Source organism: Leptonotus elevatus, chromosome 5, assembly GCF_054856555.1.
Source record: "Leptonotus elevatus isolate MCC_2025b chromosome 5, RoL_Lele_1.0, whole genome shotgun sequence".
NCBI classification, from domain to species: domain Eukaryota; kingdom Metazoa; phylum Chordata; class Actinopteri; order Syngnathiformes; family Syngnathidae; genus Leptonotus; species Leptonotus elevatus.
The window spans coordinates 18156020-18298985 of record NC_141243.1 but is presented as its reverse complement, the minus strand read 5'-3'; the positions used below and the strand labels follow the sequence as shown (position 1 = coordinate 18298985).

The following is a 142966-nucleotide window of genomic DNA, read 5'->3' as shown; positions in this document are numbered from 1 at the left end:
TGTCATCATGGAAGGCAGAACACAGTGACTGTAGTGCAGAAGTGCACAATTGCGAATGCGCCCCATGGCATTATGGGGAAAAATATGTTTTTACTAGGGCTGTTTTTTTTTTTTAATCGAATAATCAATATTGAATCAACTTTCCTTTTCAAGCCTGATATCGATTCATAAAACCATGAATCTATTTTCTTTTTCCTGTAAATTCCTAAGAAAATTTAATTTTAAGGCCATTTTTGGTTGTATCTGTTTTTTGTTTTTTTTACTGTTCACCTGAATTTATGAAAGACCTTACATTGCACTTTAAGACAATTCAGAATATTTTAAATGTATATTTACAATCATTAGAATTATGAAAACATTTTCATCTCATCATTGCTGATGTCAATGTTTGTGTAACACTTAAGTGATTATAACACGTGTTATTTTCATTAATAAACTAAATAGTTTAATCACTTACTGCCTCCGCAAAATTGTATTTAGAATTTAATGTTTATGGAGTTTTTATCATGTCCTTGATATTTAAGAAGAATTGATGTTCCAGAGACAGTGGACCAGCTCTACACCCTCAGCAGGATCCTCGAGGGTGCGTGGGAGTTCGCCCAACCAGTCTCCATGTGTTTTGTGGATTTGGAGAAGGCGTTCGACTGGGTCCCTCGGGGAGTCCTGTGGGGGGTGCTTCAGGAGTACGGGGTACTGAGCCCCCTGATACGGGCTGTTCGGTCCCTGTATGACTGATGTCAGAGTTTGGTCCGCATTGCCGACAATAAGTCAGATTTGTTTCCAGTGAGGGTTGGACTCTGCCAAGGCTGCCCATTGTCTCCGATTCTGTTCATAACTTTTATGAACAGAATTTCTAAGCGCAGCCCAGGCGTTGAGGGGGTCCGGTTTGGTAGCCTCAGCATTGCATCTCTACTTTTTGCAGATGATGTGATGCTGTTGGCTTCATCAAGCCGTGATCTCCAACTCTCACTGAAGGGGTTCGCAGCCGAGTGGGAAGCGGTTGGGATGAAGATCAGCACCTCCAAATCCGAGACCATGGTCCTCAGTCGGAAAAGGGTGGAGTGCTCTCTCCGCGTCAGGGATGAGATCCTGCCCCAAGTAAAGGAGTTCAAATATCTTGGGGTCTTGTTCACGAGTGAGGGCAGGATGGTGCGGGAGATCGACAGGCGGATCGGTACAGCGTCTGCAGTGATGCTGACTTTGTATTGGTCTGTTTGAAGAAAGAGCTGAGCCGAAAGGCAAAGCTCTCGATTTACCGGTCGATCTACGTTCCTAACCTCACCTATGGTCACGAGCTGTGGGTCGTGACCGAAAGAACAAGATCCCGAAATGAGTTTCCGCCGTAGGGTGTCCGGGCTCTCCCTTAGAGATAGGATGAGAAGCTCGATCATCCGGGAGGGACTCAGAGTCGAGCCGCTGCTCCTCTGCATTGAGAGGAGCCAGCTGAGGTGGCTCGGGCATCTGGTACAGATGCTTCCTGGACGCCTTCCTGGAGAGGTGTTCCGGGCATGTCCCACCGGCGGGAGGCCCCCGGGACGACCCATGACACGCTGGAGAGACTATCTCTCTCGGTAAGCCTTGGGATCCCGCCGGTGGAGCTAGTTGAAGTGGTTGGGGAGAGGGAAGTCTGGGCTTCCCTCCTAAAGCTGCTGCCCCCGTGACCCGACCTCTGATCTTGTATTTTCAAACAATAGCCCAGTCAAAACTATTTACTAACCCATTGGCAGTTCCACGCTTCCGTAATTCGTTGTTGACAATTTGATCGTCAACATAACCGTGACGAGTAAGCCAATTTTGGCAGGTAGTTTGTTTCGGAATACAACCTTCTAAAACGGCTGATGAGCATGCTGCGGTCACCCAACAGAGTTGAAAGTAACCCTCATTTGGCAGGTTCATTGGCAGGTGTTATTGTCAAGCCCTTCCGACTTGAGTGAAACCTTTGGACAATGAGGTGACAGTGCTGTCTGGTGGGAGCTCTGTGGACCATGGCTTGTGCTGTAAGATGTGACTACAAATATGTCCGGAAAAGCCTAATGGAACATCCATCTATTCATTATCTGAACAGCTTATCATCACACGGGTCTGAACTTTATTTAGGGTTAATCAGTGGCAGGTGTGTGCTGATTTCCATTTAACAAGATTTGGAGGTGATTGGTTAATTCTGAACATAGACACATCACCGCTTTTAAGAGTGTGTGCACTCTTGTATAATATTAGTTGTTTATTTTTTACTTTACCTCTCTAAAATATGTCCTTTTATTTTCAGGTTCTGTTGGTTATAAGCAGTGTTGGGAACATTACTTTAACTCTTTGACTGCCAAGCATTTTCAGAAAAGGGACGCTGTGGGTGCCAGCTGATTTAAGCATTTTGACTGATCTTTCAAGGTCCACAGAAAATTTTGTGTTTGGACTATGGAAACACAGATACTACCAAATGAAAGATTGAACTCTCTTCTTTCATCAGAAAAAAAAGTTAGTTTTTACCTTATTCCGTTCTTCAGTAATCAACAATAGAAAATAGGTTAGTTTCATCCAAATGCTCTGTTTGGGACCAAAATACGGAGAAATCCAGCTTTTAGTGAAACCATATTATTTCATGCACTCTAGTGAATTTGACACCTTTTTTTTTCCATGAATGATGCCACAAACATCTAAACAGTGCTTTACTTCTGTAAAACACTACCACCAACAATGAAAAAGTGTTTTTTGATAGCAAAATACGTTTATTTACATTCAACAGTGTAACAATTTGACACAACAATTTGGCAAACGATTTACAAATGTATGCAACTGTGGTACTATTTACAATTGTGTGGATGACTACACAGTTTTTCTTTTTGTGAAGTATATTGTGTAAAACTCCCCTGCGTGCAAGGGCACGCAGCAGGATTTGCACCACAGATTAGTTTCACTGTGATTGCCCCTTCGCGTGCACTTTCTTGCCGGCCTTTTTTTCCGGGGAGTAGCAGGTATATACTGCCGTGTGTGTTTGGCCATGTTGTCATCAAGTCTACTCTCAGGATCATGATACGGTGACCTGGTGTTACGTTTGGCTTCCTCATGTCCTTCGGTCCCTATACCGGGTGGTAAGAGATGTTCTGATCCATCTTATCCACTCCATTCATGGTGGCATCGTAGTCCAGAACCAGTGTCTTCTCTGTGATCAGACTGTACCCACTCCTCCGATGAATATGCATTGGACTCGGGGTACTCTTCATCGTCCGCCTGTGCAGAAGTGCTCGTTTTCCAGCGTTAGCATCGCGAGCCGGTGAGGCTTTACGACGCAATCGAAGCCGCCGCGTCAACGCTTCCAACTTCGGCGTCAACCTCGGAGTCACCATCATCATCATCAATGTGCTCTTTAGCATTGGTCGATGCTTTTCGTCTTTGAAAAAAATGCTCAAGCGTGAGCTGCTTGCAAACGGTCGCCATTTTCGCCTCCTCAGCCATTCTCCCCTCAACACTCTAGCTCCGCCTCACGTCTTCTACTGACGCCTACCCGATCTTGTCCAAAGAGAGTCATCGCTGCCATCTAGTGCCCAAAAATAGTCATTATACTAACTCGACCTGCTTGATACTTTCAGCACAGCTTGCCAAGGCTTTCCTCAACCCGTTTAAAAACAAAAAAACAAAAAAAAACATAGTGAACGTCTTTTAACGTCTTTGGCGGCACTCATTTGGATTTTACTAAACGTTATTAAACGTTTTTGGTGGTCAAAGAGTAAAAAAAAGTAATAAGTTATAGTTACTCATTAATTACTTACAAAAGTAACTAAGTTAGTTATTGAATTACTTCATAATTAAGGTAACTCATTACCAGGCAAAGTAACTATTTTCCACGACTTTATTTTTTTTAAATCTCAAAAAATATATATATATATATATATATATATTATTATTATTATTATCATTATTATTATTTTTTTATTTTTAATTTTTTTTTTTATACAAGGAATTCAAATTATGCCCAGCCAATAGGGTGTTTAATTATGTCACACAAATGCCTCACTCCATAATGACATATCATATAATAATAAAAATTCATTAAATTTGGAGTTCTGATATATGTTCTACCACTGCCAATTACTAAAGCAATCAGAATAATAATGAAAATAAAATAAATACTGGATATATGGTGATCAGTGGCATATACAGTTGGTCATCTATAGATAATTTGTAGCCAGTCCCTCCAAGATTTCACGGACATTTTTTATGATTATTGTGGGCTAAAATAATCAATAATAGATAAGAAAGAATGCTATGAAATATACAGTGCTTAATGTTATCATGGCCAAAATCATTGCTATAACTCATTTACTCAAATCATCAGCTCTCTCTCTGAAAAACATTTGTACACTTTCTATTAAGAGATTATGGTGATTATCTTCAGTTTTTAATCATACACATTTAAAGACATGTTAATTGACGGATTTACGTCAGAAAACTGTCCAATTCTAGGCTTGCATCATTCACAACTGCGCAACGTTTCTCACTTTAATTACCGGTTAGTTTGGCGCTCCCGACAGACCTCAACTCCATCGGCCTCCGTTAGTGTGATTTGCCGAGACTGGATATTTCTTTCAACACTGTGTTTAGCTTTCGTGAAATAAGAGAAATACAATTGTTGGCGCTATTAATTACACTAGGCGAGCGTGTCGCTATGACTTACCAAACATCGGTATCTTTTCTTGTTCGCTGTTATGGTGCTTGCTTGTGGAGTCGCGATGTTAATGGTTCTCGTGGAACAGAACTGTCAACAAATCGCTCCTCATGGCAGCCGGTTTTCAGCAAATCTCTACTGTAATTTTGATTAATGCCACTCACGAATGTCCAAAAGGACACGCAAAAGGACACGCTTCCTGCGGCACCTCCAAAATAAAAGTCTCTAGCCTTGAAACTAATAAATGAATTGTAACGCAATGCATTTCACATACAATAACAATAACGGCGTTTCAAATATGGGAGAAATAATTAGATTAATTTGTTTATGAGAAAGAAAGAAAAAACTAACGCCGTTAGTTTAAACGTGAATGAACAGGGGGAGTTTTGAAATGATTTATCTTGTTCTTTTTATATGACAAAAACCTGGCATTTGAAGAATACATAGACTTTTTACTGTGTATATTTTAAGAAGTAAGCTTACATGTTTTTTAGAAAGAAAAAGTAATTAAACCAATTTAGTAATGGTTATTGTGACTGACTGTTCCTACTTATGCAAGTTACATTGTGTTCCTCCACAACCCTGCATTTCTACCACCTTGTTATAGCAGCCTTTTTAGTATTTTCCGCAGTCTTTTCTTTTATTTATCTTTCCCCGATGTCAGACAACAACCGAGGATATAAAGTAACAATAGTGCTTCAAGCAAGTGTCCGTTTAAGTTAGTTTTTGGTCTTTGAGGGGGAAAGACTCCAAAGTGTTGCGCACTAAAAAAGTCGCAGCTTCAACTCTTATTTTAGAAGCGTACAAATCCACCACCCTCGACATTTCTACAACTGACGCCATTTCACAAATTCCAGACAACTGGCGCCTGAGTTCTGCCTCCAAGAAGGACATGATGAATAGGACACACCCTTGGTATGCTAGTGAACGCTCGACTCTGAGGCACACTGCAGCGTTATAGCCCAGATTCATTACAGTCTCTAATCGTAGCTCGCAGCTCTTTGGAGTTTATTTTTCTGTGCTTTTCTCTCCCTGTTTCATGCTCCTCGCCTATTTTTAAAGCTCAAATTTGAGTGAAATGCACTCAGGCACCAGGAAGGCGAGCCACAGCTCTTTCCAGTGCTGGTTCCTGATCCACCCCTTTGTTGTGGTCTATGCATGCCTGCTCTAGTCACATGACTGCGTTTCTATGGCAACTCGGGTTTGAGTAATCATTTGCGTTACGACCTTTATTCCCTTGAGGAAAGGGGAGGGGGAGGTTAGGCTGAGCCTGTAGAAAGGGAGCAGGAGGGAAAAGGAAAGACAGGCAGAAGGGAAGGGGAGCGGCGTTGAAGCGCACAGAAAGAAAATAGGCAAAAACAACGGCTGCACAGGGAGAATGCGGTTGCTTCTTGCCTGTAGATTTTGTGTTTTATGTCGCTTTTGTTATGCTGCGTGCCAGATTCTACCTCAACTCGTTTTTCAATTGGAGCTAAAGACAAAGAGCTGTCACCTAAAAGAGGCTGTGTACCTCAATTGCACCATAATGTCTGTGACTCACTGGGCGACGTTTGGGTTGGAGAGGCAGCAGGCATGTATGTTTCATAAGGCGCACGCACGCGCGCGCGCGTACACGCACACACACACACACACGTCCCCTCCACTTCTTCTCAGAGGAAAAGCAGCACTGTGCCACATGTGCAAGTCTCAGCAGAAACAGATTCTGTATGTTCCTGTTTCTCGCTCTCCCGGCTGTGTTGTCATGGTTACCGAGCTAGTCCACCAAAGGCAAGCTCTCTCTTGCTCTTTCCTCTCTATCTCTCTCTTCTCTATCTCTCCACCTCGTCCACCGTGGGGTGATTCAACCTATCATTTGGGTTGTGTCACCGCCGAGGTGAGGTTTCAAGCTCCAACATCTCTTAAATTTCGGTTTGGGGTCGTGGGTTTGAAACCAAATCTATCTATCGAACCAAAATATTTAGGGGGGCGAGTGAGGTGTGCTAGACTGAGGGGGCTGGTGGTGGTAGACATTGTGGGGGTAACGGGTGGTGGTGCTGGCTGCTTCCAGGTGCCTGTGACTGGGGCTGAATATGAATGAAGGGCCCTGGTTCTCCAGAGATGTCAGTTGAAGAGAGAGCAGCTCAAACCATAGACCAGAGAAGTCTGGCTGGTTGAGAGGCCCCCACAAGCTGCTGACAGGAGCTGGAGCTAGCCATCACGTTAATTAGCAGGTTTTTTTTTTTACTCCAACAGCACCGAATAGGGGGAGTGGGTCAGAGGGATGTGGGGGTGGTATATGACTCATAGACACAGTATGGTTTATTCATGATGGAGGAAGGGGTGTGTGTGTGTGTGTGTGTGCGAGAGAGAGAGGGAGGGAGGAATAGAGAACATTTGATTTGCACACAGTCTTGCGTACGTGTGTGTGTGCTTGTATGAGAGTGTGTGCGCTGTGTTTGTAGATTACTGATTGGCACCAAGCCAAGATATTATTATGGTTTAAATATAATAAGAGTCATGTGAGAAAGTTCATATGAGTGTTTGCTTCAGATTCTACGGAAGCGTGGAACTGCCAATGTGGAGTAAACATTTTTTTGACTGCTGAACACGTACGTTCGAACATATTTAAAGGGGAAGTCAACCTTAAACATTCTTGACAATAATATGTTATATGTGACCTTACTAGTCTAAACATGACATTCTGATTACTATTACATTTGTGGAGTATGAGTTCTGAAGAAACTCCAGCCATTTGTATCCATCTCAGGGGGCAGCCATTTTGCCACTCGCTGTCGACTGAAGATGACATCACAGTTGCTCAGGGCTCAGGCAACGACCAATCAGAGCTCACCGGTTTTCTAAAACTGAGCTGTGATTGGTTGTTACCTGAGACCTGAGTTACTGTAATGTCATTTTCACTCGACAGCAAGTGGCAAAATGGCCGCTTTCTGATATAGATAAAAAAACTGTTGGATTTTGTTGCTTAACTCATATTCCATTAACACAATATATCAGAATATCATATTTAGACTAGTGGGCCTGCATAGAAAATATTATTGTCAATCATTTGGGGGGATTGACTTCCCCTATAAATACTTTGAATGTACTCGCAAGTATGTATTAACATAGTAGCGAATACATTCAAATGTACTTGTAAGCTAAATGCTACAGACATAGCATATTTTCACATAATGCCAAAGGTTATTGCTTGCGCATGCACGTGTGCAAAAAAAAAAAAGGGTTTTGTTAAGCATTTGGCCTACATTATTCTCGCAGTATACATCTTGTACTGAGCCCGTTTATTTCCACCGATAATTACAGAGCAACATTGTGTTTGGGGCGTGATATGCAACTGTGACGAAACCGCCAACACCGGAGGAAATAATCAAACCTAACATGGACGCTGCAATTAATTCTGTTCTGGCAGAATTTACTCACTGTTTCCTTGTTGAATAGTGAGAGGCGCTTCGTGCATTTTTAGTTGGTAAAGATATTCGTGCTTCCCCGCCTTTTGACGAGAACGAAGACGACATTTTCATCCGTGGTCGTGATTGGTCAAAACAAACATGCATAAGATGCTGCATCGTCCAATCAGCTCGAAGTGTTGTACAGAATGTCCCGCCTTTCCTGACCAAATCACCATGGAGCAGTCCCAGATTGATATTGTGGAAAACTCCTTTGAGTGAATCACAATATCAATCTGGCAATTGCTAGGTTACTACATGATACCAATCCGTTATAAAATTAAGTTAAAAAAAAAAACTTTTATGATTTATCATTATATCTACAGTGCAATATTTTAGTTTCCTTCCCCATAATGCCACGGGGTATTGACTTGCGCATGTGCAAGCAAGAGCTCGTGGCATTATGGGAAAATATGCTAATGTTTGTAGTATTTAGCTTACGATTAAGTTCAAACGTATTTAAATACATTCGAACATAACGGTACTCGTAAATACGCTCAAAAGTACTCGCCTGTAGTTCCACGCTTCCGTAAGTTTCAAGTTATACTCCAGAAAACAAAAAAAACATTGAATAGTGACTTTGTTTCGTCTGCATAGGTGATTGTGCTGTGCGGTTATTAATGCAGTTCTGTTTGTAGTTAGCGGATGTGATTGATCCGAGGCTCTTGCGTCCTGTCCAGGAATCATCAGACTGATGAAATGGGTTGAAGGTGCCGCTCCCGTAGGTGACCTGACCTTGTCGTCTCTGCCTCGGCCCCTGACAGTGATCCTTCCCCCTGAGGGGATGTGAGGGATCAATAATTTTGTCTTTGACTCAAACCAATCACCCAGCATTTCCCATCCACGTCCAGCACCAAGTGAAGACCCTCAGCAGTCAATCGAGCATTCACCCAAAGGCATCTTCTTCTCTTCACTCGGTTGCTTTTGCTTTGTTCTTTACGCCAGAGCAGGGATTTGCAGGCTCATGGATTTGTTCCAGTGCGTGCAAAGAGGGTGTATAAGGGGAGGTTACATTACAGCTATACTACATTCTAATTGTCTCTTCTTATCATTAGTGACAAGCATGACCTCTGTTATTGGCATATCTGCATTCTGCCTGCACTGCAGAGCCTCCACCACACTACGCGCTGCATTTTTCTCCCAAGAGCGGCAGGGCCCATGCCTCATAAATACAAACACAATCTCTTCTACACCTCCTGACTGCAGGACAGGACTCCACACATATCTGCCCGTGGAGCCGAGCCCATTTGCATACATATTAAAGTGACGCCTCGGAAAAAAAGGAAGAGAGAAAGAAGGGGAGGTGGGCGAAGGGAGGGGGAGAGAGAGAGAGCGGGTATATGCAAACAAGGCTTTCATCTAATATGCAAGAACCGGCATTGCTCTGGCATAAATCTGCATCTCAGCTCCGGCAAAGGGTGCAGAGCCTATTTGACAATGAATGAGCCTGGAATGGCTGACAGATGCACAGGGAACACTGCGCCCCTCAGAGGCCTGGCCGATTGATCAGTATGGCATGTCGCATATAGCTGGAAATAGGTGCTTTTAACAATAGAACAATAGGTACGACCTATCAATACCATGACAGAAACTACGTTATGAATAGGAGGTTTTTTTTGTTAGTTTTTTAACCTTTTTGGGGTTAAGGTTGGTGTTGGTCAAACTTAAAGGTGTCTCTTTTCGGTCACGCTTTTTATTCACAAGGTACTGTCCAACTTTTGATGCACCTTGAAATGTGATTTTGAATTTTCTCTAGGATAATGAAATCCATGTCTATCTCAACAGTTTAGGAACATCAAATGTAGGAGTGTAATCAAAACGTTATGCTTTAATATAGGGATGGGCGAGTACCGTTACCAGGCATCGTTATCGTGATGATACCAGGACTATTTTCAAGGTATCGGTATTCTGACGTGTTGCCGTTTTATGATAAGGAACTAGAAATTAAAAGAACAGAAAAAATCCATTCATTTCAATATCATTTTATGGAAAAAATGCTATAATGGGATTTTGGGGGGGATCAAAAGTGGTTGTAGTACTTGGTATTGGTATTAGTGACTACTCCAGAGTTGAGTACCGGTACTTGTACTAGTGTTGGTCAAAAAAAAATAAAAAGTGACATCGAACATCCCTACTTTTTATAAACACAAGGGTTGTTTTTTTTCCATTTTGTCTTTCTAATGTTTTATCTGTCTCATATAGCCTACTTTGGATACATTTTTACTATCCAAATTAGTGAATTGTACACCACATAGTTGAATGCTCACAAAATGGCTTCAATTAGAAGTGCAATTAATGTTGTGGTCTTCTAGTGTACTGTATATGAATTAGAACAAGCAAAATATGAGGATTGTTGTCCAGCATCTCAAATACCAGCCTCCAAAATAGCTTTTTTACATTTATGAACCTTTCAGATTCAATCAAAACAAAACAAATCGTTAGAGTGGCTGTCTAGCAGCGGTATTATGATTTCTGCCCGACTTTCTGCCATCTCTAATAATCCACACCCCTCAAAGTATTCTTGAGAAAGACACCAAAGCCCCTGATGTAGTACACAAATGCATTATGTGTTAGACCCCTGGTGTTCAACTCAAGGCCTGGGGGCCAGATCTGGCCCCCACATCATTTTATGTGGCCCATGAAAACAAATGATGTGAATTGATATCATGTTTCTTGCTAAAATGCAAAAATTGCTATTTGTTTTTACTTTTAAAAATGTTGATACATTTTAAGCATTTTTGTTACCAATTAACCCCCAAATGTTCTTGACAATAATATGTTCACAATATTATTACACTAATAACAATATCAATATGTTCTATGTAGCCCCTTTAGTCTAAACATAGTATTCTGATTAATATTGCATTTGTGGAATATAAATGAAGCAGCAAAATCAGAGTCAAAGTCCTCCAACAATAACGACCGAATTGCTCGTTTAACCATGCACCAAAATACGACCAAGTGTCACGTATTGTAGTTTAGCGGCCTCTATCGGCCATGTTGAATTGCGCAAAAATCCAAAAGCTGGACTCAAACCCTGCTCGTTTGATCAGAAGACGAACGTTTGTCTCACTGAGCTAACAGTCCGGTTAGTTAATGGTTGGGGTTAGGATGAGGCTTTCAGTGAGGTTGTACAGTAAATGTTACGTCTTTACATGGGACACTAACTAATAGTTGAGATTACGAAAAGGCACAGTGATGTTGTAGAAAGCTACAAAACATATAGACGACACTAAATTAATCACTGTCCAAGTAGCTCAGTGAGATAAGCACTCTTCTTTCGACCAGAGGGACCGGGTTCAAGTCCTGCTTTTGGCTTTTTGCGCTCTTCAACATGGCCAATAGAGGTCGCTAAGCTAAAACACGTAATACTTGGTCGTAATTTGGCACCTTTTCAAAACGACCTATGAGGTCATATTTATTGGTGGACTGTGTCATCGAAATCCACAAATTTTTATCCATCTCGGGGAAACCATTTTGTCATATGCTGTCAACTGAAAATGGCATCATAATTGCTTAGGGCTCAGGGAACGACCAATCACGGCTCAGCTTGCGAACGTCACATGACTAAACTCAGAAAACATGTGAATTCTTCATTTTGAGTAGACTTTTTGGAAAATTCTATACTTTGAGCTTTGTGCAAAACCATTTGACAAAGACCACTTTGTGTTCCAGCATGACTTTGCCCTGATGCAGAAAGGAAGGCCCTTAAAGATATGGTTGGGTGAGTTTGCTGAGGAAAAACTGCTCACAGAATCCTGACCTTAACCATATCAAACCCCTCTGGGATGGACTAAAAACGGAACTCGAAAATGAGAACAGAACTGAGTTTGCGAGCTGGAACTCCAATGTTAAACACTATAAAATGTAATAGAAAATAGAAGCCAAGTTGGGAAAATCCAATATAGTATTTAGCTCTAAATACTACAATTAAAGATTCAGCATGATCATCTTGTACTCTTCAAAGTCTGTGCTGCTTATACACATCAAACAAAATCTTCACAAGCTAAACTGGAGTGCTAGTAAAACTTTACTTACTTTTCTTCAGAAACTGGAGTGCTGCCATGAGCACTGGGTTTCCCCTAACTCTGGGTATTTCATGTTGGACACCCTTGAACTCCCTTTCCTGTTTTCCTGCCTGAGTTTGTCGCACTGAAGCACGCCGTTCTGTCTGCACAGGTGATCTTACGCACGGGAAATGGAAACTCTGAATGTGCGTTAGGATGTGTTTCTTGCTTGTGTGTTTGTGTATGGTGTCTATACACGCATGTGTAAAGCGTGCTGGGATACGGGGGCGGGGACGGGCCAGAAACAGGATATGTTGGGAATAACACAAAGCTAACAAAAAAAATAATAATGTCACATGATCTGAAACAGAGTTGATTTATTTGGATTCAGAAAGAATCTGTTGCATGTGGTTTGGAGGAGAGAATGTTTTCCTTCGTTGCTCTGAGTGTGCTCAGACAACACATGGAAACATTTTCCGAGAGGCCACTGCGCTGTGAGTGAAAGAGGGGGGAAAAAGCTTGAGACCTTTACTTCTCCTCCCACTTTTCATAGTGATTAAATTGCATACATGTGCTTGCCATATGTAGAAATATATACTCAATGTATTCATTCTGGCTTGGAAGAGCAATTATAAGATATGTTAAAAGGTGAAAACAGAATATCTAGCCAGGACCGGGCTCTTCACTCTGGAAGTGTGGCAGCGATTTATCAATAAACAACCAATTTACAGCCTCGATTTCAGCGTGTAATAAATAGACTTCCACTCAAATGAGACAGTTGCATGTCTGCTCTATTGTCTGCCATAAATATGCTGGAAGGGTTGGTTAAATATTGATAACGCCAATTTTCTGCCTACCCCGCACACCCTGTCTCCATCACCATCCCATACATAGACACACACACGCACACATCATGCACACATACCAAACCCCTCCCTCTTTCGCTCCTTCTATCTCGCAGTTATTTCACCCTCACAGTAACCTTGCTTATGCATATTGCATATGTAAATAACGCAACCCACCTCTGAAGTAATCGGGTGCATCCTCTATAGAGCAGCATATTCCGGCTCTGTGTTCAAGAGTCGGATGATGAGAGTGCTTTTGTTAGCAGATGTTCTTTCCTTTAAGGGCTGGCTCAACTCAAAATATAGCTCCTTTGCTGAACAGCAAAACAAAATGAGATAAACAAAATAATCTCCAAAAATCAGAAAATCTGGTTTATGTAAATTATTTATTTTAAATCAAGCTTCGTTTAATTAAAAACCATAAAACATTGTTTCATTTTTGTTGCAATTAATTACAAAAAAAGTGTAAACGGTGATTTCATTTATTAAGATCTTTTTTTAAACTATTCAAAGCTACCTGACCCAGTGTGAAGAAGTGCTTGCCCCCTTTGTTATTAATCATGAATTTACTGCGGCTAATCACACATTTCAGTTCATTTTCACCAAGCCTGATTACCTCCAGACCCGTTCAATCAAGAAATTACCTAGGCAGAACCTGTCTGTCAAAATAAAGTTGGCCAAAAGATCTTTCAAAAAGTTGTAACAAAATGCTATGATCCAGAGAAATTCAAGAACAGATGAGAAATAAATTAATTGACATCTGTCAGTCTGGAAAGGTTTTCAAAATGATTCCTAAAGCTTTAGGACTCACGGAGCATGAAACGGCGGTGAACCACAAGCACAGTGACGACTCATCCATGAGGTCACAAACGAACCCGGGACAACGTCTGAATAACTTGCTGGACTCCCTCGCCTAAGTTCATGTCAGTGTTCATGAATCAACAATGAGGAAAGAGACTGGCCAAAAATGACAGAGTTCCAAGACAAAAACCACTGCTGACCAAAAAGAACATAAAGGCTCATCTTATTTTGGCAAAACACATATGAATGATTCCCAAGACTTTTGGAAGAATATTTTGTAGAATGATGGGCGAAAGTGGAACTTTTTGTAAGGTTATGTGTTTTGTTACATATGGCATTACTGTAACAGTATTTCAGAATAAATATGCCAAAAGTCAAACATATTGGTGGCAGTGTGATGTTCTGGGCTGCTTTGCCTCTTCAGGACCTGGATAACTTGCTGTCATTAATGGAACCATGCATTTTGCTCTTTACCATAAAAACTTGAGGGAGAATGTTTGACGCCATCAGTTTGTGACCTCAAGCTGAGAAACATTTGAGTTCTGCATCACGATAATGAACGAAAAAACATCAGCAAGTCAACTTCTGAATGGCTTAGAAAAAAGAAATGAAGGTTTTGGAGTGACCGAGTAAGATACTGTGGCATACACTTTAAAAGGCCGTGAATGCTCGAAAACCCTCCAGTGTTGCTGAATTAAAGCAATTCTGTAAGGAAGAGTGGGCCAAAATATCTCCACAGAGATGTGAAAGACTCATTGCCAGTTGTAGAAAATGCTTGATTTCAGTTGTTGCTGCTGAGAGTGCGCCAACCACTTATTAGGTTTAGAAGGCAATCACGTTTTCACACAAGGCCATGTACTGTAGGTTTGGATCTGTTTTCTCCTTTCATTTAAACCTTCACTGTGTTTACTTGTTTTGTTGTTGTTACATGCAAGTAAAATACACTGCTCAAAAAAATTGAAGGAAAACCTTGTTCCTTCAATTTTTTGAGCAGTATACATAAAGTGCTTAACATCTGCTCCCACCAAAAACACAATGTATTTATTTTAACATTTTGGACTGTAACATTATCGATGACTAAAATGAACATTTCCTTTTAAGTTATTTTTTTCTCACCATACTTTTACCCAAAAGTGATCAAATAAACATGATGAGATGCAGCAGCTGTTTATCTATTTCATTTTTCTCTGTCTTGTGTATATGTCAAGTTCAAACAAGGCTTACCATAGAAATATATTTAGCGTGGGTACGCCTAATAGTCGTTGAGCACAAAACAGCAAGAACAAAATCAACACATTTTAACACGTAATTGCAAATTTGTTTTGATACAGCCTGTACTCACCAGCCACAACATCAGGTACATTTACACTACTTAATTGCATTTTTGTACAAAAGTTCTGTCAACAAATGGGATTTACAAAGACAATAATGCTCAGAGCTGATTTACAGTATTATATGTATATTAATTTAACAATATGTTCATTACTGGAATAAACAACACACACACTGAAGTCTATACACAAATAAACACTCCGGTATATTTAACATGTTACTTTCCGTAAGTTTTCATACTCTTGTAAACATAAAAGTGGGAAAAAAATGTTAACTAATAGAAATATGGCTGCGTCTTTTAGTCAATGATACAGTAATTTCATAATATTCATAAAACTGAGTTAAAATTAAATAGATGTACTGTACTGTAAAAAAATGAGTGTGATATTGATTTGTGTTGAGGTCATCATTCTGCCACTAGATGGCATAATTACATTTGCAAAACATTGGTGACAGCTCAGTGCATTTTTCTTTTCATATTAAGAGCTATCTAATCTTTTACATGAAGTAACTGCACATTTTAAAAATTGTCAAATACAACTTGACCCCGGTCTCCACAAATATATGCATTATTATTACATGTATTACTGCTAAATTTTGACGTGCACGTGTCTGCTGCGTTGCGACTGGAATTCCGCCAATACAGGCTTTCCAAGGGGCGCTCATTAATCGCGTGTTAAAAAAAAAAAAATAGTGCCGAATTTATAATGATCTCAAAATCAACTCACTACTTTTGACATCCCTACTTTATATGAATATTTAATTTTCTATTTTTAGTACGCAATTGACTTTTGATCTTTTGACATATGTAGATTACAAATCTATAGAACACATTCTGCAATATTACCACACTTTGTTTACTGTATCCCGTTTTCTTCAGCACTGGTATCCTCAATGCCGTAATGCAGATGTCGAAACAGCAGCCATTTAATTAACCCCCCACCTAATAGCATTCTTGTTTAATATCAGTAAAGATGTGCGCAAAATTCAGCTAATGTGCTCGCTAATACTTTTTCATGACGTGCAGTCAATGCTATGCCACACATTTGTATCAATCTGCTCAGTTGCATTTTCAATTAAATTCCTGCGAGAGCACATACATGCCAGACTCCAGTTTACTCTATTATCAGAGCATGATAACCATAATAGCGGCTGTCCCCCTCATTCACCTTTTTTGGCAGCAAATCAAAGTAATATCCAGGTGCTCACTATGATGTCAGCCATCTGCATGTGCACACAAACAGATGTGGGATGACAGATAATCTCTCTACTAAGAGCTTTTACCTCACGCCTCCAAGTTCTGTTACAAGGTTTCTATTATCAGGGGTGGTCCTCGCGACATAATTGACAGGTTCAGACTGTACAGTCATGATTTACTGTGTCATTTACGTAGCCTATTCTGTAAAAAAAACTCCCTTAGTTGCTCTTTCCGAAATCTTGTTCCTCTCATTTACAGACTTTATACCGTACTACACGATATCACGCTATTATACCGCAGTATATATTATCTGTAATATACTATAGCTACTACACTATAGTATACATTTGACAGCTCTCTTACAGGTGCAACCAGAATCCCGTTCAGGCCATCAAATCAAAAATGTAATCAAAACAAAAATGTTACCTTAATGAGTTACTAAGTACATTAAGGCAATACTGTGATTCTGTCAGCAGAGAAAAACATGTTTTTCCATCCTGATAGCTAGAAATAAACACACACGCACACAATCTGGATACTATGGACATGCATACGGAATGACCCGAGCAGTTAAGGGTTCAGTACTCTGCTCAAGGGCACCTCTGCTGTTTTTCTTGGGAAGTAAAGTGGTTTCTCTCCAGCCAGAAGCAAGCATGCTACGCCGGTAATGGGACTGATCTAAACTGGCCACTTTCCAATGTGTACTCGTCAAACCTGCACTGCGTTCTGCTCTATCCTGCACTACTACTGCAACTATTGTTGTATTGCTCAATTTAGTCAATGGTATTTGAGTACTGTACATCATACACTAGACGCAACCACTGCTTGTTAAGTAGTCAGCCATAATGGTCCACAATGAGGTACGATATCATAGATTGGGCTTTTACGAGGATAATTGTACTGGTTTACAAAACGTTTATGACTGCAGTTTTGGTTCACATTGCAGTTTGCATCATATGTAGAGGTATTTTTGATATTGTCACCCCCCGTACAAGAGAGGAAGGAGCAAATACATTATCCGAACATAAATTAACAGTACATCACTGACATTAATAAGAAGCTTATTAACCATACAATAATCCCCAGAAATTGTCCATTAAAAGTGACTACTATAACCTTATAAAGGCAGAATTATTTGTATACACCTCTTTATTAGATCTCATGAAGTCTGTTTTCAATAAATATTGTACATTATGTTCACAATACTGTATTGTGACTATATCCATTTATCTTGACTATCTAATTCTAATATAGTGCTCGTGAGACGTTTTTCCCATACATTAGAAATGTGATTTTACTCTAAAAATATTCTGAAACCATGCTGTGCTTTTACACTAACCCCTTCACGATGGCTATGCCCTAATACTATACTATTTTTATGTAATTTATATTTATATAATATATACTCTATTATTTATAATATGTACTATAATAATATATACAAAACTTGTACTCTACGTAACACTATATTGTTGTCTCTTTTGTATATACAGCGCTACCTCATTCAAGTAGGCTCTGTGTAGCCTATCCTGTTGTATTCTAAAAGTCAAGTGACTGTTGCCCCACTAAGATTTCAAACGCGCGGAGCACATTTAGTGAAATGCAGCATGGCCATGCTTATATATGTGCATTCTGAATGAGGCATGTAGTGATATTTGCGTATAACAGAAGCGCCACCTCCCTCCCATTGGACGGCGCCTGTGTGAGGGCGTGGCAAGGAAATATGAGAGTTGCAAACCCATGCCCTTACTGAGTAGACATGGAGCGCCATGTACATGGTCTACCTCGAACCAAACAGCAGTCTCAACTAGAAACCTTGTCATTACTTCTGTGAAAAAGGCAAAGTATTCGAAAGACCGGAGGAGAAGAGTGGTCCTGTTGAGGATGGAGCGTGCTTTTGACGCACAGAATCTGATCTCCATTTCTTTGAGGAAAATCCAGAGCTCCAGGACGCAGCGAGGAGGCATCAAGCTCCACAAGAACTTGCTGGTAACGTACGTTCTGAGAAACGCCAGACAGTTTTATATGAGCAAGAACTTGTCGCCGACGCCGAGGACGCAGCAGTACGAGGATGTCGCCGGAGCCCGACAGACGCAAGAATACCTCGAATTGACCGGGAGCTTCACGGAGTTGGCCAATGACTTCTACTGCAACTTTGGCGGGGTGGACTCGGACACTTGGCACTGCGGAGCGCCCCAGCATCAGCCCAGCTGCCAATCTGCAGAGGTGGCGCACCAGGACGCATCGGCGTGCGCGATGGTTCCTCCAAGTGACTCTGACCTCATGGTGTCGGAAAGCTTTTGGACTTGTGCGGACAAACCCGCCTGGGAGTCACACGCCCCGAGCACACAAGTCAACCACAAGACTGTCCTGGACCTGGACACGCATGTGGTGACGACTGTCACCAACGGATACTTCCATTCGGACTGTTGCGCGCAGCCAAAACAGTCTCAGAACGCGCAGTGCTACGCCAAAAAGAGACGCATGGACGCGAGTTATCATATTGTTGAGCCAGAGTTCTATTTGTCTGACTTTGGGCCGGTGCCGTGTAAACGGCTGAGGGCTGATGAAGATACACATTCAGACTCAGAACCGTTGGACTCCACGAACATATCCAACCTGATCTCGGTGTTAGGTTCAGGTGGACTATCTGACTTTGTGAGTTGGCAGCACACGGACCTGGAGCACATCTTTGCCTCGCAAACTATTAGTTTAAAACACACATTGTTAACTGGCAGTGGTTGGACGCGAGCAATTGAAGCGTTTTAATTTGTATGATTGTTGGCTTTGTATTGTTTTATTTCATTGCTTTCTAATAAAATATGTCATCACTGAAAATTGCTTCTCTCTGCTCTGTTATTGAAACATGTCACGCTCACAAATTAATTTACGAACTGATAGGCAGCATCTTGTATATTTATATACCAGGAAATAATGACTATATGCATTTATTAAATTCATATACTCCTTATTTTCTGGTGCGTTCTAGTAGTTGCAAAGTCTCTGGGTTGTTTACTGCCGAGGTGCTTTAATGCGGAGTCTTTGCAGCGGCGCTTGAAGAGCTCCCCCATGTGGCCAGTATGGAGACGTGCAGACTCACAAACCACATAGGTGTGCAGTGTTATTTTGTACATATTCAGTAATATGTATCCTTGGGCATACTTACATTTATTTAAAGCACAGTAATGCTTACAATCACATTATTGACACATATCAATTGGTTAAACGGTTAAGCATGATTCATGACTAGTTTAGTACATTAAATATATTGGTGGGTTATTAAGGATTAAAGTGAAGTTATTCGGGGACGGGTTTATTTCGTTCATAGTATCTGATATATACTGAGTCGGGCATCAAAGTTGAAAAGCAGGTATTTAAAGGGCTCGCAGTTGTCTTTGCGCGCTGGGTCCGAGTGGGGGCAGGCGGCTCAGAATAGACGCTGAGCTCGTCCTTGAGACATGACTGCTCGAAGCCGTGACATCTTTAAAGACATCAGCGCGTCGATCTGACAAGATGTTGGCCGTTTTTGTCAGAGCCGCGGTGAGTGTATAGTGAGTTTGTTTTGTAAGCGCTTGCGTAAACTAAATGTATGAACAGGAACGTGTTTGCTTGCTTTGACTGCACCGGGACGGTTTGACAGGGGGTGGGGCGCAACCTGCTCGGGACTGCAAAGGCTGTTTGACACTATTAACTTCTATTTTACGCGTCTCTCTCTCATAGATTCTTATTTGCCGTGATGCAATAAAAATGAAAATCAATGTGTCCATGTCGTCATTCATGAGACTGGCCTGCTTTTTAGTAGGCCGTGCGTGTCATTGCGTTAGCTTACTTGCGTTTGTACATGCTGCTAACGAACCTAGTATTGCACTACCTGACGTTTAATAATTTTATATTTATGTATAACCGCGTGTTTCATTAAAATTAAGTGTCGCTTAATTAAAGCTTTATTCACTTCTGCTGTTTTTGTTTGTTTATTTTTAACTATTTTGAAAAGATAAACCGGAAGCTCGTAATAAACACTTACCGTGATTTTATGTAAACATAAAAGACATAACGACAATGATTCATACTCGCGCTTTTTAATTATTACTGGTTAATGAATGGCTAAAGCAAAAATATTAAAAAAAAATCGGTCATTGGTCTGTATATATTTGAACAGGCAGTTTAGAAAATGGATTAATGGAGAATAGTAGTAAGATGCGTAGCTTTTGATTATAACTGGTTATTTCCTACATTTTCCTAAATAGATAATATTATGTATTAACAATAATATCAAAAGAGTTTATGGTCTAAAAATATAGGTAATGTCAGAAAAACAAGTGCGCTGGTGATAACTACCAACTTTATTTGGCTACACACATTTCTTGCATGTGCCAGTGTTTGTGTCACCATTCCAAAAGTTCAACTGTGTTAACTTTCTATTTTAAGTTTACATGGTGGGCATAACCACATCTGCTTTGCTGCTTTGTTGTTTTGGTGTCAGTTTTCACAAGCTGAGTCATTCTTCTGGAATGGAGGTTGTTTGTAAACGCTTTGAAATTATGTTTACAGCATTAAACAAGCTCCTTGTTGCAAACTAGTTTCTCTTTGCCATCCAAGGCTCTTGTTACGTTCCCTTAATCTTTGACAACATGATGCCATATTTGATTAACGATCATCTGACATCAGTCAGATTTGTAGGCCAATTCATTGCTGGTGTGCTCATCCAAATGTGAGACCATAGTTGGGCATATTGGTGATGTAACAAACGTGCTAGCTATTCATAATAATTATAATAATCATAATTACATAATAATGCATTTTTCAATGATATGGTGTAAAGATATACAATTTGAAGATAATCCAAAATTGTTCAGCTTTGGCAGAAATCTTTCTCACTCTTATCTAAAAATGTATTTTCCAGCTGCGGCCTGGCATGGTGAAGCCATGTCGCCTGCTCGGGCCCGTTACACATATCCAGGAGAGGTCACTAGTTCATCAGGAGGGTTTGCCTAAACTACCTGTGCCACCCTTGAAGCAGACGTGCGATAACTACCTGGCTGCACTAGAGCCTATCGTGAGTGAAGAGGAGTTGGAACACACGCGGAAGCTGGTGGAGGAGATCCTCAAAGGTGGTGTAGGCGACCGGCTGCAGAAAGGTCTTGAGCGACGGGCCCGGAAGACAGATAACTGGGTAAATGGCTGTAGTGCAGCATCTGGCATTTATATTGCAGGTTTGAATTCTTGGCAACCTTTATCATTTGAAAAGGTGGCAAAAGGGGAAGTCCTAATAATATTGTGTTTGTGGAATTGGAATATGAATAAAGCAGCAAAATCTACTAGTTTGTATCCATTTCAGGAGGCGGACATTTTGCTACTTGCTGTCAACTGAAAATGACATCACAGTTGCTCAGGGCTCGTATAACGACTAATCACAACTCCCCTGTTTTATGAGTATGGTCATGTGATGTTCGCAAGCTGAGCCGTGATTGGTCGTTACCTGAGCGTCAGTGATATCATATGCAGTCGATAGCAACTGGCAAAATGGCAGCCCTCAAGATTGATAGAACGTTTAGATTTTGCTACTTTATTTATATTCCACAAACCCAATATTAATCAGATTACTGTTTAGACCAGCGGGGCTGTGTAGGACATTGTTTTTGTTTTTTGGTTGACTTTACCTCTCCTAAATATATTGTTTAGTATTTTACCAACAGACAATAAAATGATTTCAGATGGTATTGCTTGCAATCCAGCATTTGTATTAGCATTAGCATTGGCATCCCCTTTAAGCAGAAGTAGTGAGTGTGAAAAGTAAAATTGAAGTTCTGCTGTCAATTGTATACAATATCTGTTTTAGGAACTTGGCACAATAAGAAAAAAAACTAAAATACTTTACCTTTTTATTAATACTTCAAATATCTGCTTTATAGCAAAGTATTTGTACTTCATTACCTCCCACCGTGGATCATTTGGTGTATCAGCAATAAATACTTTTGTAATCTCTGGTACACACCTGTTTTTTATTTTATAGCTATCGGAATGGTGGGTGCAGTCAGCCTATTTGGACTGCCGGATGCCGGTGGCTGTCTACACCAGCCCCGGTGTGGTTTTGCCGCGCATGCACTTCCAAGATCGCCAAGGACAGATGAGGTGAGCCACCGGCCACAAACCACTGTTAGATTTCCACCATTGTAAACACAAGTGTCAATACTAAATGCAATACTGTTAAATGCCCTACTTCGTCATGTACTTCCTGCGCCATATCAGACATGAACCTTTATAGATAACGAATCATTTAAGATGAACTATGTAAGTTTAGTGTAAACAATTTCACATGCAGTTTCAAGCCGACCTTTACTCATGCTTTCTTCACCACGCTGGCTATTTAAAGCGGGGCGCTCCTAGCATCGCTCAGCTGTTTTTGACTAATGTGACCCGCGGGATATGCAGTGAACATGACGGCCACATGCAGCAAGAGTCCAAAGGACAGTGCATGTGCTTCAGCAGTGTATTGTTTTCTTCAGTAGAGCACGTTTGTGACATTCAGTTTGGCATTACTTGTCGTTCTGTATGTGTCAATAACACAGTGACATCTCCTCTGCAGGTTTGCAGCTAAATTGATTGCAGGAGTGTTGGAGTTTAAAAAAATGATTGACAGGTGAGTTTGATCAGACATTTGAAATAATACAGTGAAACGGCTTGATTGATTAGAAGTGGAAATCCTATTTGGAATTCATGCTTAATGTAAGCATATCACACTAGACGTCAGTTCAGTCACCCCTTTTTTTTCATTTATTTGAGTAACATCAAGTTAGAAAAAAAGACTTTTTTTTAAATTAAAAAAACAATTACAACACAAGTTATACAGTACAAAGGTGGTACTCAAAAGAAGTAGGTAGAAGTTCAGAGAACTTATAATGATCCTAACCCCCCCACCACCACCATTTAGTTATACATATTTCTCATAAGACAGGACCTCATACTGAGGACAATTTTGAATTATTACCCCTGCATGTTTTGCTCCTTCTATGACACGCATTCGAAAAAGCACCACCCTCAATATGAGGTGTTAAGAGTCAGAACAGAATCACATTACATCCATATTTGTTTATTTATTTTAAACCAGTTTAACCAAATGAATCTTCACTTAACTACTAGTGAGGTTAAAACAGAATGTTGTTTTTTACGTTGTGAAGCAATACTAAGGAACTTTAAGTTTTCGGTGATTATGGCGCCGCCATTTGGACAAAGGCGGTAGTGTTTTGCCTGGTGGAAGACCCCATTAGGATCAGCGCATAGCGTCGTCTTTAAGCTCACGCCAGCGAGCGAAAGCCTGGCCAATGTTGATCCTTGACTGTCCTTTTATACGGGTAGCCTCCCTTTTTCTTTTCTTTTTGTCTCCTCAGACAAAACTTTTGTTCTTTGGTTGTTTGGCAGCTTCTGCCATGACAGCAGTAATCGTGTATAGACGCTCAAATCGATTTCCGTCTTTGTATTAAATGGAAAAAGAGGGAAGTGACGTATGCCGTAAAGCAGTCGGAGTATTTGTAGTTTTTTTTGTGTAGCAAGGGTCCTGCCGCCCTCCTCAAAGTTGATTAGTGCCAGTAAAAGTGATACAAACCCCCTCAGGTCATGACAAAGGTACCATTCAGGTCAACCATCACAGATTGTGTTGGGCCGCCAAGCTTCCACTGTATCAAACTGTCTAGCCAAACCAACATGAATTGTTATGCTAAATAATTTGGTCATGTATCCCAGTGACACCCTGCCAGTAGAGTACCTGAGCAAAAAGCCCCTTTGCATGGACCAGTATTACCAGATCCTGTCTTCTTGCCGCATCCCGGGACCAAAGAGAGACACTGTTGTCAATCACGCAATTGGCAAAACGCCTCCCACTCACATCACTGTCGTTCATAACTTCCAGGTACTCTAGATGGCACTGTTGTTCTACTCATACATCCGTTGCAAAGGCCAAAACTGATCGTGCCTCTTTTCCCTTGCAGTTTTTTGTCTTGGATGTATACAACAGTGACGGCACCCCACTGACAGTAGATCAAATGTACATGCAGCTGGAAAAAATTTGGAACACCTCTTTGCAGACCAACAAGGAGCCTGTTGGGATCCTAACGTCACAGCATCGTAACACGTGGGGAAAAGCGTATACTAATCTCATCAAGGGTAAGGAGGAAAAACTGCCTTCCGTCTACTTCAAATTCGTATCCAGATATAATCATAAACAGCATTTTGTGTTTTTCCCCCCTCAACTTTAGATAAGATGAATAAAGAGTCAGTCCGTGCCATCCAAAAAAGTATCTTCACTGTATGTCTGGATGCTCCGATGCCTCGCGTGTCAGACGAGCTGTACAAGAGCCGCGTCGCCGCGCAGATGCTGCATGGGGGCGGGGCTCGCTGGAACAGCGGCAACCGCTGGTTCGACAAGACGTTGCAGGTGAGTGAGTGATCAATAGATCCATAGATCAATCGATACAGATATGCTGATGACCGAGAATTCCAATTTTGGTATGAATCATCCACAGTTTATTGTTGGTGAAGACGGTACCTGTGGACTGGTGTATGAGCATGCACCTTCGGAGGGCCCACCCATTGTCTTTCTCATTGATTATGTTGTCAAGTATATGTAAGGTTACTTCCATTTTGTTTTGGATACACTTTCAAATCATTTTAAATGTAATGGGGATGATTGATAACCTGTTTTTTGTTGTTGTTGTTCTCAGGCAGAAGACAGAAATAGTCCGTTCCCCCATGGTTCCTCTAACAATGCCTCAGAAATTGCGTTTTAACATTACACCCGAAGTCAAGAGAGACATTGAAAAAGCGAAACAAAATATGAACATGTACGTGTGTGGTTGAAAGTATAATAAGCATCTCTATATGTTATAGTCAAATATTTTATTTTTGCTTTGTTTGCATTGCCAGAATGGTACACGATCTGGATGTCAACGTTCTTATGTTTTCTCATTTTGGAAAAAATGTGCCAAAGCAAAACAACCTGAGTCCAGATGCCTTCATTCAAATGGCTTTCCAGCTTGCCTATTTTAGGTAAGAAATCATCCCCTTTGACATCTAAATAGATCACAGTGCACACACAGTGATGGAGGGTATGCATGGTCAATTTGTCAAATTTTTATATTTCAGGATGTATAACACATGTTGCGCTACGTATGAGAGTGCATCATTACGAATGTTCAAATATGGAAGAACAGACGTGTTGCGCGTAACGACCAAGGAGTCTTTGAAATTTGTCCAAGCAATGCAGGACCCAACTAAACAGGTGTGGTTACGTTTTGAAATATACTCAGGGCTTTGAATCACTCACAGCTGTATTGTTATAGTTCACAATCTTTTCAATGTCCTGAGAATATAATACCCAGGATGGATGAGAATATTTACAGGTTTTGTTGCGTGTTGCATGTTGTCTGACCGAGCATCAAATCTTGCTTACAGAACACAGAAAGATTAGCACTACTGCGGAAGGCTGCTCAGACACACAAGGAGAACGCATATCATGTGAGAACCAAACTTGGAACCTGAGAAATATTAGAAATATGCACTTCCTGTTAATTTGGCTCTTAACTCGTTCACTGCCATTGACGGCTATAGACGTGAAATATTTGTTTGAACGATTGTTATTAGTTTCACATTTTCCCCCCACTTTTGTTAACAAGAGTATGAAAATCTAGAATTTTTTTTTATTGTACATTTAAAACAGATATAAAATTTGTGATTAATCGTGAGTTAACTATTGAAGTCATGCGATTAATTACAATAAAAAAATGTAATCGTCTGACACCCCAAATTTTTTAATAATATTTTATTTTATTTTTTAATTAGGGGCATCAGGCGATTAACATTTTTAATTGTAATTAATCACATAACTTCACTAGTTAATCCCAAATTTTATATCTGTTCTAAATGTACAAACATTTTTTTTTATAGGTTTCCATACTTTTGTTCACAAAAGCAGAAAAAAAAAGGTGAAACTAATAGAAATGGTTCAAATGAATTTTTGACATCTATACTCATCAATGGCAGTGAATGAGTTCAAAGTAACAGTGTCTCTTTTTTTAAGGCCATTCATGGACAAGCCATTGACAGACATCTTCTCGGACTGAGGTTGCAGAGTATTGAAGACCTCACATCTATGCCCGAGATATTCATGGACACGTCTTTTGCTGTGGCTCACCACTACAATCTGTTAACCAGCCAGGTATGCTCATCTAGATACAATGTACAAATTTAAAAAAGAAATGTGAATGTGTGATCCGGGATCAGAAAACATTAAGGCACAGTAGATGCCATGTGCTGTATTTTCTTTTATCTTGCGGCTGCTACTCAGCTACGACTATATGTTTAAATTAGAGCTCGGACTGGCACCCAAAATCCATGTTCCCTACAGTTCGGAAATTCACGCATTCGGAAAATTCAGAAATACGCTCTGAGTGTTTCATTGTTGTTCAAATGTGCCATTCGGTCATTCCGAGTGTTGAAGCCGAATGTGTCGGGCAGTATAAGGAAAGGACAAGTTGCTTGCTTTATAACATACTGGAAATGATCGAAGCACACACACTCATTGAGTGGTGTCAGGACATCAGAGTGAATTTCCCAACGTACCCCGTGTTGACGACAGCAAAGGAGGACGGAACTTGTGCTTTTAATTACGGAAAAGTTTTTATTTTCTCGCGTCACATTGTGGCCAAAGGTGAAATCCTGGTCGCTTATTGCAGCTTTTTCTGCTATAAACACAAAAAGTATTTTTGTTGTGGTCGCATGATAGCGGCGCTAGCAAACTTACGTCACACATTAGTTGCCATGGCAACTACTTTTTCGTCTTGTTCCATTTCTTTGTAGAATACATTTGACTATATTCTGCCCCATTCTAAACAGAATAAACTTTATACTCTGAAGACAGTAAAATATATATTTTTTTAAATCACTCAACAGTTCAGGAACAATCACAGAATCTACGGTTTGGGTAACAGCCAATCTAACCACTGACCAACCCTTGCCGCTCCTACTCTGTGGCAGGTGTCAGGTGGAATCCTCATACCTCCATTTTTGGTCTCCTTTTGGACACACCAGCAATATAAGTGGTAGAGTCTCCCATGCTGAAGGTTGTGGGATTGGTCCTCAACCCTTGAGTGTTTTTGTTGTGGTTGTTTTAGTATTTTACTCTCTTCCAAGTGTAAAGTTTACTCTGTTTAGACTAGGACCGAATTTACTCTACGAAATGTACTGTCTACTTCCTTCTGAAGGACTTTTGATAAATGTGATGACTTCCTGAGCGGTCGGGGTGACGCAGTGCGTGCTCGGAGCATATTTCCAAACGCACCCACAGTTAGGGTATGGGAATTTTGGGGGTATTGATCTGTGTTTTTGTCAAATACATTTCCTCCCAAAATGTGGCTTATACTCCAGAGGGATTTTTTTTTAATGTTGTTTTCTTCCATTTTTTTTTATTTTTTTTACTAATACATCTTCCACTCAAGTCCGTAAAACACGGTACTGTATATATTATACTATTGTGTCACACCTCCTAGTGACGTAGTTTTACATGTTGCACTGTTGTATTAATAAACCCTACTGTCTTTAATTCACTATAACTGGTACAGTATCGCTATAATAAGAAATAAAATTGGCCATGGCATAGCTTAATCAAAATTAATAAAACCAAAACATGTGTTGTTGTTTGTTTTATCCCATCTTGACCTCTCTACAACTATTATAAAAATATCAAATTTAAACATGATCCAAATAAAAAAAAATTGTGTACAGATGACAATGTATTGTATATCCACCGGATTTCTTCGGTGGAATACAAATAGAATATGAATGTAGTTCTGCTGATATATTAACTCGTATTAGAGGCCTTAAATCGTGTATTTTCAACGTCGTTTTTGAGTTGATTCTCATGTGTTTACCCGTGTATGAGCCGTCATCCTCTCCATGTCTGTCGGTTCCAGGTTGGTTCCAAGACCGACTGCGTGATGTGCTTTGGCCCAATGGTGCCAGATGGCTATGGAGTGTGTTACAATCCCATGGATGAGCACATCAACATCGCCATCACAGCCTTCAACAGCTGTGAAGAGACAAATGCAGCCAAGTATGCACAGACTGTAAATGATGCTCTGTTGGACATGAGAGCTCTGCTGGAGGACACTGCTACAGCCAAGCAGTGAACCCACACACAAGCCTGGAGTGTTTTTAGAGGCAGGGGGGGGGGGGGGGGGTGGGGTGGGGGGGTCCGACCAGGCTGTGTGAGAGTTGGAAATCAACCAGCATTTACTGACAAGGAGCTGAAATGCTCTGGAAGTCTGGGAGGGCAACTTATTGTGTGCAAAGGTTCTGAGGAGCTTGAGACGGGACTCTTGAGGCATGGCCATTGAAACGAAAACACAAGTCTCACTGATAGAAATGATATATTTTGTTACATGGTGTTGAATGTCTATATATATATATATATATATATATATATATATATATATATAAAACATTATGAACTGAATTTGCACTTTTTAAATGTAACATCTCCCTCAGCTATAACATTCTGAATGCTTGCTTACATTTACTTGTTTTAACAAAAGCTACTCGGCTGTATCAGAAATATATTTTGTAAAAAAAAAAAAAAAATCGAAAAAGCTTAACGTTGTACAAAGGCGTATTCTGCTCTGAAGCTTCCCGCTGTGTGCTGGTAATCTCCATGGAATTCAACCTCGGCCATATTTCCAGAGGAGTGCCATCGAAACAACTGTGGGCCTTTAAACACATTGGTCTTCAGCATATCCATGTCCCGAATCTGAACAACACACAAAACAAATTGCACACAAGCCCAAATTTGAAGATTGTCATGCAATATAATGGCAAATATACCTACCATTATGTATGAAGACTGTGAGTTTGTGGCGTTAAAGACCAATCCTATGTGCACTGCTTGGATTCTTATCTTCACTGAGGGAGGGGCATTGATAAGCACCCGACAGGTGTGGTTAGTGTCAGAGGTTGTTGGATTCTCAAAAACCCCACTGGAGGAAAACAGCTGCTTGTCACAATCTTTCGGCAAAAACATAAACTACATTAGTGGAAATACCCCCACACACAATAGGGATGTAACAAAAACGGCAATATCGCGATATTAAAATTTCCACGATACCGTCATGTCACGATATTTAAAGCTGCACATCTGTTAAAAAGGTGAGGTTGTATTCCATTTGTGCAATTACAGCACCCTCTGGTGGTTAGTTTATTAGTAGAGTTTAATTTTAATAAGGAATGTTTTGGCCACTGCAGCGGTTATCACTCCAATAAATCAGTCGTAACAGCAAATATTTGTAAACATCGCCATAAAAAAAACATAACTGTTTGCCCGCTTCAGCTAAACACAGCATTGTAAACAACATAGACTATGATATATATTTTTTACAATATTAGAAGTTTATATACCGTGAGCTTTTTTTTAATATTACCAACCCCCCGACAATATCATGATAAATATCGCATATATATATATATAGATAGATAGTATATATATATATATGCCAAATTATTATTTTTTTATTTAGATTAACAATCACATTAGAATTTTGATTAATCACTTAATTAAAAAGGCTTTTTATCATTTTTTGCCCGCCAAATTTGAAGAGCACCCGTTATGTGTTAATTCTTTCTACATTCAATGTTATGATGTCGCCTTCAACATTTCTTATCCATTGCATGCTCTCACCCTCCTCTTTTTCTAAGAAGTTAAATACTTACTAAATGACCCCAATATGTGCACATACGCAAACATTTAATAAATGCTTTACTTCAATGCAAGTAGTTATGTTTATTGCTCAAACACAACCTGCGCTGCCTTTAACGTAGCCATCAAGCTAAAGGATCATTTGTGGTCAAAATTAATAGTGTGATTAATCTGCGTTACTAGTACATGATTAATGCGATATTTTTTAAGTTTGGGATTAATCAATAAGTTAACACTTTAACTTTGACACAATATATATATATATATATTTATATTTATATTTATATTTATATAGTGACTACACATACTTTGACGTTGGCTCTTCTTCATGTTTCTAAGTGAGCTGTAGGCGAACACAATGCCGTTCCCCGACGTGAGCAGATTCTGACGCACAAGAAGGACGTTGGTTCTGGTGGTTAGCGTGCTACCAGCTGCCTGCCCACACTTTTTCACAAGTGCCAGTCGATCAAAAAATACAGCATATTCTCCTGTCAGGACACATTCAATCAATTACTTTGGCATTTTACTTATTTATACTGTAAATGAAGTGAAACTACATGTACACGCTGGATAATGCTCACTCTTTGTGCAGTTTAAAGAGCTTGACTCTACTTTGACGTGAATGACCTCATCCAGGGGTCGGCCGATGGCCACTGTACAGGGACCAGTAATGTTGCTCAAGTCAACTGTGCCTGATTCTTGCAGGAGCAGCTTTCCACACGCATCTGGTGAGAAGCAAACACACGGGTGGTAAACTATCTTTAGCTCCTCCTAATGAAAGTGACAGAAGAGAACGATCTAAAGTAATTACTGGGTTTAGTTGAAGGACTGGCTGTCGAGAACAGCGGGATGCTGACTGTCCCGGATGGACTCGGAGGAAGTTTTCCCATGCGGTGCTGTTTTGTAATTGTATATGGAGTGTGAGACAGGTGAGAATCCTCCTCCAATGCAGGATGCATAGCTGGAGTCACTATTGAGTTCGGTGGCACATCCGTGCAGCTGTCCATGCTGCAGCCCTGGATGGTAATAGGCTTGGGTATGTGCATGCATAGTAGAGGGCTGAGAGGTTCCGGCTTAGAGGGGCCCATGCATGACACTGTTCTTGACTGAATGCCATATCCACAGGACATTGAACACTGGGAAATAACAAATAGCAATAAAAGGATGACAATATTCATAGCAGAGCACAGCATGGAAAGGCCGGGGGCTTGATGTCACACTTTATACAGGGTTTGATGTCCCTTTTTTTTATTTTTATTTTTTACATCAGGTATATATTTTGTAGTCATTTTTATATTTTGTGTCAGTGCAGAGTTATAAACAATCAGCTCGAGAGTTTGAACGTGACATGTTGCCCAACCATCAGGTAAGTTGTCTCACTACATGGGGTAAAATGTAACACTAGTTTATGCAAGGAAATTGAGCAAACGTCCAGCAAAAGCCCTGGTATGGCTCTTGGGCTCAAATGCCTGTTTTGTCTTCCATCCATCCATCCATCCATCCATCCATTTTCTGTACCGCTTGTCCTCACAAGGGTCGCGGGGGTTGCTGGAGCCTATCCCAGCTGGCTTCGGGCAGTAGGCGGGGTACACCCTGAACTGGCTGCCAGCCAATCGCAGGGCACACAGAGACGAACAACCATCCACACCTATGGACAATTTGGAGTGTCCAATTCACCTGCCATGCATGTTTTTGGAAAGTGGGAGGAAACCGGAGTACCCGGAGAAAACCCACGCAAGCACGGGGAGAACATGCAAACTCCACCCAGGAAGGCCGAAGCCCGGACTTGATCTCACAACCTTTGCACTGGGAGGCGGATGTGCTAACCAGTTAGCCACGTGCCGCCCTGTTTTGTTTTCCTTAAACTGAAAAATCAAGATTAAATTGAAATACAAGAGAGAAAGCATTGCTTCATCATGAAACTTAAAGCAGTCTCGAAATGTGGACATAGTTTCAACAACAACTGGAAGATGCACTTTTGAACACTCGAAACCTGACAGACCAATTTTCTCACTCGTCAGACATCATCTGAAGGGCAATTTTGACATACTAAAACCGATTTGCCAGCAGTGCATTTTTCATTGGTCCATTCTTTTCAGATGTGACAACTAACCTCAACATAAATGAGACATGCTGCCCCAAACTACCATGTTGGCTAATACTAGCTCTAACTTAAAGTTATCTTAAAACAGAACAATGATTGAGGCGTGACAACATACCTGAATATGTCCTCGAATGAGTCCACATGAATTGCTGCTATAATTAGTACATGAATGACGCTTGTTTCAAAATATATTAAGTATAACATTTTATTTTGGGTTGTGCAAAATGGCTAACTAGAGCTCATCTCAGCTCACAATGTGCTATTGGACACTTTTTAGTTGTGCTCTCTGGTGGGGAAAAAAAATTGCAATGAGACAACTAACCATGAGACAACAAGCCCTGATCTCCCTTACTGTAGATGGATAAATAGTAGGTATTGGTAGATTTTAGTGTTGATTTCCATTTATACTAGTGTTTTTTTTATATATATTTAAATTCAATTTGTATGGGTGTACCTGGCTCCATGGCTTTGCCTCCCACCTAAAGGTGCACACCCGCACCAGGCAGGGCACCGTGGTAGCGGGTTTGACTGATGTATGACAGTTATCCTCTAGCACCACACTTTCCTTGCCTTGGACAAACTGGACACAGGACACATTCCTGTGAGCTACACCCAGGTTACAAGACACAGAGCAAGGTGTCATACTCTGAACCTTCCACCTGAACACAACAAAATGATGGTGAGGCATTTTTTTGCGTTGACTAAGGGGGGGAGGGGGGTGGGTAATGAGTGTAGTGTATTTTTGTGTTACCTTGCCGGGCAGTTGTGGGTGTTACACGACACCACTGCTGTTGGTTTTGGAAAGTCCCTGCACTCAGAGTCCTCCAGCACCTTCTCTTCCCCATCTGTCTCCTGAGCACAGTACAGCACTGTGTTGGCAACCCCTCCGCCACATGTTGTACTGCAGATGCCTATCTTAGATCGCCACCTGGTGGTGGAAAATATTCAGTCTTTTTATATATATATATTTGTCATTGACGTTATTACGTTACATCAACATCTCGCTCAATACTCAAGCATACCACAAACATAACCATTTGTTTTCTTCATATGTCTTACATAGGAGGGCAAGAGAGTGTATTACAGCTCTCAGATTTAGGAGGAGGTTTGGTTGAAGGGTCACAGTGGAAATCGGGTACCATCCATCTGGTCTGATGGTCCACACAAGAGAACCACACTTGCATTGTTCCTATAGAATTAAGATATTTTGAGAGATGATGACATCACTTGTGAATATGATTAAATCAATTCTATCTTTGTTTGTACCATTGCCACATGTCTTTGAGCACTGACTGATAACCGGACTCCACACAAACACGGGGGCTTGTCGAGAGCGTGGCATCAAACCAGTTTTTACTGCAGGCTGGTCCTGTTCATGAAAATCTATTATAAGCTTGCATCTGCAGTCTTACACCTTGAAACAAGACAACATTGTCATATTTTTACCTCACTGGTTGCGTCCCACCCAATTGGACAGACATGCACTACACAGGGTACAGATTCAGGTGGTCTTATTTGATTTGAACAGAAACGTTCATCAACTTCAACCTCTTGGCTGTCCTCTTGTCGGACACATGACACGTTTCTTTTCACTTCTCCGGGCCCACACACTGCTGAACAGTCCCCGGCCTCTGACACACGCCACCTTAGAACACAAATAGTAGGCCTATGTTCTGCTTTGATGTCTTCTGTCTCTTGAGGTGACAGTAGCGATGAATTGAAGTTTAAGGTGCACATACTACCTGGCAGGACAAAGTTGAAGATGACAATTTTCAACAGCGTTTGGAGCTAAATCAGCCGGGCACTCTGAATCTGGAACCCTCACAACATCTGTGCCATGTTTCTGAACGCATGTTACAGAACGGGTTTTCTCTCCTCTGCCACAGGAAGCGCTGCAGGATCCAAACTTTCCTGTGATCCAGCTGTAAAGCGCCATATGAGTTTATCAGTGCCTAAAGGACAAAATAGGGTTGTGCCGTAATTTTTGTCATACTGGCCTTGGTGGGCAGGCTGGCAGCTGACAGGATGTATGAAGTGGTAAAGGCGGAGGAGTTGCATAACAATTGTGATTCTCTAGATGTGTATTAGTTTCTTTGTCCACACAAATATACTGATGGTTCTGCACACCTGTAAGAGAAGTCTGCATGAGCCTATGCTCATAAGTTTCACTTTTAATATTCTTTAAAGGGGAAGTCAACACAAAAATCTTTAACTTAATACATTGTATGCACCCCCACTAGTCTAAACACGCCAATTGTGGATTATGAATAAAGCATCAAAATCCAACCGGCTTTTTTTTTTTTATGTGAACAGAAAATGAAAATCAAGGCTCAAATAACGACCAATCACCTGTTTTATGTGACGTTTGCAAGCTGACCTGTGATTGGTTGTTACCTGAGCAACTGTGATGTTGGTTGGTTGGAACATATAAACACATTACAAAATATAAGTTGAAGGGAAAATGCAAATTTGAAGAAAAAAAAATAAGGTCATAATTTACATCTTCAAAAGGAGGAGGAAGAAGTACAAGAGCTTACCAGCTCATTGGCTAGTGGTAGAGTGCCCGCCCTGCACCTGGGGGGTTGTGGGTTCAATCCTAGCCAGGGCATACCAAACACTATAAAAATGGGACATATTGCCGCCCTGCTTGACACCAAATGATTCCCGAACGCAGCCCCTGCTGCTGCTCACCGCTCCCTCAGGGGATGGGTCAAATGCGGAGAGCAAATTTCGCCTCAGTTAGGTGAGCGTGACAATCAGTGGTACTTTAACTTTATCTAGTCCTCCCACTCCCTATTACTTCTATCATGTTAATGTACTACTAAGTTATTCTTATTTAATAATGTGTCATTAAAAATTTAAAATTAAACAAAAAATGAACAATGAACAATAAAAGATAAACAAAACATGCTGATTGTCAGTCGACAGCAAGTGGCAAAATGGCCGCCCCCATAGATGGAAAAAAATGGGTAGAGTTTTCTGTTTTATTCATATGTATTCATATTCCACAAACGCAATACTAATCAGAATACTATGTTTAGACTAGTGGGACTACATCGAACGTATTATTTTACTGACAGACTTTAAGTCGATCGCAGCTAGATTGCTAACAGTCCAGCATTCGTATTATCATTAAACCAGCAACAATGGTGGCAGTGTTCCAACAAGACTCAAAGGGGTTATTAGTAATTAATTTAAAGAATCTGAATAAATGCAAACTGATGGCATACCTAAGCCACAGGAGACAGAGCAAGGTGTTGTAGAAACGCTCCACGTGCCTTCAACTTTGATTTCTGTCAGGTCGCTGTGATCATTTGGAACATAAAACTGATGGCTAATGTTGGGGTTTGTTTTCTCTCCGTATTCTTTTCCATATTTGCGATATACCTGCAATAACAATACATACCTATTTGAAATGACAGGTGTTTTGCAGGAAGTGTAAACTTGACAGTATCTTCTAATCAAAATGTTTATGAAGTCGAATGGCCCGGCCTGACCTGAATGTTTATTTGCTGTTGTACTGGCCCAGGCAGTAGTATTTCTTCCATCTCAGGCAAGAGGTCAAAAGTCAGGTGGAGGCGGTACTCTAGCCAGCTATCATCCAGTGGGGAGGGATGGGTCATATTTAACGCCATGCTACCCGTTCCCGAGACAACATATTGATCTCCGTATAATACAGCTATTGATGCAGAAAGCAAGAACAGTCCAAACATCACATTCACAATCCTCCTGCTGTGTGATTGTAAAGCTGAGGCAATGTCACTCACCCAGATGAGTGAATAGTGGTGCCTTGTTGATGATATGAACCTGTGTGGCATTTAATGGCAAAGACAAGAAAGTGGTATACTCTGAAAGAGACAATTCATCTGTTAATACTTTCAGAAGGTACCAATTCATTATGCATAACATCGCTGTCCTGTAAAAATTCATGCATTCAGTTTCATCCCATTAAAAAAAATGGCAAAAATGGACATAAGTGTTTTTCACAGGACAACGACGATAATCTATTAATTATGCTTTCAAACTTTCAGAAAAAATACAGTGAAATATTTCAAAATGGTGTTTCTCTTACCTCTTGCCTGACCTCCAGTGTAAGAGTCAGAGGTCAGTGTGCAGGAAGATCCATCCCCTCCGCACAAACCGCACACATCTCTCACTTTCCCAGAGTGCAACAAGCCATCGCAGCCGAAGAGCTGATCCGCAGCAAATGTTTACATTGAAAGTAAACGTAACATTGTTGTACATTTCTTTTGTATCAAAATCATCTCTACCAGACATTTCCCTTGCAGACAAGCAGCGATTGACCCAGAAGGAGTTTGGCCTTCAGCCTCGCACCGTGTCCCGTCGGCAAACTGAGATCCACGGCTCACAATGAAGGCTTCTCCCTCGGACTGGCACATGTATCTGCATTGCTCATCACCTGATAACGGTAAGAATATTTCAATGCTAACGTCACAGGAGGAGTATCTTTTGTGTTGTCACCTTGTGAGAAGCCCACTGCAGGGATCCAGGTATAGAAGGAGGCCTGGTCCGGATGAAGGTAAAGCGGTTGGAGATCTGTTTTGGAACATTGCTCAGCCAAGAAATCCAGCTGGGTACGCTCACATGGCTGCAACGGCAATATAGTAAAGTTATTATTATTATTATTATTTTTTAGGAATCTTCCATACCACTTTTTTTACGTACTGAACTCTTGAACAGTCACCGATACCGATACCAAGTACATAGAAGTATTTTAAGACATAAAATGTCCCCTATAAAAACAATGACATAACACCTATATCCCAATGTAGCATTTTTCCTTAAATTAATGGCAATTTTCTATTGTTGTAATTTCATAAAACACCCACAAGATAATGGTATCGGCCGCAGTATCGATACCTTGCAATAAGGGCTGATATCGGTCAAATACAGACACCTGGTATCGGTACTCGCTTATCTCTAGTTATTTTTGATAGATTTTTGGCTTAAAATAATGAATATAATATATAATATAATATATATAATATAATGAATTTAAATAAAAAAATATTTTTAACTTTTTTCATTCCTTCCTGTATTTTATTAAGTCCTCGGTCAATACTGTAATCATTGGGAGGCTTTTATGACGACACAGGCCCAAAAATGGAATACAAAATCGTACAATGATTCACTGAGTAAACAGTACTGACTTACTGTAAAGAAGCCCCATGTAAATATAAACAGCGCGCTCACCTGCTGGTTACAAAGTTCAGCCTCAATACCGTTCCCCACGCAATCATTTCCCCCAAAAGCAGGTCTGGGGGGGTCACAATTATTGTTCAGTGACTCGCTCCAAAGCACTATCTTGTTATTGACAGTGAATTGTGTTAACCTTGGATTGTTGCACTGGCGTGTGCGGTGAATGACTCCGCCGCCACATGTTCGTGAGCACGGGGAGAACCCAGACCAGCCGGACCAGGATCCATGCACCACTGCAGAGCTGCTGAGCTGGTCCGGGGACACACAACGCCCCTTCAGACACCACTGCAAAAAAAGAGAAAATGAGTAGCTTGTGGAAATCAGCCATTACTCAAATGTCAATAAAACGTCTTATATTACTTGGTTAGGTGCGCATTGGGTGCCATCTAGCAGTGGTACGAGAAGACGTTTGCAGGAGCTGTCATCGTTTGGGTTAGTGTGACAAGATAGAACCCTACACATTGGCTGATGGAGAAAGAAGCAATAATATTTGTCAAATGTCAACTGCTTATTTAACTGCAATGACATCATTACCATATCTGGATTGGTGAACGAGCAGCTTCTTGCAGAACTTCCAAAAGCTATTCGACACTGGTCATCAACACCATAATAAAGGCCAGGCTTCCAGTCCTGGAGGGAGCTTTCTAGGGCTGGTAGATCCTTTACACACTCAGCATTCCCTTCGCTGGGAATACAATTGCATGTGATACCCTTTTAAATTTTAGAAGTCCAAAACATGACACTGAAGAATTGCCAGAGGTAAAAGAAAAAGTATGTCAGATGAGTGTAAATCAGAACATAAAACAGTGTTTAATATTTCGTGGGGGGAAAAAAAACATTGAAGATTTAGATGTTTAAGTCTTCTGAAAATATCATCAGAAACCAGAAACTACTGTGTACCAGTTTCCTATGCGCATTTACCGAACCCTTCTTTATTGAAAAATAAAATAAGATTTTTTTCCAGTTCAAGACATAGGTGTAATTTACTAGTTAATAAAATAAACAGGGAAACTAGCCATTTCATTAAATCTGGCGCTCTTCACCTTAAATTCAGAAAGCATTTTGTTCTTGTATTCCCCATCAAAATGCAGCTTACGGTTCCTTTCGTTTTGCTGGATAGCTAGTTGTGCGAGACTAGAATTGCTAAACTTGGAATTGCAAATCATGCAATTAGGACGCTGACTCCCATCACTCAACTCAACTCAACTCTAGAGCACTTTAAAACAACCACCGCTGTTTTCTTAAGACGGAAGCCAGGGGCAGCAGATACAATGACAACAGCAGAGGGCCGAGAATTGAACCCTGTGCAACACCATATGCTCCGTTACACATGTGAGTTCATATTGCACACGCAGCAACGTTTCCAGTGTTAAATCAAATATGCAGTAAGCAGTGTTATTTTAACACTGTAAGGATAAAAAGTTACACTGTAAATTTCCTTGCGTGATTGTTTGGATGTTGGGTGTAACCTGAATAGTATTACCTTGAGTGTTAAATTGACCACACCCTTATTTCCAGTGAAGGAGAAACGTTCCAATTTTCCAGTGCGCTGTCAACATTTCAATAGCGATACATTCATTTGTTATTGTCAGGGTGGCGTCGATCCGTGGTAGAGTGGTCGCCTCGCAACCCTGAAAACGTGAGTTCAATCCCAAGCCAGTGTGACTATGTCGAACTATGTGAACCATCAGTTGCTCCTGATGCTTTGTCATCAGTAGTCAAAATGGAAAGCGCTTTAAGGGTCTTCTAAGGTGGAAAAGCATTATATAAATGAAGTACCATTTACCAGAGTTAAGTGTAGTTAAATTTTTAACACTGACACTAGTGTAGAATTTCAACACTACTCAGTGTTTATCAGTGTAGATGTTTAACACTATACAGTGTTAGACTAACCCTGGTTAAGTGTGAAAAAAGTAACACTTTGAAAAGTGTAAGATTTACACACATTGATGTGGACACATATAAGACTTTTCTAGTGTTAGATTTAACACTCTCAGTGTCAATGGCTATTTTGCTGTGCACGTTCATCCGACGACTTTCTTTTTTTGCTCAACACAGTATGAAGGGATTACAAAAAAGAAATAACATGACACAAGTCGACTACTAAGCGCGGATAATAATGGCAAAGCGAGACGTATTTGGGTGTATGTATTGACGTCCACCGAACCCCTGAGACTGACTCACCGAACCCCTGGGGTTTGATCTAACCCAGGTTAAGAATCACTTGTCCTCACCTGAAAAATGTGAGCAGCTGATGTCTGCTACAGGGCGACCAGGTCAGATCCACACTGTTGTAGCCGCCATCCGAGGCCATCATAAAGCCACTCCTACTGCACGTGTTCCCCACTCCATCGTGATTGACGCCAAAACTGGGGGGGAAAAATAGCTTTTTTGTGCTAGTTAATTTAGATCGTTGCATTCTGTAGGAATCTGAATACTGGATATATATATTGAGCATTTATACTTGAACCCCCCCTTATAGTGAGATGACCTGGCATTGTCTTGGTGCAATACATTTGTGTGATAGACTGCGCAGTACCTGTGTGCAATCTCATGAGCAATAGTGATCCCAAGGTCAAATCCAGTATCCTCTGTGATCACACAGCTCCAGTCACTGGAACAAGCCCCTCCCAGCTGTGTAACTCCCCTGACCTGCTTGTTTCCATCAGGCAACACCAGGTCATACCTGCGTATCATGAGAAACATCTGTTTATAAAACACCATTTCTCCATTTTAGACCGTCACACCAACAGTGTGCCACAAACCTTGTAATGTACAAGAGCAGATCAGCGTGCAGTGGGTCGGTATCATTAGGCGGATTTAAGCGTGAGCCCCAGTCGCATACGCTTCGCAGAGAAGAGGTGATGTTTGGAGACATTTGGATCTCGGGCTGAAATAGGAAGACCGGGTTTCTGTCAAGTGGGAAAAGCTGTGGTCTGTCTTGAAATCTACATTCAGTTGCTGACCTCCGGTTCTGACAGGATGATCATGCGAACCATGTGCACCCTCATGTTGGCTCCCAAAGTCATGTCTCTCAACAGTTCTGAGGCCTGTGTGGAAAGAGAACATACAGTAGAATGGATTGAATGGAAGGTATGCCAAAGAATGTGCACATTCTTTGAATAATTCTGATAAATACAGTATTAATGAAAAAAATATTTCATTTTTTGGCACTGTAATAATAATAATGTAATCATCGAATGTATTAAAAAAAAACATCAATTGGCCAAACAGCATACATTTTACAAAGTAATAATACAAATGACGAATGATGAAAATTATTGTCAAAATTGCTCAAAATTTATTGTCGCGCCCATCTCTGTATAAATATACAAATTTAGGTCATATGAAACTTCGGTGGTAACAAGATGATTCACAGATAACACAAATAGTGTGCAAAAAAACTTTAGTATGCCCTTATAATGTATTTATTTACATTAAACCAGCACACGATTCTTATCTTGCATAAATTAACATTGTTATGTGAAACAATGATTTATGCAAATCTATTTGCAGGTATCTGGACTAGACTGACTGCTTTATTTTAAAGCCAGCAAGCTTTTCCCCGTTCTGAGTAGCATGGATGTAAACAAGTTACAAGCAAGCTAAGAAGCTTTCATTTTCATGTTTATTTTTATAGACAATGATGATACCTAATGAGCACCTAAGGGCTTGGACCTTTTCATTGTAAAAGTTGTTGATGTATAGACAACATCACAAGCGTGCCATCCATCCATCAATAGCGCTAACACTCTGAGAAGATGCGCGACCCCTTCCCCTACCTTTCACTGTAAACAGCAGCAGCGGGTCAGGTTCAGGGTGCCAGGTCATGAACTCATAGTCATTTATTTGAACTAAAAGTTATGCTGTATGTGCTCATGTATGTACAACAATTAATTTTGGGAAATGTATCATATTGTGATTAGGTTAATTGTATATGTGGGGCTTTATTTTATCTTTGACTTGTTTTAGTGTAAGCAATGGATAAGGGTTTATAACTTGGGTTTATAGTATGTTCTGTTTATTTTCTATTATTTGTTTTTTCTTCTTCATTTGCTTTCTTTTCTATTTTAATGATTTATTATTAAATATGATAATGTATTGTACATTATATAAGTTAGTGGGGGTAGGATTGTTCTTTTACTTCTTCCTACTCCCTTTGAACATGTCAATTCTGACTTTACTAATAATTATTTTCATTTTTAACTTTTATTTTCTTTCTTTCACTTTTATTTTGTATTGCATTTATATGTTCAATAAACCACACCAAAACAAACCAAAAAACGAATTATCATATAAAATGCATGTGCTGTATTTAATTATTAATTAATTTTTTAATTTTTTTATTTATTTTTTCCTGGAGAGCTCAGTTCATTCGGTAATTTTACCGATTTGACATGTCATTTCTCTCTTTTTTTTAATTTTTTTTTTTATTTGTATTTGTATTTTTTTATTTTTTTATACTTTTTTTATTTTGTATGTGGGTGTGTATGTGCATGTGCGTGTATGCGTGCGTGTGAGTGTGTATGCATTAGTTCACCTAAAACCTATTAAAAAATCCCATACCGTTCACCTAAACACTTCAGAATCCAGCCAGAGTCATGAGGCCGTCAGGAGACCCGAGGAAGGACCAAAGAAAAGAAAGGAAAGTGAAATCCAGCACCGACCAGACACCACCCACTACCCACTGGGCCACCAACCAGAGTCCTTCACCAACCCCAGAAACATCTAAATTCCAACACATCAGGGATACCTCAAGAGACCAAAGGAGAGACTGAGGAAAGGAAGGAGGGACAAACGAAGCAGAGTGAGATCCACAGACACCAGCCTCCACCGATTCAATGACCAGAGGAAGAATCAGATTGTGTCTGAGTTTCGATAGATGCTGGTGTGGTGGATCTGGCATGCATGAAAATCTCCACCAAAAAGGGGGGCCGTCGACCCCTGCCAGGACAAAGCAAGCGCAACACCTCAGGGCCCCCCAGGCCATCGCAGCGCCAAGGGACAACCCCCGAGCTTCGCAGGGGCCACCGGCCGGAGAGCAAACCCAGGAGCAGGAGCGCCCTCCACCCCTACACGGCCCGCGCCCCCAACCCAACGCAGCAGGACGGGGCACTGCAGGCCCGCCAGGCACCCCACCGACCGATATATATAATCATACATGTGTGTGTGGGTGTGTGTGTGTGTGTGTATATATATAGATATATATATATATATATATATAGAGAGAGAGAGAGAGAGAGAGAGAGAGAGAGAGAGAGAGAGAGAGAGAGAGAGAGAGAGAGAGAGAGAGAGAGAGGCTTGTATTATAAAATAAAAAATTCTAGATTTCATTAGAGAACAAAAGCTAGTTGCTCACACTTACAATGTTGAGGTTGGTGAGTATGTAGCGTTCTGTATCCTGCTTGTGGACTTGCCGGACATCAGGTCCAACCACCACCAGTAATTCCAAGTGTGTGACATCAGGCATCAGTGTTGACCGACGAGGCCGACCTCTCACTGTGCAAAATATACATGACGTCTTATTTTGTATTTTTCATCTGATAGAGGATTTCATACCTGAGGCATCAGAAGAAAGCGTATCTGAAACTATGTCTCTTTGTCTGTTAGAATCATCAAAAAGCTGTGAAAACAAAACAAACAAAACCAAATGTTAATTTCGAATACAGAAGCAACAGATTTAAATCCTGAAAAGTACATATTTGTATTTACATATTTTAAGGTTCCAGCAAAAATGTACGCAACTCTGCATGCTGTGTGTGTGTTTGACAGATGATAAACAGTTTAAAGTTGAAGAGTCCAATGTACTCAGCAGAGACCTTCAGCAGTGAAATCACAAACGACGCTGGCGTTGCTCTTACCTCGGCCGATGGAGATCTCATTAGCGTGCTGAAGCCAGGTAGGAGTAACAGCAAACAGAGCAGAGTCATGAACACCATTCTGGCTCCGCTTCTTGAGCGCATACCTGGTCTGCTTTAGTACTCGGACAATATGTGATAGTCCCGCACCGCAGGCTGGGATCCTGCAAGGGGGAATGACTAACGTGTTTATGCAAACAGCAGGGACAAAGTTGATGGACGAGACGTTTCATTTGCTGTCTTTCCCTTGTGCGGAACCACAGACAGGCCCCTCATTGGTTGCTTCTTGTGCGTGTAACTGTAGTTTGGGTTTCAACACTTCTGGCTATTGAACATTGCGTTCCTCTTCTATTTGATTTATACTCTCATAGAGAGAATGAGTGATTTTTGTCTAAATTAGGGAACACACATCACTTTGTAAATGCCTTCTTTTCCTACAGCTTGGTTGTAGCGTCCTCCAAATTAGGAGACACATACTGGTGCTGTTACCAATTATTACCAATAGAGGGCAGACATGATCCTAAAAATGGTTTGAAAGGAAAAAATGTGAGACGATTAAAATGTATCCAGCCCATGACCACGACAGGCGGTATTATACTACTGCTACTGTATTACTATTTTTTTGTGCATTGAGAGAAGTACAGAAAAACCTACAAATTGTACTATTGGATACATTTTGAATACTATGATAATAACACTTTGTATAAAATATAATCATCATAATTATCATGTTTGCACATCGTTTAAATGAAAATAAAAATAGTGATTTCCAGATTATTAATTTGAGTAAAATACACCAATTGAAAATAAAAAGATGGTATTTGTTCGGGGTTATTCCACACCAAACTGCATTCAAGCACGTTTGTACGACATGTTTTGCACAAGTCAAGATGGAAAAGAAAAGAGCTTTCCACAAACTGCTCCCAAAATGTAAGAGTAACATGCATAATAGATTCCTAAATGTCCCCAAGCGAACATTATTTATTTATGTCTAAATACTTTTTGGGGGTTTAATGTCTACTAATCACCTCAAATATTAGATTATTCATTTATTATTGTACTACTATGTTCTATCATGGTATCGTGCCCGTTCACGTTACCCCCCCCCCCCCCCTTTCCATGTTAAATGCTGAGTGACTGACCCAATCATCCTCTTTTCTTTTTTTTCAATCCTGAGTAGGATTTTATCTGCAGAATTCTTGGATTGAAGCCCATATATGTGACATCACTGAGCTTGATATCTGGCCAATGTCCATCTGAATCAACAGCTGCGTGACACTGGCATTATACCAGCATTGCATGCACCTTAATGCCTTTCTGGATTTACAGAGTGCAGTCGACTGTGGTAAGTGTTGTTGGACTCTTGTGGTTATGTCTGCTGAGGGCTGGGTGAGGGATTGCATATTTATGGTGTAATAAATTATATAGCATAAGCCATATGGGGCACTCCAACCCGCACAACAGATAATGCCACAGGAAAATTCGTTTGTTTGTCGTTTGCAGTCCAAAATATATGGTTTGGATTCAAACAAACAAAAAATATCTTTAAATGTTATTTGTGTTTTGTTATGTTATTGCAGTTATTGGAAGGGAATCCTTTTTTCTTTTTTTCTTTTTTTTAATATGACGCTCTCACAGAAATAAAAAGGGTTCCTGCCAAATGGTGTATTACTTACGTCTCATCTTCACGGACTGACAGTTGGCTGGTGAAAGTTTGCACTGTAAAGTCCAACCTTTCAGTATTTCATTTGGAGATGATTTTAAGCAGAGTGGCTCTGACTTGTACATAAAAGGATTCTCGTTCATCTGCTCCTCACTGTTGATCTCTCCATCTGTCATGCTTGTAAAAGATTCATGTGTTCACTTCAACTATATTTAGATATTCTATGGGTGATGAAGACTCCGTTTCTGACTTTTGATTTTCCTAAGGAAGCTACATTGATGCTAAGTTCATTATCTGAAATGTGAATACTACTTTAAAGGATGAGTATGATGTATCTTCAGCACAATGATCACTGAGCTTGGTCCTGCTATTTTCTTATCTTGTCAGAACAGTCTTATCGGAGAGTGTTGCTGAAATCTAGCACATCTTTTATCTCTGGCAGCATTTTTGTTCAAAGTTGGGCAAGCATTTATTAATAAAACTGTCACAGTGATGGATCTTTTTGAAACAAGGATGGAATCATCCAGAAGAACTAAAAGCAACTCTATAATGAACGGTCATATAACAATAGTTTTTCAAATATAGGCCGATAGATGTTCCTCACAATCATGCTTGCTTTGTAAATATGTGAACTCAAGAACATTTCTCACTGCTGATAGTTTTTACAGCATTTTTATGTTTTATCACTTGAATTTGTTGACAGTAACTTCCCAGAGTTTCCTGCCTGCAATGCATTGCCAAGGGTGATGAAATTCAGCAGCAAAAAAATACATATTGTGATACTTTCCAGAGGTTCCCTTAGTGGATTTCCGAGATATTTTAACTCTTGTCGATGCAAAAGACTTACACTTTTTTACTTGACTTTTCTTTTTCTTTTCTTTTTTGTCTTTTTTTTTAGTAAGCTTTTAGGTTCAATAATTGTGATTTATTTTCTTTTCAGTAAGCTTTTAGGTTCAAGGATTGTGATCTCTAAGTGAGTACAGTACATTAAATGTTTTTTTTTAATTATATATAATGTTCAATGTTAAAAATGTTGGGTATGTGTTTATTTACAAAATCAAACCATTGAAAACATCCACCCAATTTTATTATGATGATTATTATTATTATTATTATTTTGGCAAAAGGCAGACAGCACCTTGGACTGCTTTCCAGTCAATCACAGGAACAGAACACATCGATCCTTCACATTCACACTGCCAAAAAGTGAGAACCGAACCCTGGAATTCCGCCGCATGTAAGTCAAGTGAGTGAAGCAATGTGAAGTGCCGTCAGTGACTGCAATGAAACAATTGGCAAGAAGTCTTTGTGACAGACTATATAAAAAATAATTCAGCTACATCTGCCTCAGTGACACAAATAGAATATTGTTTGACTATTTACCACTTATTTCTACTGTATCACAAAACTGAGATCAAAAGTGATGTCAATTATTCACTAAAACCAGATTGTATTGGGCTTTATATCTGCTTTATACGCAACAAATAAGATGATGCACATTCACGAGAATCAAGGGGCTCCCACTGATCTCAGCATGAGAGAGATTAGGAGTCTCTCGTTAATTTAACCCATGTCAACCCCCACTACCTCAGCCCTGCTCCCTTCGGTCGATTACAATAAGGCACTGCAGGTAAGTGCAGTCCCAGGCATTTGGACGCAAGCCTCCAATGCGTGGGTGGAAATTGTCCAGTTGGGAGACGGTCTTTTTGCACGCTGCTGAGGTGAACTGCATTTTGATGAGCTGCACATGAAAAATACTTGACTTTAAAGTTTACAGAAGGAGTATTGTTGAGTTCAGTTCAATGTATCCACAACATGGAGGGTTGGCCCTTTTCCGTTCCAGCATGACCGTGCGCCTCAGTGCACAAGGCAAGGCATACTTGAATGAGTTTGGTGTGGAAGAACAACTGTGGAGCATCGTGTCTGCAGGAAGTATACCCCAGCGCTTGCTGTGATGTGGAGGGAATGGGATTGCCATCAAATGAGATTTCTTGCTCGCCACTGGGCCTCGAAATTTTCATGTGACCCCCAAACTGCAATCTACAATCAACATGTACCTAATAAACATCTGTCTGGTGCATAATATATATATCGAATGACAACAAAGCGGACTTTCTTTTCGTGTCAGAGAAATTTGTGCTGCCAAATACTCTTAGCTGAAGCTTTCAATTTGAATGTATCATCTGTAATGCATCATTCTTCCCCCTCACCTATTCACCGCCAATTTGTCTTACATATCAAACTCAATAGAAACCCCAAGGTTCTATTTGGCACCGTTAATGGTGTTATCTCACTCTCTCTTTGAACAATTCTCAAACTAATAAATGGTAACAGCTTTCTTTCTTTGGCAATACTGTGTCCCCCACCCCTATCTCACCATCTGTTACCACACTTGACTCCATTCAAGCAATCTGTCTGCAAAACCTAATGAAATTGATGAGAAGATGAAGCTCTTTTGCTGCTCATTAGACATAACCCACAGCTTTGTTATTCCCGTGAGTTCTGCCCACAATTGCTCCTGCTATTCCATCTACAACCTCCGCACGCTCTTGGTTCTTTCTGCACCTGCCGATTCACCTATACTTTCAGATTTTTGTCCATATTGTTAAAAATATTTTTTAGTATATTTTTAGGTGAGCGCAGTTTTTCATGGAAAAAGCTTATTGGAAGTCTATCCCCACTTAGTTAAGAATTATTTTGGGGGGTGGGCAAGGGGGGAGATCAGTTCAACTATTGGCTATCCATTCACACTGTAAACCCGATTGCAAATAATACAAAAAATACAAATACTCAAAGTTTTATGAAACTACTACTAACTTAACTTTTTTAAGTTGGTGTAACTTTGTATGCTTTTATGAGTTATTTGTATTAAAACGTTTTGATTAAATTGAACTATACTAGTTTTGGGCTAACTTAAAAACATGAATTAGCTGATGTTTCATAATTTATTTTACTCATTAATTTGTAATTTTATTTTAGCACTATAGTTGACATGTAAGTGACGTGACAGTAAATGATAATTTTTTCTCAGTTTCCTATCTGGTTTAAATAAATTAATGATAATTTATGTTGGATTATAAACATATGCTCATAGCAGGCGGCATGGTGGCCAAATGGTTAACATGTCTGCCTCCTAGTCCAGAGGTTGTGAGATTGAATTCGGCCCTGTGGCCTTCCTGGCTGGCGGTTGCATGTTCTCTACGTTCCTGCGTGGGTTTTCTCCGGGTACTCCAGTTTCCTCCCACGTTCCGAAAAATACGCATGGTATGTTAATTGTCCCTAGATTGTCTGTGCCCTGCGATTGGCTGGCAACCAGTTCAGGATGTACCCCGCCTACTTCCCGAAGACAACTGGGATAGGCTCCAGCATTCCTGGGATTCTCGTGAGGACGCACAGTGTACTTATTGTTTGGACTTCTGTTAACTTAATCCAGTGGTTTTATAACATTTATAAATTAGTAACTGAGAATAATTGAGTTGTTGTAAAATAAAGCTTCTAAGTAACTATGTATATAAAAAAAAATAGATTTAGTGTAATCAAACCATTCAAGTACTGCAAAACTTTAACTTTTGAGTGGATGAACCCCCAAAAAAGTGGGGCAACAAGGGTGGCGGGGAACTATTGGCTAATGTTGGTCATTTATACACCCATTTTTGCTATTACTAATTGTCCTCATGTCACTCTTCTTATGTTAAATATATCACAATATAGCCATTATTGAAAAATTCTAAGTTAGGCAAGATCATTTCCAGGCTTCCGCTCCTGTAAAAATAAAAATAAAAATGTTAGGGTAACCTAACCTCCATTTTTGATGCCCAGGGAATTTTTGTATACATTTGCTGTGAGGTGTCCCATACATATAATATAAATTTTGACATTTTGCTTGCTCACTTGCCTCCAAGAGAGCCCCGGAATGAAGGGACTATTGAAAGAGACAAGGACTGTGGGTAGCCACCTGCCTCAACTGGATAATGATATGATCTCAGTATACCAGACAACATGAGAAGCTTGTTATTAGATGAGCACAAAATCAGAATTCCTTGAATGATACATCCATCCCTTTCAAACCCAATGTTACAACATTGGCCATTAAATTATGCTCCCAAATTGAGAAGAGGTGACTTTGGAGCACGGGTGTGTAATGTACGCCCAGGGACAGTGTGTAAAAAGTTTAGATTTTTTAATATTCATTCATTTTAAAAACCCAAATTTCAATAATATGCATAAAAACGATTTCTATCACATCAATGTAATTTTTTTAAATTGCTAATTATATGATATGGGTCGTGCCTCACCTTACAGAAAGTTGACATGTTTCACCGCCATCTTTTTGCTACGGATACCCGAAGAAGACAAACGTGAAGGCACTGTTGTGCACGTGCTTCAAAACGTACGTGCTTCTAACTTAGTTTGTTGCATTTATTAGTTCACTACTCGATGGCAAACATTTCCACACACTGTCACTTTAAAATTATCTGTCATTGTTTGTGTGTGTGTGTGTGTGTGTGGGGGGGGGGGGGGGGGTTATGTAACAAATGTATTAGAGGCAACTTGGTATTGTATCGGTGACTACTCAAGAGTTGAGTACTCTACTTACTGGTATTGGCCTAGAAAAAAAGTTGTATTAGCATATTTTATTGTTTGGTTATTGCATGGTAAATACAGTGTTCCCTCACTATAACGCGTTTCACTTTTCTTCTTGTCTCGCTGTTTTGCATTTTTTTTTAGAGCAATTTTGCATGCATTTTTTTTTTACAGTAATTACCTAAAATACCTATTTTATAAAATGTATGAAGGTTTGAATATTGAGAATGTGAGAAAGTGTAAGTGCCTTGATGATAAAAATAATCTAAACTGTAGTGAAGGGTTTAGAGCCTTAAAACATTCATAATAAATTTAAAACATAAAGCTAACTACTTCGCGGACTTAATTTTTCTGAACCAAACCCTAGCCGAAAAAGATTGCCACAGTGGCCTTTGCATCCTTACGTTTGACTTTGTATGGGTGTCTGGGAGGAAAAAGTTTTGTACACCCCTGCTTGAAAAGCACACGCACGCGCGCACAACCACGAATACGCGTAAACACGCACACGCGCAGACGCAGGCACGCGCGCACACAGTGTTGAGTCACGAATGTGTGCGCACTGAGGCCAGGCCAGCAGCAAGATTGAACGTCACTCCCTGTCGGCGGCTGGCTGGAGCAGCACAACACGCGGCCATGCGCGAGGCAGCAGCGCCAGCACTTCATCTCGGCTCTCTTCTGCGCTGACGGAACGGCGCCTTTCCTCTTCTGTACCTCAGGTAAAATGTTGACTGCCCGCTAAAGCTGGCTTTTAATCCTACCCTTGGTGTTTCATGACTTGTTTTGGCAGGTTAGTAGCTTCGCGAGACGGCGTTTTAGTGCTAAACGTCGCGAGTTGAATGACTAGCAAAACATGCAGTGACTGTAGCCATAAACTGTGTGTTGCTATGCAACGTCCTACCGGCCGCCGCCGCCGCCTCAGCCGCTCACGATGTAGGTAATCTTTTTTTTGCCACGTCATGCGTGAAAAAAATTAAATACAGGTAGGCAATACCAATACAGTACTATCTTTTCGCTTATACGTCGTCTCCATTCGTTTTATGTGCACACGCTCGTATGAGTTTAACAGTTTTTTTTGCCACCTGTTCCTATTTGGGTACTGATTTAATTTACACCAGCGACTTAAGTTTAAATGTGAACACTTTTCTTTCGCTCTGCTTTGATTGTTGACTACTTTAGAGCTTTTATCAGCTTCTTTCCAGTCAGAGGTCTGTGGTTTGGGTTGACCATTTCCACTACATCATCAGCATTTTCCTGCTCTGTCATCACTGCTCTCTTGTGTGTTCATGCCCATAGCACTACCCTGCAGCCCAAGACACGTGAGGACACAAGATGGTCATTCCCAGCGGGACTTCGCTCAGCAGGACGTCACTGGCCATGGACACATGCAGATGTTTGCAGTGAAGGTGCCTGCACAATACTCAGCTCATATGTGGCGGCAGTTTGACATCAGTGTTCCTTAACACTGCGACAGAGAAATTCTATTATCCCTCACCTCTGTCTGCTGCATTGGTAGGAGAGGAGGAAATCACCATACCATGTTGTCTTGAAGCCAGCAACGAGGAAGAATTATGAGTCAGAATGGAGGAGGAGGGAACCTTCACTCTTCAAATCTGCCTTTAAGCTTGATAGACAACTGGCATGCTTATTTGGAGAGCAGGGAGCGCTCCTAATATTGGACAATGACGCACCAGCATGGCTTCTTCTTTTCCGTAAATGATCACTACATTGTTTTTGCTTATATTTTTGTCCTACAGATCACTCTGTAGCGCAAAGTACATGAGACAAGCTCTCTGTATTCAATGATTTTTTTCTTAGACACTTCCTTATCTGATCTGTCAAGACTGTGTGTGTGTGTGTGTGTGTGTGTGTGTGTGTGTGTGTGTGTGTGTGTGTGTGTGTAGGGAGGGGGCGCGGGGGTACTAGACATAATGTGAAGGTTGGACTTGGGAGGGTGCTTCACTCACCCGCTGAGTGGCGACTTGCTTCCAAGGATGTAGCAAGGCATCCAAGCGCCACTCTTCTCCCACGGACTGCTATGGAGAATTGAGCAGACACACCATGCTCTGAAATATCGCAACAGCCTAATGGCCCTTCATTACAGGGACCTTAGGCTCTATGGAGAGTGTGTTTAGTTAGTTTTGAGCTATCGCCTCTTAGTTTGTCAGGAACTGCATTCATTCTTTTGCAACCGCACCGCAGTGATGTGTGTTTCCTTGCTTCCACTGGTGTCATTGCATTGGCCTTAACTAGCCTGCCTTTGTTTATGTTTCTGGCAGAAGAGCAGACTGAGGTAATACCAGGTGGACTTGAAGGTGTGAAGAGCTGAAAATCATGGGTAAATCCAACAGCAAGCTCAAGCCAGAGGTGGTTGAGGAATTGACGAGGAAAACCTACTGTGAGTATCCTCTTGTTTCTTTTTGTGTGTCTTTAATGTTTTCATCCTGCTGAAACCTTTAATTGAAATGACAGTTGGCACAAAACTAAAAGAGCAGAATTTGCATTGTTACCGCTTCTTCTCATTGCCAGCTTTTAAGCAAATAGCCCGTGTCCACTGCTTCTAATTTAATTAAATACAACAGAACCACACTAGCTAGATTGAAGCTGCTGAAAAAAAGCACATTGTTCTTCGACAAATTGCCATTGGGAAAGGTCAAGCTCTACTTTAAGTTATAGGGATCATTTAATCATGCTGTATGCCAGGGGTCACCAGCCATTTTGAAGCTGAGAGATACTTCTTGGGAACTGATTCATGAGAAGGGATACCAGTTTGATATGCACTTCTGAAATAACACTTTTGCTCAAATTACCTTTAATAAAAGCATTATTAAGGCCTGACCTACTGTATTTAATCGGCCGATATTAGCTCTTTTAAAATAGTAAAGATTTGTATTGATCTATTTTTGTACACATTATCACACTACAAGATAAGACAAAGATAATGATGTTCAAACTTCCTCGCCAAAATAAGCGGAAAATTGGCAAATTTTTGCAGAGTTTGCTCTCATTTGTGACATTAAACAAATACGTACTAAAGGACAACATATTGGAAAACTGTCAAAAGTTCTACCTGAGCTTCATGTCTTTAACATTGTAAGCAAGCCTTAAGGGATCCCAAAAATGAGTTATTTTATTTGCTAAATTTTTATTTTTATGTCTATTAACTGGAATTATTATCAGAATCAGCATCGGGCTGAAAAAAACATCCATATTGGTCGGGCTGTAGTTATCATTTGTTAAAATGAGCATTTATTGGTATTTGTTTATGTGAATGGTTTCTCATAATTTTATGAAACAGATAAGTATCAATATGCAGCATTTTATTTCTATAAATTCATTTTCAAATGATTACTGCTACAACATTCCTGGGAAATCACAATTATCCCATGACTGGTGAGCTATTTTTATGACAAACAGTTTTTACATGAAAGCAATGTACCTTCTCACACCATGTGAGTAAATGGATTTGTATAGAAAAAGAAATACTGTAACTAAGACTGCTTTACAGTTACTCTGCAAAGCGAAATGATTCAATTGGGACAGAAGCACTCACTCACAGTATAGACATTGTCTTGTATTTGCTCCTGATGATTCTTTCATTCGAGCTTTCGTAACATAAACTGAACATTACCATTGTCCCCCTTGGTTTTCAATCAGATTTGAACTCAGTTTGATAATTAGCAAAATGATGTCTACACTGAAAGACACCATTTATGTGTGTGTGTGTGTGTGTGTGTGTGTTATTCTTGGGGCACATCGTCATCATCATCATTATTATTATTATTGTCGTTCTTGTCATTTGAGCTGTGCATTGTTGCAGGTGTGAGTGGGAGCCGACATCCATTGGCTGCTTAATGACTGTGTTATTTGCATGGTGGCACTCTCCACAGCAGAGGCAAGGCGGGCTGCTGCGGCAGGAAATTGCTGTGGAGGAAGACGTGGCTTCTTGCTGGGCTGGCCTGCTTGCCACTGTCCTTTAACTCTTCCTCTCGCGCAGCCTTTCTCTCTGGCTCCATCCACTAATTTCTCGCTTTGAGCAGGGAAGGGAATAGTGTAATTAGGATCTTATCTGGTTAGCATCTCTGAGAGGAGCACCAGGCTGTTCTCCTCCACATCGTTCTCCCATCTTTTCTTGACTTGTGACTGCCATCAATCATATGTTATGCTACCTATTTCTTGGTCTCCCATGAGAAGCTTTGTGTCCATCTTCGTCACCATTTTCCTTTGTTTCTTGACAGATTGGGGACTGAGGAAATTTCTCTTTCTAAATGTCTCTTCGTTTCCGTGGTAGAAAAAAAAGGAGGGCGTTTTTTCTTCTTCTGGAGAATAATAGCTTGTGTTGACAGAAAACCAACCAGGGCCTGGCCAGCAGTGAGAGCTGTCAAGTGTGTGATTTAGATGCAGAGACATTTTTATAAACTAAACATGAAGACATTGTACAGTCATTGAATAGCCGACAAGAGTACAAGAGCGCTTAAAGAGTTTTCAGATTAGGCCGGAATTACTGTTCAGTCTCGCATCACATGGCAGCACCAGCGGTCATATTCAAATGTCTCCAGGGTGAAGGCTTGGCCTATCTAATAGCGTGATGATTCTTCTGTGTTGTCAGAGCCATGAAGAGGCTCACAGTGACAGAGTGCAAGCGGGAAGGGTTTTAGCAGACCCTCCAGGGCCAACCAGCCAAGTAGGCCCTGCACTTTCTTGCATGGACGGGTTGCATTACTGCACATTGGCTCTGACTTGAGTTATATAACATTTCTAAAGTAAATCATAGCCATGCTGAACGAACTACCTCCATTTCTGACTACATTAGCAATTTAATGGCAGTTTATCTTGGTTGACAGTAGTGAGATTGACTGTGACATTCGCTGCCAGGCGCACGTGAAGCCTTTCTAGGTGAGTTGTACAAATGAAAGCGATCCCCCAGTCGGCTTCCAGCATAATCGCCTTCAGATGAGCAGCAATTACAGACTACATTAACATTCAGTCAATAACCCTTTCAAATTTTGATGACTGGCAATATTTGGTTTTTTTAAAGGCCATGTAAACAGGTGCAAAAAAATTATGTCTATTTGCGTGTTGTCCGCTCACGTATGTACACGCCTTATCGCAAATGTTTCAGATACCGGAAATGACCATAACCCTATACTGACTGACTGCATGTAAATATGTTTAGGATTACATGCCCTGCAATAAAGGGTGTTGGAAAGAAATGCTGAAATTGTACCTGCATTTTTATGAACTAATTGTTCTGCTTTCTCTGGTTGCACCTTGAACTCACTATTATGAATCAACATCTTGATAATTATGTGTCCTTAATGTATTCTGGAGACGGGAATTAATAAGCTTCGGCTTCATCCCGTCAGCCCTTTTTCTTTTCGGATATAACAAATATATGTTGTGTTGTAAGCTGTTGTGTTGAAACGTGAAATGTCAGAGAAGAAAAATTGATGAATCAATACAAACACAAAGAAAACTACAACCATGAGTTGCTTTAATTCAACTGGACACATTTGAAGACAATGTAAAGCTGAAAGGGTTTTTGTTGGATATTAGTATAAAATAGTGCCTGCGCAGGCTTGATAACATATCAAGCCTTTTACACTGTCCTCTTTGTTAATGCTGTGGCCGACCTGTCTTTGCTCAGCCTTAATTGTCCTCTTGTCAGGGTTCACTTGCACTAGTTCCCTCCTAAATGGCCTGAATAAATTATCATCATTTCATGAAATCTTCTGATTCCATAAAATATTCTAATAACTGTCCACTCAAGGTAAGCTGGATGATTGCTATTTTCACTAAAGTGTTTGATGCCATAGCTCTAGTGTCCAAAACGGTGATCTTTAATGGTGCAAGGAATTTTGTCCCAAAGCTAATGCCACTCTATTTCTCTTGCAGTTACAGAAAAAGAGGTGCAACAGTGGTAAGTGTGGGATTTCTTTCTTTCAATCAATCAATCAATCCATCCATCCATCCATCAATCAATCAAACTGCTTGTTGATACTTAAGCCAAGAGCCCAGAGTTGACTTATTTGAAGTTCTGTTCCTCACTGTTCTATTCTGAAAACGGAACGACTTTGAAGCTTTCTTGAAACTTGAGAATCTTTCAGGCTTGGTAACGCTAATGTGTCAACTACCCTTTTTGCTCCATTTGGACAAGGAATGACTGATAAGAGAAGAATGGCAGGGGCACGAGAAAATTTGACTTTCAAGAATGTAATCACGGCAAAAGTCGATACTTCACAAGGCGTCCGGGAACTATTCCTCCCATCTGTACCCCCATCTTTTGTCAGATCAGAGCCCACGCGATGATGTAACATTTACAGTACTTGCATAGATCAAAATGACACATTGATGCGGAAGAGGCACCCCAGACCAGAAGAAGTCACACAACAGTGGCTAGAGTGATTATTACTGTGGAGGTGCGAATTTCTGAATGTAATTGTGAAGGCACTATCTGACAGCCGGGGGCGCTGGGGTAGCAAGCAATTCACCTTCATTACAAAGATGATTCAAGCATGAGTGCAGTCCTCTCATTTGTTTGCTGAATGCTACTGCTGCTGGGCTATTGTTGGGAAGCATGAAAAAAACAGAGACCAGCACATCTGATAAAAAAAAAGAAAAAAGGAGCACTGTAATAAAGCAACCATTCGCCAATGTTCACACTTCAATTCTCCTGCTTTCTTTTTGCATTTCACAATCTAATTCACCATGCTTGAAACGAGCTCCTTTGTGAGCTAGCCACTTTTCTCGAGTCTGGTAAGGGATGGAGCATTGGAGGGTCCGCAGCCTCGAAGGTAGCTTGTCTTTGGCCTGTTTCTTCAGTGCATTGGGGCAGAATTGCATCCCCCATAAAGCAAGCTAGCCAACCATCACTCACTGGTTTTCCATGGCAAAGTTTGCATGAATTGTCACTTGGATATTAGCAGCAATCAACACTGCTGAGGGTGAGGGATGAGAGATAATTTTACCAGGGGAAATGCCAGATGGCTTGTAATTAGAGCACATGCACAGACACAAGAATTGGCAGGGTTAGAAAAATGTCAGTGTTGCGCAGAGAATTCTCTTTCTAATTATCCAGAAAAGAAACAGTATTAGTATTCCCTATATACTCACCTAAAATCAGTACCGATATGTCATTGTGTGCTGAATTTATTAATGACCTGAGGGCACGTGCCAGGAATAAATACTTCAACTCCTTGCAAATTCTTATTCGTCGTCTTATTGCCAGTTTTACTTCTGCTCCGCCCCATCACGACCCCAAGCATAGACTGTGCATCTGTCACCGAGTCAGATCTCTAATATGTGCTCATGTTCTTCACAAGTCAAGGTGATTCTGGTTAAGACTGTGAAGACAGGCTGACACTTTGCTGACAATGTGTTTCCTCTGATTCCTCATTACATGCTTGGTGAAATTCACCGATGGTGTAGTGGTACACTCGCCTGACTTGTGTGCAGGCAGTGTGGCTTCAGTTCCCACTCAGTGAAAGTAAAGTAAAAACACTGCCACAGTTTGGCTCTAGCCACATGTGCTACTACTCAACCGGCAGGTAAACAAGCTCAATACCTGCCGCTTGAGTAGAAGACATTTTGGATTTGATGCCCCAAAATCTGTGATTTTGTGTATTGTCATCATTTGCAGATGGGTCAGGATCTGCAAAGTAAGATATTACAGCAAACACATCTCATTCACAGAAGGGTCTTTATTGTGCTGCCATTGTTAATAATCCAAGGTTTCTCAGGGTTTTTCTTTTCTTTCTTTTTTACAGGATTTTTAAAAAATAATTGTTTTTTTTGGGGGTTGGGGTGTCAGGTCCCGACCCACTGTTGTACTGTAGTAATTCAGCTTTTCTCATTTTTTAACAATGTATTCTACACAGAATTCAAAGTTGACTAATATGCCCAACACTATTTCCAATCAAAACCTACAATGTATTAAAACCATTAGACACAACTTTTTTCCCATGATAGTCCAGATTAGGTTTACGAGTGCACAAGTACAAAATGGGTTGATTAATGAAAGGCTTCTTTTTACATTGTGTTGCACCAAAGAATAGCTTATGTGCACCAGTGTGTTCTATCAATGAATGCATTATTCTGCCTGGCAGATATAATATAATAATCACTGCCTAATAATGCTGCCTGATGAGTTCAGGTTTCAATTGCTTTGGCCTTGAAATGTGATACGGATTGTACATCCCAATTTGGCTGTACTGTGCTTTCATCTCCCCCCCACACACACACTTTTATCTCAATAATTCAAGTGCGAGATGGTTGCTTTCTCTTTTTTTCTGAACTTGTAGCAGCAGCAGTGCATCAAAGCACTATCATCTTGTCTTGACGACACGGAGCTTGCTTCATCATCCCCAGAGTGGAGTAAAAGTAGTTTCGTGGAAGTGTGGAGCCAGCGGTCGTCCTCTTCATCACTCTTCCGATATGAACTTGGGCTGGTTTTGCTGTTGATCAGAAGGGACGGCTTATTGAATATCATTCCTTTTTGTTATTATGTGGGACAGTAATATTTTTGAAACTAAGATCTATTTTGATGTAAGATGAATACGTCTATATATTTTTTTTAAGCATATGGCAAACTGACTGTATACAAATATCTGTTTGTGTTTGGCATTGTATACTGCTGAATGCTCCACATGCACTGTTCCACCCACTAATTGACCAATATAATACAGGTGCGCAGTGATCAAGTGCTCCTCCAGGAATGAAAATACACATTTAGTTCTTATTCCGTCTACATGGGAATTGCGTTTCTCTTTCAGACGCAGGGATGTTTGAAAACAAGCGGTACAGTGAAGGTGTGGTGAGCAGTGGCTCATTTACATGTGACAGGACCACACCCCTTCACTCAAAGTGATTGGTTTTAACCAGGGTTGTAAGAGGATGCTGAGTGTGTTTCTGAATTCTGAATCCTTATTGTATTTTGACTGAAAAGTTAAGACACTTGGGAACTCCTTTAAATTGTGAAAAAAATTGCATAATGTGTCCTCCTTTAGGAGTCACTGGTGCTATAGGTGGAAAGTAGTAAAATGTTGTTGAACTTGATTGATCAACTCGTTGGTGATTGCTGGTATTGCTTTTGCTTGCCCGTATTGGGTTATTATGTCATTAATAGTAATAGAGTTATTAGTGTTCAGTCTGGCTGCCTTGGTTCTTGATTGAGCGGTACATGGAAAATGCCCACCTTTGAGTGACTGCACTTGAAATTGCTTATGAATTGCGTCTATATTTAGCCTAATATACATGAAGTCGCTTTCTAGATAGGCCATTTCCAAGAGTAAGGGGACGTGCTCAGACTTGTCTGTCAGCCATGCATATTATCAAAAGAAGACGAGAGAGTAATTCGATTGCAGCAAACGATGGTCTTATCTGTAACTGAGACAAATAGCTTTGCATTTCAACTTTTTCATCAGATGTATTCTTAACTACATGCCCATTGCAGACAGGAGGTGTTTATGATTACTCTACCTTGTGTGCCTATTGGTTCATTATTGTCTACCTCTGTCTGTTTTTCTGACAGGTACAAAGGCTTCATTAAAGACTGCCCAAGTGGACAACTTGATTCTGTGGGCTTTCAGAAGATATACAAGCAGTTCTTTCCTTTTGGAGATCCCACAAAGTTTGCCTCTTTTGTCTTCAACGTGTTTGATGAAAATAAGGTTTGTGATCTCTATTTTCTATCATAGCAATGCATGGCAAAACTTTAGACCTGCTTATATGAAAATGATGTGTCATTATATGAAAATGATGTGTCATGTGGTTTGTCCAGTTTGTGATGTATTTGTTCAGTAATATTTTTATTTGAGGACATTTGCTTGTAACAGATACATATTAGTTACATGCCTCTGTAGATAATAATAATAATAATAATAAGAAGAAGAATTTAAATGCACTCATTCTGATTGACTTTTCACTCCATTTTTTGTTTCAAATCATTCAGAAAATTAATTTTTGGGGGGGAAATTAGGTTCCCCCCCTTTAGTTAAGTATCTTCTTTCTGAAGCATTGTACAGCAGGGCTGCTTGATTATGGAAAAATAATAATCACGATTATTTTGGCAATCATTGAAATCACGATTATTCAAATGATTATTTATTTTTTGGTACAAAACAAGAAAATGTTTACGCGTTTAAAAATATTAAGACCAATTAAAAAAATAGAAACACTATGATTATGTAAGTTCCTTTTGGACCAAACATAATTTATAATAATATATATTTATAATAATATATGTTTATTTATGTTGGCAAAAACCTGAAGTCGGAGTGCAGCATGTGCATTATGCAGAAGGACGATCATTTATTTTTGGGGTACAAAACAATAAAATGTTTAAACGTAAAAAACAAATAAAAAACATTAAGACAAATGCAATTCTTTGAAACACTATAATTATGCAAGTTCCTTTTGGATGAAACAAAATTTATTAAATTAGTTATTTTAAAATTTAAAAAAGGTGCAAACGTATCAATTTAAACAACTCAGAAGCTACTATTAATAATCTTTTGATTTTGTAATTGTGGAGTGTAATAATTGAAATTGTTATTGAATTTCGATTAATTGCACAGCCCTACTGTACAGTACATCAGGACAAAGTGTACATGCTCATTTCATTACAATCTATAGAGTCCTTTAGAAGGTCATTTGGAAGACAAACGATTTTTGAACATCTCCCTATAGGTTAGGTAAGCCCTGCAAGGTTATTGGCTTTGTGTGTCTTTAAGATGAGACAGTTCCTCTTTGGCTACAGTATGACCTTCACTGGTATCAGGCGCCCCATTGTTGAAGAATGCACTGATCTTAACAGTTTCTATGACTTATTCAACAAGCATGTCTTCTTGTGATAGTTTCTTTCTGAGAGAATTGATTCTAGACTGTTGAGTCACGACCCAAAAGTGGGTCACAGACCAATTATGGAAGTAAACGTGCAGCGATCACAATCTTTTGGTTGATCACCGATCTCTGATCTTTTAAAAAGTATAATCTGCCGATCACAATTTTATTTTCATAACAGGCAGCATACACCTTCAGAGTTCCAATCTTATTTTATTGGAAAACATTGAACAGAATCTGCAAATTAATAAAAACGGGTTGTTTTAACTGCAAATTAAGTAGTTCTCTCAAATAAAAATGAAAAGACTATTCTCAGTAGAAGAGGACAGTGACTTTTTCAGATCTTTGAGGAGGAAGATGAGATTGGTGGAAAACATCGTTTTTTGTTTAAGGGATCAGCCGATCACCGATTCCCCCAAAATTAAGGAAATCGGAGCCAATAAATCGGCCGGCCGAACGATCGGTTCACATCAATTTGGAAGGGTCGCGGACAACTAGTTAAAATATGCCTTGTTTTGATTATTTCACTACAGTACAGAGGTGTACCAAGCTTCCATGTGGAACATACTAAGTAAGCAACAGGAAGTGTAGCTGCATCTCGCTTTTGGCACTTATTTACTGTACTCCCCAATCATATAAAGTGCAGTCCGGCCACTGGCTGGAGGACATCACGGCGAGCAATATGCATTTGGCACTGCCTCAAATTCATATAATATACTGTCTATATATGTGTTTTCAGAGGCTATTTTTTAAACAAATCATGTTGTGTATTGTTCTTAACTTCTATGAGGTAGATTGCGACAATAGGGGAAAAAAACTGTTGAGAACCACTGTTCTAGAGCACACAGCTAAATGCTAAGATGAATGTAGCCAGGAAGTGAGGCTGAGTGCCGCACCAACAGGAAGCCACTTTATATGAGCTGGTGGCTGTTGCATGCGTCACGGTGTTACTGAGTGATAACTTGAGTGATGAGTCGGTCTGAATCCACAGAATATGACCTTCCCGTCCAACACACATCATAATGATGCACAATACAATATCATATGCATAACTTATGATCTGTAGTAATTTAGGGATAGATAAACATTTCCATTTCAGGTATGATGAAGTTGTTACCATATTCTTAGAAACCCTGAAAGGATTTCTCTACAGTACCCAGTCATTGTGTGTTTGTGGAGTGTAACTTTTTAGACTTGTGAGCCATTGGCATCCATCTAACTAATGACCAGAGGTGATATTATTCTGCCTCTGGAGAGAGCTTGGTGCAGGGCAAAAATAGCCACAAACTTCAAGTAAATGTCTGGCCCTGTTTTGTGCAGCATGCAGCAAGGACATTTCTAAAGAAGTGTAAATGTGAAGTCATCTTTTTTCCTCGCTTGTGCCATTTTCTAGGATGGACGCATTGAGTTCTCAGAGTTCATCCAGGCGTTGTCGGTCACTTCTCGAGGGACTCTGGATGAGAAACTTAGATGTAAGGTGCAATCTCTATTACTATTGTTAACATTTAAATGGCATGGTTTTGAATTGGGTGTTATTTTTTTCCCCACTGGTTGATTTACAAGACATATGAGTTGCTGTGATAACAAATTTTTTTTTTGACTGAGCAAAATATGCAAAAAGTGCTTTAACCTATCCAAAACATTTGAAGTTGTCGACCGACTCTGACAAAAGTATTCGCATGTCAGTGACATCAGTTTTGGACAAAAATATCGATTTTGAGATTTCTCTAAAAGAGCCTCCTTGAGCTCTAGATTTCCATTTCCCAGCAGCACAAAAGTTAAAATTATAATAGAATCGCCTGAAAATAATCAATTATTACAACAAGTGCATATTTAGTCAGCGTGTTTTTAGTCGACTTTAGCTAGCAGTGTGTCTTGGAAACCTGCCTCAAAATAATCCGGAGTTCCTCGCCTCTAACGTCACTTTACAAAGGATTGATGTAAATGGAAATAGCAACCATTAAAAGTTGAAATACACCATAATGTGACCCTCCAGCACAAAGTGAACAGAAAACACACATCTTAACAGAAGTGAGCGGCTAAGGTTTGTAATCCAAAGAGTTCCGGGATCTCTTTCTTTAACGAGTCTATTTCTACTCGTGTTTCGTATAAGCATTTCTAACTGACGAGGGTGACACACTCATGCGAGCAGCCGAGTGTGACAGCGAGTGTAAGAGTGTAAAAGTTGTGAAATGCCGTCTATGTAATATTGTAGACTCATAATGTATTGTAAATAATGTAATGTTTATGTCAGTCGTCAGACTTGTCAATTTCATGTGACGCTGTACACGCCACTTCATCAACGCGCCATCAATGAACCGTCTGCCTGAGTCACAGAATATCACCAGAAATTTTTCAATTATATGCTCTTTTAACTGGGATGAAATTCATATCAATTATGAGCTAAATATAAAACTTGAAGATGAAAAGATCATCGCAATGGTGTCGCTTGTAAATATAGTATTTTACGGTATGTTTAGTCTTGTGTTCCTTATGTATTATAAAACCTGTTGAACTATCAAAAAATGTTCATTTTCTTTATGTGACCAAAAGCATTTGAAGTCACAGTAACTTAGGAATGATGACATTTGCTCAGCAGCCGAGCCTCTGAGCTGTAGTAAACTACCTACTTTAATATTTGATTTTTTTCCCCAGGGGCTTTCAAGCTATATGACTTGGATAATGATGGCTACATAACCCGTGATGAGATGCTGAACATAGTCGATGCCATTTATCAGATGGTGGTAAGTTGACTGAACATTACAAAGAGTGCAACCAAACACAATCCATTCGGAGTCTGCATGGTTAACCTCCGATACTTGGACTTTTTCTTCCAGAAAGTTTTCAAGGAAATCATACGTGTCGGAAAAAAAAGTGAATCACTGTAGTACTCTATATGTTAAAACAATAAAACACACTTTGAATACTCAAAATGTCAATACCAGATGGAAAGGGTATGACACAATGCATGTTGCAGTTTCTTTTTTTCTTTTCCTAAAAAACGTGTTTTTAGTCTAAAACGAAATGAAGTCCTAACTTGACGGATGATTCGCTGCACGATTCTAAGTGCAGTCAGAAAAGGCCTTGACGTTTTGGCTATTATATCCGTCCATCCATTTTTTATGCAGCTTGTACTCATTAATGTCATGGGTGAACTAGAGCCTATCCCAGCTGACTTTCAGAGAGAGGCACAGTACACCCTGAACTGATCGTCAGCCAATTGCAGAGAACATATTGACACAACAATTTACACTAACATTCACATCTTGGGACAGTTTCTAGTTGAATATTCAATTAGCCTAGCATGCAGTGCTTTTTAAATGTGGGAGTAAGTTGAAGTACTGTACTTGGGGAAAACCCACAGAAGCATGGGGAGCGCATGCAAACGGCACACAGGAAAGCCAGTGCTGAGATTTGAGAATTGTGATAATAATGCTGTCGTGAATATTCCTATTCTTGCAAATATATACGTTTTGGGAAAGAAGTGCAAAAAGCCATAAAAAATGCACTAATAGTTAACAGTTAATATTTTAAGTAGAGCTGTCAAACGATAACATTTTTAATCAGATTAATCACATCTTAAAAATTTTATTTATCACAATTAATCGCTTAATTAAAAAGGCTTTTTATTAAAAATGTTGCCTGCTAAATTTAAAGAGCACCTGTTATGTGTTAATTCTTTTGACATTTAATGTTATGAGGACGTCTTCAACATTTTCTGATCTACTGCACACGCTAATCCTCTTTCAGTTAATTACTGGCATAATTTAAAATGGAAAAAAAATGACCCCGATAGTTTGACACAAACAAATATTCTGAATGTCACATGCACTTCAATGCTTTTTTTTTAAATTGCTTAAACACAACCTGTGCCACCTTTAGCGTAACCATCTGCTATCACGATAAAGGATAATCTGGAGCCAAAATGAATAATGCCATTCATCTGCTTTAATTCATGATTAATGCGATATTTTTTTTGTGATTAATTACTTAGTTAATGCTTTAACTTTGACAGCACAAATTTTAAGTCCCCTCTATTATAATTTTTTATATTTTTAATATTATTTGTTATTACGTTTTTATCTTTTTATTTTACCATCTTTCTGGTTGTTTGAACGGTTCCCACTGTACTTGCCTGATTGTTTTTGAAGTGTAATAAGTTGGTATTTCAGGGAAACACCGTGGAGCTGCCAGAAGAAGAAAACACACCAGAAAAGCGAGTGGACCGCATCTTTGCAATGATGGACAAGGTTAGTGCAGTTTCTACAGTGCAACAGACTTGATGTATGTTGTGTATAAAAGCAGTGTGTGCATATTGTTTACCATTAAAAAAAGCGTAGTGGCCACTTTCAGGCAATTGAGATGGACTCTGTTAAATTTAGAACTGCAAGCTGTATCTATCAGTGTCATTCATACTGTTAACACTATATGGTAGTCAAGTCTCCTTCCACACTGGCCCTCAGAGCCAGTACCCACTCTCTAAACTCAGGGAATCTACTTCTGCGAATGATGAGCTGAGGCCTGTACGTGTGTCCAAGCAGCACAGCCACAAAGTGGCTGAAATCCAAGTCCACTGACCGTGGGGCCTTGCTTGCCCCCTGCTGGTGATACTGTGCTAATGGCGTCTCTGTCCCATGTGCCTCTTCCAGAATGCAGACGGGAAACTGACTTTGCAGGAGTTTCAGGAGGGCTCCAAGGCCGACCCCTCTATTGTGCAAGCACTGTCTCTTTATGATGGTCTAGTCTAAGAATGCAAGGTGAGTGGAGTATTCATGTGCAAGCCACATGCACATTTAGCCAAGGGGAAGTTCCGACCATCCAATAAATATTATGCCATCCTTGTGTCATCTGAGCCAATAAAAAAAACAAAAATCAATGAATGGCCTAAATCCAAAGGAAAGCAGCTGCTTTCTGCTCTCAGTTTGTTCTTATGAATTATTCAGGCGACCCACTTGTTTGCTGGCAATCAAATGGTCTTTCGGTGCCGAGCGAAGAGCCTCTTCCTCCGCCTCGTGTAATCCACCAGCTCCTGCCAATTGTTGCTGACATCGTGCTCAGCGTTTTGTCAGCTGTGAAGTGAGCATGTGAATGCATATTTTGAACACGCCATTTAAGTGATTATCCTGCATGATCTGAGCAAAGACATGTTTGTTTTCTTTAATGGAGATCACACTCCTACCCTTGCTAGACGGATCCAATTTAGCATTGGAATCAGACAAATCCAGCACCATCAAACAATCGATCTTGCTCATCCAGAGGAGGACTGACAATCAGCAGACACTTGTTTGTGTTTCCAACAAGGATTGCCGACACATTTTCCGACGCCGTTCAAACCTGGCAGCATAGCCCACGGTCATTTCAACACACTTGTGCTGCTACTGTGTGCTTCTGTGCAAATGTCGCAGCCTTAATCTTTCCCTGCCAAAAGTCCCAGGAGGTGAATTACGTTAGAGGCTTTTCCAGACTTTTCACAAGAAGAGGCAGCGAGCTGTGCTGTCATCATGGACTTTGACATGAAAAAAAGTGTGTAGAGTGAGCACTAATTTAACGTTACAAAGCAGTGTATTGTAATATGTAAATATGGTATTATAGTAATTTAGTTCCTGCTTTGCTTTATTCAGGAGTTTTCACTTCTTTTAAAATGGAATGAAGTTTTATTTTTTATCAAAGTTGTCGAAATGTTTTGCACTGCATTTTTCACTACTATTGTGGGATTTCTTTTTTCTCACGCTCTGAGTTTCCTCTCCTGAGAGAATATAATTTTGTATTTGTGGAAGAGTGTTGAAGGAGCTGGGACTTTTCTAAGGATGATTTTACTGTTTGCAGCCTGTGAATCCTATTGTGTTTTCACTTCCCAGTGAGCATGAGTGTCTCGTGTCAGCAGTGCAATGGCTGAGCAGCATCGCCGAAGCTCATGGCTTAAAATTAAATTGAGGCTCAGTACCCTCGTTCTCTTTCAGCAGACAGCGTGAGGCACAAACAAACACCAATTCTCATTGTAAAGCTTTTGCGAGCTCTATGGCTACTATTGTCCACTTTATATTTGTCCTGATGTGTAAAGCCAGAGCATGCAATCATGCCTTGTACCAATTCTTAATTATTTTTTGTTGAAGCGGTCATGTTTTAGCACAGTCACTGATGTTATGCCTTATGCAAATAATGATTTACTGAATGACAAATGCCATTTACCTGTCATTGATCAGTATGAGAGCACATAATAAAATGCATTTAAATGGTGGTGTGTCCTGGTATTATTATAATATTTTAGAACATTCTCACATGGATTAAGATGCAATTATAGTAACAAACCTAATGTTTGGGACACTGTCAACACCTAATTTACTTATGAAAATAAATAAATCAGGCACTAATTTCCTGCCTATAATTGGTCCAAAACGCTACTGCTTGGCTGCTAACCGGTACACGGAAGCTAGAACAGTGCCCCCGTACTGACATCCCTCCATTGGCTTCCTGTACATTGATTTTAAAAATCTTATTGTCTGCTTTTAAGTGCTTAAACGAACTTGCACTAACTATCTGTCTGACCTGCTATCTGTAAATGTACCCTATATTCCCCAACGTCCCTTAGGTTGAGCTTCCCCTAGTTATTCCCAAATCTAGTATTACACTCAGGGGAGACCGGGCTTTCGCAGTAGCAGGCCCAAAGTTGTGGGACGCTCTGCCTCTGCCTGTAAGGCAAACCCTCACACTACAGGTTTTCAAATCACGCCAGACAGACAAACATTTTTACTCATTGGCTTTTAAAACTCAGGGGTGACTGCCACATCTTTGACACAAAGTACGCGTCATGTTTGAATGTTTTTTTTCTTTTTTGCGTTTTATGCTTTTGATATGTTTTATATTTTGAACTGTGTGATTTTTGTGTGTGTGTCTTTTGTCATGGTTATTATAATTTTAATTAAAATGCCTGTGGTTAATCAAACAATAAATGACTATGTTTCATTTCTTATCAGGTTAACCTTGTGTACTGGCATTCTGTGGCATGTCTATTTCACCACTCATATGTGGTCTATGTAAAATGAACTAGACCAGGGGTCAGTAAGCTTTACTGTCAAAAAAGCCATTTTAGGCACCAAAAAAATTTGTCTGGAACCACAAAACATTAATGAACAGTATGTTCGTGTTGTTGTTAATTAGTGTAGTTAGTCTCATGTACTGATGGCCCAAGAGCTACTTAGAACTGCACCAAAACAGAAAAATATGAGAGCAGCATCCAATATTCTTCTGCCTTTCGTCTTCTGTTTTTGTACATTTTCAGACTTTGTTTTTCATACTTTTTTTTAATTTAATTTAATTTTTTTAACTTTTCTGCCTTTCTGTCAGATGTCTAAATTTTTGGGCAATTTTATGGACATATTATGATAATTTCTGCCTCTTCTTTTTTGGGGCTACATTTTAGCCAATTTTATTTTTGCTGTCAGTTTTGCTATTTTGTGTAGGTTTTATGGTAATTTTCAGGATTTCTTCTTTTGTTTTAGGACATTTTATGGTCATTTTTTGAATAATTTATTTTCTACCTGTTTTAAATTCGATTCTCTGACATTTTTAGTAATTTTAATAATTTTGTGCTTTTTATTGTCCTCTTTGGACATTTATGGTCACTTTTTGGACATTTTTAGTTTTTTTTAGTAATTTTTTTTTTACCTTTTTTCGTCTCTTTTACTGACAACTGTGGCAATTAAAAAAAAATCTAAAACATTAATTAATTTAAAGAATGTTTTATTTAAAAAGAAAAAAGAACACATATGTTGTTTTTTTCTTTTTTAAGAGATCCACAGGGAGAGAGGTACCCTACTAAAGAGCCACAGGTTGCATACCCCTGAACTAGACACAACGTTTACAGCCCGGCTTTGTGGTGCTGATGTATACGATTGATCCTAAAAGTGTCGTCTGGATTGAATGGGCATGTTGAATCGAGTAAAAGGCTGCAAGTCACAGAAGGGTCAAGTTACACGCACTCACGCATCCAATTCAGGTTGGGTCTCTCCGCAGGAACTTTTTAATACCTATCCCCGCCCCCGTTTGGAGCGTCAGAACACCAGCTCTCCAGGGGTGCTCCACTCCACAAGTCAGCCTCTCCACACTTTGCTCCAAACTTTACGCACGGATGTGCTCCTCTGGACCTATTTTACACCGCATTTGGATGCATTTTCTTCCCAGGTTTATTGCCGATTTAAAAGAGAGTTACACTCCTACTCCTTTTTATGTATTTTTCAAACTTTTAAACGTTTCTCTGGTGATTCGTTTTATTCCAGGACGGATGCAGTAGATTTTTACTTATTTTTTTATTTTTAAGAAGAAGATGAAGGGTGTCTTGATAACGTGCCTGGTCCTGGTGCTATGTAGCAGCATGCAAAGGCTCCGGGCATCCCCGGCATTGGCGGAGGGCCACGGGTCGGATGTCAGCGCCTCAACCCTGGCCTTTGTGTTCGATGTGACCGGCTCTATGTACGACGACCTCAAACAGGTGATCGATGGCGCTTCGCGGATTCTGGAGAAGACCCTCAGCCGAAGGACCAGACCCATCAAAAACTTTGTCCTTGTTCCATTCCATGATCCAGGTACTGTTTGCGCCACTGGAAACTGTCTTGTGGATAAAAAGCATGTTTTCGTGAATGATTTGTTAGTATTTGTGTGAATAAATAAGCACTCAGAATGTAGCTTATCTATCTCACAATTTTGTCTGAAAGTTGAGACAACAATAGGCTAAGATAAACAGATGGACTACCATAAAGCACGAATTTGTCGCATCTGAGCTAATACAAAAGGTTATAATAACAGTAGCCTAATATTGTTTTTGCGCTTTAGGTTATGAGTAGCCTACTTATGGAAACCAGATGCAGTATTTGAAATGATCCAGTTCTTAAGTACGCGCGTATTAAATTTCATTAGATCAAGTCAATTAATAATTTGGTTTCACTCAAAATTGTCACCTGACACTGCAGTAAATGACAAAAGCTAGCTGTTCATATTTTAACCCTCAAATGTTACTTTTTGTGGCTCATGCTGCAACAGACCTGTTGTCAAACTAAACCAATAGTGAGGCCAGGTAAGGCTGCTCGCCCCTTCCCTGTGGACTATATTGGAAATGCTAGAGCTTGAAAATAAAAGCACGTACTCTGATGGGGGAGGTTTTTTGGGCCCTGATGAGAAGCATATGCTGTCTGCCTGTGTGTAATTAGCCCAATCACCCTCCCCAGCCCGCCCTCTCTACCAAAACTCTAAGACCCCCGGTATAGCCAGCGTGAGGTGGTGGTGATGGTGGGAGGAGGGAATGTTCTGGTGGTTTGCCTTAACCTCGCACATTTTGTCTCGGTTAATGTGGCCTACCCTTGAGGACCTTGTAAAGCTTCAGGATAGCTAAGAAGCTGTGGTGGCTGTCAAAGATGTGCTGTCAGACCTTTATTGCCGCTCACGAGCACGGTGCTACTGTTGAGAAAATAAACGAGATTGGTGAGGTAGCGTCATCGGCTTGATGCACAACTGCAAGCTCTGCAAGATACTATAGGGCTTAATAAAAGGTTTGTGCATACAAACATTTGCAAACTTAATAACAAAAATGTGAAAGCTGAAAAACTAAGTGGGCACACTCATGATTGTTAACATTTCTGAAATGCCAGAAACGCAGTCTTTAGAGCTCTTGATAATCTGGGGGCTGACTTGGAGCTAGTCACAAGAAGGAGTCATGCCTCTTGTGGCTGTGGGCTCGATGGAAGTGGGAGACCCTGTCATGTTACATATTTGGGACACTGGGTCTTCAGTCATAATTCGGAGACCGAACATTGTTCTAGTGGGAATCAGTCTTATGCCACGAATAAAGATGGATGTTGTTCCAGTGGGAACTGTTCTAAACAAACCTGATGAGACTGAAGACAGTGACTAGTGAAACAGCCCAGATGTGAGGCAGGTGGACATTTGACAGACATAAATCAGGCCTCCTCGTCTCCTCTGGGATCATTAGTGCGGGGCGCTAGCATGTAAAAAGAGGACCATTAAATTTGTGCTTTGGAGCTGATGTTCCACCATGACTATCGGCTATAAATAGTCTTAGCATTAATGTTTTCTGACATTATTTTTTTCATATTACCAAGAAATTATGAATACATATGTTTGGTGAAGGCCCCTTCCATCATTACTGTTCCCCCATCGCATAAAACAAGCATGCTTGGCTAATTTCGCAAGGAACGCTGTAAAATACCTTTGGGATGAATTACAACAGTTATTCCTAGAGTCAAATATGTTGTAGCTGGAAAAAGGTAAACAACTTTCCCCAAAACTTTGGTCCAGAGCATATTTCAGTTGGGTATACGGTCACTTGATGGGCTATGTTTTCATCCTTACAGATATCGGTCCAGTGTACATCACCACTGACCCTAAGAAGTTCCAGCAGGATCTTCAAGAGCTGTTTGTTCAGGTGGGAACAGAAGACATGTAGCGATTATTGCACCGTTAATATACCACAATATTATCTCAGGCTTCATGTGAGTGTATGTGGACTGTATCGTAATCGGGTCAGTATAATGCAGTGCAAACAGTGGTTTGATCCCTGAAGAGTTGAAGCTGGGTAACTCAGGAATGTCCATTTCAAGGAACAATCTTCTGTAATTTGAAGTTTGGATAGAAAGCCAGATCTGCTCTTTATCTACTGATCGTTCTACAACACCATGTAGCCTATGGCTGTAGAAGTAGAATTGTTACACAATTATTCATCTCTTTTTTTTATTTTGTATTGATGATGCCCTGATATGATGTTGCATAGAACAAGTTGTAAAAAGTCATCTCGTCCAGTGGTATATTTGAGGAAACATTAATGTGGTTGTAACTCACACAGGGTGGGGGTGACTGCCCTGAGATGAGTGTTGGAGCCATTAAGAAAGCCTTGGAGGTTTCTCTTCCTGGATCCTTCATTTATGTCTTCACCGACGCTAGAGCAAAAGACTACCGCCTGAAAAGAGATGTTCTACAGCTGGTGCAACTCCGTCAGTCTCAGGTAAACATGAACAACCTTACATGATTCGGAAATCACCTGTTGGGTTCGGTGTCTCGAAAGTTTAGTTCATGTCATTGTATTGTCAACAAAGCACAAATAATTGATTTAGTGTGTGAGCTTCTGGGTACAGGAAACAAGTTCAGAGAATTGTATCTAAATCATGGATGTGTGCACAAACAATAAGGTATTCAAACTCACGAGAGAAGAATCAGGTCAACAAGAATGTGTTAAGAAATGCAAAAAAAAAATGGCCATCAACTTTTCCCAAGGAGAAAGATAAACTGACACAGAAAGATGGTGACAAGAGTGTTTGTACTTTTGGCAAGTTGATGAGACACAGATACTATACAGGCCACAGCCAAGTAACAAGGAAGAAGGCAAACACTGTGGCCGGAGGTGAATGAATCAGCAACCAGAAACTGAATGACTTCCAAACTCCCCCTTCTCCACAGCATTGTACCTCTTTCACTAGACATGACTCTACTCGCTATTAGCATTGGCAAAAGTTGATACCACCAGGTACTGTATCGTACCAGCAGGGTGCAGGATGACTCAAATCAATACCATATTGTCGACATAAACCCCTGCGGGCGGCCGATAGGTCAAGCACATTCGGCATTACTGACTTATAACGTGTGAAGATACACAGATTGAAATGTATGAGTATGCTAACATTAGCTTGCTTTAGCCCTGAGCCTAACATTGCCACAGCACTCCAATGTCCTACACTGTACATTAGTAGACTTTTGAAGTCCGCATGACAAAATACGTCAGCGTGACCGCGTCACCATAGACTAGAGGCAAATGAAAAAATGCTGTCAAAATGCCAACGTGGACAAAAGTAACTCTTATCTCTTTTGTCTTGTTGCCAGGTGGTATTTGTGCTGACTGGGGATTGTGGTGACCGCTCACAGCCCGGCTACAAGGTCTACGAGGAGATTGCCGCCACGTCCTCAGGGCAGATCTTTCACCTGGACAAGCAGCAGGTCAATGAGGTGAGAACATGACAAAGAAGCCTTCCATTTGAGTCCATTTATAAAAGGGATGTCTGATTGGACAGTCAACATCAATGTATCTTGTCAGGGGCAGAAGCAGAACTTTATCGTCCCTGTAAATTGTTTTAGTCACTCGTATCCTGCCTGAGTGTCAACACAGCACAGGGCTGGGGAGTGCGGAACCCGAGCCAACAGCTCTGTGTTCTGGTGGCCTACTGAACCCGTGAACTCAAACACGTTTGTGTGTGTGTTTGGGTGGGTGGGTGAGGTAGATGTTGGTGGGGTTAGGGTGTAGGTCTGTTTTCTGTCAAGTTATGCATGCATGTTACAAAACATACATGCCTGTGTGGGAGGAGTTCCTTTATGTCAGTTGGATGTTCGTACTGTTATTTTTTATTTGTAGGGAATAGGAAACTAAATTCAGTTGAGCTATCACACCTCAACTCCACATGGCTTTTGCTGGAGCGAGCATCTTGCCATGCTTTGTTTCCATAAACACATTTGTACACTTGAGATTTGAAGACCTCTTTATCACACCTCGTGTGTGTTTAGCCAATTAGTGCAAATTGGTTAAGCCTCTAACTGGAATCATAGTAGCACATCTAACCTCTACCCTGAACAGCATTTTAATATAGTGTTGCCAAATCAATTATTCTGTACGGGGTCTCAGTCTATGGTCTCTATGGAAGGAGTGTGTACAGCAAAGAAATTGAAATTACTCTCTAATCCCAGGATATGATCTGTCATGGTATTTCTCAATCCAACAGCTGCCTGATGGGGCTTGTGTTGGCTCGTCACACAACAGCTCATTGCCAGCATTAAAATTGTTGCATTCTTTACGGTACTACAATTTGACTAACTTGCAGTGCTACATAACACATTACAATACTGTCCAGATATTATCATAATATGGGACACTTAAAAATGACAAAAGTGTTGATCTTCATTGGTAGCTTTGAGCATTAGTTTGAAATGAAGATGGTGGTTTTAAAGCACAATAAAGGTGAAGGTGATTTTTTTGGCATTAGGGATTCAAGCATCTCTAAAAGAATAAGCCAAGGTAATATTTATCCTCAGGTCATCTTTCTGTGTGTGCAAGACAGAGATCGCCTCACTGAAAAACAGGTGGACTCACATAAAAGGTCTTGGCAGGTGTTTTGCAGCTCAATTAGTAGTCTCGGGGGTCCATCTGGGACTGATTCGCTCTAATAATCTTGATTTGAGGTGGGACAGCTTCTTGCAAATGCTCATGATAGTAGTTTGTAGACCCTTGCCAAACTGCAGTCAAGCTGTGGAAGTTGAACACCTGCGCCTCGAATTGTGCTGCTGGCAGCTCAGAATAGCTTAAGTAGGGTCAGGTAATGCACTTGGTCAATAGAGTCCCAACCGTTAAGTTAGCCCATCCGTCATGCTTCTATGTATAGCAAATGAAGTCTTTACAAACTTGTTCAACTGAGACACCTTGGATGATGTTTCAAAGGACTTTTGATCCTCTGCGTTCCCACGAGATGAAACAGGGCGTAGCTGCACATTGCTCAGCATGCTTCAGATGAGCACTGTTGCGTGGCCAGTCGATGCTCCCGTGTCTTCCCTCCACTTGTTTTCATCTAACGCACACTCCTCTTGCGCTCTTTTAGTGGAGGCAATAGACACCATTCAGGGCCAGATGTAGGTCACCTCTTAGCAGTTTCCTGCTCTGCAGGTGATGACTGCACATATGGCAGACATTACAGCTGTTTCCAGTTGTAAAACGTGGAGAGGAACCAGCTGCTGTCAGGACTAGGTAGATCTCATAGACATAATCGCGTAGGCCTGATGATTATGTTATCAAAGGTTTGGTTGTTTTCGATTTTCTATAAATGTCTAAAAATGTGTTGCGTTTGGCTCCTTGTCAAAAGGCTCGCTGCAGGTTTTCCTTTCCTTACAGATGCATTTACAACCACAATGCCTCACTATACAAGGTCAAAACAAATACTACACAGCAGTCGCTGGTTAAGCATTTGGAAGAGGGAGGACAGTGGGTCCATTGTGGCCACCGCAATGAGACTGCGTAATGTCGTGCTTTTTTTCTTTTTGTTTTTGCTGCTTCTGCTTTCATTTATTATACAGCAAAAGAAAACTGTAGTGAAGCACCTGTCTAAACTGTAATACTATAGTGTACAATGTTTTTTGTCTGGGGAGCTACAGACTGGGGTGGTTATAGGCTGCCGTGATGACTGTTTTTGCAATTGAATGTAATCGAGCCATCACAGATTGTTTTAGGCCTTTTCGAATCTATTTGGAACAAATTAGAAATAACTCGTTCAGCAGACAAATGGGAAATGCCTTTCTATAACTGATTAAGCAAATAGGGTTGGTTTTGTGAAACGCTTACACCACTACTTTCTATGCTGATGTACGAACGTCATGATTGATGACAGCTGTTATGCGGGAGACACTCTTGGGCATACAGACTTGAAAGTGATGAACATTTGAGGTAATCAGTTTTGTCAGCTGAGCTCTTTCAAAAATCAAACATCTAAGGAATACAGTTGCGATAATGAAGAAGAAAAGTCCAAAGATAGAGAGCAGACCGCTGCTTGGGCATGGAGCAGACTATCACGGAAAGGTCACGATCGCATCCTTCCTGTCTTTATCCTTTTTAGAGGAGAAACTTCACAGATAAAGTTTGACAGACCCCAGCATAAAATGTCATATTCTTACTGTGTTTTTCTCTGCTTGCTAGGTATTGAAGTGGGTCGAGGAGACTGTTCAGGCCATGAAAGTCCATTTACTGTCCTCAAATCATGACAGTGCCCAGGAGAACCTGTGGGAAGTGCCCTTTGACCCCAGCCTCCGTGAGGTCACTGTGTCACTCAGTGGACCTGCTCCACAAATTGAGCTCAGAGATCCCCTTGGTATACAACATAACAGTACAACAGAGTGTTGCCAAATATCAAACAGCTAAGTTTGGATTCTCGACTCTCTCCAGGTCATGTCGTCGGTGTTGAGCAGGGTCTTAAAGAGCTTCTGAACATTCCCAACTCTGCTCGTGTTGTTAACCTGAAGTTTCCCAGGCCTGGAACATGGAACTTGAAGGTACTACCAGTGTTGACGTTCTCGAGATTGGTCTTGGTCTCGAGATCACTTTTTAACTCATGCTCCCAAAAAACTTTTAAAAATGTCGTTCTATTTTAAATATTGTCATGGTCCCAAAAACGTATTCATAGGTTTTTTATGTTTTTATTTTATTTATGCTAGCACATAAAGAAGGCTTTGATGCAGCTTTGACCTGAAGAGGTCGCTTAAAGCAATGGTAGTTATTACAAAAACGGCCAACAGTTAGCAGCAGAGTATAAGAGATCAATCAGGGCCATATTGCAAAAAGCTCTTTTCCCCACTGTTTTAAACAGATTTATGAAGAATGATGAAACCTAGCTATATTCTAATGCTAATTGCTGCAAAACCGAAACAGATAGAAATATACTTTTATGTCGTGATGAAAGAATAGACTCTAATCTTTCTTTTGGTAGGTTGTTTTTATGTTTTTATAGCAATCAAACACAATATTCTGTGGGCCTTCAATTAAAATCCAGTAAAACAGCCGGGAGCGAAGGGGGTTGCTTCAGTGAAAATGGCTAGGAGTAAATGAGTTAAGGGTCTCGGTCTTGTCTCGGAATTGAAGGCATTTTTGCTTAATTTTGTCTCGTCTCTTGGACAGGGCGCACTCATGATTTATGATGAAGACCCTTTTTTGTTGTGATTTTTCTTTGATATAAACAGTATTGGTCTCAATATTCTATAGTCTCAATAATGTCTTGGTCTTCTTTAGTGTGGTCTTGACTACAACACTAGGTACTAGCTCATAGTTTTGCTTTCATCCTAAAGGTGAGCTGTGCTGGTCGTCATACCCTGAGGGTCACAGGAGTCAGCAATCTGGACTTCCGGGCTGGCTTTTCAAGTGTACCCGTTCTCGAGTTCAACCACACTAGGGAGAGGCCAATAAAAGGTTCTGCTAGTGTTTCTGTAAACTATTCATCTGCCAAAGACCACACAGGGAAATGAATGTTGGATGGATTTGTATACTTTCCAGGACTGCCAGCATATATTTTGCTAAAATGCACAGGCCTGAAACCTCCAGGTCGACTGAGTCATGTAGAGCTGATATCTGGCTCAGGACGTTCCCTGCGCACCATCCAGGTGCCTTTGCCCTCTGACCTTGGCCAACAAGGGCTGTGGAGTGTCCCAGAGATGCGCACCCCTTCTCAAAGTTTCTTTATCAAGGCAATGGGTAGAGACGAGGAGGGCTATCGCTTCCAGCGACTGTCGAGTGTCTCGTATACCAACATCGTTCCAGGTATGACTTGTATTCCTCCCTTCACACTTGTCTCCTTTGCTATGCTGCAAAGGTTCCCACTCCTCATCAGTCTTCCTTGTGGCCTTTAACCTTTGATTCCTCCCTTGTGTAGCTCCCCCAGCTGTGAACATGCCTGATGTGGTGAAGGGAATCTACATGCAGCCTGCTCTGATTCACTGTTCGGTGGAAAGCGACCTACCCTACAGGCTAAGATTTACCAGAAGTGGAAGGACACTGGGGGGGGAGAAGTTCTTCCAGTAACTTTCCTTTTATAACTTCTGAGAATTTGTTAAATTATCACTTTAGAACTTTCTGTTCTTCTAATAAGATAATTATATCCACCACACATATTATTGGCAGTGAGTAGGCTTGGAATTCGTTAGCATGATTAGCTCATGTCTCAGAGAGCAAGATCAGAGTGTATATTCGCTTGTCTTGATTAATTAATAATGTATCCATGTGTATCGAGCTCAATGCTCTGGTTTGAATTACCTGAGATTTACTTGTGGTGAAAATTCCAGTGTGAGATTCTAACTGATTGTGACGTGAAATAAGATCTGGTTGCTACTGTTGTGCTCAGTCACTGAACCAAACTTGTCTTGTATCAGGAAATCTGCCACTGCATCATGGGAGATTGACCATGCTTCAGCAAAGGATGAGGGCTTCTATGAGTGCATAGCGCAGAGTGGGGCAGGACAAGGACACGCTTTAACCCAGCTGACTGTTCGAGGTACTGCACAACGTTTACATGAAAGCACTACGGGAGATTGACTTGATTTGGGTTTAAACTGATCCTGAGGGTGGTAACCCTTGTGGCTACTTGCTGTAAGTTAACAAATGTCTGTATGAAGACAAGACAAACATCGGTGATGTTTATTATGATTTGCATGTAGCCTGCTCAATGACTAAATGGATGCCAGACAATAATACTTCAACAATTGTACATTTAGAGATGATTAATTAATTAATTCCAATTTGATGTTTTTTTAAATATCCCAAACATGTGTTAAACATGCCAACTTTTTGAAACAAGGACGTCAGGTACCCTATGCAATAAAAGGGTGATACTGTATGGATCTGTTTTCTGGCAGGATTCAAATAATTGAATCCTGTGTCTTGTAGTTTTTACTGCAGTGCTTCTCAAGCCCCATCCAACCCCCCCCCCCCTCCACACACACTTTTTTTTGCTTGCGTACGCCCAAACCTTATTGTCATAGCATGAGTACCCAAACCTCATGCGTGTGATGATTCTCCAAAAGTAGAACATACCACAACTGATTCTTAAATGAAAATTATTTCAATTATTCTTTTTAACTCAATCAAAAATATATGTTGCCGTGAAAATAAATATATACAGTAATATAAAAAAATATTAATCAAATAATGAATATGACTGCCTTTTTATTTGTTCATTCATTCATTTTCCGTACCATGTTGGGTTTAAATAAGTAAATAAATAAATAAATACATACATAAATAAATAAATAAATGTTAACATTCTTCTGTTATAATTTTTGGAACAGACCCGTGGGCTACTCACGTTATCCTGTTGGACTAAACTAGTACCCTTGGCACCATTGCTTTATTTATTTATTTCTTTCTTTTCTTCTTTCTTTCTTTCTTAGGACAATGCATGTTAAGAGGAGGCTCCTCCTCAGTGTGTAACTCACCCTTCCCTTCCCCTCTAGTTAATCGAGAAATTTAAGGCAATTACCTTTAACTCTATACACAGCCAATTATATTGTGCCCTGCTTAGACTTTCCCCAAGCATGCTGAAGTCAAGTTCCCATACAATATTCTTTCACGTTGCACTTGTTTCAAGTTTTTATTTTTTAAATGTCTTGTTCCAAGCTATTATTTTGTTCTGTATCTTCTAAAACAGAGCCTCCTCCTGTACTCAAGCCAGCAGTCAATGTGACTTCCTTAGTGGGAAGTGTGGCTGTGCTGTCCTGCAAGGTCGAGGGCTCCATGCGTTACAACTTGACGTGGCATCGAGCAGGTCGCGCCATCCGAGCTCGTTCAGGCAGGGTGAGGCTGCTGGCCAACTCGTCGCTGCAGATTAGCGGTGTGCAAATTCAGGATGCTGGCGATTACCACTGCGTGGCCTCAAACGCCCATGGAGACACCAGAATCACTGTCTGGCTCTTCGTCCCAGGTACGCTCCGATCACACTCCAATGGGCATCTGTTTAAATACTTAACATACTGGGCCTCCTGGTTCCTGTTGGGACGCAGTCATCTGGTTTCCATTACTGGTTGAGCCATCCTACATTCGGATTTAGCCACATAACCTTGTCAGAAAATGTTTCTCATGATACACGTTAAAAAATTGTGGTTTCGATTGTGGCATGGCTTCTGACTTTACTGTTTAATTTGTTAAATATTAAATGACACAGTACTAACAACTAAGGCCACAAGTAACTATCAGCCTTCTTCGACTCATTTGGACTGCAGAGGCACCTTCTGTGGCACTTCACCCCCAGAGCCAGGTCTTTTCCCGAGGGGATGAAATCCGCCTTGTCTGCTCCGCATCCGGCTCTCCCCCTCCTCTGCTCTCCTGGAGCCATGGAAACACGCTCCTTGCTAATCGGCCAAGGTAAGAGGACTCTCAACCCACTCAACACCTCCGGCACAAAGGACTCATTACATTCCACTCTAGCTACAAGAGAGATTGCCACATCCTGTTTGAATCATTGTTCTGGTATAAAGATTGTTTTGCCAAATACTGTTTTGAGGCAAAAATAGATTACTTGACACAAGAGAAAGAAAAATGTTCTCCACAAATGTTTGTTTTGCTGTACATCTGCACATGTAATCAGTGTTAGACAACATTGTGAATTCTGCCAATTACCTGACGTAGGTTGAAGCTACACCAGAAAGGAGTTTTGACCATAACGGGGGCTTTCCCAGAGGATGCTGGAAACTACACATGCCTGGCAAGCAATGTGGCTGGGACTGCCTTACAGTCTGCCTTACTTACTTATGCAGGTATCTAAGTATCTTCTGTCTTCTTTCCGTTACTAAGAATAAATTCCTGATTCAGATTCAAAGGATTTAAAACAAATAAGCTTTAAGTAAAGCTTTGTAGTGACTATGGCCACATTCTTTCTCACATCAAATGATAATTACTTTTCTTTCTTTTTTTTAAAACTCAAATTTACCGTTAAATTTCAGTTTTATGTCACCAGGAAACCATAACATTGACCAATTGTCAATATTGTTTCTAAAAATCCTTTTTAACAATATTGATCTGACAAGGCAATGAGAACACTGTAAATTATAAATATACAGTATTAAGCCCCCTCAACTAATGTGGTTCTGTTGACAATGATATTAATTACTGTGAGCTTGGACTTGGTATTCGTCATGTTACGACAGTGTAGAAATTTCTGCCTTTTAACCAATAACAGCATTGGTGCTTTAAAAAAAGAAGAAGAAAGAAATTCAGAAATGTTGGCAGCCAATAAGAGATTAATTTAAAGCAGTGTTCTTTAACTACAGGAAACTATTTATTAACTACGTATTTATATAAATAATTTGTTGATCGCTCACTGCTCGTCCTGGTTCCTTTCATATTCTTAGAAAAAGTTTTATAACCACTGTGTTTTGCATTCTTTAGAGTAATTAATAATATTAATTATGAATTAAACCTTTGCCGTGTTTTTGAATGAACAATTAAGCCTACTATACTACACTATTTTAATATTGGTCATGATGGTGGTGTTTGGAGAGCTATTTTTGTTTGTTCGAGAGCCACAGTATTACATCATTAAAGTACGTTTTTGGTTTCCACTTTTGGCTCATGAATGTAAACAAAAACCTTTGTAGAATCTTAGAAGCCTTTGAAATAAACCTTAACTACATCTGAATCTTGCTGTTTTATGTCAGAGGTGCCTATCATAACAGTGGTGCAGCAGGTCCTACTCGTCGCTGTTGGGGGTGATGCTACTCTAGAGTGTAGGGCCAGTGGAACCCCCCTTCCTCTTGTACATTGGTTTAAAGGTACCTTGCAGCATAACCTGGTTTGATACATCAAAATACAAAGAAAGAATTGGAGCTCAATTTTATTCTGTATTTCCAGGGAAACTTGAGGTGGGCTCCGCCCCCTTTGTTGAGCAGGATGTCCACCGCGGGACGCTGCACATTCGAGGGGTACAGGAGGTAGATGCTGGTCAATACAGCTGTGTGGCCAGCAGCCCCGCTGGGACCTCCACTGGTACAGTCAGTCTAGAGGTTGGAGGTAAGACCAGACTGCCTTCTAAGTCAAGTCAATCAAAGCAAAATGGATCTCTGATCACTTTTCGCACCACAGTGGGACCTTTGTTCTCGGAGACGCCGGTTGATATGGCGGCTAATGTAGGGGAAAACATCACCCTTCCCTGTGTGGCTCGAGGTGTCCCGAAACCAATCGTGACCTGGTACACTCAAGATGGCAGACAAATTCTCGCAAGGACAGAAAATCACAGTAGAAAAACGCAGCTGGAGAATGGATTCCTTCTGATTCAGAGTGAGTTAGAGCATCAGTAAAATAACTTCAGGATTCCCTTGCACTGGCATGTGAAGGATTGACAATTTATAAATCAACAAAACAAAATCTCATTGATTAGTACATTAAATAGTCCTTGACAATGGCATGTCATGACTTTATTTTTATTAACCTGTATTTATTTAAGGATACACATATATCTTACTCTAGGTGCAGAATGTCTTGTCATGGTCATGTCACACTTGAGCTGAATAGCATGTTCATCTGCTAGCATGACAGACCGGGACGTGTGTCAGCAAGATGACAGCACAGCCAAACTCATTAATCCTGTTCGTCTCCATTTTTAACTCCTAATTACAGCGCAGTCAAACCAATTGGATCACTTGTTATTGAAGTGCTGCTTCTTTTTCCCTTATATAATTTGTAGAGTTGCTGCTTATCTCAGCGGTGCAGAGGGTGCTGTGTTGTTGTATTTGAAGCATCATTCATGTTCAAATTTACTTCAGGTGTCTGGCTGGATGATGAAGGGCTGTACACCTGCGAGGCCAACAACCAGTTTGGAACCATCAAAGCTGAGGCCAGAGTTAGCGTCACTGGACTGGGTAGGCTTGTCTAGTGTGTGATTCGACAAAGTGCAAACACTTGGACCGGCTACAACTTGATTAATATGTTCATTCAACAATTACAATTGCAGAGCCTCCTCTCTTAGCTCAAGGTGCCCCCATTATTACCACTGGCATCGGACAGTCCCTGAGTATCCCATGCATGCTTCTGGATGGAATTCCTCTCCCGGAAAGACACTGGTCACTGAATGGGAAAAAGGTAAGATGTAGTATGCAATTGCAAACAGAGGTGGCAAATCCAGGTCCATAAAGTAAAAACCCTGCCACCGTTTGGCTTTAACCCCAGGTGCTAGCTATCATGCAGAGGTGGGCATCGAGGGCCGCAGTCCTGCAGGTTTTGCATGTTGCCCTTCTCCAACACAGCTGATATATGATCAGCTCATCAGGAAGCTCTGCATAAGCCTGATAACGATCCTGTTGATTGGAATCAGCTTGTGTTGGAAGCGAGAAACCTCCAAAACCTGCAGGACTCCGGCCCTCGAGGACCGAGATTGCCCACCTCTGAGCTAGAGCTATCTCCCATGGTGCTCGTTTAGCTGCTAGGGAGCTAGCTAGCTAGCATAAATGATAAAGCCAAACTGTGGTTTCTGGACCTGGATTTGCCACCTCTGTCTGCAAACAATTTATTACAGTAACATACAGTCTTTATTGTGTGACATTTGTTTTTGTTACTCCGCAAAGGTTCAATTAAATGGGAGAATGTTTGTGAGGAGTGATGGAAGTTTGTATATTGAAAGAGCGGTCCCAGAAGATGCTGGGGAATATGTTTGCACTGCAGTGAATGTAGCAGGCTCTATGAACATCACAGTGAGCTTGGAGGTTCATGGTAAGTAGTCTTCTGTTTTAGACTCCAAATAGATGTGAAGAAAAGTTGTTATAGAAAACAACTTTAATTCAGGGGCCTGGACACCTGCTGTCGGCGTTGGGAGAGGCTTTAATTTGCTGCATGCTCTGAGCAGTGGATTCATTTTGCTAATAAGAGGATAATGACAGACAAGCCAGATTATAGTTCATCAGTTTGTAATGAATAAATGCCTGAAGTACCAATACAGTTGGCCTTCTAAGGCCAGTGAGATTTGTGAGGTGCCAAGCAAATCGTCAGCTGTGCTTTGTGGCCTACTTTATTCACAGTGCCTCCAGAGATCAACGCTGGGCCCTACCACTACATAGCCAACGAGGGTGTAGCCATCACATTGTCATGTGAGACGAGTGGCGTTCCGAAGCCAGTTGTGGTCTGGTCCAAGGTAGGAGTTTGATTTTTTTTCTATCTGGCTGCATTTATTCCTTGGCTGACTGACTGCTGACTTACAACTTACATTTAAACAAAGCGCTCAATTAAACATGACAGAAATGTAAGCTACATTTTCTCAAAGAGTCACTTGTAGTATTTGTCAGTATTTTGCAATCCAGTTCAGAGAGTTCCCCAAATCTTGCACTGTGAGAACACTGACAATATTTTGTTAATTGCCTGACCATGTTGCACAGCATGAACCTTGAAGTAAGCTGCTGTTTGCCATTCAATGCACTATTCAGAAACTCCCCACAGTTGACTGGGGATCAGTCCAGGTGTCTGCCTTTTGCCTTAAGTCTGCTAGAGTCGATCCAGCCGCTAACCTTGAACAGGATAAGCCATATAGAAAATGATGGAACGAATGGGTTACATATTCCCAACATATCAAATAGCGGTTTATTGCCTTAGGTTTCCTAATTTCTTTGCCAAGTTCTTGTTCATATGACATTCTTTAAATACATTTGACTCAATATTATCAATTGTATTCTATCATTTAATTGCTGTCAGAATTGTGGGGCATGTGGCTTCACAATCAAAGTTTATAGTTTTGAAACTCAGCTTGGACCTTTTTGAGTCTCCGAGTTGTGATGAGACATGTGAGCCACTTGTTCCACCATACTGATATTTCACACAGTATTATTTAGCAGTGAATGAATCAATAAATTAAAATGCATGAATTAAAGGCAATCTAAGAAAGTGGCTCTTAACCTTGGTTTGATCGAATCCCAAGGGTTTGGCAGAGGTGAAGACACACACCCAACTGAAATAATTTGTGATGATATGCCTCGCTTGGCCATCATTAGCTGCAGGGGATCACGCTACATTGCTTAGCACTGGGTTCCATTTTAGGAAAACAGCGGTGGTTGTTTCAAAGTGCTCAATGAATACAGATTTGAGTTGAATTGAGTTGAGTGAATAGTCAGCCATCTTAACTGCATGATTTGCAATGCCAAGTTGAACATTTATAGTCCAACACAACTAGCTATCTAGCAAAACTTAGTTGCAAAGAGATGGGGAATACAAGAACACAACACTTTCTGAATTTTAGGTGAACAAAGCCGGGTTCGATTTTTCAATAAGTAGGCTTCAGTGAATGTGCATAGGAAACTGATGGGGTTCAGTACCTCCAACATGGTTAAGAACCACTGATCTAACAGTTGTTTGTTACAACAGTCAAATACTCCCCTTTTAACAGCACTCACAAGTCTTGTGTAAAATCCCAATCAAGATGTTTATGTTGTATTTGTACATGACTTTTATGGTTCTTATTGCACCCATGACTGCAACATGTTCAGGCTCTATGCTTTTTGCACTGTTATCATTTTGTACAGCTTTCAAGTCTCTAAAACATAAATGTTGTACAAAGGCTTACAAATGTCTCATCAGGGCTTTGAGCCAGATATCTTTTTTACTTGCTTCTTCCTAAACAGTTTTATCAGCCTGCATGCTGCACAGTCAAATTCTTGATTGCCGTATTCTCCTCGACAGATAAGGGTGACTTTGTAAAAGCTGTTTAGTGTTCAAAGCAAGTAGAAATTCAGTTGCCGGCATTCTATGTATGTATGTTCATACTGAAGATAGAGAGCAGGTTAGATGGGAGCCTCGCACTTTTATTAAGAACTATTGTGGTTTTCATACTTGCTATTTGTTTAGGGAAGGCAACCTCTACCTCGGGACAGCTCCTCGCTTCAGGCTGACCCCAATGGATACCTCCACATCCCTCACCCCACCACTGACAATTCAGGAATCTACGTCTGTACTGCCACTAGTCCTGTGGGTTACGCTAGTCGAGAAATCCAGCTCAGTGTTAACAGTAAGACCGCAGTCACCCCAATGCAGCAGTTTTCCTGAGAGCTCACACTCACAGTTGCTTCCATTTTCCCCAGCAATGCCGAGAATAGTGGGTGTGAGTGACCATGACGACATCATCAAAATGGCTGCAGAGGTGGGAACAGAGGTAGTTCTACCTTGTGAGGCCCAAGGGAGTCCGTCACCACTTGTCACGTGGAGCAGAAATGGCCACCCCATCCCCCCTGTCACAGCAGGGTAAGTGGAAGGTTTTTACATCACTATGGCAACACTGTCATGTGTACTGAAAGACAAAGGTTCTCACCATGCTATACGTCTGATCTATGCCTGCCATTCATTACTCCTGGAGTTTTTAGTGATGCCTTTTTAAAGCTCAGCTTGGCAGTCTGCAGGGGGGCTGTGTGTAGTAACCTTGACTTGCTAGCTAAACTGAGGTGGAACATCTGGTCCCGCATGGCTTGCATTCATGTGTGGTCACGCTGGCTGCAGACAGGCAGACCGACTCAGTACACAGACAAGATAGAAGACAGATCCCTCCGACTCAATGGGCCGAGAGGAGGATGACAAGGGAGTTGAGATCTGCTGCGGTGACTCAAATGCAGTATGGCTTGTCTATGCGGCCGGGAAGAAAGGAAATGTGGGTGGTGGTGTGGGGGATGCCAGGAAGAGGGGAAGAAAACTAACTGACAGAGAAGAGATACAAGCCCCGTCTGCCTGAAGTTGGGAATCCCTGGGGTGCATTCGCAATAAAACAACATGCTGACTCTTTACTCGTCCTGTCTGACGAGTATAACATATCTCTGTGAACAACCCCCATACGGGCCCATGCTCTGCAAATGGAGCCACTGCAGACACGCACAGCACAGAGGAGACAAGCAGGGTGCTGATTGTTGCATCATGTAAATTAGGAGGTGGGCAGATTTCTATCCATCCAAGCTGCATGGTGAAGACACAGCTATTGTGGTCTGGTGCTTTGAGACCAAACCCTTACCAGGTGATCTTTGCATCAGACAGTGTACATCAATGAATGTTTACATGCGGTCAATAACCCTTCAATACCCGAATATTGCCAATACTGTATTACGGTTTTGAAAGGCCATGTACATATGCCCATAAACCCGATTATGCTTTATTTGGGTTTAAAAAAACAAAACAGAACAAGATCCCTGGGTTACCCCTTTTCTAATTTGGTCATATAAAGGCAATTGGGTTACCTTATTTGAACAGATCTTTGGTTTGTGTTCTGCACACGTCCAATTTGAAAGAAATATTGGTCTTTTCACGACAGGAACTACTTGCATGTTTGGCGGCCATCTTACATTGCCATTCGCTAAACGAGCCTAACTTGAAGACATCGGTTTCTCTGTGGCATTTTCATGTTATTTTCAGTCTCTATGGTGAAAGTGCCACAGTGTGTATATATTAGGGATGGGCAAATACAGATACCAGCCTTATTCTAAGGTATCGGTACTTGTGACAGTGGTCGATAATGATATAACTAAAAATTGTAAATTAGATGAATCAAAAGGTATCATTAATTTCATGCAATTTTATGAAAAAATACTATATTGGAATATATAGTGTTCACCTTACATGAGTACACCGCCTTCGAAAACTTTAATTCAATATCTCAATCAACACAACAATTTTCAAAATTTTGACAAAATGTTTTCTGTAGAATATGCACTTAACTCACAACATGAAAGTAAGGTTGATAATAGAATGTATAGATTACAAAATCTTAAATTTAATCAAATTACCTAATGCAAAAAATGAATGCATCCCACAACAAAAACGACTACACCTAGTATTTTTTATGACCTCCATGACTTTTATGGATAGCAACATCTGCTATAGGCCTGGAATTAACAAGTTGTCAGTCTTTTTCTCGGGGTCTACTTATTTGCGCAAAATGTTCTTCAAAAATTTGTTGAAAAAATTAGTTAAAAAAAAAAAACTTTTTTGTGTGTACTAATTTACACATTTTGTTTGCAATCAATGGTCCACATTTGTGGGAGTATTTTGTTGTATAGTATTCCATACAAAGTCTTGATTCTGAAAGAAAATTGAAAGTGTTTTTACAATTCTGTTGGTGTACTCATTTATGCTGAGCAGTGTAGGTCTTCCGATAAAATTATCTGTCTTTTTTTTTTTTTTGATGGGTCAAATTTTCTGTATCAAAATAACTAGTGGTGGTACTTGGTATCGGTATTGATGACTACTCGGTCATGATGCACATATATGCGTGTATATACATATGTGCGTCTGGCGCACAACCCACCAGAAATACGCAAGCAGAGGTATACAAAACAAAAATAACAAAACCACAGAACCACACTTTTGGAGCAAGGAAGAAACCAACTACTTCATTTGTGTGGTGAGTGACATGAATACGTGTTTTATTGACCGTAGAAAGTCAAAAGCGGAAAAAAAGAGTGATGTTCTCTGTGTGTCACAATATGTCCACCTACACATGTAATTGGGTTATCCCGAATGTTTCAGAAAATCTGAATTTTGACATTAACCTGAATATTGACTGCATGTAAATTGTAAACATAGTCAACGTGGGGACTGATGGGCGAGCTAAAGGGGGTGTCCTGTCCTGTCCTGTCCTGTCCTGTCCTGTCCTGTCTGTTTTAGCTCGTGTAACCCTGCAAAGCAACATTTTGCACACAGCGCCGTCGCTTGGCGCCTCAAATGTCGCTGTTTTTCTTCACACGATTGTAGGACCTGGGGTAAACTGTGATAAGCCACAGCATGGAGTAACAAACCATTTTTGCTTCAAGCTTATTTCCACTGAAATAAACATGTTATTGTTATAATTCAGTTGCCTAGCAAAAGCACTTATCTACCATAACTGGGAGAGGTCTATTTACATTTGTGTGTATTTTGCATTTATACAACTCCACTTTGATGCTGTTCAGATGAACACAAACTCTTTTCAAGTTACTAAGCAGCATTTCACTCCCTCGAAATGTTAAACAGCTGGGCATGTTTTAGCCACAAAGCATACTTGTTGCTCGCCTCTGACAGGCGAACTAATGGCTACATTTGCATTAGCTTTTCTCAAGCAGATGCCACAGTGTTGTACATGCATCTAGCACCACAGTCAGGCCTTTCTTCAAATCAAATCACCCGTGACGCCGTAGTAATATACTTAACACACTGTAGAATTCCATTGATGTTGGCATCCCTCTGACCTTTCCCAGGGTGACTTCATCAACTTAAACTCTGGCTACCCTTTTACACCGTAATTACCTTGGACAATGGTAACAAGTCACAGGGGAGGTCACTCGAGCCTGGAGGAAGTCTGCATTCCACTTTCTTTTTTTAGACCTTAGATTTGCCACTCAGGGCGGCACACAGTCACCACTCAAACTCATGTTTTTTTTTTCTTGGCATCCAAACTATGAAAAAGGCCCTATCATCACTTCACAAACTATTTCTATGGCAGGTTCTATTTTCTATCCACTTTGTGTCTCCTTAGTACTCGTTATCTACAGTAGCACAATGCCCAAAGGCCCAGGCCTTTTAACCTATAAGACGTACATCCACTATATTTTAAGGTTACAAATGTTCTTGAAAAAACAATCTAACTAGAGAAAAAAATATTTATTTTAAATAGGAAAATGTCATTTTAGTCTTACAAAGTTTCTAGCAAAATCAAGGGAATTTGATGATGAGTTTTTTCTTCCAAACAGGCTAATTTCCATTTCCATTAATAGAAAATAGATCTTCACTGACTCATTAAATGTTGTGTTTTTGTGTTATTTCTTTGCCCTTCACCCTTTACCATTCCCCAGGTTCACTGTTTTACCCTCAGGCTCCCTGAAGATAACTGATGTACGCCTCATTGATAGTAAACTATACACTTGTACTGCAGAGAACCCAGCCGGCAATGTGTCCTTAAGCTACAATTTACACATCCAAGGTAACTTTGTGGGCCTTTAAGTATCAAGTCAGAGATCACTGTCGTGTTGGTAAAATTCATGATAAAACTCCATTTCTCTCCTAACTGTTAAATTATGAATAGATATCGTAAAGCATTTGTTAAGGTTATTCTTTTGTTTGTTTTTTCAGCCAAGCCCAGGATTCAGCCCGCACCCCCTCTATTGAAAGCTCTGGTTGGACAAACAGTCATGCTCCCATGTGTGGTCCAGGGAGAGCCGAGCCCAGAGGTCAATTGGTTTCACAATGGTCTTCCTGTTGGGATCAAGGACACGTCACCCCTTAGGATCCAGCAGGTCAGCCTGGCTGACAAAGGAACTTACCAGTGCGTGGCTCGGAACAGCGCTGGACAGGAGACTTTGGAGATCAAGCTGGAAATTCTTGGTGAATTCCTCTAGTTATGAATTTCTCATGCTGCATTTTCCAACCTCAAGATAAGCCCCAAGTCATGGCTTATTGGGCCACACAAAAGAGTAAAATGCTATAAGTCATTCAAGCAGGAACCCAATATCTTCGGACAAAATATTTTGATTCATGTTTGTTCCAATGAATACATGGTTAGTTCAAATGAATATGCCATGTTATGTAATTCATTTTTCATTTGAAGTTTGTGTTCTGGAGAGGAATCAAATGTGTGACTTGAAACTTTGGTCTGTCGTGAGACCGCTGTGGCTTTTTAAACCCTTTCTCAGTCTTTTGACTCTGTTTGTGTTCCCACAGAGGCCCCGTTTTTTGCAGAACCAGGAGATGCAGTCATGGAGAAAATAGCGAACAGCAAGGTTGTCATCCCCTGCGCTGCTGAAGGTAAAAAAAAAAAGAAGAATGAAACATTCACACGTAAATCAAATATTAGGTTATTAAACTGTAGGGCTACATTTGTTGCAGCATCCTTGTACTCATTAAATAGTTGTATCATTATTCTGACACCTTAGAAACACTGTTGCCTTTGTCTTAGTTCACTGATTCTTTGTGAATAAATTAGCCTTCAGGTGTGATGTAGTGAGCGTTCCATTTCCTGTCATGAACACTCAGGGTTGGGAGGTTTACTTTTAAAATGTATTCTATACAGTTAGTATTTAGTACTTAAAAATGTAGTAAGTAATGTAATCCAAGAACTATAATATTAAAGTAATGTAACTTGATGACTTCAATCGATCCATTTTCTTCCGCTAATCTGGTTTTGGGTGGCGGGGAACCCTTCGTCCAACACTTTCGGAGGAACTCCAAGACATTCCCAGGCCAGCTGGGAGACATAGTCTCTCCATTGTGTTTTGGGTACGGGAGCGAGCTTGGAACACCTCACCAGGTGTCCAGGAGGCTTCCTAATCAGATGCCCGAGCCACTTCATTTGGCTCCTCTCAAATATACTCCATAGACCTCCCCAAGGGACACAGTCCTCAAAACACATCTAGACTAGTTGGGTGGACTCCCATGCAACATTGGGGACCCTGCCGAGGGCATAGGGTTGGTCTACTGTTACATTGCCAGAATAAAAAAAGCACATTGATCCTCCTGAATCTGAAATTCGACTCCAGCATCCCTGAATAGACCTTACCAGGGAGGCCCCCCTGTGGTACCCCATTTTAAAAAGGGGAAAATTTGCCAATCCAGAGAAGAACGTGCTTCCCCGATGTTCAGGTGATTTTATAGAGGCGTGTCAACCAGGACAGTCCAACGAAATCCAGAGCTTTTAAGAACTCTGCAGGTCCCATTCGCCCCCTGGGGCCCGCCAGGGTGACGTTTCATATCTCTTGAGCCAGTTTCTGTATCCGCCAAGGTCCCTACCTCCGGGCATCGCCCAGCTCATATTGGACCCGGCCCCTATGGATCCTCCCACACAGAAGGCGCTTTCACACCAAAAAGCCCAAGAACTTAGAATTCCTGGTACAGACAGTTCCTGGTTCTTAAGAGGTTTTGTTTGGCTCACTCGTTAACACACGGCAACAGTGGGTAAGGTAGTTTGAAACTAGTTTGCCCAGCATGATGTAGTAAAGAAACAAGCTGCACTACTCCTTGCAGAATCACGTACAGTTGAGCATGTATTTGTCACCTTGCAAAAGTTAACTGTACAGTATAATTTGTCTTGCTAAGGCAGTTGAAAACTGATTATAATGTGCAATGCCATTCATGCTGCAGACAGTATTTGAAGCAGTGATATATAGTGTGGGGAAAATGAAGCTTCATGAAGCACTTGTGATATTTTTTGACTCCCCTAGATGGTACTCTTGGTTTAAACATAAAGGCTAGTGCAAAGGAAATTGATTACATTTCCACTGCATCTTTCAACCAAGAGTGGCATCTAGAGGAGTAAAAAAATATCACAAGTGCTTCATGAAGCTTCATTTTCCCATCACTAGTGATATATACTAATGTGGATTTAAAAAAGTTTTTACATTATACACATAATACACCCGTTTGCCTGTCATGGAACTTTAAATCACCGTAACACTCTGCTGTCTGCAACCTGACTGGCATTGCAAATACTATACCTAAATCGGATGAATAAAGGTTAAATAAATACACGACTTAGTCGATAACTCAAGTTTTTAATCTTTTTAAATGTTTGCATGGCAAGGTTTTGTGGGGTAAAATAGAACAAATTTAAGATTTCAACAGTTTATTTGTGCACATAAAAAAAGCAAAGCCAGAAGCCGGGCTACATTTTCAGTGCATGTCCGAAACCTGGAGGACATCTGTCTGGCCATAATTTTTTGTCTTGGCGAGTTCCTGGCTTGCAATGTCCATTTCACTGACTGAATCTATCCCTTGTGCGCTTTCCTGTTGACATAGAAATGCAAAATTAATAAGAGTTGGCAATACAAGTACTACTAGTTACTGAAAGTAAAATGTCTTACCGACACAGGTGGACACTGAATGAGGGCTGCTGCTTGGTAGCATGATGATGAGCTTACACTTGTGCCCGCATCGGAAACGTCAACATGTCCATCCACAACAGCTGTAAATTAAAACACATCCAGAAAAAATGTCACAGATTAGTATTAGATGATATGTCTGTGATGTCTGCATACATTTGCATTTAATCTTCAACAGTTGGCTTCTTAATATTTATTCAGGTGCATTTTTTAAAATGTGCAATACATTTTGTTTAAAATGGGGGCCGAATCCACAGAAAACCCAGAAAAATATTTTTGTTGAGTATACATTGTGATCGTTTACCTCTTAAAAAGGAATCCTAAGGAATAATCCAAATTGATAATTACTTATTCCTTCTTCTCTCTAACTGTAATGGAATAAGGCGGCACGGTGGTTGACTGGTTAGCACGTCCGCCCCCCTAGTGCTGAGGACGTGAGATCGAGTACCGGGCTTCGGCCCTTCCTGGGTGGAGTTTGCATGTTCTCCCCGTGCTTGCGTGGGTTTTCTCCGGGTACTCCGCTTTCCTCCCACATTCCAAAGACATGCATGGAAGGTTAATTGACCACTCCAAGTTGTCCATAGGTGTGATTGTGAGTGGGGATGGTTGTTCGTCTCTGTGCGCCCTGCGATTGGCTGGCAACCAGTTCAGGGTGTACCCTGCCTATTGCCCCAAGCCAGCTGGGATAGGCTCCAGTGCCCCCCCGCGACCCTTGTGAGGACAAGCGGTTAAGAAAATGGATGGAACGGAATGCAAGTATTATTATTTTTTTTTTTTTTCCTGATCACAAAACACTGGTACATGTATGTCGTTATATCCCAAGCCTGCCAACACATTGCATGTAGTTTTCATCAGCAGAATATCCAGTGGATACATACTTAAATATGACTTGCGAAAAAGTAGTATTTATGTGGTTCTGGTCTTGGGCCATGGTAACCTGCTCACCCTTAAGAGGAGAAGGTGAGGGCCGTGTCTAATGTGAAACAACAGCTGGAACATCCGCCTCCGTGAGCCGCATCTGCTTTCGTCTGCATCTGGGCCTGCTGGGAGAGGAATCCTAATTACAGGTTGCAGCAAACAGATAAAGGGCATGCATGTACTGTATGTCTGAGGTGCACCATGATGCACAGAAAAAGGCAGTTGAAGTCACCTACCCCTCTCTGCATCGATGTTAAACAGGCAGGCTGTGTGGCTCTTTGGCTCAGTTGAAATCCAAGTATGTGATACTTTACACAGCCAGATATGAGGAAGATGTAACCCATTTTCTGCTTGAGGGGTGTTATTAATTCACTGACAAGAGCATTGCATTGAAAAGAGGTAATCATCTGAGAAACACATGGTGGATATCAATCATTCTATGTCGGCCACTGCAAATAAATTCAAGAGTCAATTAAATGAGGTCTTACATGTAAAACAGAACATCTGTTTGCATTTCCTTCCAGCAATGAGATACATTTGCTTAACTGTAAGCATGTGTCCAAAAAGACATCAGATGAGTGACATCACAGTTTATTTATTCATTTTGCATGATCCGTGGAAATGATTTATTTGGGTTGAGGAAAGTTGCTATCTCAATGTGTAGCACCTCCGTAAATAATATTTGGGCCAGTCGATACTGCACTGTACTCTCAAGCGTTGTCCTCATCCTGTAAATCGGTGTTTGGGGCGAGACCCTCCTCTTCCCACCTTTTCACCATTCCGCATATCTCTCATTTACCACATCTAGTTATTTTGTGCCCACTAATCTGCAGAAAACATCTGTTTGAGGCTCCGGAGTCTGAACGTTGTGCCTTTGAAGTACTCATACTGCTTAACACTCCCCCTCTGTGTTAGGTAATAAATCTCGATAACAGTAGTACAAATCTTTCATCAAACCTCAATTCTCCATCTTGGTTTTCATGTTGGGATTTTTCTCTCTCATGATGCCCTTGAAATTTTAATTTCCCAGGGAAAGAAAAATGAACTCATATGGTCATGCTTGCTCTGCTTTCTAACATAGATTTTTGTTATTGTTGTTTTGTTTGTGAGCTTATTTTAAACCTCATGCTTCTTTGCCTTGCAGGCTCTCCACATCCCAAGGTACGATGGTTCAAGAATGGCCTGGATATACATCCTGGTCAATCAGAGTTTTCTGTGACGAGGGATGGAGCTCTTGTAATTAGCAGGGCTTCGGCCAGTCACAGTGGCGACTTCAAGTGTGTGGCGACCAATGAGGCGGGCTCTGTGGATAGGAAGACCAGACTGAAAGTGAATGGTAAGACCTCGTCCCCACCATTACAGGGAAGTAAAAGCCCATGACAAATTTCCTGTTGTGTATTCTTTCAGTTCCTCCTGAAATCCAAGATGATGGCCAGGCACACAACCTAACGGTGACCTTAAAGCAGCCTCTCACTCTCGGCTGTGATGCCTTTGGTATTCCCTCACCTACAATTACCTGGACTAAAGATGGTCATCTTGTGAGTTTGCTACGCTTGGGTCCCATTGAACTGCACCTCAACATACTCAAGCCATAAGTGACTCTGCCATGCCATCATGTGGTCCTTGTTATAACTACAAGATGACAGTCGGTCACAATGTAGTGATTTGTATCTGTCCAGGTTGACAGTCCTGGGTTGTATCTGCAAAATGGGAACCGTCTGCTCAGAATCTACAGGGTTCAACCGGAACATGCAGGAATGTTTGCTTGCACTGCTCAAAACTCAGCTGGAGAAGCACAGAGGGAATATCATATTGTGGTGCAAGGTAAGCTCACAATGCAGCAACCCCACCACAATATTGGTTAAGTACCATCACTGACCAAATCATTTGCCATTGGCCCAGTGGGAAAATATCACTTTGATCACTCCTGATTGTGCTGCTAATCTAACTATTTCAAATTCAAGACTTAAGTTACATTATGTATCTGAAAGGATAACAATCCTCATTTTTAGTGAGAAAAAAAAAGAGAAGCACCGTGTTAAATGCATGCCTTGTTTTACAAATTCGCAAATTGATACAGGGGCTTTATTGGATTTCAAATATTCAAATATAGCTCTGCCTGTTGATGTTGTTGGTAAGTGTATATATAGCATAGCAACTGACAACGTTCTCATCATAAGGGGCATTTGCATACGACTAGACAAACTAAGAGCGGCTACCACATCGTCATCAAACATCATCATGAGGGGCGTAGCAACTGTGTGTCAACTACAAAATAAAAATGACTTGACAATATAAGACTGAAAAAAAACCTCATCAACATAAGGGACATTTGAATATGACTTGACAAACTAAGAGTAGCTAATGCATCATCATCAAACATAACCTTCATCAGGGACATAGCAACTGTATAGCAACTATAATATAAAAATGACAAGACAAAATAAGACTGACAAATACCTCATCATCATAAAGGACAACATAATACACGATCACAACATATAAACAGTAAATTCAAATATATGTAATATATACACTTGGAAGAGAGTAAATTAAGAATTGGAAAAAATAAAAGAGACTCAAGGGTGGAGGAACAAACTCACGACCTTCAGCTTGGGAGACAGCCGATCTATTCCCTGAGCCACGCAGTTCCTGTTTTCTGTTAGTATATCGCTCGTGTCAGCTGCAGCTGATTCCATGATTCCATGGAATCTTCCTCGCCAAGAAACCAAAAACTATGTCTTTGGTCTCTTGGGGATAAGCAAACAGTAGGAGGGGCATAGCTCAGGTGGTAGTGTGGCAGTCTCCCAAGCTGAAGGTTGTGAGTTTGTGCCTCAAACCTTGAGCGACTCCCCCCCCACCCCCATTTTTTCGTTTACTCTCTTCCTAGTGTAAATCTTAGCCTACTCTAAAACTGAGTCTATTTCGTCCCACTCTAAATAGAGTCAAATTTACTCCAAATAATTTACTGTGTATAAGGCAATAATCCTTATTTCTCTTACTAACGCAGTTGTCCTTAGTAAAAAAATGCAATTTCTCTGTCCTTGTCCTTGTAAAGACATGCATTCAGTGTTGCACCTTGTTGTTGAGTTTTAACCTACTGTTGCAGCTCCGCCAGTGATCTCAGGGATATCCAAACTTCAAGATATAACAGCCATCCTAGGCCAGGAGGTGGAGTTTCAGTGCAGAGTTAGCGGGCGTCCAGCACCCAGAGTAGAATGGAGTCGCGACGGAGAGTATGCACTAATTGCTTTTCAGACATTCAATCGAAAAACAATGCCAAAGATATGATATAGCGTATCGGTCCTTCCTGTTCTCAGGGTACTATCCCGTGATGGAGATCCACATGTGGAGTTTCTGGAAGACGGCCAGGTGCTGAAAGTGAAATCAGTCCGGTTGAGAGATCAAGGACTTTACCAGTGTCTGGCCAGCAACAATGCAGGGACGCAGATGCGCCAGTTCAGACTAACAGTGCAAGGTTTCCTTTTTTTCCCCCTCCTTACTCTTTTTTTTTTCAAGTATAGTAGAGTATAATGATAACAGGTGCATTCAGAATTGTGTTGACAGGACACAGGAGAGGAAAATGACTGTGCCATTGAGGAGGAGATTTAAGTGCTTTGGTCTTAACCTTCAAATGTTATATTGCATAATTTATATTTGCTTTCTCTGCAGCTCCTCCAACAATCAAGGGTCCCAGCGAGACCTCAAACGTGTCAGTGGTGCTGGGATTCCCGATAGTTCTTCACTGTGATGTAGAAGGTTCACCCATGCCGAGTATCACCTGGTTGAAAGATAACCAGCCCATTGTGTCGAGCCCCCAACTGACATACACCCAAAGTGGGCAAGCTTTAAGGGTGGGCTCAGCCCATGGAGACAGCACAGGCCTCTACACCTGCCGGGCTTCCAATCCAGCCGGCACTGCTGTCAAGCACTATTCTCTCAGTGTTCTGGGTAGGATGCATTTCCACACGTTTATGAGGCCAAAACAATCCATCTGAATCTGCTTTTCTTCTCTCTAAAGTACCGCCACAAATAGAGGGCGACTCGACATCTTCAGGCAATCGGGAAGAGAAAGTACGAATCAATGGCAGTGTAACTCTCTCCTGCCTTGCTAAAGGTTTCCCTGAGCCCAAGGTTGCCTGGTTTAAAGATGGGCAGGTTAGTGAGACAAAGCATTTCCACGATTACTGCTACGCCAGACGCTCTATGGATGCATGTCCTGGAATCTAAGTTCGTTTTTTACCCTTAAGCTGCTGACAGGAAGCAGCCATGTTGGCATCCAGGAGAGTGGGGCCTTCCTGCACCTACAGAATGCAATGATGTCCCATGAAGGTCAGTACACATGTGTGGTCACCAACTCAGCAGGAGAAGACAAGAGAGACTTCCATGTTGCCATACAAGGTGCGTTATGCTGTATCAAACTTGTAACACGCACCAGTTGAACAAGGCTCTAAACTAGCAGAAACTTGGCATCACCTTTTAGTTCCTCCGGTCTTCCACCGCGTGACCAACAGAGAAGCATCCTGGGGTGCGAAGGACAGGGAGGATGAGGAGAGTGAGGACATGGTAGAGAAGCGGGAAATAATCCTCGGCCATCCCATCAGCCTGTCCTGTGAAAGTAACGCCATACCACCACCTAAACTCAATTGGTACAAAGATGGACGAAAGCTCACCAGTGCTGACGGAGCAATATTACTGCCAGGTCAGATTTGAGGTCATTGTTTGAGATCACTTTTGATGACAGAAGACTCAACACCTTGTCTTGGTTTGTCTTCTCAGGTGGACAGGTGTTACAAATTGCTCGAGTGCAGAAAGACGATGCAGGAAGGTATACCTGTGAGGCTGTCAATGAGGCTGGAGAGGACCAAATGCATTTTGAACTGGAGGTCTTGGGTAAGCTTGCCAAATTTTATTGCATTGATAATTATTACATGATAAAAACAATCCATTCCAACATTTGAATTTGTCAGTATCACCTGTGATCATGGGAGCATCCGAGGAGTTTATGGAGGAAGTAGGAGCAGTGGTCAACAGTACTGTGGTCCTCCATTGTGATGTAACCGGACATCCAACCCCAGCGATCTCCTGGCTGAGAGACGGCCAGCCACTTCACTCAGACTCACAGCATCTCATCAGTGAGGACAGGGCGCAACTGCAGGTAAAGAAAGCCGTGTTGTCCCACCGAGCCGATAGATCGAAATATGACCTGCTGTGTTTTGGAATCACTCATCATTCATTTTATATAGCTCCTCAGTGTGCAGGTTTCAGACATGGCTGGATACTTGTGTATAGCCGAAAACAAGGTCGGGTCAATTGAGAAGCTCTTCAGTCTCACTGTTCAAGGTAAGAAAATATTTTTTGCTTGTTTAGTTGGATTTACTCTCACTGAGTATTGATCGTTGCTGGATAATTTTGACTTGACATAGTGACTCATGTCAAAGGTGGCCCTGAAGTGCAAAATACGACAACAAATAATAACTAAACAATAGCAAATTAAAAAAACACACACACAAATTTAAACACAAAAGTAAATAAAAAACAAAAACCCGAAAACACAACATAAAGCGATTGAAAAAACACAAAAACAAATAACTGAACACATTGGCAAATCAAAAAGCTCACAAACAAAACTAAATAGAGCAGCAAACAAACAAACAAAAAACATATCCAAAAACAAAACAAATAACAGCAAATGAAAAAAACACAAAAACAAATAACTAAGCACAACAGCAAAAAAAACACGAAAAAAACACAAGAATGAAAAACAACACACAAAATTAAAATACAAAAACAAAATACTAATAACATTATGTTTATTGATTTGCTGCTGTGATTTTTTGTTTTTGCGTTTGAAGTTGCCACCGTGATTAGTTTTTTACTTTTTTTTAAATTTGCATTTGCAAATATTTTTTGTTTTTGTTTTAATTTGTCATTGTGATAATTTTTTTTGTTTTTATAAATGTTTAATTTGCTGTTATGATTATAGTTTTTTTTATTTTTTGTTCTAATTAGTTTTTTTGGTTTTGTGTTTTTCAATTTGCTGTTATTTGTTTTGCTTTGTTTTATCTTTGTTTTTTGCTGTTTTATTTTGAGTTTTTTTTTAATATGTTTTGTTTTTGATTTGTTGTGTGTTTGTTTTTATTATGTTTTGTGTTTTCGGGTTTGCTTATGTGTTTGGTTATTTGTTTTTGTATTTTTTTAATTTTCTGTTGTGTTATTTGTTGTAGTGTTTTGCACTTCAGGGCCACCTTACAAATCTACAGTAAACAGTATGTACAAACTTTTTCAATTTTTTTTATAGTACCTCCAAAAATAATAGGGCCTAAAGAGGAGGAGCTGAGTGTGACCGAGGGTCACATGGTGTCATTGCTGTGTGACGTCCAAGCATACCCTCCACCAGAAATCACTTGGACCAAAGATGGGCAGATCCTTCAATTTAGTACTGGTATCCACATATTACCAGGTTAGATCTAGCAAAAAACAATCAATCCATAATGATGTCTCAATTGTATGTTTTTAATGTGGTATGTTATTATGATATTTATTATGCCTTACTTGTTTCTTTCCACTCCACCCCAACGACATCGGCTCCTTAACAGAGCAATGTACATCTTATCAAAATTATTAAATACATTTTTTTGTTTAATTTCATACTTGATGGGTGGGTACAGTCCATACAATGCAAATATTTGTATACAAACAATTAAAAAGTACAAAGTAGATTTAATATGTTCCCTTTAATACTATAGGTGGCCAGATGCTGCAGCTGCCCCGGGCAAGAGTGGAGGATGAAGGACAATATGTGTGCACGGCCTCGAACTCAGCTGGCCAGGATCAGAAGAGTCTCCTCCTTAGTGTTTATGGTCAGCCATCTCCACACGTCAGCTTTGTACACAGATGATCACATCTCAAAGCATTGTCTCTGCAAAAAGAAAAACAAATCTGTTTACCGCAGCTGTGACAGAGAATACGTAGCTTAAAAGTGAATCATGGCAAGTAGAAATGAATCACAATGAGATCATGTCCTCATTCTAAATGCAAACCAACAGTCCTGCCCAGCCTGAAGCCTCGTCTTGAAGCTGAGTCAGATGTGGTGACCCCGCAGCTTGGCTCTTCTGTAACCCTTCAATGCGAGGCCCACGGTGTCCCTGAGCCTGAGGTCACATGGTATAAAAACGGACTCCAACTAGTTACAGGGAATGGACTGAAGACGGATCACCACCAGCTGGAGATCACAGGAGTTCAGGTCAGGACAACGTTGAGCTGACAAACACAATTTTGTAAACTCCAAAGTCATGCCATCACTTTGGAAATTGTTTTGCTCCTAGATGGCAGATGGTGGAACTTATACTTGCAAAGTATCCAATGTGGCTGGCCAGGTCGACAGAACATTCAAACTGGCAGTTTATGGTGAGAATATATTTTGTGTGACAGACAACAATAGTGAACCAACAGTGGTGATCAGTGTTTAATTATATTTTTATAGTTCCACCTGTCCTTGATGAGCCTCTCATGGTGGCCCTAAACTTCACCTTGGGCTCTCATGTATCACTTCGGTGTGAGGCCTCTGGGGTCCCTGTGCCAAGCATCACATGGCTCAAAGATGGAACACCCATTGGTACGATTGTGACAAATGCATGTAAATACCACTGTACCACCCAGTTTAACATTATAACTTGTGTGTTTCTAGAGAGCAGCCTGCAGTGGCAGTGGTCTATTCGGGGGAACCGCCTTGAGTTGGGGCCTCTTACTCTGTCTCATGCAGGAACTTACACCTGTGTGGCCAAAAACAGTCAAGGACAAGAACAAAAGGATTATATTCTCACAGTGCAGGGTAAAGAATGACCTCTATCAACTGGAACAAGAAATATCCATTTTTATTTAACTCTCCTGTTTGGTTGGTTTCTCAGGAACAGCAATAATGTTCCTGGGTCAATTTGACCCAGGTGTTTAATGATAAAAAAAACCCTGCATCCCAAATACACATTATTAACCATTCCCATTGCAAATATTTGAAATTTCTACCAAGTGTCGTCATGAAATACTACTATTTGTAGTTCTTTGACTCTGTAATGGGTCAGTTTGACCCGGGCTATTTCTCATGTTCCAAAAGTGCCCTGATAATGAATTATAGCTCATGATTAAGAGTTTTCAATGCAAATGTCCAAAGGAATCATTTCAATTGTCAGTATATAAACTACTAGTTCTCAAACTGTAAAATGGGTCAGTTTGACTGGGCTATGTTTCATGTTCCAAAAACTTTCCAATAAACATTAGTAACCATTTTTATTGAAAGTATGTCAAAGTGAACCATTTTAATTGATGAAAAGTTTCATAGGGAAAAAAAAAGCTACTCATTTGTATCTTCAACTTTAAAATGGGTCAATTTGAGTCATTTATGTTTAATGTTTCAAAAACATTGCGATAAAGATTTAACTTTGATTGAAAATATGCCCAGTGAACCATTTTAATTGTTGATGAGATGTTTCATACTTCTAATATTTATACTTTTTCACTCTTAAAATGGGTCAGTTTGACCCGGAATGTTTAATATTCCAAAACCAACCCAATAAACATTGTTTATATCTTATAACCATTTTTGCGCATACATCAAACTTAACCAGTTAATCTGTTGATGTGAAGTTTTATAGCAAAACAACAATTTGTGGGGTCAGTTTGACCCCGGCATATGCTCAATGTTCAAATATATAAAAATGAACCTTATTATTATTATTATCTGTTGGTGCCAAGTTTGATAGCGAAAAGCTGTCGTTTGTTCTTTAATTTGAATTGATTTTAATTTTGACCCACAACATAACAGGAGGGTTCAAATGTTTTGTCCATGAAAAAACACAATAGCATTGACCAGTTACCTTTTTCCTATGTAGTGTCGCCTACTATTCTGGATTCTGAGCATCCATCTGAAGTTAGTGCGCCCATGGGCGAAGAGGTAACCCTCGAGTGCAAAGCAGCAGGAAACCCCGTACCTCAACTCAGCTGGCTTAAAGATGGCTTGACTTTGGAAGGGTCAGATACTCGACACATTGTGTAAGTTATTTCCACTCCACATTTCCTCACAGAACAATAATGCATTGTCATAGTAATAATATATTATTTGTCTTTACAAAGTAGCTCATTTAGTTTTACAATAACCCCTAAGAGGTTTGTGGTATAAACTAAAAATCATTTGCACTGAAGGTTATAAGCATAAGAGATGAATGTGCATGGAGACAAATGGATTTGTTTATAGTAATCATGGAGAACATTAAAAGCAGATGGTTTACAGATGTTCAGTAGCTTGTTTGATAAATGGAAGTGCAACCGACAATCATGTGTTTGACTGTGAGAAAGACATGTGGCGGAGATGATAATGATGTAAATGTTATTCTGGTGTTCATATCATGTAAACTATTTTCTACTTATTTACCAGTGTGACTCCTGATGGCAGCACATTAACTTTACTAAGGCTTAGTCCTGAGGATTCTGGCACTTATACCTGCCTGGCTGTCAGTTCTGCTGGCCAGGAAAGCAAGATCTACACTCTCTTTGTCCTTGGTCAGTTTTATCATTCAGCTGTCATACGTTTTGATCAAATCACTTATGGTTAAAGTTTTTTTTGTTTTTTTTGCAGTGCAACCATCCATCTTGGGTGAGACCACCGAGCCGAAAGTAGTGCAGGCCATACAGGACAATGCTTTGACTCTTGAGTGTCGTGCTGATGGAACCCCACCACCTCAGATCAGCTGGCTCAAGAATGGACAGCCCCTACTTTTATCACCACACACACGCCTCATTTCTGGTGACTCAGTACTGAGGTCTGTCTGCAGCGCTGATTTGTATGTCAAATTATGGATGAAAATAATGCTGACTGTCCATTTTGTCTCATTTAGGATTTCTCCTGTGCAGTTGTCAGATGCTGGAGTTTACACGTGCATAGCTCGCAGTCGAGCTGGACTTGCTGAGCTTAGTTATGACGTCCAGGTCCAAGGTACCAATATTACACTCATATGATGTTTATTGCATAACTATCATGCAACTAGCATTAACTCCTCCAACTTCATCTACTTACTGCATGCTAAGTTAGAATTCTTGTTATTATTGCAGTTCATAGCATTTTAGATTCAGGTACATCACAGAGTCATATGCTCTACAGTGCCCCCTGGTGTGGATCATGTGGAACCAGTGGAACCAGTGACAGTTGTGCAAGGCTCGTTAGTAACGCTTACCTGTGAGGCCCGTGGTATTCCACCTCCAACGTTGACTTGGTTGAAGGACGGCCAGCCGCTGTCACTTCACCGGAACCTGTTGCTGGATGGACAGGAGACACGGCTGCAGCTGCCTGATGTGGCACCTTCAGAGGCAGGCCTCTACAGCTGTGTAGCCAGCAACCAGGCTGGAAGTAGCACAAAGAGTTTTAATCTCACCATTCTTGGTAATCCCCCCCAAAAAAACGGAATCAACTGTATACTTTGGTTCCAGTATGGACACATTTGGATGAATCGCCTTTAATTCTGATCCAGAGCCTCCAAAGATATCCAGGTCTGGTGCCCCAGAAGAGCTGACGATTGCAGTAAACAGCCCGCTGGAGTTGGAGTGCTCTGCAGAGGGAGTACCAGCGCCCACCCTTAGCTGGCTCAAGGATGGCCGTCTGCTGGGAGGGAACAACATCATTGAGGAAGACGGACACATTCTCAGTATTAGCAAAATTCAGGTAGAACACAACAGCATATAACAGAAATTAAAGCTACAGGCTTTGTGTTAATTTCATTAACAAAAACTTAAACCAAAATATTTTCATCAACTAACATTTTTCACCGGACGAAAACTAGACAAGACTAGACTATAACTGGGACTAAATCAGTATACATTTTCGTTGGCTAATGAAGACAAGACGAAAATGTCGACTGGACTAAAATCTGTGGACATTTTAATTCATGAACAAGACAAGATAAAAATTATGTAATTTTGTAACAACAAATTTAGTGGTGTTTTTTTTTAATAATGTAAGCCAACATCTTATAACGTTCCAACAATAACATTAAACTTACTAGCTCATAGCATCAAGGCAAAGTAGCCACTTGTTGATATACTGTAATTGTGTGAGGTTGTTTTTCATCAAAAAGAGGAGAGAAATTTTAATTGTATGTGAAATATAAGATAAAATGGAAATTTACATCGAAATTTACATTTTCAAAATGTTCAATGTAAAAGGGTAAAATGATTGTCCTAACTAAAATGAGACTAAAAGGTGGACTATTTTTGTTGACTAAAACTAGACGAATAATATTATGTTTTGTTTTCTTGGACTACAATAAAGACTCAAATGCTCTAACTGAGAGTGGACTAAAATTTGACTAAGTAAAAACAGGATGAGAAACTAAATAGCATGATTGAAACTGGACTAAAACTGAGACTAAATTTAAAAATGGCTGATAAAATTAACACTACTGTGAAATGTATGCAAAATACTGCATATCAAAACGTACCCATGCTATCGCACATTTCAAACACAAGGCAACTCATTGTGCTTTACACAAGGAAACAACAAACACAGCAGTTAACAACATTCAGAAGCAAAGCAGAGAAAACAAAAGTAGCTTACAAAATGAACATACTTTGACAATGTTAAAACATTAGACAGCAAACTAAATACATTTTCTAAGATATATATTTTTTAAGTATGACAAGATAAAATAATCTCAGGTGAATTCAATTGTCAGCTCGAAACTGTCACACATTAGAATATATTAAACTTTTGATCTTCGCTGTCATTACCCAATGTAGGCAATGTAGTATCTGCATCTGTTTTCCTAACAGTACAGTACAGTAGAAACGAATACAAATGTTTATTTTTTTTATAAAGCTTGAGACTAGGCATGAGAGTCAAACCATTTTTTTTTAATACAAGAGATAGTCAACCTAAGAAACACTGCATCTCCTTCAAGGTTGAGGATGCAGGTCTGTACACCTGCTTAGCCAGCAGCGCAGCTGGAGAGGACGGAAGAAACCATTGGGTTAGAGTACAAGGTAATACCAGTTAATCGTATATATTGTTTAGCAAACTTTATTTTGAAACCTCTATTTACAATGCTAGATGTGCTATCCACCTATAGTGCTGTCATGCAACAACACATTTTAGATTCTTTGAACTACACAAAGTGATGTCGTCTGAATTAGCAAGTGATTTCAAACGTTCATACTTCAGTCCCACCGACCCTTCTTGGCTCTGAAGAGGTGAGGACATTGTCAGTGCCAGTTAATGGACACTTGACCCTGGAGTGCCTGGCTGACAGTGACCCCCCTCCTGATATCGAGTGGTACAAGGATGAGGTGGAGATGCAGGTACAAGATGTCAACACATTTACAAACAGCTACTGAAGTAAAAGGAACATCTCCGACTCACATAATTGGTCTTCTTTCCTGCTGTCTGTCTGTCCATTGTAGCTGGGTGGTCGCATTCAGCGGCTCGCAGGAGGCCAGTACCTTGAAATACAGGACGTCCGACCCGACGACAGTGGCCAGTACAGTTGTGTGGTTACCAACATGGCAGGAAGCAACAGTCTCTTCTTCATTGTGGAGATTCTCTGTAATTGACTCTGTTAACAGACATGGTTAAAACCTGGTTTGACGTTTCCACCTAATCATATTTGTGCCTCTCAGTGCCACCAGTGATAAAGGAGAGCAGCACAGTGGTGACAGCTCATATAGGCCAGGATGCAGTTTTACCTTGCGAAGTCGAGGACGGCACTTCTCCTTCAATTATGTGGAGAAAAGATGGCTTCCCCATAACCCACGATAACAACAAGTAGGTCTTTATATTTTGTCTTAATGTGGATACATTTTTAAGCTTTTCCCACAAAAAAAGCTTAGGTGAATTTCATATTTCTAGTGAACCACATACTTTACAAGTGTACATAAAGATTTAAAGATAGTTCTGTACCTAACAAAAAAAACTGTCAGACTGATTGAGTTTATAGATAGCAATAAAATCCAATTGGATGTACTTTATGAAGAGTATTCATTCAGCATATGAAATATTTCAGGTACAGCGTGCTACCAGAAGGCTCCTTACGTGTGCACGGGGTTCAGCTGAGCGATGCTGGCCGATACCACTGCACGGTATCAAACCAGGCGGGCTCAGATCACCGGGGAATCGATCTCAGAGTGTTTGGTAAATAAAGCAAAACTGAAAACTCTGAATCTGGTGGCTGCGATTGACATGTTGGAATCTGGTGTGTGTCCTGTTAGTTGGTCCTTCAATCAGTCCGGGCCCGTTCAACATGACAGTAACCACAGGCGTCAGAGCTGTTCTGAGCTGTGAGACAACAGGCATACCCCCTCCTAAAGTGTCTTGGAAAAGGAATGGCTCACCTCTTGATGGTGGCCATCAGTCTAGTGCATACAGGTAAATACTCACTTTGGTATTACATGAGTGATACCGCAATCATAAAATTAGTAAAAGACATAATTGCTTGTTTTTGAAGGTTATTATCATCTGGGTCGCTGGTAATTTCATCGCCATCCAATGAGGATGAAGGTTACTTTGAGTGTACAGCTGTGAATGATGTGGGAGAGGAGCGCAGGGTTATTGAGGTCAACCTCCAAGGTATGAATTTTAAGTAAGCACGCAACAGTTTAAAATTCAACAATTGTATTTTCATTCTTTGCTCTTGTAGTCCCACCATCTATTGAAGACGACGTCACAACAGTCACAGCTGTGAAAATGTCTCCTGTGGAGTTGCCTTGTCATGTTAACGGCAAACCTCAGCCTACCGTCTCCTGGACAAAAGGTGGAGCCAAGCTGGGATCGAGAGGAGGAAGTTATCGCATCCTTCCTACTGGTAAAATACCGTCTCTACGTGTGTTGTAGGGATGATCTCAGTGTCATGCAAAGCACTGAAACGAAAACTCACTATTTTATTGTTCACTGTTACCACATTTCAGAGATGGATAAATTAAGTGTATTTACTCTGCAAGATGGGGTATAAATTTCACATAATGACAACAACAATCTCTATATATACTGTGTATGCGGAGGGTGGGTGGAGTAAATGGCAAATGGACTGCTTTTTATATAGCACTTTTAACTACACCATATGGGAGCAAATGGGGGTTCAGCGTCTTGCTCAAGAACACTTCGACATGGTCACCAGGGGTGAGGATCAAACCCACAACCTTACGGATGGGTGACAACCACTCTACTACTGAGCCATGCCGCCCCACAGAGTTGCCCAAAAATTGTACTCAAGTAAGAATTTTATTTTATAACTTTTTAAGCTTGTTGGAGGTATAAAGAAATCACACGATATACCATCACAACAGCCACAAGTTGACTACTGAGCACACCAATGAGTGACTGACTCACTGAATGCTTGGGGTTCGGTCAAACCAAGGTTAACTGCTTCCAAAAATGTATAAATACGTTCTAGTTTAAATATTACCATGCTCCCAAAGACATATTTTATGTAAATTATTATTATTATTATTATTTTATGCTACAGCATTCAGAAGGCTTTGATGCAGCCTCTGAACTGAAGAGAATAGTTGAAGCAATGGTAGTTATTACAAAAACGGTCAGCAGGTGTCAGCAGAGTACAAGAGATCAACCAGGGCCATGTTGCAAAAAAGCCCATTTACCCAGTTTTAAATACATTTGTGAAACTTAACTATATTCTAATGCTAATTGCTGCCAAACGGAAACAGACTTTTTTTTCCTGATGAAAGAAGAGACTCCTATCTTTCTTTTGGTAGGTTCCATGTTTTTATAGCAATAGAACACAATATTCTGTGGGCCTTGCAAAATCAATCGAAATCCCGTAAAACAGCCGGGAGCGAAGGGGGTTGCTTCAGTGAAAATGGCTGGGAGTGAATGAGTTAAGATCCACAGTTTTAGAATAATGGTTACTACTGCTGTACTCTATGCAGGCGTGCTGGAGATAACTTCGGTGTTACCAAGCCATGCCGGCAGGTACACTTGCTCAGCTCGCAACGAAGCTGGAGTGGCTCACAAACACATCTCACTTACGGTGCAAGGTGGGTAGCTATTTGCTAACATCAAAGCTGTACCACAACATTACTCTATTTGATTAAAAATATATATCACATAAACAGGTTTAAACATAATCAGACTGTACATTGATCCAATAGAGTCCCCAGAAATCCAGCCAATGGCGGAGGAAGTACAAGTGGTGTTACATCACGGGACCATCTTACCTTGTGAGGTTCAAGGATTCCCTCGGCCGTCCATTACCTGGCAACGAGAGGGCGTTCCCATTGCAGCTGGTAACACAACAGCACATCATGAATACTAAGAAGGCACATATTTGTTCTAAAAGTACTTGTACTCATTTTACAGGTCACAGGCTGGCTTTGCTCTCAAACGGCGCCCTCAAGTTTGCCCGTGTTACTCTTGGTGATGCAGGGATGTACCAATGCCTGGCAAGAAATGAAGCAGGTGTCGCTGTGGGAAGAACCAAACTTGTCCTGCAAGGTATCGTTTTGCTCTCATGAAATCAAATGAAAGAGGCATGCTTATCACTTGTATTCAAATGTGTGACGTGTCCTCAGTTCCACCAGTGCTGAGTGTTCCCCATGTGGAATACACTGCTGTGCTGGGCCAACCAGTCAGTCTGGAGTGTGCGGCAGATGGTCAACCCCAACCGGAAGTTACTTGGCACAAAGACAGGAGGCCTTTAGTTGACAGTGCTCATATTCATATATATGCAAATGGGACACTGGTGATCACTTCTACCCAGCGCAGTGATGCAGGGACGTACACGTGTACCGCCAAGAATCTTGCTGGCAGAACCAGTCATGATATCAGACTGCTCATTCAAAGTGAGTCAAGGCTCTTAGGTTGTTTCACCTTGTGAAAATACACTACATTTTGTATGTTGATTCAAAAGGCATAAAACTAGTGATAGGCTAATATGGGTTTTTTTCAAGGCCGATACCGATAGATTAGTAGTAGTCAAGAGACAGATAAGCGATATTTCAAGCCGATATTTGTTTCCATTAATATAGAAAATATTAGCGTCAAAATTTTAAAAATGTACTTTTTCTTTTTCTTTTAAATATATAAAAAAATTGACAGCTTTGTTTAAATATCATAACAAAAATCGCAGGGAGCTTCCTGGGTCATCAGCATGTGTTAAATCAAATAAAAAAAACTAAGCAAGTAAACAGTTCCCTAAAGTTTTCTACTGTAAATAGTAGAGCTGTCAAACGATAATTTTTTTAAATCAGATTGATCACATCTTAGAATTTTGATTAATCACGAATCGATGAATCACGTAATTAAAAAGGCTTTTTAATCAACACTTTTTGCCCGCCAAAATTGAAGAGCACCTGTTAATTTTTTCAATATTTTATGTCTTCAACATTTTTTGAATGTTATACTCATACTCCTGTTTTTCTAATCAGTTGATTACTTGCATAATTTAAAATGAAAAAAAAAAATGACTCCAGTAGTTTGACATGAACAAATATTCTGAATGTCATTCGCAAACATTTAATACAATTTTAACTTTAATGATAATAATCTGTGTTAATACATGATTAATGCGATAATTTTTTGTGATGAATTAGTTAACGCTTTAACTTTGACAGCACTAGTAAATAGTAAAATTTCAACTTAATTTAAAGATATATTATGTAGTAAAGTGTAGAGACTTCGCAGTGCCAGCATCATTTTGTTGTCGCTGTTTTTCAGTCCCCCCTATGATTCTTCCTGGGCAAACAGAGATGTCAGTCATTCAAGGCTTTCAGGCCTTGTTACCTTGTGCTGCTCAGGGTTCACCAAATCCCAAAGTATCATGGGAAAAGGATGGTGAAGTTTTGCTCAACCTCCCGGGCAAATTCACCGCCCTGCGATCCGGAGAGCTGATTATCGAAAGGGCTGAGGTGAGCATGAGAGCGTTAACAGTTTCAGTGTCGGTTCGGTCTGGGTCTACCAATGAATTTGCTTTTTTTTTTTACATAGCCGGGAGATGCTGGAATGTTTACGTGTGTAGCCACCAATGCAGCAGGCTCCACAAGACAGGATATTCACCTGTCCGTCAACATGCGGCCTGCTTTTAAAGAGCTACCTGGTGATGTCACATTGAATAAAGGGCAGGATCTTGCCTTGTCCTGCCAAGCTCAGGGAACACCTCCTCCTGTCATCTCTTGGACCGTCAACAACATACCTTACTCAGGTAGCATTTACTCTGAATGGTGTGTTTTTTTGTCTTTACTACCAAACTTGTTACTGACTTTGGATTAATCACATTTTGTAGGAGCCACAGTAGATGAAGCAGGCAGGAACACCGTCGTAATCGACAACGTTACCATGAGTGACGCTGGGACATATGTGTGTATCGCGGAAAACAGCGTGGGCTCCATCCGAGCGCTCTCCTTTGTTCGCATCAGAGGTAAACTTTGATTAGCGGAAGCTATGACTGAACAGACAATTATCTCAACTTGATACTGTGTGCCTTTCTTAGAGCCTCCTGTGCTGAAGGGCGAAGCCCACATGTCTCAAACAGTCATTCAAGGCGGTTCCGCTGTGCTCGACTGTCCGGTCCATGGAGACCCCAACCCCGTCCTCCGCTGGCTCCGAAATGGCAAACATTTGCACCGCTCTGTCCGCATGCAGACACTTCACAATGGATCATTAATCATTTACAGCGTCAATGTAACTACAACGTTTACACATTTTATTCCCTGCATGTTAGTCAAGTTTGAATCGTATCGCTACCCTTGAGTAAACTTGAAAATGTTTTCTGAAAGGAGGCACATTCACCCAATCCATATTTCGTGCGTGTTGCTGAAAATTGTCTCTGGTAATTTCTGCTTCCACCACAATCTGATTGGAGGCACTTCAGTAAAAAACTAACAGCATTATCAACAGAGGGAGGAGGTCAACAGAGAACAGGATGTTCCCAGACTCCGGCCCGCTTTGCTTGGCCTCTAACCTCGTTATGTCCCGAGCTGCTGCTGCTGTAATTGCATAGCCTGCAGCTGAGATTCTCACAGACAGATGACTGCTCTTCCCACAGTGCACTGTGCGATATTCTTCTACCTGGCTCGGCAATATCTTGCTAGTCACATAAACTCACAACTGCATCATGTTGTGTCTTTGTCCATATATTGACAGTTAGTAATATGCTTAGTTGACTGATTTGTGTACGTGATTACGGATGGTTGTTTATCAATATATGCCCTGTGAATGACCGTCTTATCACCTTTTCAGCCGGCGTAAGCAATACAGATGTATTATTGGGTTAAAGACATAGTTTTGTCCTGATTGTTTTCATGTGAGAGCAAGTTTTGTCCATACGAGTGCCTAAATGTCTCTCATTTGAATGTACAGGCTGCAGATGAAGGGGATTATGAATGCGTGGCTGAGAGTGAAGCAGGGTCAGCTGAACGGACCATTACGCTCAAGGTTCAGAGTGAGTTTTGGTGAAGTCATTACATCACTTGTGTTATCTTGGTGGTGACTGCATTTTATTAAAATATCTGATTGTGGCTACAATAATTTTGTCCCTACGTCTTAGTTAATGGAGGCTACTCCAACTGGCAGGAATGGGGTCCCTGTAGTAGCGTATGTGGTCAAGGCTTCCAGGAGCGCAGTCGACTCTGCAACAACCCAGAACCAGCGAATGGTGGACGATCATGCAGCGGGCCAAATATCGACTCCAGGAAATGTCAAGCTGGCCTTTGTCCAGGTTGAACGAAAATACTATATTTAGCCTCGTTATTGTACAGTTGGTACAAAACTGTCAAATACATTGGTTCAGGGAATCTGGTCAACTTCTGATTTGTTCTTATGCAGAAGAAAAATCTCATTGCTTTAAATATAGATTATTGTTTATAATATATTCTTAACATCTATATATGTACATGTTTTAAACCAGGGTTTCCAAACTTTTCCCTCTGAGGGCCACATACAGAAACATTGAAAGATTCAAGGGCCACTATAATCACCAAAATCATTTATATATTATTATTATTTTTGTATTTTTTTTACTGCTACCTGAACAGCTTTCTTTCTACAAGGCAAATCGTTTTAGATTTTACAAGATTTGGGGGTGGTCAAGACCCTGTAACCCAACAGAAAATATCAGCCCCTGCACTGAACAGCAGCCGAATCCCAGAGTAGAGTAAATAATCAACACTGATTTTTACGCTCTCCAGCGTTAGTTAGCCTCTAGTGTTAAATTGTTGTAATAATGTCTTAGCCAGTGTTTTTTATTATTATTTTTTACTTATGTTTGAGTTAATTTTACACTGAAAGAGTTATTACACCAATTCTGATAAGGACCAAATAGACTTGGTCACAGTGTTAAACTCTTTAAGTGTTGATTTAACACTGTGAAGTTTGCTGTAATACATTCAGAACCAAAATAGGAACAATATGTCGTAAGATGATCATTTTTAAAGCAATTACATGGGAATCATTTATGTGATATTTTTACAATTTGGACTTTGACACAGAGTAAAAAGTGGAGGAAACCATTTTTTTGCATGTAAAAATGAAATTTTTATTCACCAAAGTGTTACAAAGAGAAATGTTGTTATTTTTTTAATTGCAAATATTTAATTCACATATGTAGAAAATCAGTTCAGTATATGAGACAAATTTATTAATGGCATATGCCATTTTTAGTATATGCCACGAGCCGCTTAAAAATGGATCCATTTGTGACAGTGGTCACATTGGAACATGTTAGCTTCCATTGTCTTTCTCATTATCCAATATCCATGCATAACTATATAGCACTTAGATTATTTTTTTCTTTTTCTGATGAAAGGTGAAGCCCCTCGCAAGACCAGAGGCAGCCTAATAGGCATGGTCAACGAGCGGGAGTTCGGAGTGTCCTTCCTGGAGGCCAACATCACAGATAATGAAGAGGAAGGCAGCAGCACTTTGCAGGCCCGTCTTGACAACATTCCACCAAGTGTGGGTTAGTGGTCACGTCAAATAGTACAGAACTAACAGTTATAGTGTATAGTCTAGTGTACATTTTACTCCTGCTGTAATCCAATTTATTGATGGCTATGTGGTGTAGGTCCCTTGCTGCGGGTGCTGGTATCTGTTTTTGCACCTATCTACTGGACCACAGTGCTTCAGAGAGGACTGACGAGGAATGGCTACTCCTTCACAAATGGCCAGTTCAGGCAAGAGTCTCAGCTGGAATTTGAAACAGGTTTGTTCTTGAATTGAATTTTACCCAACAGGCAAAACTGTCTTGTTTTCATGACTTCTATGTCATGATGTTCACAAATTAACCACAAGATGGCGGTACTGACTAGTGTCTTTCAAGGCTACAGTTGGTAAACTGAATGTGTCAAATATTTTAATATTGTTTGTAATCCCTTCGACCAGGTGAGGTCCTTCGTCTCACCCATGTGGCCAGAGGACTGGATTCCGAGGGAGTTTTACTGATTGACATTGTAATCAATGGATTTGTACCTCCTTCATTGACAACCTCTCATGTGAGCCTCCAGGTGTGTTTACTTGTCCTTGTAGGACTTACAGCAATTTGATCAATTTCTAAAATTGAATATTTGTGTCCTGTAGGAGTTTGATGAGTCCTACGTGCAGACAGGCCCAGGACAGATGTACTCATGGTCATCGCAGACCCACCAGAGGGGAGGTGCCCCCATGGTGCTGCGCTGCAATCACACTATTATTTACGAGGGTGAGGAGAATCGTCAGGGCCCGCTGCTCCAGCTGCTGAAGGTTTCCGAAATGAATAGTATCTACAATATGCTTACGCTTACACTGGACTTCCACTTCACTGCCAACCTTCTCATACCACGTAAGAGGATTTTTTTTGTGTGTGTGTGTGTGGGGGGGGGGGGGGGGGGTACTTGTTTTAATGGGAAAATGATTTTCACACTGAACGGTTGTGTTTACAGATGGTCATGAAGAAACCTGCCCTAAAGGCTTTGTCCTCGACACAACCTCATACTGTGCTGGTAGGTGGCCTCTGCCTCCATTATGGTTTGGCAATAGTTAACTTTAAATACATATCATTGTGCCACTTTATTATTGTAATTGAATGTGTGGTTATGATTAGATGAAGACGAATGTGCCCTTCAGTCTCCCTGCTCTCACTCATGTAACAACATCATGGGAGGATTTTCCTGTGTCTGCCCTTCTGGTTTTACCATCGCCACGGAGACCAACACATGCCAAGGTGCAAAAATCACATATAATATTCTTTAGTAAGCACTGACTGGGTTGATAGGTGGTATTTTATGTAATACATAATAAAATTGCTATCCTTATTCATCAACAGATATTGACGAGTGTGCTCAGAGCTCACACATGTGCCATTATAACCAGCAGTGTGTCAACACAGTGGGCACTTACCGCTGCCAAGCCAAGTGTGGAGCAGGATTTAAGCCCAGCATTTCAGGAAACAGCTGCGAAGGCAAGTCTCTTTTTTGTCCATGTTCACTATTTGATGTATCCATTCAATGGCTGGATAAAAAGGGCGACACCAAATGCCCAGATGGATGGATGGATGGACGGACGGATGGATGGATGGATGGATGGATGGATAGATAGATAGAAAGGAAATAGTGTGATTATGAAAACATAATCATTTGATCAAATGTATGGTTATTACACAGTAGACTAATATTTTGTGTTTTAGATGTGGACGAGTGCCGAGAGTCCACCCTGTCACCGTGTCAACATCAGTGTCTCAACACTTTGGGCTCCTACCGCTGCATCTGCCACCCTGGTTACCAGCTATCAGGACACAAATGCATTGGTCAGCCATTTAAACACAAAATGGTTCTTTTATGACACATGTGCTGGGATACTGGTATTCAATTTGAAAGATTACGTTAAAAAAAACATCTTTTTTTTTCATAGACATCAATGAGTGTCTGAGGAATGTGTGCCCAGCTCACCAGCAGTGTCAGAACACTGACGGAGGGTACCTGTGTTTCGACAGCTGTCCTGCAGGCATGACCAAGGCGGAGAGTGGAGTGTGCACTGGTTAGTGTCTGTTCTTCCACACTTCATTCATTTTCGAGAATGTCCACGGCCATTCCATCTTTCTGCTCTACAGTGGTTAGATTATGTAAGATTATCGTCGAAAGCTCCAGGAAATTTTGGAAACATTTTCTTTCTTGAGTGGGTAAAGATGAGGACGATCCTGTTGGCATTGCATTTTATATTGTGTAACAGAGTCCGATTTCACAGGAAATCTGCTGCATTGCTTAGCGGCAGCACGAAGCCATTGCTTTGCCTCCATAAAGTCAGCAAAATCTTTCGTAAATGCTATAATTTGTTGCGCAGATTCCACAGAAAGATACTCTACAGGAATACTAACAGACTAAATATAAAGCCACATTTCAAACAAGTAGTTCAGCTCGCCACGTTACATTTGGAGTCGTAAACTCTGATCTGGCTTGTGTTTACACCTCAGGAGGGTGTAGCCTGCATGCCGGTAGTTTGCATCAGGTTTGTAAATAGTGTAGCTCTCACTTGTCGTGCTTTTACAGTTTTTCTTCATAGGTTTGGCACATTTCTTGAAACTGAGATGACATTTTCAAAACTGCAAGCTCATTCAGCCAAACAGACTTACATTTGTGAAAAACAGTTTCCAAAACTGGTCACAGATGCTTTACTCCAAGTTCCTTTCCCAAACAAAGAGTCGGTACTGTCACAACTGCAAAGATCCTTCTCAATTGCTTCGGCTCATCTGCATTAACTTAAGTGCTTTTGCCCAAAATAACTTTTTGCACAACAACATGGATCATCTGCAAATGTTCATTTCTCTGTGTCAAAATCAAATTGTTATGTCATACAAGTAGTCAGTGCACCCACAATGCATCATCCCTTTGGCATTGTGTGAGCACTGCAAGAAGTTTTTCAGAGGTGCCGCTAACAAAATAGCTACAATTATATATAAAACTGAGGGGAAGAGATTTTACAAGAGCACTTTTCAAACTTTGCGGTTTGACATACTCCACTCACAGTCAAGGAAACAGCACATTTTTATTCACACAAAATTACTTACACATTAGAGTGCAACAAAAGCAACTGTAAGACGAATTCTGTATATTTATGAAAAACTAACAACTAAAATTATGTCTAGCGGACAGCCTAAATGAAGAACCAACTACTGTAACACTTTCACTCGTCACTATCGTCACCTTCCCCCTCTTGGCCATACGTACGCTGCTCTCTGTTTGGCCAAAGGTTTTCATCCACGTCGCAGCGGATATTTTCCTTTGCAATGCAGCGAGGAAAAAAACGGCGTGAATGTCTCAACCATCCTCTACACCAGGGGTGCTCAAGTTCGGTCCTCGAGCGCCCCTATCCAGAATGTTTTCCACGTTTCTCTCCACTAACACACCTGATTCGTGATCAGGATCGCTGTCAGGCTTCTGCAAAGCTTGCTGATCAGCTGACCATTAGATTCAGCTGTGCTGCAGGAGGGAAACATGGAAAACAGGCTGGATAGGGGATCTCGAGGACTGAACTTGAGCACCCCTGCTCTACACTGATCCCCTGTAATGTCCTCGCATGCGGCATTCACTGCTTGAAATGAAGTGAAGCGGTCTTGAGCCCGATGTTCATACACTCTCCACCTCCAAGCGGAAAAAAACTGCAATTGGATTGAGGAAAGGAGAGTAAGGTGGTAGTAGATCCATGAGCATCCTTAGATGGATTGTAAACCAGGCCCTGATGAGATGGCCACGATGGAAATTCACATTTTGACAATTGAACAGATGATTTTGCATGTAATGACTTACACACTGAAATCTTGCTGACATGTTTTGGAGAGGACAATCATTAGACTGAAAAACAACTAATCCTGTTCGACCAGCAAGATCTATCCATTTGGAAAATGTGCTAAATGCGGGCACATTGTGCTAACTGTAGTTTAAATGTACACAACCATTTGCACAGATCCACTGAGGCAATTGAGACATTGGCAATTTGATGAGCGCAATGAGAAATGCTATTCAGTTGACACCAATTGTAAGGTGGTTTTTGGATTCGTCCATGGTGTTTTGAAAATATAATTCCAGTTTCTAGAAACGTGCCAAACCTATGGAGAAAAAACTGTAAAAAGTTGATGGTCCTTTTCTCAATTGTTTTTCAGATATTGACGAGTGTCAAGATGGAAGTCACATGTGTCGCTACTCTCAGATCTGTCAGAACACAGTTGGTGGCTACGGGTGCATATGTCCCAGAGGGTACCGATCTCAAGGAGTTGGTCTGCCATGTCTGGGTAGGACTTTGCTTTATCTCTTTCAAATATACACACACATTTGAGTGCTGCGCCTTTGTAGTAATTCCTCTCTCGTATACATTCAGACGTGGATGAATGCCTGCAGACGCCAAGCCCTTGCGTCTATCAGTGCCGCAATGTGCCCGGCAGCTTCAGATGCTTGTGTCCACCTGGAACTGTGCTGCTTGGGGATGGACGCTCATGTGCAGGGTTGGAGAGAGGACAGATCTTCACAAATGGAACCAGAGTCAGAGCCAGACTCCGACCGCAGCTGGTGTCAACCCTTGGCAGGCCAATTTTCTCCCGTCCTCACGGGGTATCTCGAATTACTAGGCAGAGCTGTCCCGTAGGATACACCAGCAGAGACGGCAAATGTGTTGGTAAGCTTGCGTCGAAGGTGCTCAGCCAATGACCTGGAACCGGCAAACGATACCAGTCCCATTAGATTGTGGTCCAAAGCAGGTCTTGATCTGGCCATACTATAATAACTTTATAAATGAAAAAGTCCGGTTCCCATTGCTTTTCACGGGTGATATGTTCCACACCCACCCGCGATAGGCGAATTTCCGAGAAGTAGAGGTCATTAAAAAAAAAGATCTTTAGTAACCTCTAATACAGCCACCTTAATGAGCTCTTCTTGAGTAGTTGCGATAACGAGCAGCCTTTTAAGGTTAAATTAATTGCCTTCAATTAACTTGTTTGACTACTTCTCCTGAAAGTGCACGTTCACAAAGGAGGGAGGAGTGGAGGATTGAGACACACACATTGTGTACAAGTAACCAAGATCTGTTCTAAAAATAGCTCACCAACGATAGGACACTGACTGGCTAAGAAGAATTAAAAGAAGAAAAATGTCTTCTTTTTTTTTTTTTTTTACTTATCATGGTACACATGTCTTAATTTAACAAATATTCTATATCGTGTTTAAAAATGTAAAAGATTGTGCTGAATGTAAGAAAAAGCTGTTTATGTTTACTAAAATTTAACAAAAAAGGAGAAAAATAGCAGAATAAATAAAGAATTGTATGGGGTACTCACAAATGAAAATGGGCGGGATAAAAATCCTCAATAGAGTGAATCTGCAATAAGTGAACCGTGCAGTAGCGAGGGACCACTGTAATATGTAATGAAATATAATACTATTGCATGCAATATGACATCCCGTTCATTTGTCTGTCTTTCACCGCCATAGTTGAAGTTGCCGGACCGAGAGGTGAGTAACGTTACTGCATTGGTAGCCCATAACTGTAGCTCACTGGTAGCGCCCTGTGTTCGCAGGTCAGAAATATGGTCACGGTTTGGGTTCGATCCCCAATGACACCGGCAATAGATCTTGAAAAGTATATATTGGGGCAAAAAAGGTTGAGCATCCATGATTATTTCATTATTTATTCATTTGTCAAGACTTGAAAAGAGAGTTATACAGAGGTGGCATACGTTGAAATAACCATAATGTATAGAATCTTTGAATATCATTTACACTAAGTATCTTGAGGCCGGCCTGAGTGTCCACCATTTTGGAAATCAAAATATGGTCACCCTACTATTTAAGGTACAACTTCTATGATAAAAATAGTTCTTGTTAGAACACAGTTATTATCTGTGCATGATTCATCTTTACATTTTGATAAAAAAGATAACATTTCAAGTCACGCCGCTACCCTCGTACCTCACTGTCTGGATGTACCGCTGATATGAATCTTTAAGACTAGCGGCGATCAGAATAGCCAAAACTAGTGAGGTTCACTGCCATGGTCTTCCAAAACCATCTTATTTTTGTACACTAGAACCTGCTCAGACGTATGGAGACTGTCAACTTGTCAGACGGACATTTTGCTGCTCAACAAATCATTGACTAATCGTTTCAACCTGTAATACTAACTCCACGAGAAAGTTGACAAGAAAATCAAAACCAACCTGCACTCACTATATTGTCTTGTCATTTGTGTAAGATGTGGATGAATGTCTGCTCCGGATGCCCTGCCAACATGAATGTCGAAACACCATCGGCAGTTTCCGGTGTCTATGTCCTCCAGGCTACCAACTGCTACCCAATGGCAGGAACTGTAAAGGTATCAGAAAATCCGTTTGTGATAATAGATCTTTCCACAATTACAAGTAAACTTTCTTCCCCACGCTAGACACTGATGAGTGTTTAGAGCAAGGCATTCAATGTGGCCACAATCAGATGTGTTTTAACACCCGAGGAGGATACCAGTGCCTGGACACTCCCTGTCCTGCATCCTACCACCGTGGAAGAAGCCCAGGGTAAGTCCAACTAAAACAGACAATAGGGGCTTTTCCACCGCTGGAAATTTTAGAGAACTTTTCAATTTACCTTGGTAAAATTCAGTTTTTCCATCTACAACAATTTCCGGGGTAATTCAATTCCCCAGGGGGCATCCGAGTACTAGCAGCAGGGTCTTGCTGAGCCAGGGTAGGTTTTTATTCCCATTTATATATCGTTATTTTATTTTATTTTTGAATTCTATTTTTTATATCCGTTTTTTATTTTCACTTTTAGTCATTTGTTTATTTATTTTGAATTTTGGCAGTTTTGATCCTCCATATGCACTGACCGAGGCTGATTGGTTGGTCAATTTCTAGTGTGTGTTGTTTTTACACCGGCTGGGCTCATGAAACTCATACGTCATCAAACTCATTTGAATTAATTACCAAGAACTCTATAAGACGCTGTGGAAACACAAATTATAAATTCCCTGCGGAACTTTTACAACCAAGTACTCCCTTTAGCCAGAACTCAAAGATCCTGGGCTTGTTGGTGGAAAAGCAGCTATTGTAATACAATATATAGTTGAGATTTTATTGCAAAAGCATTCAAATGCCTCGACATGTCTCTCCTCTCTCGACCCTTTAAAAGGACATGCTACAAGCCGTGCGGTTTGGACTGTTCCACAGGAGGTTCTCCTCTGCTCCTGCAGTACAAACTGCTCACGCTTCCCTCTGGCATACCAGCCAATCACAATGTAGTACGGCTGTCCGCTTTCTCAGAGTCAGGCATCCTGCAAGAACGCACATCTTTCATCATACTAGAGCAAGAATCCGAGACGGGTCTGATGGGGAAAGCATTTGGCATCAGGGACGAAGCAGGTCGGGGAATCATCTACACATTGCGGCTTCTTGACAGGCCGGAACTGGTGCGGCTCAAAGTGCGGGCCACCACCATTTCGCAGCAGGGCCGTGTGACCTACCAGAGCATTTTCATCATCTACATTTCCATCTCGGCATTTCCCTACTGAGCATCTGCTGCTTCACATGTGACTTTGCCCCGAAAAGACCTCTCGATACTTTTAAACCAAAGGCAATTCCCCAGAAAGCTGAGCCTCGGGTGTATTTTGCCCTTCCAATGACACTACAATATACAGTATTTAATTAAGATTAGTGACTAATAAATCCCATAGAGACTGAAGAACTTTACATTGTCATCGCTGATATGCCTGACCAGAGAAAAGTGAATGGAAAGTGCAATGCATCAATCATCAACCAAAAATATTATTTACGAGTGATCAGAAACTACTAAGTTTGGCTCTTCGGGTATCGTAGTCCAGTGTCCAGTGGTACTTTTCCTTGTAATGTCTAATTAGGGCAAAATATATGAAAATGCATACGTTTATTTTAAATTGTCTTCATTAATGACAATGGGCAGTATTTACATGAGTCATTTTCTATCTCACAATCTTTAAAAACATCCATTCAGACTGCTTGAGCAAACTGTTGAACGTGACAAACCAGAAGAGCGAGTGTAACAATGTGTGATAGCGTTTCATCCATGCAGCTTTTTTTTGTACTCTGCATTTTTCGAATGTAAATATGCGTAAAAGTGCCTTTCTGAGTGTATCTGAGTGGACTTTATTGAGGCTATGACTCAAATGGTGCTACAAAGAATACCATTTTTACAGGTATTGTCTGCATTTACGGGTTGATTGGTGCAGCTCCAAAAGGCATGTCTTCCTTGCATACATCACATTAAACACAATGCTGATAATGGGATTGTGTGGTGCAAAAGGAAAGGAAAAAAAAGACCTAACCCATGTTTGCCTGTGAAAAAAAAGAGCTAATCAAGCATTGACCATAGTCAAACAGGGTTAACATTCTTTTCACTGTAAATTGTATGTATGTTGAGTATTTGCAGAAATAAAAAAAGACAACATTTTTTAAACTTTTTGTTATCCCAGTGATGTTCCTATTATCATTAGTAAAAAGCAAATTTAACAATGACATTTACATTGAGAAGTGACCTAGTAACCCACATACAGGATCATTAAAAAACATTAAAAGTTTTTAATGGCATTAAATAATTAAGCATTTTTTGATGTAATTGTATTTATTAATATATGCACCTGCAATTTCTATTTTTTGTTGTGACCTTTCAAATTGCTTATGATTGTTTGTCTGTTTCTACTTACTTTATCTGTTTAATACTGTTTTTGTTTAGTGTTTTCATTTTTACTACATAGAGTAATTTTAAACTTTGTATGATTTTGTTGAATTATTTGAGGACCCCAGGAAGACTTAGTGGAAGCTAATGGGGATCCTAATAAAGAATAAACAACGGTCTCAAACACTTTCAAATCCTTTCCATGTAACCTTCTGCCAATCGCCCTCATTTACAATAGTTTAATAATATTTTATGAATGGGCCACGGGCCACTTTTTACAGGAAAAGTTTGGCCCCAAGGTAAAAAAGATTAAGAACCCCTGAAATAAATGACATTTGTATTTGGTAACCTTATTGTCCAATCTTATATCAATTAACAGGAGTATGAAAAACTTAAAAAATATACTGTATTTTATTGCACATTTCGAAGAGATAAAATATGCTATTAATTTATGAGTAATCGTGAGTTAACTATGGAAATCATGTGATTACTTACAATAATTGTAATTGACTGACAGCCCTAATAGATATGAACAGTATATAGATATATGTCTGTGTATGCGTGCATAAGTGTGTATATGCGAAGTGCACGTTGCGTTTGCGCATGCGTGAAAATCAAGTAAAAAAAAAAAAAACTTGCTACCAAACAGCATTCATTTGATTGGCGGAGATTAGAGTGCTGAACGTCACGTGTTTACGTAACTGCACACCTTAAAGCTTGCGAGCGTCGTTGAAACGGCTTTCAGCCTTAGGTGACAAAACATCAACTTTCCAATGGTTGAAATGGTCCAAATCAGCTCTTAGTTTTCAACGAAATGTTGGTTGCAGGCTACCAGCCGGCCTACCCATAATGCACCGCGCTGCCGAGATGCGCACTTTGCTTTGTGTATATGCAGTACAACATGGGCATTAAATTAGTTTTAAGTTGCATTTTAAAAACTGCATTAAAAAAAACATACAATTAGATTTGATGATACCTACAGAACCCCTAATATAACTAGAGCCACTATAACTATGAATAAATACACACTGGGTCAAACATCTGTTTCTAAGACGAAACGTCGATGTGGAAAAATGCCTTTCGTCTTAGAAGTAAATAATGTGTTTGTTAAAGATGAAGTGCTGAGACGACCAGATGAAAATCAGTTTTGTATTAGGGGATGGAGTCCCAGGACAAAGGTGCTCCTGCTTGTGCTGGCTACTAATAAAAGCAGAGTGGAAGTACGAATGACGTCAACGCCAGACAGCATTTAAGTTCCACAGCAGAATGATCATATCCAGGTCAACGACTGGTATCTGGAAAAGTAATAAGAAAACAACTATTTCCATGAAAACCTGGTCTCCAGGAGACTTTTGTACACACGGGAGCTTAATAAAGTAATACAGATGGGGGAATGCTTGTGTTTATTATAGAGTATTAAAACATGGACATACAGTTCAGTCAAAGTATTTCAATAACGACAATAACTTTATGATTTTACAGTTATACTAAATGGAGTGCACTTATATAGCACTTTATCCACACCATATATTGTCCAAAGCGCTTTAACAAGCCTCATATTCACTTTTTTTTTCTTTTTTTTTAAACATATCAAGGATGCATCATGAATGTATTCGGCCGACATAATAACACAGCCGTGACAACTAACGGAAATGTTTTGCTTTTCAGTTTAAAATGACTTACTTTAACCTCCAGGATCGCTCGCTTAACACTGATCAACGGCGAACCTGGGGTTTATTTTAGCTTTAGCATTCACTTGGAAAAAAAACCCTCCTGTTTTTCTGACTAATTTTATGGGGGAGCATTGTTTTTTTGAGTTAAAAAAAAATCTGTTTTTCCTGAATATTTTTTTTGTTTTACTGAAAAAAATATTCAGAAAAACAGGTTGAATTTTTTTTTTCTTCAGAAAAACAGGAGAAAAATTACTCAGAAAAACAGGGGATTTTTTTCTCTCCAAAAAAAACAGGAACAAATTTATTATTCCGAAAAACAGAGCTGGTGTTCTGTTTTTTTGAGTTTTTATTTTATTTTATTTTTTACCTCTGAACTCCAAGTGACTTGCAGACTCGCTAATGGCGGAAGCGGGCACTTTCCCGCATACCTCCTTATGCAATAAGATGGTCATGTTTACTTACTGGCTCTCAATAAAGGAATGAATGTGTATACTATATATGTGTTTTCTCGCTCATCTCTGAGGGATAACCCTTTTAAAAAAATATTCAGAATAACAATAAAAATATTCAGAAAAACAGAAAAAATATTCAGAAAAACAGAAAAATAATTATTTTATAAAACAGGGAAAAAATAGTCAGAAAAACAAAAATATATTCAGAAAAACAGAGGAAAATATCTATTTTTTTAAACAGAAAAAAATACAAAAAAACCAGGGAAAAATATTCAATAAAACAGAAAAAAATACTCAAAAAACAAAGCTCCCCCAAAAATTAGTCAGAAAAACAGGATTTTTTTGCAAGTGAATGCAATACGCTTCCGTATTAAATCCATCCATGTTAGGTCTGTCGTACCAGCTAGCTAGCTCAAAGATAACTAAGCAACCACGTTTGCAAACTCCCAGACATGCGCAAACACTTCTGTGTGACGAGTCTCGAAGAGCGCGCTTACCATGACGCTTTGCACTCCCCACATACTGTATGTACAAATACACACTTGTCACACGTGTTAATGCAAACATTCCTGTGACACTAGAATACGCGATAATATCCTTTGATTCGTTCTCACTCCAATCTGAAAATGCAGCATTCGTTTTTAACGACCAATTTACATCTCAATTCGAGTCCCCACCGATTCCTGCACATCCCTAATTTCAACTGTTTAAAGATGTCCTGCAGGTGGAAAAAAGGCAGCACTCAAGGAACCATTAAAAAAGCATCGTCTAGAAATCAGTGTGTGGCTACAATCTGGCAAATACAGTATGTCTGCTTTTCCTTCTTTTCAAAAGGCTGTATAAACACCATAAAGATGTTAAGGTAGACATCTTACTGTATATTACATTTATCAATCTTCATGTGTTTCAGCTCAGATATGTTGACTAATACATAATATGCCTCATAAATCTTTTGGAGTCTTGACTTTATCTCTTCTCTCGAGAGTTCTCTGATTTGCGTCTTTTCTTGAAAACCAAGAGGAAGTTGGCTCGGGTAATACTTCAGCTTCTCAGCAGATGGAGCTGATGTCAGATTGCGCTATAAATGTTTTTAACGGATCATCAGCACCGCTGTGTTGAGTACTGTTGGGTCTCTTTGCTGTCATCACTGTCAGACATGAGCTGCTGCTTGTAATAACGGATTCGAGTTGACGATTAGAAAACAACAACAACTCAACAAAGATTGCTCTCAGCAGGATCTGTGTTCAGAACACGCAGGAAACCAAACTGACACTAATACCTTTTCATGGCATGATTAAGTTTTTGCTATGTTGCTGTTACATGGATGAATGTTGATGTAGTTAGTCATCTAAAAGAAATAACTCATTTTGCTTGTCATTTCCTGTAAATGAGCAAATCCAAAAATCAAGACAACTTGAGCTGAGCGTTTGTTGATGATTTAATGGTGTGTGTTTCCTGGAGTTGTTTGGCTTTTTGCTGCTTTTCTGATGTGGTCATTTGCTTGGACGGATTGGTGCCTGAACACAACTTTACTGGAGTGGAGGGTTATGTAACTTTTTTTTTTAAACTTACCCCTACTAAATATCACCATTACATGATAATGCTACTAGTATTATCACAATTAAACCGATTTAATATATTTTCAAATAAATATTTAATAGCACTGTAAACAGCACAAACACAGGATCATTGTTTTCCATGTAAAACATTAATAGCGAGACACCTTCCCAATAACCAAGTTCCATGAGCTCAATTCTACACATGAAGCCAATTAAAACAATTTGTGCCGTATCTTGAATGCCTGCCTGAATCACAGCCATTCATTTAATCAGCCTGTAATCAGTTCAAATAAGACTATCAGATAGACTCCCAAGAGACAAAAGACCACATTTGCTCATAAATACAACACGTTGGGGGGAAATAAACCATCAAAATGCCCATTAAAAGAAAGAAAGAAAGAAAGAAAATAAATATATTTTTTCCATGGAAAACAGCAGGCCTTCAAATTAAGTGGGAGTCCAGTGAGTCATTATAGTTTGATAAACCTTCACAAATTCACAGTACGGCAGCATATGCAGTGCTTTAAAGGCATCTGGAGCCCATACCATAAAACAACACATGAATGTTTGGAGCTGTGCAATGGCTACCTACCTGTAGTACCTACAGCTTTACAGAGTCGGGGTGTCACTAATTAGCCCAATATAACAGTACTTCCTATTAGCTGGTTGAAACAATCGTCTTCAAAATGCAAACAAAATAAACATGGGTTCAGAACTTCATACAACTTTTCAAGTACTTGACAATATTTGTTGCATTTTTTTTCATCATGTTACCTCTGTAATCAATTCGATATTACACAAATATATTAAAACAAAAACAGCACTTATCACTAGGTGGCAACAAATATGGTGAATGTGATAATGTAACAGAAGAGAGGACAGAAATGAAATGAAATATCTTTAAATTGTGTTTCAAAATGTGCCCCTTGATTGTCAAGTGTACATGCTTCAATAACTGAGTTAATGCAAAAATGAATACAAACAGAGTTTGTACTACTCATTCACCTACTGATGACGCAGCATCAGGAGCAACTGGGGGTCAGTATCTTGCTCAAGGATACTTAGACGTGGTCACAATGACTACGTTAACATGCAGGCAATAACCCTTTTAAAACCCGAATATTGGCAATATTCGGGTTTTGTAAGGCCTTGTAACCAAGCGCAATAACCCGAATATGCTCTTATTCTGATTTTTAAAACCCCGATTAAGACCCTTGGGTTACTCCTTTCATAACCGGAATTCTTGCTCATTTTAACACATTCAGAATACCTCGATCAATCGGGGTAATGTTTTTCGCTGTGCGCATGCTCGCTATTTGCTTTTCGTCTTCTTTTCTTCTTTTTCTTTGCTTATTTGATTCACAAGGAATCTTGGTCTATGTAGCCACGACTTGTATGCGCAGCTCCGTCCTACTTGCTAAAGGAGCCTGTCTTGACTACATTGATTTCTCTGCTGCGTTTTCACGTTATTTTGTGTCTCTACGGTGAAAATGCCACAGTTTGTACTTATATACACATACAGTAAATACAAGTATATAAGTCTGTGTTTCTGGCGTGTAACCCACCGGAAATACTCAAGCCGTTGTCAACAAACATGACGTTTGCAGCAAAGAAGCACACTTCTGGAGCAAGGAGGAAACCGACTACTTTATTTACATAAATATAATGTCTTTTATTTACGTATCATAAGTTAAAAGCAGAAATGACGTTATTTACATAATTACGTTGTCCGTGCGTCGCGGTCCAAACCGGTTATTCGAATCGAGCACAAATGAGCATGTAAACGTTAGTAACTTTTTATGCCACGCATGTAAACGAGTTACCTCGATTGTTTCAGAAACCGGAATTCTGACTTTAACCTGGATATTGACCGCGTGTAAACGTAGTCAATGGTATGGGATCGTAACTTTTGAGCCCATAGTAGGGTGACCAAATTTTCAAAATTAAAACCTGGGACACTACAATTTAGTTGAAAATCAAATCAATAAATTCTCACCAGCAACTATTTATAACAAATGTAATCCCTAGTCAATCTGGTGACCGGTGGTTGTGTTTAGCTAATGGTAAATGCTATCTTGCTTGAGAGTTCAACAGCGCTAAACAAAGCAATGAACTCACAATTATCAACCTTTTTTGCTCAATTCCGGTGTTGTGGAAATGTAAGTGACACAACAGGGCTGGCAAAATCCACCTGGACTCGACAGACGTCTTGAAAGCGGGACTGTGACATCTGGTCACCCTAGCTAGCATATATTGTTAGGTTTCATAGTCTGCAACTTTACTTGCCTATGATAGTCCCACGTGTCCCTGCTGAGCAGACATTCTCTCCAGTAAGACTCTTCTGACAAACTGACCCTGACAAACTGACCCTAAGTTTGCTAACAAGCTCCAGACAGCAAGGAGACAAAGTTAGCGACACATTTTGCGACAGAACGTAGCGTTGGAAGCCACAGAAGCAGAGATGTTCATCAAGTGTTAATGAAAACTGAAGCGGACCATTCAAAATGGCTGGAAAGAGCTCTCGTGAATGCTAATGTTCTCACGTGTTTGTTGAATGACTAAATAGTGCAGATGTTCGTCGTTAGCTCAGCGTGTTGTGCCACCACCAAGAGAACGAGAGGAGCTGTAAGTGCTATTTAGTTTTGGTCATTGTGTTTGGGTGGGGAGATTAGCTATTGTGTATTCGTGTGACTTTGGGTGGAGAGCTTTGAATGTGGGTGGTAGGTCTCAGTCAAAGCACTGACAAGCTTTGTTAGTGTTGTCATGGAACATAGCTAGATAGGCCAAAGTGCGTTATTGACATGACATTATGGCAGAGAACCAGCACATGAGGTCAGTTGTTTCCAAGAAGATGGAATATGTGTCCAAGACATTTTTTCTTTGTCAGGGGTGTCACTGGAAAATAACAGTTCAACTATGAGTAATGTCACGGTTGCAGTAGGCTGTCAAACTCATTTTGAGACGATTGGGTAACTCGACAACGTAGTGATAATGATAGAAACTCCAGCAACTCCATGACCAATTGACCGTGCCTCAGTGGCAAATTTTCGAGCAACGTTGGGCACAGGAGTAAGCTTCGACCGCATGGTACTCATTGTCAACTTTACCACTGTCCTTCCATATGCTTGTTCTCAACCTCTCCAACAGAATTTGCAGAAAGATTAGCTCACACAACGCCAAGAATCTAAATTCAATCAGGCTGTGCTTTTCAATGACCAAATGCTGCGATGTTAGCATCATGCTTTAGTAAGTTAAATATGAACTAGAACATACTTTGTCAACACTGCACGCAGACTGGAGACCAAGTGGAGCAGAGTTCCAGATGACATATTACATTTCTCTCTTCAACGGCTGTCCAGCCAATAAATAATATGATCATAAATGCTCACGTTTTCTTAACCACAGCAACCGTGTGACCCGTTGGAAATTACCACACAGATGAAACGAATTGTTGGGTAATATTTACTTGTGGCCATAGCAACAGTAAGCTATAAAAACCTCAAGAAGTAGGTCAGTGGCAAAATACACAAGTGTGGAATAATGCAGAGTTGACACACACATCATGTATAATGAAAGGTAAATTGCCTTTTAACGTCCTGACTTGTTACCTTTCTTTCTTGAAGCATCTTAGTCATCATTCATAAGGATATGCTCACACATTGGGGAGACGCCAAAATTCAGGGCAGATGTGTCAATGAGCATCAACTCATAGCAATCCACAGTACAAACAGGATGGGAACAAAAAGGTGCTTAATAAAGGAAGCCCGGCCCTCAAAGCAATCGGCCTCCTCGTGGGGCAATAAATAACAAGTAGCGCAGTGTGCGGTATATTCCTTGACATCATTCGTTTTAGACAACTTTAATACTTCTTGCACACATATGGGAGCAACTCACTAAATACATAAGAGGCCTGAGATGCACTGGTGAGCTTTACAGCCCTGTACATGGATTTATACGACCATCTGCAGAACGATACAAAATATCCTCTCACTGTTGTGATCTTACTTGAACAAAACGCCAACACTTGCTAAACATTTGTCCACTGGAGAGGCAGCCTGTCGGGGAAAATACTTTCATGTGTTCTAAACATGTTGGCTGGAGCGGAGCTGCTGTCTTGAGTGCATGTGTCTGCTTCGTATTAATGTGGGCCAGACTCTGACTTCATTGCCACAATGCTGACCACAGTAGTTCCATCCATCCTGCTTCCCAATCTACCAGCCAAGTCCTGCTTCCTATCATTACTCCCCGGGGCAGCCGACTGGGGAAATGAGATGAGTATCTAAACCTAACTAATTTTTTATTTTCAGATGGAAAGCGGTAGAAGACCAACACGTGATTAAGAAAGAAGAGACCACCCAACTTGGTTGATTTCCATTAATAGATTCAAAGCTTCTGTTCTGGATTGAGCCTGACTACTGCGGTGTTAAATATATAAAATACATGGACTGGCTTCCAAGGTTTGAATAAGCATTTAGTATAGGGTGACCACATTTTCAAAATTGGTTTCTATGGGCGGGCTACCAGGGTTCAGAAATCCCCATTTGTTTGAATGGCGGGGTTCCTATGGGCAGGCTACCACGGCTCTGAAAAAACGGGACACTACAATTCAACAGCTGTAAATAAGTCTTCGCACTCACCATTATCCAACCTTTTTTGCTCAGTCAGCTATTGGAAGCTGGCTGTGCCGTTTACTTCGCGTCGGTTTCTGCATTGTAACTTTGGGAAATATGCCGCCAGAAAGGCTCAGTTGTGTTAAGACTGAGCAGCGACCGCAGCATGAGGCTAGTAGGACTACATTTCCCATGATTCTTAGACACAGAAGCAGGAAGTAGTTCTATTTGCGGCTTGAGTTAAATTCCTTTTTAATTGGTTTGACGTATGAATCGCTATGACAACTGTGTGATTGACATGCGCATGGCCGAATTAGCTGCTGACTGGACTAAGAAAAAACAAAAAATCCGTGACGGGACCTGCGTAAATAAATGTGAGATGAAATAATGTGGCTGGGACTCGGGACACAAGGCTCAATATGGGACTGTCACGGTTAAACTGCAACTTCTGGTCACCCTCGTTCACAATAAAGCAACTAAAAGATTCCTTTGTAAGTAGGAAAGTGGCTTTTTTCCTTCTGCTACAGTTGAGAAGATTAATTTATTCAGAGGCAGATGTGGTTATATTCCAATGCGTAGAATTGACAACTGAGAGCGGGAGGTCTGACAAACAACTAAATGTGGTTGCAGTAAAGGCAGCTGCAATTTGTGTAGTTATTGTTATTTAAAAATAGCGTCTCAAACAAAGTGACTAAGCAACAATAACTGGAGTAACAATGCTGCTTTCTGGTTGTGTAAACAAAATGAAATAGAATACCAGTCTGAGGATGTCAATTCAAACGCTGATAAGATTTCTGTACTACAGATTCCAGCTGGCCAAAAAGAGAGTACAGTAGTTACACAGGTTGGATAAAGATATTAGCATGACTGTATCAGCAGCTCTAAAACTTGGCCCGCCACCAGAAAGCAAAACACTTGGCAGAGCAAGCAAGTTTACTGCCCCCTCAGGACATTTTGAGTCAGCTGTATCATAAGACCGAAGCCCCCTATTGGCAGACCTGCGGTTTCTCAACTAATCCCTCGGCTGAGATTTACTGCCCTGCTAGACAGGTAATTGTCAGTGTTGCTCCAGTGATTACTTTCAGACACAGACCAAGCTGTGTAAGGCTGGTAGTAAAGAACTACTTGTCTCATGCCAACGCTGAGGGGGTAGCAGTGACGGGAACACCTCAGGGTGTCCACAAAAAGAATATGGTGGCAACTAGCCGCACGGCACATCAAGCTTTCCTCTGCAAAAAAAAAACGGAGAAAATCTGTTTAAATGCTCCAAACTTTAAATCAGGCTGTACTCAACCAGACGACCCACGAGCCCACGTCTATAATCACGCAGTTGTAAAACGACTTTAAAAACTCAAGTTGTTGTTTGCTAGTGTTTTCGACAGCTGTTCTCCATCCTGATGTTTGTGAGAATGATGTTGGTCAACTTGGCGATTAGCTTTAATACACAAATACCTTAAATGCATCAGAAACCAACAAGTCACAACAGACGGAACACAATACTTGCCGATTCATCCGCGGCATCAGAGCAGGGATGGAAATATCATAGTCATAAATAACTTACTGATGCAATGCAAAGTCGAAGGGAAAGCCAAGAACAGCATTAGTGTTGTTTTAATCCTTGCACATAGCAGCGATGGAATAACTTGGTTCCGGATGTCCTGAACAACCTGATGAGTAATATGAGTCAGAGGCATCATAAATCCTTACCATCATTCCAAATGTCGTATATTTTTATCATGTAAATTTCAATTCCACTCGTGAGTCGTTAAACAGATGTGGATATGAAACGATGTATGGATATAAATAATGTGATGAGCCTAAATCAGTTAATAAATCATTAATTCTCCTTCAATCTTATTTTTTTATTTTACCAAGACATATTAGACAATTCAATTATTCAGACTTTGTGGGAACAGTTTGGGGAAATCCCTTTTCTCTTCTGCAAAGACTGTTTCAGTGAACAAAGAAAAGTCCATCAAAAAACTTGGTTGGATAAGTGGAAGAACTTGACTGGTCCATGCAGATCTTTGGCATCAATTTTCTGAAGCACCTTTGGGATTATTGTGCCAAAAATCCTCTAATCCAACAGTGTCTGATTTCACTTGTATAGATAACATTGGGGAACACAATTTTTGTTGAGTTAGGTCAGACAGCTGTTTTTAACTCATTTTTGGGTGCAGAATATAAAACTGATCTAAGTTTTTCTCTATCATGTACAGTTTTTTTAGCTATGGGATCTCATTTGCTTAAAAATATGATGCTTGTATGTCAGGGGTCAGCAACTTATCCTGTCAAAAGAGCCATTTAAGGGCAAATAAAGAACCAAAAATCTGTATGGAGTAGCAAAACATTTGTGAGGAAGGAATCATTGTGTTAGTGTTAATTTTTCATAAATTTTTTAGACTTGACATTGGCAATTTTATAGACATATTATGGTCTTTTTCTAGCTCTCTTCTTTCTTTTTCTTAAAAAAAATATATATTTTATGGCTTTTTTTCCGTGGCTTTTTTGCCAGAAATTTTCTGACATTTTTGGCAATTTTGTGGACACTTTACGGCAATTTTCGGGATTGTTTTGGGGCATTTTATAGTTTGTTTAAAAAAATAAAAATAAAAATCAGACTTTTTTGACTATTCCAAAAATATTTTGCCTTTCTTGCGTTTTTGGACATTTTCTTTTCAGCCTTTAAAAAAAAAAAATAATTCTCTGACATTTTTGGCAATTTCACTCTATTTAATTAATCTTTTTCTATAATCTAAATCATTAATTCATTTGAAGAATATTTTATTTAAAAAATACAAATACATATGTTTTTAAAAATCTACTAATTTCTTTTTTTCTTTTTCTTTAGAGATCCACAGGGAGCCACTGGAGAGGGACTAAAGAGTCACATGTGGCTCCACAGCCGCAGTTTGCAGACCCCTGATGTACGTAAATAAATCGCTAAGTTTGAATAGTTACAAGCTTTGAAAACAAAAAACAGCATAAAACAAAAATATATTTTATATATATATATGTCTATAAAATTGCCAATGTCAAGTCTAAAAAATTTATGAAAAATTAACACTAACACAATGATTCCTTCCTCACAAATGTTTTGCTACTCCATACAGATGTGGTAATACAGTATGCCCATGGTTACAAGGTTAAGAGAAAATTCTGCACTAATGCTCTCAATTGTGCGCAAACAATTTTCCAGTTAGCTGTAAATGAGTCCATTCGTAATTAGCTCTTCTTACTACAGCTAATCTGTGGAATTTTGCTTATCTGGAGAACAAAACAAACAAAAAAGATGTGGATAAAAAAACTCAGAGGAAAAAAAACTGACTACCAGTTTGGAATTAGCATGCCAATTTTAGCTTTAATCAGCATAAAAAACTAATTCAACAATCAGCCCCCCCCCCCCCCCCTGCAATTTGTTTGCCAATCTAATTGCTCAAAAACATCAAGACACATGGATTCCTCATTCAAGTTTTTTGTATCTTTTTTTCTCTAAGTGCGACAGTCTGGTGCCCCTATACTTTATCTCACAGAGTAAAGTGCAGAATAGAAGCACATGGTGGCATTGAAAATACGACAATTGACGTAAATACAATCCATTTACAGCCCTATAGGGTCTTTTTTCTTTCTTTCTTTTTTAAAATCAGTGACAGGAAAGCAGAGTAATTGCAGGCTGAGATCAGCGGACTGAGATCAGCGGATACTCACTGATGTAATTGCAACCTCACACCATTAGCTCAAGACAAAAGAATGAAACTTCTTGGAAAAACAAAAAAAATGACCCAAACACGTTCTACAACTTCTTAGGCTTAGTACTCACAGGTGACATGTTTTAATACAGACAGCAAAAGAGGACAAGTGACACCATGAGAAATGTTATTCTGGTTAACATTATCATTGCCATGTCATTCGTCAGGCTTTCACATTGTCTGCCTCACGGAGTCAATGTAGCCAGGACGCTCTGAATATGAATCGTTCCATCCTGGAACTGTGAGCAATCGTGGCTGATGTCCACAGCACACCCTCTCTGGCTTTCTCTCAGCGCTCAAAATATGGCGCTTCTTGAAATCCAATCCAAGCTACACTTAAATTTAGCCCTCTAACAAATGGTCATGACTTGGGAGATAGAACAATTCATGACTGTACTATCCACGATAACTTACTGGGAAGTCACTGAGAAAGATCAATTGCCTCAAGTCAACTACCACAACAACTATAACTACTACAGCTGTTTTACGTCTGTGCCTCTAACCATACATCTGTACATAATAGCTTTATTTGATTAGAAACTAAACATGTTTGGTTATTGATCACATACATCATGTTTGAGTTGCTCACTAACACGGTAAACTGAAATGTTAAATGTCTATTCAACAGAAATGGCAGAGGGAATGTCTTTCAGACATACAAGAGAAACAATCTCGGACCCTGTTACAAATAGAGGCTATGCTACAGATTCTCTACATGGGCCATTATGAATGCATATAACAGAGAATCATCATAACATCGCATTGAAATTTGGACAAAATAATCACCAATGTTCAAAGCCATGACTGAATGTTAAGTCGTATATTTTATATATATATATAATTTTAGTATATGTTATATGTTAAGTATATGTTTAAGATAATTTAGTTTAATGAGTTAAAAAAAATTCTGTGAATGTACAATTCAATTCTAGGTAAGAACAACATGTATTTTCCACAAAACAGAAAGTTTGACGTCAAACAAATGTGAAATCCTCTTATGTCATTTGACTTTTCTTTGAGGGCCATTCCTAAAATAATGATGTCATCAGGGACCAGAGGCCTGGAAAGCTATAAAGTCACTTTCACTTGTGGCTTTTCCATCAGCTCTCTGGCTGCATTGTTTAGGGGATGGGTGAATTGGAGGGCAGTTCCACCCCCCCCCCCCTCCCTTCCTTCTGTGTCGGAGGGTTAGTTGAACTTGTATTATACTTAAGTCTTACAATATTACAATCAATACAGTAATTAAAAGCTGGCATATTGTTAATTAAGCTATAAGTACAGTAAAACACTGAAGGCCAGTGCAAGGCTAGCGCGAGGTGGGGCCAAAATCGGAACAACACTCAAAGAAGTACTCTAGGAGAGGCTAGCACCAATTGTCGCCGTGTCCTGAAAACTAATGATGAAATGACTTTAGTCAACAGTTGATATAGCATCACTCCTTCTTGTGACTGGCTCCAAATTAGCCCTTAGATCACGCAGAAGCTCAAAAATGGCATTTCTCAGTATATGACACTAATTCTTCTTCTAATTTTTCTAGCATTTTATTTTACATGTGCGGAAAATATCTTTTCTATTGTGTCACGAGTGTTCAATTAAAGCTGTCACTCCAGGCCTGAATAACTTGAATGATGAAATCAAGACTTAGCCTTGAACATTACACCACTTAAAAATAAACTTGAAATTAAGTGGTGACATAACAGCCACTACCACCCAAGATTTACATCATCTGGGCATAGTGAGTGGACAGACCGAAGAGTGTAATACAGTAATGTCTGTCTGGAGTGCTTGGTCTTTTAAAGGAAATGTTCCGCCTGGCCAGTGGAAACAGCTGGCAAAATACTGGTGAAATTGTCAAGACTAAACATTGGCTCTATAGTACATGGAAGTTATGACTTTCAAATATTAGGTAACTGTGGCTCACACTTTGGATGAAACATCTTTAATTATGGTTCTTTCATTTTGCTATCATTAGACGTGGGGGGTAACATTTAATCATCTGCGGGGTAAAAGGTCACCTTGTTCCCATAGTTGTGTAAATGTAGTAAACTAATACACTCTTGTCTTCCTTTCTACAAGAGGTGCAGTAATCAAGTTTGGCCTCTCTCACACGGTAATGAAAGGGAGAGAGAGCTTGCGCATGATTAAGCATCGTACTAAGGCAGCGAGTTAAACAATAAAGCTTTTCAGGTTATGCCATTCAAAATGCTACCTTTCGCACACCACAACGGTGAAAACAGGAGCTAATCTGTTCCAAAGTCAATCTGACTGCCAGGTTTAGGCCAATGTTGCTGCCAGATAAATATCATTATGTAGTATTTTCAGCAGTCACTTTATGTGCTAAGTCCAAGTCCTCACCAGTGACATCTGACATGTACAAAGTAGGGATGTCAAGCGATTATTATTTTTTAATAATAATTAATCGCATGATTTCAGTAGTTAACTCACGATTAATCGCACATTTTATATCTGTTTTAAATGTACAATAAAATGTACAATATTTTGTTGTCATACTCTTGTTAAAAACATTTTTTAACTAATAGAAATATGGCTGCATCTTTTAGTCGATACAATAATCTTAATAATTCATAAAATTGAGTTTAAAAAAAACTGTACTGTAAAAAATGTGTGATATTGATTTGTGTTGAGATCATTTCCTGCCTCTAGATGGCATAATTGCATTTGTAAGACAGTGACAGCTCAATGCATTCTTCTTTTCATATTAAGAGCTATCTAATCTTTAACATGAAATAAATTCTACACATTTTTAAAATTGTAAAATACAACTTCACCCCAGTCTCCACAAATATATGCATTAATATTAAATTTATTACTGCAAAATTTTGACATGGACGTGTCGCGTTGCGACTGGCGGTCATTAATCACACGTTAACATTTTTTGTGCCGTTAAAGGAACTTTAAATTAACTCAACATTAACGCATTAATTTTGATATGTGAAATGGAAGCAATTATAAATGTGTAAGTTGAAAACACAATTAACTGCGGGCATCTGCAAGGAGCAAAACGGGATGGATGGAAACCATGATTTTCACAATTTCCAGTTGGGTCTAATGCTTTCACCAGAGAAACGCAATCCAAGGCTCATGTCTTTCAAAATCGTGTCTACAACACAGAGGTTGAAGGAGTCAAAGAATTGAGTTACATGTCCATAAATATTTCCCAGGTACCGCTCCAAACTAAACAGAGACGAATGGTGTCCACATTGAAAGTGCAGGTCTGGCTTTCTGTTGTAGTCTCTGACCTTATAGCGCAAAAAGCCTGCCGACACTGCCGCCAAATTATGAGATCAACGCGGGCTCTGGCAGCCGCCAGCGCTGAGAGGATACCAAGTGTACACATGTGTTTGTTCAAAAGTGTGGAGCTATTAAGCTTGTCTGCTTGTCTGATGTGGTCCAGGAAATTCCTCACAGTTTCGTGTAAGCCTTCTTAAGGTTATGCCATAAAATTTTCTGTAGACTTTTTCCTCCACGCTAAGGGACTTATGATAGAAGAGATTTATGAAATTTAAGATGTTACTAAAATAATCACGTCACTCTACTTTGCTATCATTTAACAGATATCACTTTAAAGAGTGTAAATTATTGAGTAACCAGTCTCTGGAAATGGGATATTTACTGTGAAAAATGTAAACGAAAAGTCTCGGAAATCTTATTTCTCTTCCAAAATGAATGCCAAACATATTAGCTCATGTACAGTGGAAAATCCAATTCCATTTTGTGCCTTTGCGGTGACTTGGGTTTTCTTCTGTGAAATTGGGATCTGTCTTTCGAGTAAGAGCTTTGATCTGGAAAATATTACTGTGGGTGGAAGAACATGGGAAACAATAACATAAGAAAGACCCCTTTTCCATCCTCTGAGCTCACAGTGATTTGACGATATGCTCAAGTCTGCAACTTTTCATGCGCCACAATTACTGACTTGCTCCTTATCTTTTGTTAGTCTTTTACTACCTCGTAGTGTAAAGTAAAATTGCTTTTGATCTGTCATAGAGCACAAATCCCTCAGGTGAAATATTTGATGCCGTTATTTCACACTTCAGTTGGTTTTCTTGACTCCAGCTTGATTCCAAGATGTATGTTTCGTTGACATTCAGTTGTCAGGGGAATCTGCCATTCCTTTGCCAGCAGAGCTGTAATGCAGGTAGATGACGCTGGCGTCACTGGAGCTTGCCTCCTCTATGGATAGCTTTCCTTGTTCAGTCAGGGACTTCCTCTTCACACATGGGGAAGTAATCAAAACATGAAGACTAATGGGGCATGTTGGTCTCCTTCAAAGCAAAATCTTCACCTCTGTTTAAGACATTGAGAGAGTCAAAGGTTTCCGGCAGCTGATTGACTACTGTTTTCACAGAGGAAACCATAACTAATCATCTGTAAGTTGTTGCCCAACAAAAATCACCCAAGGGCCAATAACGTGTAAATCTAAACTCCATTCTTACCACTGCGGCAAATACCTCAGAAGAGAATACGTTTTAAGCATAATAATTAGTGGTTCTGTGTTTCATGTAACAGATACAAAACAAGTATTTCCCTTGGATTGTTTGCACATTTGTGGTTAATTAATCATTTTTAAGTGGCGAAGCCAGTACTTGCAACACTCCATCATGATAATGCAAGTTCAATAATCTTCTTTCAAAAGGATCAGAGGCTTACAGGGGGGATCTCTGGGATAGCGGTGCTCCCTGTGGCCATGGGCTGCCATCCCTCTCAGTGTGGATCAGCTCCCCTTGGCTGTTTTCCTCACATGGTTTCTCTGTGCCCCACCCTGTCCTTTTTAACCATAGTTCTTCATGTTGTGAGTGAACGAGTTTTGTTTTTGTTGCATCTTGGATGTATTAAATGCACAGCAATTTGAGTTGCATTTTTATGTCGGAAAAGTGCTATATAAATAAAGTTTGATTTGATATAACTCCCCTACTATGCATACTATAAACGGACAAACCTACAAGCCCCCCAGACTTGATTGAAAGTGTCATTGCTTTAACCTATTGACAGTTATCACAAAACTAGTGTAGATTTTGAATTTTAGATTTGAAATTATGTAAATGCTCTCATAGTGGTGTTCAGTGACTTGTTCTTGTTTTGCACATTACATCTGTGTTTAGTAACCTAGCATCTGCCAGGGCTGACAGACTATGACTAAATTATGAGCAATTTATCAAAGGGGCAGGCGCTATTCGGAGTGACTCCTTCTGGACTAGTGATCAGGCTCCTGATCGTGGTCACTCATGCAGCGCGTGTGTCTCTCAGGTATGGGAGCACTGTATGGGTTTGCTGATTAAGCTGAAAAACACATGTTAACTAATAGTATCTGTTTCTTGGCTTAACATAACCTTTCTGTCCAAAGGACCCACTGAAACACCTGAGAAAATAAGCATATAAGTACGGTCGGCGCACCCTGTGTAGCTAACTAAACTAACCTGGGATTCTGCCAGTCAATGTTGTTTGGTGTCTTTATGTAATTCTATCACTCTGTTAAATCTCAAAATGGGTCAAACATGGATACTTGGGCAGGGATCAGCATCATTTGGGCAGCCTGGGAAAGTATACTTGTATGCGTAAGAATTGAGTAAGCTGTAAAAGACAGCAGGCAGAAGTAATATGTTTCAATTTGTGGCAACAGAGTCAAATTGTAACCTATGCAGCAGGCTCAAGCAAATACATGTGGTTTGGTGAGACAGTGGTGGACACACTTGACTGAATTTGGTCACATAAACTGAAAGCGAGGACTCCCTGGGAGTTTCAGGTCAATCCCTTTCAGTTGGAAACCTGCTCATTAAATGCTTAAAAAAAAAAAAAAGATGAGTAAAATTAAAAACAAATGGACATTTATTATAGGTAATAAAGTGTACCACTCTAATAAAAATTAGGTAATGTGAGAATTTTTTTTTTTTCAATTACAGCAAACAGATTGTGGTATAAGTACAGGAAATCTCCCATATGTGCATTTACATAATTACTTGTAGGATTAATGAGGACAAGCAGTATTGAAAATGGAGAGATGGAAGGCTTCATGATGGCTGACAGGAGTTATACTCGGTTGGGTTGAGCTTTGGGTTCCTGTGTCCATGCTGCCATCCATTATTCCATAAACAAAAGGGAAATGAGCAATAGTCTACCTCGCGGCGGCCATTGTAGTCATTCCCCAGGATGCCCACTCCCCAGGACACCGGTCATTAAAGCTAGCAGGCCTGAAACTAAATACATAAACACGTAATGCACTTTGTTCTCCTCAGTTCAGTGGCTGCAAAAAGAATTACTCTTTTTCACTTCTTTAGTTTGACGTCTCTTGCTTTAAAAATGAAACTGTTTACGGAACATGTGAAATTGATGGATCCAAATGTGACGTGTTGATCTTTCAGTGGGACAAAGATTACAATTACCAATTATATTTACCGCCCGGTATAATGCACAGTTTTAAAAGTTGGATTGGCTCGTGGGGACTTACTGGACAAGCACTGGTCATCAGGCAGGAAAATAGGTCAAATATGCAGCTGACATAATCCACAACGTCAGTCATAAACTTCATGGATCAAGTTTTCGGAAACCTGAGCTTTACTACTTGCGCTTCTCCCAATGATTCAGTTCTATTTTATTACGGAGCTGAAAGTTTTTGAATAGCCATTCTGAAATGGTACATTATATTTTCAAGTTGCATGACTTTTGATGATGATTATGTGGATCCCATTGGATTCTTCCCAAATGATTTAAGAATGATGCTGTTGCACATCATGACAAACAAGCATTGTAGCCTTGATCTTCCAGTTCCAGAGACACAGTATTATGTCGAGCGTATGTAAAGAGTGATTTAGAGGCTTTGTAAGATATCAGTGCACTCTAAAAGGGTTATCTTAATTAAAGCTTGGTCATACACGTGGGTAAATATTCTTTCTGCTTTTTGAGGCATCACATGGTGCTCATAAGTACAATAGACTAATGACGTCCTTAGTGATTTCTCACACGTTCCATATTTAATGGACTCATTTGATGCTTTCTGCGAAGGTTGGAATGGGTCTGACAGTCCCCGCATTTGCACTCAGATCATAAATCTTCCCTTTTTCCAACCAATGGAGTGGTCCTGCAGGTCCTGTCGTCAGACAGTGAGCTTGACGCAGCAAGGCCATGGAATGTGAAGTCAACTTTTTTCCATACCATAACACAGGGGAAATATCAGTTCCTGAGTGCTATCAGGTTTCGAATAGAGATATTCAGAAGGCACGTGGAAAGTAAAGGCCCATTACAGCCATAACTGACATATCTTAAGTGATTTGGCATTTGGGAGAGTTGTCAATCAGTAAGGCATAACAAACAGTCAGCATCACTAGGTAATGGATGACAAGGTTGTTATGGGTCACCAGAGGACCATCCATCATTGCTGGCTGACCAGGAGACGTCCTGTATAAAAAAAAAAAAAAGATAATGAAGGTGGTCTGACACATAAAGGTGCTCATATTTGACTGAGGGCAATAATTGACAATCTCGTTGCAGATGGATTGATCGATAACAGACAGCACGAATGCTTGAGAATGTTTCACCCTCTGAAATTAACGGTAAATGGACTGCCTTAAATATAGTCGGCTACTTGATCTACACCACATGGTGCCCAAAGCGCTTTACAATGCCTCACATTCACGCAGTTGTTGGCTGCTGCCAGGCCCACTGGGAGCAAATCCGGCTTCGGTGTCCCGCTCAAGGACGCGTCAACATGGTCACCAGGAGTGAGGATTGAACCCACAACCTTTTGAATTGCTTACATTTACAAAGTGCCAAGTGATGACACATTTGCCTGTTGCCACATCATCCCTTTCATTTTTAAAGCGCATATGTGGTCAACGTTTAAACAATAACATTTTCCCGTGACATATACATGCACAATTGCTTACATTCTTCCACTTGTTAAAATTTAGGAAAGGAAAGAATATTAATCATAGCATCAACACCGTGGTTTTGGATAAGAACCAATATGTCAGTCACTCAAAAAGTATTGAGAAGAAAGACCATTTTCCAGCCTCTGGAGAAGAGGAACATTTCACATTCAGCTGCAGTTGTCATCTAAATGGAAAGAGCCAGAGAACAGCATGAATGGAATAATTTAAGTTTAGTATAGGACATGGTACATCACAAGGGAGATGATCTCTGCTTTGATCGAACCATTTCTGGGGGATCAACTTTTAGGATGTTACGGAATAAATGTGCCCCTGTCTTCATGGAAGAGGATATTCTGCCAGGAAATTCGACGCATCGAGCCAGTTATGCATTTTCATTGTGTCATCGGGGAAACATAATGAGTTCCCTTAGTTTTACAAGGAAATAGAATAAAAATCTGTGGCTTGAATAATAAACTTAATGTAAAATGTTTATGATTTAAGTTTATGGCTTTTTTGCTGTTGTAATCAAAATGAAGGGCACTGAAATCCAAAGGTTTTGTTGTTAAAGTCATGTATCTGTGCATGTATCTTTTCCATCGTTAACATATTTCACAAAAATTACCCAAGAAATGTTGCTTCATTATTGGCAAGCCCCTTGATTAAAATACCACATGAATGTAATTTTGGAAGAACTGCCGCCAGTATCGAAAGCTCAAGGCTTAAAGAGAACCGTACAAGCTTAAACAAAAGGAAAAGGAAAATTGTGATTGCATGAAGCGAATGAGAATTCTTAAAATTACTTAAAAAGACAAGATCAAGTCTTAATTGGATTCCAGATGATTCAAGTGTTTTTTTTTGCAGACTCATTGACATCTTGTCTGGTGTATTTGCACACTGCTAATTAAACACACTAACACACACTATTGTCAAGCTTATTATTTTACACAATGTTGAAATAATCGCTTGGTTACCAAAACGTGTCACTTGTTTGCAATGCATGGTCGATTTGGGACCAAACATTTTGGTCAGAAAGATGAGTTCATGGAAAAGAACAACAACAAAAATCATGTGGCAATGATATGACGAAGATGTCACGGAATCACCGTAAATGCAGCCCAACCCCGTGTCAAGGAAAACATGGTTGCTGTTTTGTCACATGGAAAAGAGAATGGAGAAAAGTGATGTTCAGTCAAACCCTCTTTATCATGGGGAATTGCATTCTGGACCCACCAAGAAAAGTGAAAATCTGTGATTTGAGAGATTGACTGAAACATATTTCAAATTATTTATTAAAACACACTTTTTAAAGTATTATTTTAGCAGTATTCCTCAGCACCTGTTCTCATTCTCACCCATTTCTACAAATAAGAGACAGTGCTTGCTTCAAACTTTTAATTTGCCACACGCAGTTGAAATTTTCTGTGCAACTGATACACAAACAAAGGAGAATAAAAATTTGTATAATTAATGTTCAACCAATCCATATCATTTCGTCAAATAACTCCACTAGTTTAATGCTAACATACAGTGTGAAATGCTATAGAGGGCTAACAGATATGATACTGAAGGAGAATCTCCTTCTTGCTCTGAATTATGCATCTCTTCCAGTTCTATTCGGTGATGCCGGCATGTTGAAGTTGTCTGCCAGTGGTCTGCAACCTGCGGCTCCCTCTCCTGTGGCTCCCTGAGGATCTCTAAAAAAAAAAAAAAAATAGTAGAAATTTAGTATTATTATTATACATATTTATTTGTATTTTAGATCAAATATTCTTCAAATGAATTAATGCTTCAGATAAAATTGAACAATTAAAT

General features: G+C 40.2%; 5 protein-coding genes across 12 annotated transcripts; 4 read left to right on the top strand and 1 right to left on the bottom strand.

The window, feature by feature from the left end:
• The first annotated feature begins 18064 nt into the window (after positions 1-18064).
• Positions 18065-19127, top strand: LOC147174009 (immediate early response gene 5-like protein). Its single transcript, XM_086076466.1, has one exon. It carries the CDS (start codon positions 18171-18173, stop codon positions 19053-19055), a length of 885 nt encoding a protein of 294 aa, XP_085932592.1. The 5' UTR covers positions 18065-18170; the 3' UTR covers positions 19056-19127.
• Positions 19128-19671: 544 nt separating this feature from the next.
• On the top strand, positions 19672-28495 carry LOC147174008 (carnitine O-acetyltransferase). Its single transcript, XM_086075968.1, has 14 exons — positions 19672-19826; positions 21190-21459; positions 22300-22418; positions 22873-22926; positions 24027-24192; positions 24272-24446; positions 24539-24717; positions 24806-24906; positions 25004-25123; positions 25206-25328; positions 25425-25560; positions 25734-25796; positions 26359-26496; positions 28250-28495. Exons 1-14 carry the CDS (start codon positions 19800-19802, stop codon positions 28463-28465), a joined length of 1887 nt encoding a protein of 628 aa, XP_085932094.1. The 5' UTR covers positions 19672-19799; the 3' UTR covers positions 28466-28495.
• A 237-nt stretch (positions 28496-28732) lies between these two features.
• On the bottom strand, positions 28733-43382 carry adamts13 (ADAM metallopeptidase with thrombospondin type 1 motif, 13). Of its 3 annotated transcripts, XM_086075967.1 has the most exons (29): positions 43210-43382; positions 42908-42971; positions 42714-42847; positions 40315-40398; positions 40114-40238; positions 39888-40034; positions 39583-39717; positions 37883-38033; positions 37709-37813; positions 37482-37633; positions 37343-37406; positions 36611-36737; positions 36400-36548; positions 36201-36321; positions 35896-35976; positions 35626-35807; positions 35359-35515; positions 34126-34255; positions 33871-34050; positions 33575-33773; positions 33395-33497; positions 33188-33317; positions 32880-33056; positions 32583-32787; positions 30836-31160; positions 30606-30749; positions 30333-30512; positions 29161-29336; positions 28733-29082 (listed from the first exon to the last, which is right to left on the bottom strand). In XM_086075967.1, exons 1-29 carry the CDS (start codon positions 43309-43311, stop codon positions 28927-28929), a joined length of 4185 nt encoding a protein of 1394 aa, XP_085932093.1. In that variant the 5' UTR covers positions 43312-43382; the 3' UTR covers positions 28733-28926. The 3 variants fall into 3 exon arrangements, with proteins under 3 accessions (XP_085932093.1, XP_085932091.1, XP_085932092.1); XM_086075965.1 differs by having other exon boundaries at positions 28733-29336; positions 33575-33794; XM_086075966.1 differs by having other exon boundaries at positions 28733-29336.
• A 6598-nt stretch (positions 43383-49980) lies between these two features.
• Positions 49981-66526, top strand: ncs1b (neuronal calcium sensor 1b). 5 transcript variants are annotated; one of them, XR_015094864.1, is made up of 11 exons: positions 49981-50169; positions 50747-50856; positions 51730-51848; positions 55346-55370; positions 58980-59118; positions 61683-61761; positions 62945-63033; positions 64462-64539; positions 64939-65046; positions 65233-65365; positions 65456-66526. XR_015094864.1 is itself a non-coding variant. In XM_086076379.1 (10 exons), exons 3-9 carry the CDS (start codon positions 51785-51787, stop codon positions 65035-65037), a joined length of 573 nt encoding a protein of 190 aa, XP_085932505.1. In that variant the 5' UTR covers positions 49981-50169; positions 50747-50856; positions 51730-51784; the 3' UTR covers positions 65038-65046; positions 65233-66526. The 5 variants fall into 5 exon arrangements, 3 of the variants coding, with proteins under 3 accessions (XP_085932505.1, XP_085932506.1, XP_085932504.1); XR_015094863.1 differs by having other exon boundaries at positions 64939-65365; XM_086076379.1 differs by having other exon boundaries at positions 65233-66526.
• A 1920-nt stretch (positions 66527-68446) lies between these two features.
• On the top strand, positions 68447-121357 carry hmcn2 (hemicentin 2). Of its 2 annotated transcripts, none has more exons than XM_086076067.1 (81): positions 68447-68871; positions 70654-70724; positions 71142-71300; positions 72173-72295; positions 75021-75192; positions 75267-75373; positions 76163-76283; positions 76368-76631; positions 76744-76888; positions 77240-77361; positions 78514-78786; positions 79085-79226; positions 79491-79618; positions 80519-80632; positions 80712-80870; positions 80943-81137; positions 81623-81718; positions 81811-81938; positions 82421-82565; positions 82871-82983; positions 84684-84843; positions 84917-85076; positions 88643-88770; positions 88920-89171; positions 89508-89591; positions 93723-93914; positions 93986-94116; positions 94258-94402; positions 95688-95814; positions 95899-96056; positions 96251-96529; positions 96600-96736; positions 96829-96979; positions 97062-97280; positions 97358-97471; positions 97549-97736; positions 97825-97921; positions 98880-99041; positions 99328-99441; positions 99628-99824; positions 99907-99988; positions 100065-100196; positions 100269-100412; positions 101467-101626; positions 102009-102133; positions 102210-102393; positions 102469-102566; positions 102732-103010; positions 103099-103289; positions 104524-104605; positions 104784-104920; positions 105023-105164; positions 105239-105383; positions 105622-105749; positions 105827-105983; positions 106063-106184; positions 106255-106419; positions 107504-107611; positions 107726-107860; positions 107934-108068; positions 108146-108415; positions 109290-109480; positions 109560-109773; positions 109855-109989; positions 110062-110252; positions 110931-111012; positions 111118-111288; positions 112375-112527; positions 112633-112770; positions 112950-113059; positions 113145-113385; positions 113486-113545; positions 113647-113766; positions 113869-114003; positions 114229-114348; positions 114453-114578; positions 116698-116826; positions 116913-117206; positions 118779-118898; positions 118968-119094; positions 119708-121357. In XM_086076067.1, the coding sequence occupies exons 1-81, from the start codon at positions 68613-68615 to the stop codon at positions 120084-120086; spliced, it is 12588 nt and encodes a 4195-aa protein (XP_085932193.1). In that variant the 5' UTR covers positions 68447-68612; the 3' UTR covers positions 120087-121357. The 2 variants fall into 2 exon arrangements, with proteins under 2 accessions (XP_085932193.1, XP_085932192.1); XM_086076066.1 differs by having other exon boundaries at positions 112950-113071.
• Positions 121358-142966: the final 21609 nt, after the last annotated feature.

Excerpts from the sequence above, each read along its gene's own strand:
- LOC147174009 (XM_086076466.1), top strand. The coding sequence starts at position 18,171 with ATGGAGCGTGCTTTTGACGCACAGAATCTGATCTCCATTTCTTTGAGG.
- LOC147174008 (XM_086075968.1), top strand. The coding sequence starts at position 19,800 with ATGTTGGCCGTTTTTGTCAGAGCCGCG. Across the intron at positions 24,907-25,003 it reads GATTATGTTGTCAAGTATAT|GCAGAAGACAGAAATAGTCC; the intron begins GTAAGGTTACTT and ends TGTTGTTCTCAG. Across the intron at positions 26,497-28,249 it reads ACAATCTGTTAACCAGCCAG|GTTGGTTCCAAGACCGACTG; the intron begins GTATGCTCATCT and ends TGTCGGTTCCAG.
- adamts13 (XM_086075965.1), bottom strand. The coding sequence starts at position 43,311 with ATGCGCTCAAGAAGCGGAGCCAGAATGGTGTTCATGACTCTGCTCTGT. Across the intron at positions 36,322-36,399 it reads GTCTGCAAGGGAAATGTCTG|CTCTTCGGCTGCGATGGCTT; the intron begins GTAGAGATGATT and ends GCTGCGGATCAG. Across the intron at positions 30,513-30,605 it reads CTCTTTAAACTGCACAAAGA|GAGAATATGCTGTATTTTTT; the intron begins GTGAGCATTATC and ends GTGTCCTGACAG.
- ncs1b (XM_086076379.1), top strand. The coding sequence starts at position 51,785 with ATGGGTAAATCCAACAGCAAGCTCAAGCCAGAGGTGGTTGAGGAATTG. Across the intron at positions 51,849-55,345 it reads ATTGACGAGGAAAACCTACT|TTACAGAAAAAGAGGTGCAA; the intron begins GTGAGTATCCTC and ends TTTCTCTTGCAG. Across the intron at positions 55,371-58,979 it reads GAAAAAGAGGTGCAACAGTG|GTACAAAGGCTTCATTAAAG; the intron begins GTAAGTGTGGGA and ends TTTTTCTGACAG.
- hmcn2 (XM_086076066.1), top strand. The coding sequence starts at position 68,613 with ATGAAGGGTGTCTTGATAACGTGCCTGGTCCTGGTGCTATGTAGCAGC. Across the intron at positions 79,227-79,490 it reads CTCCTTGCTAATCGGCCAAG|GTTGAAGCTACACCAGAAAG; the intron begins GTAAGAGGACTC and ends TACCTGACGTAG. Across the intron at positions 95,815-95,898 it reads GAATGGAGTCGCGACGGAGA|GGTACTATCCCGTGATGGAG; the intron begins GTATGCACTAAT and ends TCCTGTTCTCAG.